The 122,016-nt window shown below is 41.0% G+C and overlaps 7 protein-coding genes and 2 long non-coding RNA genes across 15 annotated transcripts in view; 4 read left to right on the forward strand and 5 right to left on the reverse strand.

Moving 5' to 3' along the window:
• The first annotated feature begins 12,876 nt into the window (after positions 1 to 12,876).
• Positions 12,877 to 18,236, forward strand: c1galt1lb (core 1 synthase, glycoprotein-N-acetylgalactosamine 3-beta-galactosyltransferase 1, like b). Of its 2 annotated transcripts, XM_026168060.2 has the most exons (4): positions 12,905 to 13,398; positions 13,522 to 13,792; positions 16,053 to 16,717; positions 17,580 to 18,236. In XM_026168060.2, exons 2-4 carry the CDS (start codon positions 13,567 to 13,569, stop codon positions 17,877 to 17,879), a joined length of 1,191 nt encoding a protein of 396 aa, XP_026023845.1. In that variant the 5' UTR covers positions 12,905 to 13,398; positions 13,522 to 13,566; the 3' UTR covers positions 17,880 to 18,236. The 2 variants fall into 2 exon arrangements, with proteins under 2 accessions (XP_026023846.1, XP_026023845.1); XM_026168061.2 differs by having other exon boundaries at positions 12,877 to 13,792.
• A 2,097-nt stretch (positions 18,237 to 20,333) lies between these two features.
• Positions 20,334 to 27,449, reverse strand: LOC113022558 (uncharacterized). Its single transcript, XR_003272438.2, has 5 exons — positions 27,340 to 27,449; positions 24,364 to 24,484; positions 21,283 to 21,327; positions 20,777 to 20,847; positions 20,334 to 20,667 (listed from the first exon to the last, which is right to left on the reverse strand). It is a non-coding gene; the product is annotated as an uncharacterized LOC113022558 (long non-coding RNA).
• Positions 27,450 to 33,198: 5,749 nt separating this feature from the next.
• Positions 33,199 to 35,899, forward strand: apof (apolipoprotein F). 2 transcript variants are annotated; one of them, XM_026166419.2, is made up of 2 exons: positions 33,199 to 33,354; positions 33,927 to 35,899. In XM_026166419.2, the coding sequence occupies exon 2, from the start codon at positions 33,963 to 33,965 to the stop codon at positions 35,238 to 35,240; it is 1,278 nt and encodes a 425-aa protein (XP_026022204.1). In that variant the 5' UTR covers positions 33,199 to 33,354; positions 33,927 to 33,962; the 3' UTR covers positions 35,241 to 35,899. The 2 variants fall into 2 exon arrangements, with proteins under 2 accessions (XP_026022204.1, XP_026022205.1); XM_026166420.2 differs by having other exon boundaries at positions 33,227 to 33,354; positions 33,932 to 35,899.
• Positions 35,900 to 38,435: 2,536 nt separating this feature from the next.
• On the forward strand, positions 38,436 to 48,211 carry stat2 (signal transducer and activator of transcription 2). 3 transcript variants are annotated; one of them, XM_026168065.2, is made up of 24 exons: positions 38,436 to 38,597; positions 38,951 to 39,082; positions 39,170 to 39,314; positions 39,690 to 39,785; positions 40,378 to 40,470; positions 40,557 to 40,635; positions 40,799 to 40,878; positions 40,973 to 41,124; positions 41,228 to 41,386; positions 41,487 to 41,576; positions 42,307 to 42,366; positions 42,503 to 42,523; positions 42,620 to 42,713; positions 42,967 to 43,014; positions 43,111 to 43,194; positions 43,349 to 43,447; positions 43,571 to 43,706; positions 43,899 to 43,951; positions 44,146 to 44,231; positions 44,846 to 44,982; positions 45,094 to 45,282; positions 45,365 to 45,419; positions 45,610 to 45,701; positions 47,403 to 48,211. In XM_026168065.2, the coding sequence occupies exons 2-24, from the start codon at positions 38,952 to 38,954 to the stop codon at positions 47,630 to 47,632; spliced, it is 2,409 nt and encodes an 802-aa protein (XP_026023850.1). In that variant the 5' UTR covers positions 38,436 to 38,597; position 38,951; the 3' UTR covers positions 47,633 to 48,211. The 3 variants fall into 3 exon arrangements, with proteins under 3 accessions (XP_026023850.1, XP_026023848.1, XP_080157433.1); XM_026168063.2 differs by having other exon boundaries at positions 38,439 to 38,597; positions 40,796 to 40,878; XM_080301307.1 differs by lacking the exon at positions 45,610 to 45,701 and having other exon boundaries at positions 38,439 to 38,597; positions 40,796 to 40,878.
• Positions 48,212 to 54,408: 6,197 nt separating this feature from the next.
• Positions 54,409 to 56,779, reverse strand: LOC113021710 (G-protein coupled receptor 84-like). The gene is made up of 2 exons (XM_026166421.2): positions 56,641 to 56,779; positions 54,409 to 55,888 (listed from the first exon to the last, which is right to left on the reverse strand). Exon 2 carries the CDS (start codon positions 55,875 to 55,877, stop codon positions 54,654 to 54,656), a length of 1,224 nt encoding a protein of 407 aa, XP_026022206.2. The 5' UTR covers positions 55,878 to 55,888; positions 56,641 to 56,779; the 3' UTR covers positions 54,409 to 54,653.
• A 15,082-nt stretch (positions 56,780 to 71,861) lies between these two features.
• Positions 71,862 to 73,321, reverse strand: LOC113022022 (G-protein coupled receptor 84-like). The gene has a single exon (XM_026166983.2). It carries the CDS (start codon positions 73,319 to 73,321, stop codon positions 72,125 to 72,127), a length of 1,197 nt encoding a protein of 398 aa, XP_026022768.1. The 3' UTR covers positions 71,862 to 72,124.
• A 703-nt stretch (positions 73,322 to 74,024) lies between these two features.
• LOC113022560 (zinc finger protein 385A-like) lies at positions 74,025 to 101,855 on the reverse strand. Of its 2 annotated transcripts, none has more exons than XM_026168066.2 (8): positions 101,361 to 101,855; positions 86,529 to 86,674; positions 82,397 to 82,507; positions 77,234 to 77,414; positions 76,726 to 77,055; positions 76,063 to 76,250; positions 75,886 to 75,972; positions 74,025 to 75,771 (listed from the first exon to the last, which is right to left on the reverse strand). In XM_026168066.2, the coding sequence occupies exons 1-8, from the start codon at positions 101,371 to 101,373 to the stop codon at positions 75,544 to 75,546; spliced, it is 1,284 nt and encodes a 427-aa protein (XP_026023851.1). In that variant the 5' UTR covers positions 101,374 to 101,855; the 3' UTR covers positions 74,025 to 75,543. The 2 variants fall into 2 exon arrangements, with proteins under 2 accessions (XP_026023851.1, XP_026023852.1); XM_026168067.2 differs by lacking the exon at positions 101,361 to 101,855 and adding an exon at positions 97,356 to 97,793.
• Positions 101,856 to 115,517: 13,662 nt separating this feature from the next.
• LOC113021711 (neurogenic differentiation factor 4-like) lies at positions 115,518 to 119,637 on the reverse strand. Of its 2 annotated transcripts, none has more exons than XM_026166422.2 (2): positions 119,496 to 119,637; positions 115,518 to 117,306 (listed from the first exon to the last, which is right to left on the reverse strand). In XM_026166422.2, exon 2 carries the CDS (start codon positions 117,298 to 117,300, stop codon positions 116,311 to 116,313), a length of 990 nt encoding a protein of 329 aa, XP_026022207.2. In that variant the 5' UTR covers positions 117,301 to 117,306; positions 119,496 to 119,637; the 3' UTR covers positions 115,518 to 116,310. The 2 variants fall into 2 exon arrangements, with proteins under 2 accessions (XP_026022207.2, XP_080158012.1); XM_080301886.1 differs by having other exon boundaries at positions 119,451 to 119,589.
• Positions 119,638 to 119,853: 216 nt separating this feature from the next.
• The window catches only part of LOC145428920 (uncharacterized), a 2,358-nt gene continuing 195 nt past the window's right edge, over positions 119,854 to 122,016 (forward strand). Inside the window, exons 1-2 of the long non-coding RNA XR_013909272.1 lie at positions 119,854 to 120,083; positions 121,159 to 122,016. The exon at positions 121,159 to 122,016 is cut by the window's right edge and continues 195 nt beyond it. This is a non-coding gene — a long non-coding RNA (uncharacterized LOC145428920). The remainder of the gene's footprint in view (positions 120,084 to 121,158) is intronic.

Genomic DNA, 122,016 nt, shown 5'->3' on the forward strand with positions numbered 1-122,016 from the left:
TTAATGTTACATTAATGTTGCTGGCCATTAATGTCACATGACATCAGAATATGGTGCACACAGTGCACTCCATGTGATGCCAGATGGAATCCCACACCTCAACACAGAGCTCTATTGAAAACAATTGTTGCTACTGAGCCATTTCAAAAGGTGGCAGCTGACATCTTGAACTGCCCATCATTAGTCATGGCAACAGGTATGTGCTCATTGTTCAAGATTATTTATCAAAAAATGTCAGTCTCTATGTTATTCCAGACCAACATGCCACAACAGTTGCAAAATGCCTGTTTGACAACCTCATCTGTTAGCACGGCGTCCCTGAAATGCTGCACACAGACATCAATTTGAATCTGACCTGGTGAAACACCTGTGTCAGCTGCTGGGCATCCAGAAGACACAGACCAGCCCATATTACCCTCAATGTGATGGGATGGTTGAGAGATTCAACCGAACACTTATTGACCAGTTAGCTAAGTTACTTTTTCAGCAGCCTGGTGAGTGGGATGACTGCCTCAGTCAAGTTGCTTTGGCTTATAACACGAGCCCTCACTTTACCACGGGGTTTACACCAGTCTTTTTTACACATGGGCATGAAGCACGGTTGCCTGCTGAGATGCTCTTGCCTACCAACATGCCAGCATCTTCTACTTCTGGTTCTCTTGCTGACTACGTCACCTAGTTAACTCAGAGACTTCAGCTGTCTTCAGCAATGCTGCATGGAACAGAGACTGTGCCTATGACCAGCAGAAACAACAGGGGCATCAAACACACTCCTAATGTTCTGTGTGACCTGGTGTGGTTAAATAACCCCACAACAGCAAAGGAAAAATTTGCTCTACATGGGAAGGGCCCCTTAGAGATAGGGATGGGTACCGGTGTCCGGTGCCATGATGGCACCGGTTCTGACATAAACGGTAGTAACCAGACCGAAAAGCAGCGCACATTTCGGTGCTTTATTTCGGTGCTTTTTTTTCCTGAGCTGTGATACACTTCTAGCCAATCATTTTACGTTTCCGAGGATAGTAGGCGGGGCCAGGTACGTACGTTCTTTTAGAGCAGAGCTACAGATTAAAAATGCCCAAGGCAAAGCGGTCAAAAGTCTGGCTGTACTTCACAGCAAAATATGCAAACTCAGCAGCCTGCAACAAGTGCTTTAAGCTGATATTGTCAAAGGAGGTAACACCAAGAATCCGATTAAACAGCTGGCGACGCATAGCGTTTTTTTTTTTAAAAGCCGAGAAATGCGCCGTATTTGATAGCTTGCTGCGAGACCTCACACCGAGCACGTCGGGTGGGTTGCCAGTTATCGGACCCGGAGCAACATCCCCCAAAAACCCGAAGAATAGAGTCCTGGCCCCTTGCCCTGCCAGTGTAGCAGAAATGATGAGGATGATGATGCAGCAGCAGCCGTTCTTCTCTGCGTGAGTAGCTTAATGTTGTTCGTGTGTAATTTACATTGAGTAGGTTAACCACGTTATTACATTAATGCATGTAAGGTGAACTAGCAAACATCATCATAGCTACATGCGGCTGTCTTCTTGTTTGATGGCAGATACTCCCTTCACCCTGCCAAAAAGGCTAAAATGACCAAAGAAAAAGTGGAAAACAGTTAAACATGAGAGGTTTTTGGACAAAGTTTGCGTTTTTTCCATTGATTAAGCACTGCTTCCAGCCAAGAGTGATACCATATATGCCACATAGCTGCAGAAAAGGCTAACATTGTTATCTTTTTACAAAAAAAACCAGCTAAACATGAGAGGTTTTTGGACAAAGTTTGTGTTCTCCATTCTTTAAGCACCGGTTCGAGCACCGTTTAAGCACCGGCACCGTTTCAAAAGTACCGATTTGGCACCGGTATCGGATAAAACCTAAACGATACCCATCCCTACTTAGAGATATTGGGGTGCCTTGGATCAGATGAAGAAACCCCTGGTGTCACATACAGGATTCGTTACCTCCTGGATCAATCAGACAAGTCTCAAATTGTTTACTACAATTGTCTCAGGCCTTACAATTCACCTGTCCCTAAAGGTAGCACCAAATCGCCTGCTGGTGACCAGTGTTGGTCAAGTTACTTGAAAAAAGTAATCAGTTACTAATTACTGATTACTTCAGCCAAAAAGTAATCCCGTTACTTTACTGATTACTTATTTTCAAAAGTAATTAATTACTTAATTACTTAGTTACTTCTTAAAAACATGATTTACAACCTGAATAGGTGATAAAGCGATAGATCTGTCAGCCCAATTCTACTTTTTCTACATAATCCATCATACAAAATGTAATCAAATGGAAAAGTCCCTTTTTAAAACTTGTTTTATTAGTTTTAATCTTTTAACTTTATGCATCAAGCAAAAATGTAATTATATGCAACATTCTCTGACTGGAAGAAATTTGTTTGATATTTAAACCTATTTTCTACGGAAGCGTAGAGCTGCCACCCAGGCAAAAGAAAAATACAAGTGTATCATGTTATAACGTGAAAGGTTTATTGTTCTAACAAGATACTTTTCCTGTTTGTACAATATACTATCATGTTTGTACAATATAAATATTATATTGTACGAACGTGATAATTATGTATATTGTAATAACGTGATATTATGTTGTTCAAACGTGAAAAGTATATTGTTAGAACAATAAACCTTTCACGTTATAACGTGATACACTTGTATTTTTCTTTTGCCTGGGTGGCAGCTCTACGCTTCCGTAATTTTCTGCACATTCCAGCACATAAATTTTTTTTTTTTTTTTGTGTTAACACTCAGTCTTTCAAATAGATGCAAGTAAAACACAGTAATCCCTTACTATTGCAAAGGGATGATTTGGTCAGAAGCCTTGCTGCAGCGTTTTGAACAACCTTCAGATGTTCCAGGGAGTTTTTGCTTAGACATGTAATGAGTGAATTACAATAGTACAAACATGATGAAATGAATGCATGTATAATAATCTCAAGTTCAGTGCGAGATACAATAGGCCTTTATTTGGCAATGTTTCTTAAGTGATAAAAGCAAGACCGAAACAGACATTTGACATGAACAATGTGAGAACTGGGTTCAAACAAATGTGGAAAGGGGACCAAGAGCATTCATTATTTTAGGTACAAGTCTGTCAGGAGCACATACAAGGACTTCAGTCTTTCCTTCATGGGGGCTGGCTGCAGCTCAGCAGGTCATGTACTGATCAGAAGGTTAGTGGTTTGATCCCTGGCTCCTGCAGTCTGCATGCCAAGTATGCCCAAGTATCCTTGGGCTGACCCCAAATTGCTCTCCGATGCATTCATTCATGTATGAATATTAGTTAGGAAGCACTAAGAAACTTAGAATGGGTGTGATTGGGTGAATGCGGCATGTTGTATAGAGTACTCCGGGAGAGTAGAAAAGCGTTATATAAGAATTAGTCCATTTACTATTAAGTTAGAGGAAGTTGGCAGCCATCCAACCATTAATAATTCTAAGCTCATTCAGAATCTGCAGCGTAGATAATTCTTGGGGCTTAAAAGAAACGTATACCTGGATGTCATCTGCATAGCAGTGTTAGCAAATGTCCTTAAACGGGCTCAAAATATGCTGGAGAGGAAATAGATATATTAAAAACAATAAAGGCCCCAATATGGAACCTTGTGGCACATCGTTGGTAAGGGAGAAGAAGAGAATCGTTAATTATGAAGTTTCAAAGGGTTCAGTACTGGGACCAATTCTGTTTACATTATACATGCTTTCCTTAGGCAGTACCATCAGAAGGCATAGCACAGGGCTGGGCGATATGGCCCAAAATTCATATCTCCATACTCTTTAGCTGGATGGCGATATACGATATATACCTCAATATTTTTTTTAAATCATAAAGTACGAACAAAAAGAGAATTCTTAGTCAAAGCTGTGTCCCAGATCTCACACAGGCACTTTACTAACATACAGCGTAGATGTACATGAAAAAATTACTCAGAAATAAATTATCAGCATTTATTAAAAAATTATTGCTCCATAAATAAAATAAATTTTTTTTGTCTTTTTGCATTACAAAAAGCTCACAATTGTGCAGTCAAAATGTAAACTAAAAGACGCTGAGCATAATAACAAAGACAGATTTCACAGCTGCTCTGTTTCCAAGTGCCGCTGCGTGACTGAAAGCCTCGAGTTTGAAATCCTCTTTGAGACTGTGTCTCTTAACAGGTGCTAAAATCAGCCTTCAATAAACGGCTCGTTTTCAGTTAATAGTAAGCCTTGTTATTTTGCGTGTACGCACTTGGGTCCAACTTCTTCACTCCCTATAGTCTGCCTCTGCCAGACTGTGACAGCGGTGCAGCTTCGTAGCTTACCAAAGTCGTACTAAATAAAATTTTTTTTAAAGATTGCTGAGTGCCGTGTACCACAAAATCGGTTTGCGGTCAGTAAGCACAATCAGAATTCATACATAAGGTGCACTGTCGATTTTTGAGAAAATGAAAGGATTTTAGGGCGTGCAGCACCCGTGCATGGGGGAGTTGTGTACAGTGAAGGAGAGAGGCGAGGCAGAGTAATGTTGCGTAAAGACAGGAATGAGCGGAGCCTCAGCTGGCCCAGGAACATGAGCAAAGACCAGTTGAGCCCCGGCCACCCTCACCCGAGGCACTGGTACGGGTGCAGGGAAAGGCTGGAGAACGGTCGAGCCCTAGCGACCCTTACCTGGGGAACTGGAACAGTTGCAGGGGGAAGCTGAACCGCAGGAACAGGAGCACATGGAAAAGCTGTCCCAGGAAAAACCAGCTGAGGAAAGTGATTAGCAGTGCCATATTGAGCAAGCTCGTTGACACACTCGAGCTGATGGGCACTACTGGAAATCTGTGTTTGGAAAACATGGAATAGGCTTTGAACAGGAAACATAATGGAGCAAAACACAATGGAGACCATACGTGAGCGTCAAAAGCTATCAGCTTCAGTTTTTGTCAAACCATTGCAGATGACCATTAAACTCTCTGAAGGTAGATCAGATCTCCACATCTGATCAAGAATTACGGGACATTATGTGACCTGGTGTAGGATTACAGGTGACCATACAAGGATAAAGATAGCTCTGGACCTATTCAAGTTAAACAGATATATTGCCTCAAGCTGTTCAAAGAATAATTAATGTACATGGATCTCCCTTCAGTTAGAAAACTACAGTTAGCAGCAGCTTGCTGTAGTCAACTCCCAGGAGAGGAATGCCCTACCTTAGCGGTACACATATTTATAAGGATAATGTGCGTCTATCTGATTGGTCAAAAACTGTTGAGAAGGGCCTGGGATTTAGAGTTAGCCCCCTCCTCCTCCCTCAGCTGCGGCTTGACCTAGGGATGGACATACACACACACACTAGAACAATAAAAATACAATAAGAACACACAAAAGACCAATAGATCTCCTGGAACAGATGGCCTCTTGGTTGAATTTTATAAGTCCTTCTCTGATGAGTTAGTTCCCTTTCTAATGCAAGTTTATATAGAAAGTTTACAAAACTGACTTCTCATAACAACTTTAACTCGGGGTCTAACTTCTCTAATACCAAAAAAGAAGGATCTTTGATCATTGACAATTGGCATCCTATTTGTTTTATAAATAATGATTATAAAATTCTAGCATAAATTCTTGCTAGAAAGAAAGAAAGAAAAAAGATTAAGGTCCATTTTAAACTTAGTTATTGATGAGACACAATCAGGTTTTGTGAAAAACAAACATATAACAAATAACATAAGGCTAATTTTGGATATCTTCGATTACCCTTCCTTTTATTTTTAGATTTTTACAAACCATTTGATACCATAGAGTGCAACTATTTTTCAAGCTCTAGATAAATTGGAATTTGTTAGTAACTTTATTGCTGCTGTTAGAACTTTCATCTTGTAATTGAAAAAGAAAAAGCCTCCCAAAACGTTTCAATCAGTGGCTATTAAGGGATCTACCTCTGAGAGGCAGAGTCTTAATGACTAAGGTGGAAAGGCCGAGGGCAACTCCAGGTTAATTTATGCTGCCTTGGCTTTGGAGGTCGGAAATAAAATTTACAAGGAAATTAATAATTTACTCTTCAGTTTTGTCTGGGAGAATAAAACAATAAAACAAACAAACAACACTTTATAGGTCAACTGGATTCTGCAATTTTTCAGGTTCCCTACAAGTATTTGTAATGTCATTCCTTTTCATATCCTCTCTAAAATTCAAGACTTACATTTATTTCTTGTCTGCAGTAGGATGGTTTAAGCCTGGTCTCAATGCCTGTTTTCAACATGCTGACCTATTGCCAGGAGGGGCGCTGTGTATATGAGGACGCTGAATTTCCTAGCGTCTGTTGTCGCTTTCTGTTTGGTCAGCTGCTTTGAACAGGTGCATTCATTTACGTAGTGCGTGTGTTTGCACAGAAGTTGTAGACGTTTTGTCAGCTTAATCAAACTTGGCTATCCACTTAGAGGCCTTTTGTTGTGGCATCTCTTTTTTCTGTTGTGGTGGGAAATTTACCACTCCTCCCTAGGAAAACACAGTACAATAGAAGATGTATGCATCGCGTTGTTCGCCTAAACTGGCATGTTGTCACCTGTTGCTGCTGGGTTGGGAACAGGGCTGGACTGGGACAAAAAAATCTGCCCGGGCATTTTGACTAGAGACCGGCTCACCAGGTATTAAAGGAAAAACCATAAAGCCTTTGAATGAAAACAAACGCTGTTGTCACAGTGATGTACACTGTCTTGTTGGTATATATGTATCAATGTAATAAACTTAAACCTACACCATCCTCCCTATTCTGGTATTCTAAACAGTACCCAAAAGTAGACTGCTTGGTCGAGTTAACCTCCTAAACTATCTAGAACACATGGCGAAAACCTGAAATTAAGACAGAGAAGACTAGAGGTGAGACATGATCATTACTGATTACTGATGACAGATTTAGATATATTTTCATAAACCATTCATTTGCCACATCAACAAACAGCATGGCAGGGCAAAAATATTTTTTCTAACATGGCAACCTTCAAAAAGTGAAAGGAGACAGAAAGACAGGTGAGAAAGAATAAAACTTAATTGACTTTTTGATGGCATTTTACACATAGTACTGATACAGTATCTAGAAAATGTGGGAAAATACTGGCATCATATACAGTACTTAGCTACTTCTGAAGAAATTATGATGGGACCCTAAAAAAATTACTATGTACAATAATGGATTTCTATAAATTTTACATCAGATGAAAACATTTGTTGTAAGATTCAGATAATTATCTGTTAAAAGCAAGACATTTTAAATGAGAATAAGAAAGAAAAGTATGTCTTTGTGCCCCTCTTTCTGTGTTAATGCCCTACCTGGCCCCTGGCAAAACTTTGCTAGATCCGCCCCTGCACAGTTACCAGCTGTCAGCTACATAAAAAAGGATCCTGGGGTTATTTGTCGCTCAGAAACAGTTCATAACTTCCCTTCAACTCATCCATGTCACCTAAAAGGTAAACCTGTTTCTCCATCACCTGTTCAGCTCTGATGATTCAGTAAGGACATCTCCTGGTTTCATCTTCATGTTTCCCTCTCACCAGATAACCAAACCATATCATGACCAGCAGCTTTTACAGCTGTGGCTCCAGCAAACATCAGCTGATACTAGAAATTAATATTAAATAAATTCTAACAACAGCTGATCAAGCTTAAACGTGCTGCCGTTGTTTAGCGCGACATCCGCTGTTTTCCTCTTTGTGGCGCAAAGTGGGCGATAAACAAACAGGAGAGTAAAACTGATCAGCTGATCATTGATCAGTTTCATGATTGAAATAAGAAACAGGAGAGGGAGGGGAGAGAATGAGAGAAGAAGAGGCAGCTGTGCAGCAAAGACACAGAATAAATCCAGCTTTGTGTCTTTTTCATTGTAGCTGAAGTCCGGGACAAACTGTGTTCCTTTTCACCTCAACACAAAATGTGCAATATTTTCTCTGAATACCAGACGATTCCGTTTTTTACGGGACGGTTGGAAACTCTAATAACTAACCTCACAAATAAAGTAAGATAAAACAAGTTTAACATCATAGCACCCGCCCAGCTGTATATAAACTCCATCATGCTAGCTAGTACAAAGTAGGAGTTATTATAACTGACTGTAAAAAGTCAGCATAACGAAAATAAACTACACCTAAACTTGGTTTATATCTGACCCAGACAGACTGCAGGTCATAACTTCTTACCTGAAGTTCAGTTCACCGCCTTGGGTCTCTGCTCCTCCTGCCTTTCCGTCATCCACCTACCAGCATGTTGCATCTGCTGGCCTCCATCACTTGCTAATGTTACTGAATCTGTGGCAGCTCTGCCATAGCCACCACCAAACAACTGAGTTACTTTACACATCTCCCAGCATCCGGTCAAATCCACCACCTTTCAGTGTTTATACCGTTACGGAAAAAAACGAACACCCCCCCCCCCCCCCCCCCCAAAAAACCAAAAAAAACAAAGAACAAAAACAAAAAACCCATTGGCCCATAAAAACGAAAAATCACCATCGGCCCACCGGGCATTTGGTTGGGAAGCTCTCCTCTTTTGTCCAAATGAAGTAGTTTAGCGGGCCAGGTATATGTAAGCTGCCCGTGAACTCAGCTTCAAATTTAAAGCGGCATTCCACTAAATGCAACTTGTCATTTTGCAGATGTTGGAGCTGCTGCCGTTTTTTTTCGCAGTATCTTTCTTTTCTTTTTTGTTTCTTTTTTCTTGTTGTCTTGTTTTAAGTTTTACTTCATTTGTTCTTTGGTATTGTTTGGGTTTGCGGCCCTTGCACATTGCCTCGCTGGTTGCGCAGCAACTACATTTGATTCCCTAATTGGGTGTTTTGATCTTTTGTGTGTGTGTGCGCGCGCATCTGTAACCGGAAGGTCGCCGGTTCGATCCCTGGGCTCTCTGTCCTGGTCGTTGTGTCCTTGGGCAAGACACTTTACCCTACCGCCTACTGGTGTTAGCCAGAGGGGCCGATGGCGCGATATGGCAGCCTCGCTTCTGTCAGTCTGACCCAGGGCAGCTGTGGCTACAACTGTAGCTGCCTCCACCAGTGTGTGAATGTGAGAGTGAATGAATAGTGGCATTGTAAAGCGCTTTGGGTGCCTTGAAAAGCGCTATATCAATCCAATCCATTATTATTTATGCAATGTTTGATCAAGCATTGCTTAAATAAATGTGTGTGTGTGTGTGTGTGTGTGTGTGTGTGTGTGTGTGTGTGTGTGTGTGTGTGTGTGTGTGTGTGTGTGTGTGTCCAGGCTGAGAGCTGAAGGTGGTGGATGGCCTTCTGAGGAACTGTTCCTCCGTGCTGTGCGTGTTTGGTGCCGGGTTCTCTTCACACTTGAATGCATGTTCACAAGTGTCTGACGTGATCTATTTATATTATTTGTTGAACTTGTCTCCTCCTCCTGTTACCAATCCTCACTTGCTGGTAAACCTCAGTCATAAACAAAAAAAAGTAAATACATCATTTTACTATTCTATTTTTTTTTCTTTTTTTTGGACCAAATTTCATATTCACAAGAAAACTCATTTTCCCCATTTTCATGATGGAATTCCTCAACTAAACTGACACTATCAAATTTCCCTCTAATCATAAAGCAGTTAAGATGTTGTTGTTCTGCTCTCAATTAAATATTCAAAAAGGTACTTGATACAAAATGAGGAGGAAAGGGGGAAAAAAACTTCCTCAGTAGTCGCTTTTTTCTTTTTTGCTCACGCTGGCACATCTGCATTCCTTTAATGTTCAAGTTCTGAAAAGATTTTGTACAGTATATATTTTATGTCTTTGTGCTACTGAGGTAGCTACAGCTCTTAGCTCACACTTTATTAGTACCACATGAAAAAGAGCAAACGTTTGTCTTATCTTGTCTTATCTTTTGTTGAATTAAGTTTTAAAAAAATCCTAGTGCCATAAAGTTCTATTTTGCTCGCTGTGGTACAGCATGAAAAATTGATAGAAACCTGGATTGACAAATCAGGTGTTATGTCTAAACTTATAAAGAAAAGCATCTGGACTGTTTAAAAATCTTATTTGGAAGGTCAAGGACCCAGTATTGATCCTCTGCCTAATCACAGAAGTCAAGGTGACACTCTCACGGGTGAACACATTGTGCCTATGACACCAACGGTCTGCTATCTATAATCCAGTTTTGAGATCCCTTCTCAGAAGTCTTAACGCCCACTCACATTTTGGGTCATTTTATCTCAGTAAGTCACATGATAGGATAGGGCAAGGTCTCACAATGTGTACACCTGAAACCTTGACTGATAGTGACCTATACCTGTTTTCACACCTTGGTTCATGTGATTGGACAGACGATCAATAGTTGGTCAATGATCCTCTTAGGGACACTCCCAAAAAGGCTTAAAAATCTGGGACTCGACCAGTTCCTCTTAGAACTGAAGAAGTTTCTCAAATGAGAGGTGAAACATCTTCAAGAAACTTAAAGTCCAGATGCTTTTCTTTCCAAGCTGCTTAGATTACTATGACCTGGATGATTGAGAACCTTCACAGACAACACCAAAATCAAATATGCAAAATTAAAGATAACAATGATGACACGAGTAAAAGTGTGCAACAGGCATAAGAGATTCACATACACTAGTCTATTTCTAGATGTGTATATATAGTGTGTTCAGATATAAATAAAAAAAACACTTTTTGGGTGAGAAATCAAAACTTCTTGTGGTTTGAATGTCTGACAAACGTGTAACAATTACTTAATGATAGTGCAGAGAATGTACATTATAGATGGGAGACAAATATGCTCTAAAGCAGGGGTCTCAAGCTTAAATGAGCTGTGGGCCACTGCTGGCACTGTCATCTCACTGGAGGGCCACTTTAGTGTTCAAGTAGTGCAAAAGAAACAAACAAGAAAACACCCACAAATCTTTCTGAAAATGTAGTGGTTTTTTTTTCTAAATTTCAAATATTGTATAACAAGACAAAATCGCAAACGTGAACGCAATTTTCTTTCCTCACTCTTAACTAATTGAAGCCTTTCATTGAACTACCAAATAAACTAACTGATACTGTCTTTCTGGCCAGACATGTGGCAGCACTTCTGCTATAATTTTGTTTGTATTTAACAAAATAAAAATGCAGATATATAAGTGTACACATTAGTTTTTGACTGCAAGTGAAAATTGTTTTCTTTACAAATAACTCTCACTTAACTAACACAGCCTAGACATGTTTACTCTCTGCCTTCATATTAAATAATTTTGGGTGTTTTAAAGAACCTATTTTAACATTGCTCTCAACAACAAACAAATCCTCTCTAATAAAAGCAACTTCAAGGGCCGAATTGTATTATATTTCTTCACATCAATATGTGCAAGTTTGAGACTCCTGCTCTAAAGAATATGTTTGCACTGTAATTTTAGCTGGAAATAAGAAACCTCTCTATGTTAACCAAGATTATAGAGTGGAATCTGAAATGAGAACACATAGTGTGCAGTATGAAAAGGGGCTGACAGTGAAACATACAATCTTAAAAAAACAAAAAAAAACATGTATCATCTGGCAACTTCTACAATACTTTTTCTTTGATTTTTTTGTAATCTTCCTGATTATTCCTGTAATAATAATAATAATAATAATAATAATAGATTGGATTTATATAGCGCTTTCAAGGCACCCAAAGCGCTTTACACAGCTGCCCTGGGGCAGACTGACAGAAGCGAGGCTGCCATATCGCTGTAATAAAACAGCTGATAAATATAGGACAGACACTGTGCAATAGACAGAGAATTACAGTGTCAGGCCTTTTCCTTGCTTAATGAATGAAGTTGATTCAACACAGTCCTCTATATAAGGGATATGTTGAGGTTTGGTCAATTCAAAACCCTGTTGCACTTCCTGTACTAGGTATGCTTTAGAAAAGCTAAGCAAAATTATCTCCTTTTTGTCAAGTATTGATTATTATCCACCAGTGTTTTTAATTGTTTGTATTTTTAACATACAACTTTTTCTTTTCTTGGTATTTTTAGCCTATTTCGTTAGTGATTTTTATCTCTGGGTCCTGCTGTGTGCTTTAGAGCTTCGTGGTGGCAGCCTGTCTGCTCACTGGGATCAGTTGGGTTTCTTGTGGGATTGTGTGCAGTAGTATTAGAGTGTGATCTCTGAATTAGGGTGAGCGGTCATTTTATTAGTGCTTAAGACTGTGCCACAACCTCTGTCTGTGCCTCGTGTTTCTTAAGTGAATCCCTATAGGACCAGTGGAAGTGTTTAATTGATTTATATGTATCTGTATACCAATAAAGCTGCTTGTAACAATGCGTGTATTGGACATTTTTGACTGCAGTGCTTGTTCTGAATTTTAAAATTTTATTCAGTTTTAAAACCTGTCCTGTACCCAAATTGGGTAACAAAAATAACAGCTGAAATAAGGTATAAATTAACATTCGGCTTTAATTTTGTTGATACATGACTCTTATAATTATTTAATTCATTTATTTAATATCAACACACTTTAAAGAACAGTAATTATGCACTGGAAGTTTTATCCTACCACATATGTAAACCCCTGTTAACGAAATCAATTTAGTTAGAAAAGGAAGAAACATAGAAGTGAACAGACAAAGAAGAGGTGATGGGGTCAACACATGATCCAGTCGTGTGTTGACACAGGCGGAACAAATGTCAGTCCTTTTTTTTGTATTTTCTCTTTGTCACTGCAACCAGACTTTGCTTCCTTTGTTTATATAACTGTATTTATGCTCAACTTTCACAGTCAAACATATTCCACAACTCACATCTTTTTCTGAGAAAACAAAAGTCATATTATTACGTATTATTTTATAAAGAAAACACACCACTCTCCATATTAACTTATGTGAAAACATGTCAGCGCTTTTCTTCTGAATAAATTGACCGGAAGTTACTTTTTTTTAGACGGAAGGAAGCGGCAGACAAGTTAGATGTAGTTCTTGGCGTGTTTCGTATAATATTAGTAATACTATTGTAATCTGCGTGACAGTTTCACTAAACTCTCTGACTTTATTCCTGTCAGGATTTTTTTCAGCCCGTTGGTGGGCTTAGTAGTTTCCTCTTGCTCCGTGTAACCGCGACGTGATGGAAAGTTAACGTTAGCACTCGGAAAAATAACGGACTAGCTAGTTAGCTATCACCAGCTGTCCTAACACACATGACTGGAGAAACCGATTAACTGGTTATGACTGTGACTGTACTTAGTTCTATTTTTCTTCCGGGGAAATTTTGTTTTCTCGGTTAACATACATATTCTTTTAGCAGGTTTTTACCCCACCCCCACACCCACCATCATACGTGTTAACTTAGCAAGTGTGGCTAGCTGGGCTACCTGAAGAAAAACGCCGCTTTATGCGCGGAAGTGTTTGAACACCTATGGACTAGCTGTGTGCTGTCATAAAGCTGATATGGTTGATAGGCTAAAGCTGGTGAGTAAACCACACCTTTAACAGGGAGTGACAAACACTTGTAATCACGCTCATAGTCAACACGTCTACAGCTCGAGACTGTAGTGAAACTTAGGTCCATGCTTCCTTTGCTCTCGTACGCAGCTGCTGCCAAGTTAAGTCTCTGCCCGTGAGGATATCCGGTCCACCATGAAGACCCTCGGACCCAGAATCTCATTTTATGCGGGCTTTGTGGTGGGAACTTTTACGCTGTACGTGTTTCTGCGGCAGCTTTGGTTTGAGAAGACTCTGCCAATGCATCAAGTCACCACCTTGGCTAGAATTCAGGACTACCAGCAACAGCTCGAGGAGGAAAAGAAAATGTGGAAGAAAGAGGGGTCTGCACTTTTCAACCTCGAGCACCCTCATCACATAGGTATCACAGCATGTGCCTCTTTAATGCCTTAATTAAACACCAATCTGTGTGTTTCAGACTTTGAATCTTCTGATAAATTAATAATTTACGGTATTCAGCTTTGGACTTTGGTCAGCTACACTTACAGCATAAATGAAAACTTCCTTTTTAAATTTCACTTCTTCATTGTAGTCCCTTTTATACCATAGTAGTCTCACTTTCTGCTAGGCAAGTTTGTACATTATATGTATAGGTAGTGAAGCATAGAAAGCCATGGACTGCTTCAGTAGCTACAAATATAGGTAAAAACCTTTCAATGTTTTAAAGGGGTGAAATGTTTTGTCTTAAACCAGAACAATATTTTATCTTCAGGCCAAGTGAGGACGTGATTCTATTTATCTTCAGACTTTTAGGACATATGTTCTCAACAAAGAAAAGGGTTGAGTCCGGTTTATAAAACTTTATCTCTTGCACGTGACCACGAGCTACATAGTTATATCCTTGAAGATTGTACATATTCACTTACTTAGAGCACAGGTTCGGAGTCACCTTGTTGCCTTATTTAACTGAAATGTCTGCAGTAATCCATTTTTTATTTTTCAATATTTTTTATTTTGATTAACAAAAATGTGCTCTGTGTTTGACGATTAACAGAGCCAAGTTACATTTGTTTTAGATTGCAGCTGTTTTCGTTTATTGCAGCCATAACTCTCTCAAGTCTTGTTTATAACTGCTAAGTAGCCTTTCCTGTTATACCTGAGTACTTTCTGTATGATAGGAATCTATGTAAAACCCATGATGCAATAATGTAGTCAAAAGTGGGCTTTACGGGCAGCTGTGTGTTTACATTTCCAGGGACGTGCACGTCAGGACACAATCTAGGATTTCAAAGAGGTTTGTGGTTACAGTGTGCTTATGGCGTAGATTTAGCAAAGAAGTATAAATCCCTTATAACCAATCAAGATTTGAACATTACCAAGTGAGAACTGTGGACAAGAACAAACAAGAAATCAATAGTCATATAATCATGAGGATAAAGTGGAGATGATTGACTACACCCTCAGGAAGCTCAGCAGTCGCCAGGTCTTGACTGGAATCCACAAGGAAGAAGAAAGATGTGAAAGCTCAGGAACACAAAGCACAGGGAAACGAGTGTATTAGCATACATTGAAGGGAAGAGTCCAACTGTGTTAGTGAGAATTGGAAGCTGATTTCTGTAATCCAGGACAGGGGAACAAAAACCTCTCATGTCTCTGTAATTTGTTTAAGTCAGCAGATTTCTAGCAGACCGCTGATAAGTAGAACCATTTTAGTAACAGTTTCACTTAAGCTGTGAATAAAGGTGCATATCACCGTACTGAGTCATGAGTATTAGTTACTAGAGCTTTTTGTTCTCCCTGCAAAGACAAAAGTGAATACACACAGAATCACTCATAAGAGTGAAATGAAATATTCAAAGCATCCATGACACCTATTAAAGAAGATCACAGATAAAACTGGAAAGAAAGTTAAATAAATTTTTTGAATCTTTCAGACGAGAGGGTTTGATCACCTTACACTGCTTATCAGACCAATCAATTGTATAACACTTTTATAAAATAATATAGGTGCATAAATGCTGAAATGGATTCTTTTACCCGTTGGTAGGTGGTTGCCAAGCATTTCATAATATTCATGAATTTAATCGGGTTAATATGTGCAGTACCTGTGTACTATGCCAATTTTGGTTGCTCAAGTCCTGATTATGTTGGAGGATCTCACAGGCAGACAGATTTTGTATGCTATAGTAAAATGTTGCAGGGGTCCGTACACTTCATGGGGTGTTGTAGTGCATGAAAGCATGTTATTACCTGATTGATCCCCACTTTTCCAGTAATCTGGTATCTTATGTATGTGCAAATATACCTTTAGTACTCAGATTTGATGTGAAATTAAGGTGAAGTAATTCATTACTGGTAACTTGCCCAAACTGTTTATCTAAATAGCTGTTGCACTGCACTGATCTGCACTGCTTTTTTGTGACAGAATTATTACCAACCATAACTAGTCTCAGTATTTCCAAGTTGCCATCAGCAAATTAAATGTGAAATCTTGTCTTTTTTTCTGCATTGATTATTTGCGAACCTGGAAGCACAGTCAACAACAATAACATGTGAGCAAAACATCTTTCCATTAGTTTACCCTCCAGGACCATCAGTAGTTGTAGGAGGTTCCTGAAACAGTTGGACTTATCTTTGTTTCAGTCAGTGAAATGATAATAACGTCTCTGTGTCCTTACCAGGTGAGGATAGCCGCATGGCTGATGAATTGTACAAAAAGGTGCGTATTCTTTGCTGGGTGATGACTGGACCCAAAAACCTGGAGACAAAGACTCGACATGCGAAGTACACTTGGAGTCGCCATTGCAATATTGTTGTCTTCATGAGCTCTGTGGATGACCCCGACTTTCCCACAGTGGGATTAGGTACAAAGGAGGGTCGGGATCAGCTGTACTGGAAAACAATTCGGGCCTACCATTATGCTTATGAGCATTATGCAGATGAGGCAGATTGGTTCCTCAAGGCAGATGACGACACCTACGTCATAGTGGACAACCTGCGCTGGATTCTTGCAAACCACACTCCTGAGGAACCTATTTACTTCGGCAGACGATTCAAGCCCTACACTAAGCAGGGCTACATGAGTGGTGGTGCAGGCTACGTACTGAGCAAAGAGGCTTTGCGAAGATTTGTTGAAGGTTTTAAAAGCAAACAGTGTACTCATACTACCTCCGTAGAGGACCTGGCAATGGGGCAGTGCATGGAGAAAGTTGGGGTGCTGGCTGGAGACTCCAGAGACTCTTTTCATAGGGAGACATTTCACCCCTTTGTCCTTGAGCAGCACCTCACTGCCAAATTTCCAAAGAGCTTCTGGTATTGGAGCTACTGCTACTACCCCATCTCAGAGGCAAGTGTGGCAAACACCGTTGACATTGTGTTTACTCTTGACATCACTATTAAAGAGGTTTAAAGAAAGCTGAACACTATTAATATTTTAACTGAATTCTCACCTGCAAAATAAAATCCAATATTTGGATGCATTTCCACTTCACTCCATACTAGAACAATGTTTAAAGTGGACCTGTTATGCTTGTTGTTTTTTCTTTCTGGCATGCGTGCAAAGTGGTGGAAGCTAATATGGATTCTTTAATATTGAGGTTAGCATTATATGCTTAATCTCTATTAGCCAAACGCTGAAGCTTTGGACTGCACTCTCTTGCTTGTGAGGTGCAGCCAGTCTCAATAAAGTGAGCTTACTGGAAGAGCAGCTAATATAAGAGAGTGGTTGAACTAATTCAAAATTTTGTATCTTGCAAAGCTACTCTAGTAGAGTCCAAGAATAAAATCCGCAATAGATCCAGTTTTAACATTATATGTTTAACCAGACTAGCATTCTTTAATCAGTCATTAACTAGCACAGCTACACCTGGTTAAATCATAATCTGCATGAGCATCTTGAACATAATGCGTGTTACCAACATTGTCACTGTCAATTAGCATTTATACACATGGTGTTTAGACCCACAAAATGGTGATATCGCAACAAGACTGTGGGCTGGGTACTGCAGTTTTGTTACAGCCCTACTGTTTAACCAAACTGATGGAGTCTTGCATTCATTTCTGGATTTATCAAGCATGAATAAATAGTCTGACGCAAGACCATTAGTCTTCTTTTGTACTCCACCCATTCACATTGACATTTTCTTTTGTTTACAAAACAAACATTCCTCCATGTGTATTAATAACCATATCTTGTTTTTTTTTTTCAGGGTCCTAACTGCTGCTCGGACATGTCAATATCTTTCCATTACGTGGATGCTGTAGGGATGTATTTAATGGAATATTACACTTATCACCTGCGTGCCTTTGGCTACAGATATCGCTATCAGCCTCCCACCCCACCTGGCTACAGTATAAATAAGTTTGAATCGTGGGATGCTGGGAAAAAAGACAAAAAGCTGGAACAAAAACTAGTCCATCCAGACCTATCCAGAACTGACAAGAGACAGAATGAAGATCCCCCTCCTGTAGATGGTAAAGATGGTCCTGCTGCTGCAGAGGGTAAATAACAGTAGGACTTTGTAGCAGTGTTGAGGGTACTGATCATTAGGATATGCGGTGGATTTGGGGTGTTGAGTGTTTGGGTATCCATTCTGATAATCAAAGTGAAGTATAAAAACTTTGTCCACTTAGACTGCTAGTGAACTTTGACAGCAAGACTGGGTGTGCCCCATGCTAAAAGGTGACCTGTGGCTCTGTATGTCAGTTTTGTCAGGTGTTTTCACAGATTGTTCCATAACAGGACTCACCTTTCTGTTGTTCTGAAAACAAAGTAAACCAGTATTTCCAGTGCATTTTTAAAAAAGTGACTTTTCTGTTCTTTCATTTCTTACCACAAAGTCCCAGTAAAACTTGTTCTAACACTCTTTAAGGCTTGCTGGAGTTGTTAGGCTTCAGTTCACACTTATAGCTATGTGCCTGAAACCTGGTTTATGTCAGATCATATTGTTGTTTACGAGAGTTTGATGCCTCCCAAACACTAGCGTTTAGGATTGTGCTTAAAAGCCTTTTCACATAAAATACAAGGGTAGCATCTCTTTACTTTTTATTTTTGGTTATTTTGTGTTTTGACAAGTTCCTTCTTTGAAGACATGTTTTAAACCAAGACGTTGCATAAGTCTAAAAGGTTTACTTAAGTGAAGTAGTTACAGTTAACTAATAATATTTATGTACCCATTAGTCTGCATCTCTTGGTAAACCAGACATCAGAATTGGTGAAAAACTGCTGTTTTCCTAAAAAGTAAATAGGCTAATCAAAGTGGATCTCCTATTTTTCAAAGTAACAGTGGAAAAAAAAGGTTTTAAAAAAGTGATGAATAGGTCAATCTTTTATTCTCTATCAATAATCCCATGGATGTGTATATGGATGTGTGTGTGTATATGTATGTATGTATGTATATATATATATATATATATATATATATATATATATATATATATATATATATATATATATATATATATATATATATATATATATATATATATATACACACATATATGTGTATATATATGTATACACTCTCAAAATCTGGCAAAATAAATTTTTTTATCACACATTCAGCCTTAATTAAACAGTAACAGCTATTAAAAATGATCTCAGTTGCCAGATTATTAGGTAGACAAGAGCTGAAACAGAATCCATCCTGAAGTTTTCTCTGTTTAATTAACACATCCAGCTGTGCAATGTTCAAACTACACATAAAACATGTCTGAAATTAGTGTAGAAAGAATAATTTATTACATGTGCTCCTAGGTGTACCTAATAAACTGGCAACTGATTGTATTAATATTTGATATAACCGATATCATACGTTACTAAATGTATTTTAGGAAAATATTTTGATTGCATACTCCTCAATAGTGAGGTGACTGTTATGCTTTAAAAGGAATCTAAATTTCTACAATGCAGCCAAAGATTTCACACAAGACCACAGTGAAGGCTGATGAGCCTTTTCAGCTGTTATATGTGATCGGGCTAATTGTGTGGCGCTTGTGGGTCTTTTTCTTTCTTTCTTTCTTTTGTTAAAGAGGACTTTGTTTAGTCAGCAAAGATTTTCTGGGAAGTCAGTTGGATGAAGAACAGGTTAGTCAAACTTCTTTTGTCTTCTCTGGAATGAAAAATGATCTTAATCAACCGACCCACAGCACATTGTTACCTTTCTGTGTAACGTGCTGCACACAGTTTCCTGCATCTTCCTACAGTGGAGTCATTAGCTTGTGCCTTGTAAATTGAGATTGTATGAGCCAGCCATTAGCTGCACACTTGACTTAGCACTGTGACATGAGCGTGAAGAGAGTGTTGATTCAGATGGCTGTTTTATTTTACTGAATCCATCTGTTGTAATGTGTTTGAGCTTCATTCAAGTCAGTGAATGTCTTTTTTGGTTTTTTTAAGTTTGACAAAGGTGGTGTTATTTTGAAAGTCTTTGCCAGTCAGGCCTCATTTGAAGTTGGCACACTTTGCACATGTAAAAAATAAAATTAATAACAGCTCTTTTGCTAGTTTCTAACCAGACATTAAACCTGTGGTAGATGCAGTAATCACCAAAGGTGAGCTTAAATGCTGAAAGAAGAAGGAGGAATTTGGCACATATCTGCAGAGTGACTAAAGGTTTTCATGGAACGGTGGCCATTTTTTTTTCTTTTTCTTTTTATGACCACATTTTCTTCAAGGTTAAAAATGTATGAGGTTGATATTTTCAAATATAACTTTGTGTTTACACTTGGTTTCTGTAGTATGTGCACGAACACATGCATGTTCACCAGAGCATGTTTTTTTCTTCTCATCTTTCTTTTGGCTGCTCACGTTCACATTTGATATCAGCCGCATCATTTCTAATGGTCCTTGACAATCTTCTCATTTCAGAGTTTTCTTAAAGGGAATGGTGTACAGTGCTATATTTATATTTGGAACGTATTTATATTGGAATAGAAATCTTAATTGAGTCGATACACTTCAGTGTGGATATGAGTTCATTTTAATGTGTGAGCACACATGATATAATCAGTGTGCAGGATTGTTTTTAGTGAAATGGTAATTTAATCACTATAAATAAAAGCATATTTTATTTTATATCTTGATTTTGTTTACATGTATTTGCACAGAGCATTTTTCTCATCACAGCAGAGGAACATTAATCCAGGGTTACTATGACTGAATAATATTTGATGGGCGGATGGTCATTGTCCACAGTAGCCCTGAGGGTTTACAGCGCGATGGAAAAGCCGAAGTTTCACCATGAGGGTTCATAATACAAGTATGTGTCATGTGTCCATTAAACAAAGCGTTCCATCCTGAGGGGGGAAAAAAAAAAATCCAAAATGGAGTCAAAACATTTCCACAAAAGCGATACATAACTTTCTTTCTTGTATTTCTTTTTTCTCAAGTGAGCGGGTTTCTTACCTATGCCTTCCATCATCAGTGAAACCGCCTCCTCTTTTCTGCATACCTGTTTTCACGCAGACTAGTCATACCTGTTGCAAAGAAAAGTAAAGTGCCTTCAAGCTATGTACACTGACCAAGAAACACTGCTCACTGCTTCCTGGAACTAGATTTGTCACTTGCCATGGAATACCAGACTTGACAGATCCACACCTTTTCACAATCTCAGCCTGAGCTCTTGTGATAGGCGTGAAAAAAAAAAATCAGGAGAGGCTGTAGAGAGTGTAATGCTGCCTCTTGATTGAGAGCGAGCAGTTGCTCCCAGCTCATCCATCAACAAGTGTGGTTTACTGTTACTGTTTTAACACCTATGCCTAACCATGTTGTTTTTGGAGTCTAAACCTAACTAACAAGTGCTTCCGAAGTTGCTTAAAAGTGACCTGAGATTTAAGAAAATGCATCTAATTCATTTATCAGCGCATCTTCCTTCTAGTGAGAACTGTTCTACTGATTCCAAAGGCACTCACTTGTTCTCCACCCCAACAGATCAGCAAGGCTGTGATCAGTGTCCCCTGCAAAAGAAAAATATTGCATTCAGTAAAGCACAATGATGAAAACTTGTTTAACACCAAATTCAGCTGCTTTTTATGTTAAAACAACTACAGGTTAAATGAGTTTCATTCTTTGGAAAAGTGGAGCAAAAATTCTTGGCATACTGTTTTTCAGAGCAGCATTTCTCCGTCCCATCAGACCCAGAAAGCTGTCATAACCGATTAGGGCTGGGCGATATGACCCAAAATTCATATCTCGATATTTTTTAGCTGGATGGCGATATAAGATATATATCTCGATATTTTTTTTTAAGCCATAAAGTAAGAACAAAAAGAGTTCTTAGTCAAAGCTGTGTCCCAGATGTCACACAGGCACTTTTATTAACATACAGCACAGATGTACATGAAAAATTACTCAAAATTAAATTATGAGCATTCATTAAATAATAATGCTCCATAAATAAAAGAAAACAAGGTTGTTTTTGTGCTAAACAAAGAGCTCACAATTGTGCAGTCAAAATGTAAACTAAAAGACGCTGAGCGTAATAACAAAGACAGACAGATTTCACAGCTGCTCTGTTCCCAAGTTTTACTGTGTGACTGACAGCCTGGAGTTTGAAATCCGCTTCATAACCACGTCTCTTACAGGTGCCATTTATGGTCCTTATACACACACAATACGGTAATATTACGTTGATGCACAGTATGTATCACTCCGCGAAGCTCCTCGGTAGCCGTAATGCGCCGACAATCTATCAAGCGGTGCAGCTCCGTAGCTGACCAAAGTCGTACTCAAACATTTTTGACAGATTGCTGAGCGCCGTGTACCACATAAAATCGGTTCGCGGCCACCAAGCACAACCAGAATTCATACATAAGGCGCGCTATCAACTTTTGAGAGAATGAAAGGATTTTAGGGTTAGCGCTGTTAGCTCGTTAGCATGTTTAGCTCGTTAGCACGTTGACGCCGTCCAGCCCCACGCATGGGGCGATGCGCAGTAACTCGTTAACGTAGATTTGCCGTGTCCGTCTTGTCGCTGCCTGCACGTGAAGCGATGGGGTAGGAGGGGGAGTTGTCTTCAGGGAAGGCGAGGCGGAGTAACGTTGAGTAGAGACAAAAGTGGACGAAAGAGAGGCAAACTTGCGGCTCCACAACTATAATTATAACGTAACATAGACTATATCGATATAAAGGATATTGTCACATCTTATATCTCGTATAAAAATATATCGATATGTTTTAAAAACTCGATATATCGCCCAGCTCTATAACCGATGTCATCAAATCTCTTCAAATCACGGTCCGATCCAGCCTTGGGGGACAGGGAAAAAGAGTTACAGTGGGGCAAAAAAGTATTTAGTCAGCCACCGATTGTGCAAGTTCCCCCACCTAAAATGACGACAGAGGTCAGTAATTTGCACCAGAGGTACACTTCAACTGTGAGAGACAGAATGTGAAAAAAAAAAAAATCCATGAATCCACATGGTAGGATTTGTAAAGAATTTATTCGTAAATCAGGGTGGAAAATAAGTATTTGGTCAATAACAAAAATACAACTCAATACTTTGTAACATAACCTTTGTTGGCAATAACAGAGGTCAAACGTTTACTATAGGTCTTTACCAGGTTTGCACACACAGTAGCTGGTATTTTGGCCCATTCCTCCATGCAGATCTTCTCGAGAGCAGTGATGTTTTGGGGCTGTCGCCGAGCAACACGGACTTTCAACTCCCGCCACAGATTTTCTATGGGGTTGAGGTCTGGAGACTGGCTAGGCCACTCCAGGACTTTCAAATGCTTCTTACGGAGCCACTCCTTTGTTGCCCGGGCGGTGTGTTTTGGATCATTGTCATGTTGGAAGACCCAGCCTCGTTTCATCTTCAAAGTTCTCACTGATGGAAGGAGGTTTTGGCTCAAAATCTCACGATACATGGCCCCATTCATTCTGTCCTTAATTAGTCAGTCGTCCTGTCCCCTTGGCAGAAAAACAGCCCCATAGCATGATGTTTCCACCCCCATGCTTCACAGTAGGTATGGTGTTCTTGGGATGCAACTCAGTATTCTTCTTCCTCCAAACACGACGAGTTGAGTTTATACCAAAAAGTTCTACTTTGGTTTCATCTGACCACATGACATTCTCCCAATCCTCTGCTGTATCATCCATGTGCTCTCTGGCAAACTTCAGACGGGCCTGGACATGCACTGGCTTTAGCAGCGGAACACGTCTGGCACTGCGGGATTTGATTCCTTGCCGTTGTAGTGTGTTACTGATGGTGACCTTTGTTACTTTGGTCCCAGCTCTCTGCAGGTCATTCACCAGGTGCCCCCGTGTGGTTCTGGGATCTTTGCTCACCGTTCTCATGATCATTTTGACCCCACGGGATGAGATCTTGCGTGGAGCCCCAGATCGAGGGAGATTATCAGTGGTCTTGTATGTCTTCCATTTTCTGATGATTGCTCCCACAGTTGATTTTTTCACACCAAGCTGCTTGCCTATTGTAGATTCAGTCTTCCCAGTCTGGTGCAGGTCTACAATACTTTTCCTGGTGTCCTTCGAAAGCTCTTTGGTCTTGGCCATGGCGGAGTTTGGAGTCTGACTGTTTGAGGCTGTGGACAGGTGTCTTTTATACAGATGATGAGTTCAAACAGGTGCCATTCATACAGGTAACGAGTGGGGGACAGAAAAGCTTCTTACAGAAGACGTTACAGGTCTGTGAGAGCCAGAGATTTTCCTTGTTTGAGGTGACCAAATACTTATTTTCCACCCGAATTTACGAATAAATTCTTTACAAATCCTACCATGTGAATTCATGGATTTTTTTTTCACATTCTGTCTCTCACAGTTGAAGTGTACCTCTGGTGCAAATTACTGACCTCTGTCATCATTTTAGGTGGGGGAACTTGCACAATCGGTGGCTGACTAAATACTTTTTTGCCCCACTGTAGCCTTTTGCTCAGTGTTGTTATTTTTTCAACTTCTTATTTAATACATTTGCTGAAGTGGCTGCGAAGTTCTGCGTGGAAATGTGAGTGCATCTCATTTGACTTAGTCATACCTCTTTCAGTGGATTGTAGGCCTTTTCTTCACAACAGCACCTCACAGTCAGTAAAATGAAGATACTCAATGCAACCAGTGAAAAATGTGTTTCCTCAATCTCTTCACTGAACTGTGAATCACTGGATTAAAGGTAAAAAGAAAAACAAAAGACATAAGTAAGCTACAAGTGAATTTACACATTAGGGAATCAGATGGGAGGCGTCTCCATGTATCTGTGGTTAAGGTGTTCTTTGTTCTCTGTTGAACTGTCCTCCACAACACTTAGCGATCTGTTGTGTAACTTCAGTTTACAACGATGCAGCAAAGCTGTTTGAGTATAGTTAAATACTGCTTCTTTAAGGCACCAGTTTATCTTAGTGGTACTCATCTGCCTTGTGCAGAACTGTGGCATTCATTTTCATATAGTTGTATGAATGATGCATATCAAATTATTGTTGACCCCAGAGTGTCTTAAAATATGAGTTTTTGAGTATTTGGTTTAAAGCACATCTATTTTTGCATTTGGCTCAAATATAAACATTTAATATGTAGCAGCCTAAGCCTATTGCTACATAACTTAGGATGGATTTAGGGTCACCTGATACAGCCCTAACTATAAGATTTATCCAAAAGGAAAGTTTTAAGCCTAATCTTAAAAGCAGAGAGGGTGTCTGTATCCTGAATACAAATTGGAAGCTGGTTCCACTGAAGAGAGGCCTAAAAATGGAAGGCTCTGCCTCCAATTCTACTTCAGAACACTCTAGGAACCACAAGTAAGCCAGCAGTCTGAGAGTGAAGAGCTTGATTCAAAGTGACATGGTACTGTGAGGTCTTAATGAGGCCTGATTATTCAAGACGTTACATATAAGGAGAAGGATTAAACATTCAATTCAGGATTTCACTGGGAATCAAGCATATATTTATTAGTTTCAGATGTAGCCATTCTTGTATTTTGCTTGTTTACATTATTGTATTTTGCACAACTCTGTTGCTTGTGAAGCTCGCACACAAGAATTTCACTCACATGTACTGTACCAATGTACCTGCACATGTGATGTGACAATAAAAGTGATTTGATTTGATTTGATTTGAGAAGCTAGTATAGGAGAAATATGCTCTTCCTTTCTAGTCCCTATCAGTACTCTTGCTGCAGCATTTTGGATCCACTGAAGGCTTTTCAGGGAGTTTTTAGACATCCTGATAATGATGAATTACAGTAGTCCAGTCTCGAAGTAACAAATGCAGGAACTAGTTTTTTTCAGTATCACTCTGGGACAGGATGTTGCCATCCAGAATAAGCATCTGGCTGGATGTCAGATTTTTATGGCTGAGTGCAATAACCTCAGTTTGATTTGAATATAGAAGCAGGAAATCAGATATCATCCAGGTCTTTATGTCTTTAAAGACACTCATGCAGTTTAACTAACTGGTGTGTGTCATCTTGGTTCATGGATAGATAAAACGTGGTTTTAGATGCATAGCAAATATCTGCCCACTGATTAGCCTTAAATATTATGTCAGAGTCTCTAAAGGCCTAATACTGGTTTGGTAAAGCTTCAATTTGCCTCTGTGGCATCACCATCATTATATAAAGTCCATTAACTTTCGTGTGAATTATGTAATCTATTAATCTATTCTGCTGTCCATGACCACAGCCATTTCTTCATAAAATAATTCACTTGTTCCCTTTTATTGTGCTTCAAATGACTTTGTAGATCTCGTGCTGTTAACAGCAAGACATTCTTCCAGAATTTCATGAGCATTCCTCTTGAATTTTGTATGTTACAGCTGAAACCCAAGCTTACAGTGAACTTTCTCTAGTGTGTTCATAACAGAATGCAGAGTAAACACTACTGTTTCAGTGCTTCCTCTAACACCTTTTGAACTAATAACCACGTCAGCTGGATATGGACAATACACAACATTGTCTATTGTCTGCCTAGGCTCAGGGCAGACCAATGACTGGCTGGAGAGATCATATTTCTCAGATGGCTTAAGACTCTCTGCTCGAACTGCTGCCCACGCAACACAAACCCAGATAAGTGATAGGAGGATGGCATTGTCTATTGTCAATCTCTGTCAAATAAACGTCAAATACTTGTCTATTAGCCAACATGAGCAGTTCCTATTTTATTGTTTACATTTTTTTCTCTCTTTTCAGAAGTCTAAGGAGGAGCTTAACCTTTGAAACATTATGCTGTTCATAAAAACTTGAAAGGTGCTTATTGACTGAGCAAACACCATGTAGATGAAGTATTGTGTCACACCTCTTAATCTTTGAATTCAGTTGTATTCAAAGACGAAAGTCAAATACGTAGCCACGCAGTCCACCTTTACAAATATTTATGATGGAATGGGTGAGTGCCACTGTTAGCACTCACTCCCGCAGTCCAGCGACATGGAATTACTGGTAATTCTATATGCCTGTAGGTATGAGTGCAAATAGTTGTCTGGCTCTTTGTGTTAGCTCTTTGTGATAGTCTGCAGCCTATCCCAGCTGCAACCAAGTTGCGATGACGAGTCGCTGAGTCCTGAGGTGGAAAAAGGTGAGCTGAAAGGCTACAAACTTCTTCTGGCATCAACACAAAAACTGTGCTAGGAGCTTCATGGCATGGATTTCAATGTCTGAGCAGCTCCTGCAGCTGTGATGTGTAGGTATGCCATATTTTGTGCATATAGTATGACAATTATTTTTATTTGCTATCACTCCATTGCTTTTTACCTATACTTATATTTATCTATTCTCACCTCATCCCATCTCAACTGGCTGCTAGAAATATGAATAATTAAGGAATAATATAGCAAGTTTTAAATAATCAGATAACTATAGTGCATCAAGTGATACATTTTGACCTAATTGCTTATGATTTAAGTCAAAATGGAATAAAATAGCCATGGAGTATTGTGTTATCACATAATCCCACATTATAATTTAATTCATGCAGTCAGCCATGTAAAGACTCATGTAACGAACCAAAAGTGTAAAAAATCTTACCCTGAGCTGATCTTTATGTATAAACCAACAATCACTCCAGCTTTTCCCTTCGCATCAGAGCAGCGCCATGTCACGTTGAAGCCTGTCTTTTAAGACAGCAGGATTTCTCTTTCTCAAATTTTATATAGCTTGAGTTAATTTTTAATCTGATTAGCACTCCACCCACCACCCAAAACTCTGTCCCACCCTAGCACATGTATACACATAATTTGTTGTAACTGCCTCATTAGATGTTCCTCATTGAAAAAATGATATTTTTTTCCCATTAAGACATAAAAGAAACAGGCAAAAAAATCTACACAAATCTAACAATAAAGCTAAATGTTTCATCCTCATGTGGATAAAACTTTGGCTTAAACATTAAAAGAAAAAAAAGAAAGTAATCTGGAGCTTATTTGTATGCTGAATTGTGTACAGACCTTTGTCCATTCCTTATTTAATGCAAGAGACATTAAAAGAAAATGTTTAATGTGGTATATAATAGCTTTGTGACATGGTGCATCATCCAGCTGGAAGCAGCCATCGGAAAATGAATCATACTTTTTAATCTATTCATTATGTGGAATAGGTTTTGCTCGATTATCTTGTTAGAATTACTCTTCTGTATCTCTCACATGAAATCTCTTTGTCACTGAAATGCATGCTCTTTAAGAAAACGAAACACAGTGTCAGATGGCTTACAGTAACATGTTTGAAGCTTTAGTTTACGTTTGTGGTCAGGGTGTGAACTAACGTTTTAGGGCGTTGTAGCTTGCAGATATTTGTTGCCTGTTACTCTTAGGATGACTTGTGTTACAGTGACAGACATTCACAAGAGCAAATTTAAAGATGCGTGTGTTTTTAATTATTTAGCATCGCTGCTCCCTTTAATGTAATGAGTGACATCACCACATTAAATGTGAACATATATGAGCATGTAGTGTTTGCCACAAGACATTATGAAACTTGTTCATTCCAAAGTAAGTGCCATAAAGTTTTAACTATTATCTCCTGTCAAACATGTCAGTCAGCCTTCCTGTTTGTCAAACACTACAGTTTATTTGCTCCACAGAGTTCCACAGAATTGGTTGCTCGTTGCTAGGAAAAACTATTTGCATTAGACATTTTCCCTTGGGCAGTTTTGTTTACCATATGCCACAAAACACAACGTATGTTGTCATTGCTATGAAAATGAAACCCAGCTTTAGCTATCCGTGCAGCCAGATGACACATGCAAAATTTAAGCTATTACTTATTAGACATAATGACTGGGATGACCACTAAATTCAGACAAAACTGAGGTTATTGTAAAAATCCTAGAAACATGGTGTCTAACCAGGTGGACTTGTTTTTGACCAGGATATCTTCTTCAGTGTGCACATTAGACAAATATACATATATATATTCTTGCATTTGTGCAGAATCTCTAAAATTAGAGTAAATAATCAAACCCCGTCTCATCCTAAAGACCTCATAGTAATCCAATAGAGCACTTCGCTCTCAGACTGCTGGCTTATTTGTGGTTCGTAAGGTATTTAAAAGTTGAATGGGAAGCAGAGCCATCAGCATTTAGTTCCTTCTGTGAAACCAGTTCTCTCTGTGAGTTTGTAATTGGGAGACAGACACCCTCTGCTTTTAAGATTGGTCTTACAACTTTTTTTTTTTTTTTGATAAATCTTATAGTTAGGACTGGATAAGTTGACCCTCAATCCACTCTTAGTTACACTGCAACAGGCCTATGCTGCTGGTGACTTCCCATGATGCAATGGTTCTTCTTCAGTCACCTTTTTTTTACTCACTATGTGTTCTCTCTAGATTCACTCTCTAGATTTTAATTATTACTTATTATTAATCTCTGTCTTTCACCTGTCTCCCACCCCTCACCCCCAACTGGTCGCAGCAGATGGCCTCCCTGAGCCTGGTTCTGCTGGAGGCTTCTTCCTGTTAAAAGGAAGTTTTTTCTTCCCACTGTTGCTGAGCGCTTACTCATAAGGCGTTGTCTGATTGCTGGGGTTTTCTCTGCATTATTGTAAGTACATTGAGGCGATTGTTGTCGTGATTAGGTCAGATTATAAATTAAACTGAACTGAATTAAATTACAGTGCCAACAGCTCATCAGTGGCTTGATGAGACAGAAGAAACACCCCTACAGACTCATCACATGCAGAACAATTGGTTTCGTTTTCTTTTTGTTTTAATTTTAAATGGAAAATATTTTTAACACTTTTATTCAATTTGTCGGTGGTTAATTTGATAAATTGATAATGCTTTATTGATAGCTTTATTTATTTTCAAATGACTCTAGCAGTTAGCAGTAGGCATCACCCAGCTAACTCTGTCCATAGTTGCTGAAACCTGGTATTAGCATCTCTTAAACTTGATCTAGAATGTTAACGCTTTCATTTTGTACAGAACATGAAATGCATGGAGAACAATTCATCTTTCGCTGAAGGACTTTGTCATTCAGACACAAATAAAAGTTCTGAGCTTTTCTATTTCTTTCTTCTTCTTTTTTTAACCTCAGTTACTTTGAATTCAGTTTTGCCATAGGCAAAAATATTCTATTGCAACAATAAATCTAAATGTTTAAAGTCTTTCTAACTACACAAAAACAAATGCTCATTAGTATCACGGTATCATGGCTGCAGTCGTGCTCAGTCATACATTGCACAAACAAAGTGAAGCAGGCACTTAAAAAACCTGTGGTTCAAAACCTGTTGATGTAAATAAAGTGCTCCACTTATATGAAAAAGCTTCTGAGGATTTTTTATTGGACCCTAGGGTCTTAATCATATCCATATGTGTCATTTCCACTGAATTCCTTGCAGAAATTACTGTGTAAGCAATCAGTCCTCTAATTAGACATTTTATATAATTTATCAACCACATTAAATAGGACCGCTTTCCTGTGTCCGGGCAAGAGCGTCATATATTTGTGTTGTACACTCATCGGTCACTTCATTAAGAAATCTTGCTGCTATCTTGATTGAGCTCCTTTTTCTTTTAGAACTGCACTAATTCTTCATGGCACAGATTCAACAAAGTTTTTAAAACTTTGATTCATACTGACACGACAGCATCACACAGTTGCTCCATATTCATCATCTGCACATCCACGATGACACTCTCCCCTTCTACCACATCCCTAATCTGTTCTGTTGGGATGTAAATAGTCAGCAACTAATACTAATATTTAAAAAATAGGTGAAACATTCAGGTGGTTCATATTTCTTGCGTCAGATGTAAAAAAAAACAAAAAACAGACAGCGTTCTTTTCAGAACATTTTGCTCGAATCATTAAGTCTGTGAAGGTTCTCAGTCATCCAGGTCATCGTAGTCAAAGGAGCTTGCAAGTAAAAGCGTCTGGACTTCTTTAAGTTGCTTGAAGACGTTTCACCTCTCATCCGGTCAAACCAGATTTAAACCCAGTGGGAGAGGTGAAAACATCTTCAAGCAACTTGAAGAAGCAGAAGTTTTATTTATATTGACATCTGCTCCCATGAAAAAGAAAATATTTCCAACATCGCCCCCTAGTGCCAAGAAATCCTCCTATCACACATTATGCCAGGCATTTCATTAGGTACACTTTGCTACTATTGAGTTGAACCCACTTTTACCCCCAGAACTGCCTTAATTCTCATGCCATTGAGTCAACATGGTGCTGGATACATTCCTCAGAGATTTTTGTCCATTTTTACATAGTTGCATGACAGCATCACACATGCTTCAAATTTGTTGGCTGCACATCCATGATGTGAATCTCCCGTTCACCCACATTTCAAAGGTTTTCTGTCAGATTGAGTTATGGTGGCTGTGGAGGCTGTTTGAATAGGGGGAACTCATTAACATCTTCAAGAAACCAGTGTGAGAGGATCTGAGCTTTGTGTGTTATCCTGCTGAAAGCAGCCATTGTAAGATGGGTAGTCAATACAGTGATCATAAAGGGATCCAAAGTGGTATGCTATGAAATATTTTCACACCATTATCTGACATATATGGTGTCTTCTGCAGTTGTAGCGCATCTTCTTTAAAGATGTGATGTCCTGTGTGCACAGAGATGCTTTTCTACATATCTTGGTTATGATGAGTAATTGTTTGAGTTACTGCTGCCTTCCAATCAGCTTGAAGTGGCCTGCCCATTTTTCTCTGACCTCTGCTCATTTTCTAAACCCTAGAGATGGATGTGTAGTAAAATCTCAGCAAATGCACAGTTTCTGAAATACTCAGACCAGCTAGTGTGGCACCATCAACCCACTACATTCAAAGTCATGTTTCATCCTTATGCTGATGCTTAGCAGAGCTTCAGCAGGTCTTCTTGACCTAATAAAGTGGCCAGTGAGTGCATATATTTAAGAAACTATTGCTGGTTAACATAAATGGGCCAAAACAATCTGCTCATGTGATATGATTGATTATCGTCTAATTGGAAGCAGCTCTGAATTTTATGTGTCTGTGCAGAGCGTTATATTACTGAATTACCAGACATGCAAGAATGACAACAGGACTTGTGAACACATGAAATGACTGATTAACTTTTATTTATTTATGGTTTTTTTACATTTTTTTATGGTAGTTGGACAATTTGGTTCTGAATGATCTTATTTATTTGTAGGACACTCATTGACATACATGGAAATTTAAAACTTTAACTCTAGAGTGTTATCGGAACCTACAAGGAACCTATTACTACTGGAAACTATAAGTGTGGGAGAACATAGGGATGAAAAACCTAGTTTTCCAAATTCTGGAAGAACACTGAACAAGTCTGACATGCTTCAGTCCACTACTGACTGGTTAAATGCAATAATATCACTCTCTGTCACATAACCTGAATTTGCTGAATAAGTGGGAGAAATCCATGTGGAACCTCCGAGTGAGTCCCAGGGAGGCCAGTTTTGATGTCTATTTAAGTTACCGAATACGGTTCCTCACCAAATATGGGTTATTCCTGTTATTTGAGAGTTCTGCAGGATTCTAACAGGGTAAAGCTATTTTTGTGTAAGGGTAAAATCGGTGTGTAAAGAACAAAAGAAAGAGAGTAGCCATAATGAGTGAGTGGTATAGGATCAGGAGAAGAAGTTAAGTTCTTTGGATAAGAAGTTCTTTTGTGCTTAATGCCGGTCCAAGAGCAACAACAAACAGGATATGTGCTTATTTTTGAAAATGTTTCACGCCTCAAATCAGTCAAAAAAACAAACAAACAAACAAAAAACAAGCAGGCATTGCAATTCATTAGATTGTAATTTTAAAAATGTAATAAAGGTAACGACTTAAATGCGTCATCACAATGACTCTGATAAAGTCACATTTCTAAAAGACACTGATGCTCCAGGTCAAAACTGCACTATTCTGGGTGCAAGATGGACTTTTACCAGCGTTATATTGTGTGTCAACAGAGCTTCAGGGCAAAAAAAAAAGAAGAAAAAGAAAAAGTATGTTTGTAAATGGAGCAGTGTGTAATGCATTAGGATGTAAAATAATGGCACAAGGAAAAGAAACGCACACACAGCACACAGAGTTTTATGTGGGCTTTTGTGATGGGTCTTTACCTTAAATACCCCCCCCCCCCCCTCCCCTTCACTTGGTTCTGTAAGAGATAAATTCGCTAATGGCACGAGGGGAGATTTCTTTCAAGTATTTGGGTCAAAAACAAAACCTGGCGACTGTGTGAGAGGGAACAGGGGGAGCAGAGGGACTAGGTGGGGGGCGGGGAGAATGAGAGGATGGCGGGGCAGACAAACAAAACTGCTTTAGAACACATGGACTTTCCCCCACGTGAATCAATATTCAAGCCCTGATCTCCCTGTTGAGCAATGAGGCCAAAGAGAAGAGGGAGTTGAAAGACGGATGATACAGAGGGAGGGCTGTGGAATGTCATGTGTAAAGAAAGAGATTCTCATTGGAGGCAAAGGGAGAGAAGATCACTATGTACGTTTGGAGAAAAGGGAAAAAGGGGAATACAAAAAGCATCCTACATGGGGAAGCCATCTTGGTCAGACGCTCAGGACTTCATGAGCAACACTAATTATTAATAAGGTAGGTGTACGATAAACATATGGAACAGGATGTTTTTGTTGTTTTTGAGAACAAAACAGGACATGAGCAATTGCTTCAGCTCCGAGTGAGAGGCCAGTTTCAGGACGTGTTGCTCTTTCTTGCTTTGCTAAACAAAATCATTTTTTTACTGCTTTTGCTTTTTTTTTGGGTTTAATTTCACTTTAGATGTAGAATAGATTTGTTAATAGCATTTTTTTTTTGTTAAAGTTACAGTGCGATTAACTCTTTTTTTTACAAACAGCATTTTTGTTCTGGATTTAAAGGTTAAATGTTCTACTAAGGTTATTTTCCTGCACAGCGTACCTTTGCAAATGCATAAACACCATTAAGTCAATATTTGCTTAGTGCCTGCAGCAAAGGATTTAACACCACAAGAATAACACTGCACGGCAGCTAAAAAATTATGAACTCATCTATAAGACAAAGTGGTTTACATTTACTGTGATGACAAACTAACCAAATAATCCAGGTCTTTGATTGCACTATTTACTCAGCACATACAATAATAACCCTAATGTTTTTTTTCCCTTGTTTTTACTATTCTGATTTAGTGTAGTGGCTTTGGAAAAGTGTTCTTTTAAAGCAGGATGATGTCCTCCAAGCTGAAGTGGCTGATTGTGATCCAGCTCCTGCTGAATGAACAGGCCTTGTGCAGGGTCCCACCTCCTTTGGTGCAAAAGAGCACTCTGCTTCCAGGAAGTGACACCCATGAAGCTGTAGAGGTGTCCAAACAGAATCTGGACTCTCTCCTGGGATCTCAAGTTCAGTCTGGTCTCTTACCTGAGGAAAAATCTAAAAGAATCCGATCTGCCCAACGAATGACATCGGTCCTTGGGGCGAAGCTTCAGGAGCAGATTCAGGCTCATTTACATATTCAGGGGAACATCAGCTGTGAGGAGCTGCTGTCAGCCAGCGCTGTGGATGACTCGCTGTCCTCCATGTTTCCACAGGAGCTGTTGGGTCTCTCTTTGGTGCCTGTGTTGGTGGTGGCAGGGTGCCCAAAGGAAGCACAGACCCTGTTGCTGAAGCTGTATGATCTGCTGGGAGTGGCTGATACAGAGGAGCTCCTGATGGAGGTAGAAGGCCTAATAGAGCGAAGGATGAGTAAATCAGCAGCTGCACCAACACCCACATCAGCATCATTGCCTTCAGGGAGAGATCAAACTCAGCGACACATAAAAGCTGTGATGTTTAACATTGAGCAGCTGGCATTCGTGGGAGAAGGCAACACTATTCAGGAGGGGCACTGCGAGGGTTGGAGTCGAGTAAATGGGACCGTGCTGATAGGAAACGCTGTGGAGGGAGGCACAGGTGGACTGGAGGATGCTGTGAGCAGCTGTGAAAGCCTGGGATTCCTGTGTGCTGGTGTGACCAGCAGTGGGCGTCACACACCCGGGATGTACCAGGCAGTGTGGAAAAAAGGTAGTCGCATATTGCCATCTGAATCCACAGAATCTGAGACCTGGATCCATCAGTGCAGCGCCACAGCAGCAACTGGTCACCGGTGGAAGCGCAGCACCCAGAGGAACTGCATCAACAAAAGCGAGCAGCGCGTGTACAGTGTAATGGAGTGGATCCCTGGAGTCAGCACACTCTATAACCTTGGCACAGCTGTGTATTACGCCTCAGTCAACTGTTCTGAAACAGCCAAGGAGAGAGCCATCCTGAGCGCCGTTGACCTCGGAACAGATGCCCTCATGGTCGCCACGGGTGGGACTGCTGGGGTAGCAGGCTATGCTCTGGGTGCAGGGGTGAAGACCGGAGTGAAAGCTGGGGTCAAGTATCTGCTCAACTCCATGAAGGAGGAAGATGACATGCTGGTGAACCAGTTCAGCGTGGAGGAGGGTGTCATCACCATAGACTGAAGAATCAATGAATCACCCTCTTAAACTCTGGCAATAAATACTGACATAGCTACATGTGTAAAGATAGAGGATCAATAATTGATAGCTTACCTGTTTGCATAGTAACTATTAGTGATAATTTGCAGTGCAATTTTTCTTTTCTTTTTTTGTAAGTGTGTACACAACGAAAGAATATTATTAAGACAGATTCCAAATTGTCTGCATATATAAAATAATAAAAGAGAGACAATGTAAGCTAACGATGAAATAAAAGTCATTCCACAGAGTGAAAAATGTCCACATGAGCTGAAAACAGATCCAATAATTTATATCCTCAGAAAGTAAGCTTTAAGCCATTGCTTAGAAATAATATTTTAAGTATATACTTTATAAAGTAGTTTACTAGTTAATCGTATTAGGCAGCAACACTGATGACTGGTCTCAGGAAACAAAACCTTCAGTCCCTCAACACTTTGATTTTGCCCGTCTCTGTTTATCATCTTTTTTATTTTTAATTTGTCTCTTCCTTCAGCTGAAACCTACAGTCAGGTTGTCAGGTCGCAGTCATATTCTCAGCTCGGATTTAATTGCAGGGACACTAGCCTCATGATAAAATATTGTTGCTGTATATGTTTTCCTGTAAATGTTATTAAATTTTACATTAAATTGGTGGCAGTGTATAATGTTATCAGATTGTTTTTTGTGCTGAAAATATTTAATGTGCACGCTCGTGTTGAACTGCAGTACATACCTAACACAGTCTTAATCATGGGAATTTAAACTGTGTATGTACTTCAGCTGACGCTAAGTGATGCTTTAAAGAATATTTACATAATACTTTAAAAAGAAGAAAATAAGTGGCATGGGGTTTGGCACTTATAAGGCGCCTTCAAACTCAATTTAAGCAATCAAAATGCTTCATACTGTAAATTTGAGTCAGCTGATCACACACACATGCGCGCGCGCACACACACACACACACACACACATATTTGTACAAGGCTTTTTGCAATACCTAAGGACTTTTACCTAACATTCACACTCCAACAGATAACACAAACTGGCCATAAGTGCAGATGTGTTAGTGTGTGATTGTGATGTATTTTATTATCTTTACCCATATAACTAGAACAGACTTAAATGAAATCAATAAAACTCTTTATGTTTTATTTAAATTTTTTTCAAAGTAAACGCTAACAATGAAGTTCAAGGTCAAATGCTTAGCCAGTTGTGGAATTTGAAGATAAGCCATAAAGAATTGTCGGTAGATTTAAAGTTTTCACTGATTTTATCATTTGGGGTGACCCTGACCTTAACCTTGGCCCGATTTTCAGCACAATTAAATCAGCTCGAGCTGTTATTGATATCTACCATCACACAAAATTTTGATATCTTCAAAACAGTGGATGTTATGCTGCTAAGAAACAGACAGACAAACAAACCGAACTGATTACATACTGCCTCCCTTCAGGGGGGTGAAAAATTCTGTTTAACTGCTTCACTTTCAGGGCCTTGACATTTTGCAGTTGGCCACACTGTTGCAAATTAGACTTAGATTTAAGAGATGCTCCTTGGTATTGGCTTACAGGATACACTCAAATTTCTATTTAATTCCAGCTGTCTGAGACGTTTGTGAATTTGTCTGTTCTCTCTGTTGATGCAGATTATTTATGAACCAAAAGAAAGAAACCCACTGTGTTTCTTTTTTTGTTATTGTTTGGTGCTGGCCCTGTGACTGACCAGTGACCAGTGCAGAGTGTTGCCTGTCTGTTGCCTAATTCCCTCTGACTTGATCAAGATATTCTTACACAACATATTATTTATTTAAAATAACCTGCCACACTCTAAATATACTGAAAAAAGGATAAGAATCAAAATATTTAATCTGATAGGCCCAACAGACCTATAGAATGTATGGTTAAGTTAATAATAATAACTATATTAGATTTGCAAAAGAGAAATTATATTTAGAACTTAGGAATTTCTTCACACCTGCATGGCGCATTTGAGTCAAAGTTTAAAAAAAAAAAAATCCAAACTGGCATCCTAATTTCTTTGAGTGAAGTGTGACATCTACTGGTGACAGTAGAAATCGAGAGAATGAACACATTAAATACAGTGTGCTGTCGTCTAATAAGCAAAATATGCCTGGCTTGTAAATCAAAACATGCGGAGCCACCCACTGTGAATAGCCCCTGTGGGTTAAGGAGCAGTAAATTGCTGAGTATTTTCTTTCAACCTTTAAAAACACAAAGATTTTGTTTTTCAGCACTTTTCACAGTATGAAAAACATAATGTCACATGCACAAACCCAATATCTGATTTACACACATGAGGACTTGCGTAAATACCTCTGAGCAGTTCTTGCCTTTAATATATTACCCTTTCTTCTTCATCTCCACTGGACCTTTAGTTAGCAACAAGCTGTACAAACTGCGCACAAAATGACAGTCTGTGTATGCTGATTTTTCTAAATTCTCGTTAAGTACAGTAACGAAGTACTTGTACTTCTAAGTACTTCGTTGCACGCCAGCTCTGGGGAGCAGCTACTGTACTGAAAATATGCACAAAGAACTGGAGACTTTCCATGTGTGTCAACGTTTTAGTTCACTGGTAGACAAAAACACCAACTACTCTTCTTCTTAGTATTAATATTATTATTAGTAGTATTAACGTTGTTGTTAATACTAGGTATGAAGGATAAAACGTCATGCTTTTCGAATTTTACTCCAATAAACGTAAAGGTACTTTTTTTCATTTTCATTGTGTTTGCATAAAGGAATACAATAAAAACGACGTGGGAATACAATAAAAAACGCTTTCTTCTCAGGTGATTCTACGAAGACACACAACCTGTTTTGAGGTTTGTTGTGAGTCACATGCTCCTCTTTGGCTTTGTCACTTTCGAAACGTCATTTCTCGGGAAATCTCTTGGTTACACGGCCGTAAGTTTCTATTTTGCTCACTGCTATGCAACGCGAGAGATTGACAGATGCGTTAACCAGCAGAACGCGTGGTCCTGTCCACGGACTAACCAATCAGGCGTTAAGTCTGAACTCACGAGGAATCTGCGAGTCTTGTCGCGACATTTCGGCTCTTTAACTGCCTTTGGTGGAAATTCTTTCAGAGCCAAAATGGCGTCGGGAGTTTAGACGTCATGGTCTTCTTGGGCGGGACAAATAGATATCCAATGAAAAAGCAGTAAAATAAAGACTTGACGGGGAAACACTTTACACGCTTGCTTGCTCTTGACAGTTGTTTTGTTTTACCAGCGTTCCAAAGTAGCTCGACGGAAGAGCTAGATATGCACATTGTCTTAATCTAGCGGAAAGCTAATAAGGTATACTAAGTGGATTCGCACTGATATCTTGCACTGAGGTGAGTAAATGTGTTATTATCGACGGGTCATTATCGACGGGTATTTGTGGTCTTGGCACTTTTTCCGCCAGCTAGCTAACCTGCAGATATAAAGTTTAAATTTTCAGTATCGCTCTTAAACAGTGTGCACGGATTTCACGTCATGCAGTAAGGACTTGGTCAACGGTCATCTGTTGTTCGCTCAGCTGTTGATTTCATACTGGTACAAACTCGCCCACTATACTCTTTATGGCACTGTTTATAAAGTAGTCGCACTCTAGGATGACAAGTTAACACCCGGCATAGATACACATTCGTTCCCGTTGACTTGAATCCAGCCTTTAATGTGATTGCTGGCTGTTTGTGTGCCTTAGGATGGCACAGTGGGACAGATTGAGACAGCTTCCTATTGCGTACCGACAGCAGTTACACGAGCTCTATGACAGAGATGCTTTACCCATGGATGTTCGGCACTACCTGGCCCCTTGGATAGAGAAGCAGGAGTGGTAAGGAACCCTGTGATTCAACGAGTTTCAATGATTACTGTAAGTGAGTATGGCTGTGAAAAGCTCTTATTATGTCATTTTCTACAGGCAGCGGGCAGCACGGGACCATGCCTTTGCTATGGTGCTGTTCCAGGTCCTGCTTGAGAATCTGGACATCCAACACAGCCGCTTTGTCCAGGAGGAGTCATTTTTACTGCAGCACAACATTAGGCGCTATAAGCAGAACTTTCAGGTGTGTCCAGTAAAGGAGCAACCCAGTGACGTCTCTGGTTTAAAATGGAAAAGCAAATTTTGAATAATAGTATCATAATTCCAACCACTCCGTTTACCATGATTTGCTTATGTGTTTACATGCTCAGAATTTCCTGTTTAGCCAAGTGAGAGATATTTAGACATAGGAAAACATTAACCTGTTATTAATCCTTTATTGGCTGATGAGAAATGATAATATGACAGTAAAGGTTTATAAAAAGTGACAAAAGTAAAAAAAAGCCTTTTAATGACCTCCAGTAAGTCTGCACAGTTGATTGGCCTATATACTGTATCAGTGTAATATAATATACTTTAACACATGTGACTCCCAGCCTCTGCTATTTCTCTCTTACAGAGGTATGTGGATGATCCGTGTGCTTTGGCAACCACCATCCTTTGGTTTTTGGAAAAAGAGAAGGAAATCCTGGAGAGCGCTGAACTGGCTGAAAAGGTTGGTGTAACGTCTCATTGTGGTAATTAAAAATAAACTTTATGTATAGCCACTTTTGATAACAATGTAGCTAAGTGCCTTAAGAAAAGAAATAAACCCAGAAAAGCATAGGTATTTAGCATGTACTGTAAAATGGTAATGCTCTGCTAAAAATAGTGCCCCAACACTACACTTGCACACTTGGATATACCTGTATGTGGTATTTTTTTTTTTACAGGAAAACATTATATCATATGATCTATTGGTGTATTGCCATGTTTTGGCTTTTTTTTATGTTATGACTCCATTGTTAGCTGTTGTGTTTGTAGTATTGCAATTCAGCTTTTAAGTGTAAAATTAAATGCAAACTTTCAAGGAGCCTAGTGTAAATTTTTATCCTGTTTTAGTTTTTTCCATTCAGTTTTTTAAAAAGAGCTGTGTGTGCGAAATAGAACCATGAAACTCACTGTGTGGGCTAAAACGTGAAGATTTTCCCCCCAGCAGTTTTTACACTACACTCTCACTTACTATTTCCCTTGTGACAGCTTCACCCAGTATTACATCTGAAAGACAATAAGATCTTGGTATTAGCTCCACCTTTGTTTATTCTTAGGTCCAGCTTTTGCAAGTTGAGCCAGAGGCAATGGAGACAAGCAGTCAGCAGGACCTTGAACGTAAACTGGCTGGCTTGAGGAATGAAGTGCAGGTGGAGATTATGTTCCTTTGTGTTATTATTTGTATTATATGGATAAAGCATGTCGCAGTTTTTTCATTTCCTTTTTTGTGCTATAGTGTATGGAACATACAATCATATGTCTGGAGGAGCAGCAAGATGAGTTTGATTTTAAATTCCAAACCCAGAAGTTGGAAGGTAAACAAATGAAAACAATCTGGTTATATTTGCATGCTTTAATGTCTGTGAGAGTTAGTTAGTAATAAATCTAAAAAAGATTTAAATCAGAGCTACATGTACTCTTTTGTTTTGGTCTTTGTCATGTGGAAATTTTCATCCCACCATGGAAACTTTTAAGCAGCTGTGGTAGACGAGGCCAGGAAAAAAGAACAGATTAAAGCGCTTCAGTTGCTTGTCAACAAGTTGAATAACTGCAGGAAGGTATGGAGTCAGTAATATTCCTAAATATATTCTTAAATGTTTTATTGTAGTTGTTTAATTATTTACATTCTTATCTCATTTTATCACTTTTTAGAGCACGTTGTCAGGCCTAAATGATATTCTGGACAGGATTCAGGACATCATTGATGTGCTTGTGAAGAAGGAGCTGGTGGAGTGGCAGAGGAGGCAGCAGAAAGCATGCATTGGTGCTCTGGACAATGTTTGCCTGGATCAGCTGGAAAAGTGGTATGTTTATTCTCTTTGAGCTGAATTTGTATTTCCAAAGTCCATCCCCCCATTCTCTAAAATCTGCATGAAATTAAAATAAATTCTCTTTCTGAATCTCTAGGTTCAGCTGTGTGGCAGTGTGTCTGTTCCAGGTGTGGGAGTTTCTTACTAAGTTGGAGGAGCTAGTAGGAAAAGTGTCCTATGAAAATGACCCTGTGAAGGCCCAAAACCCCACACTGCAGAAGAGAGTGGACACTCTTCTAAGAGACTTACTCAAGAGGTATTTCTTTTAGGACACTCTATGATGTTCTCTTTCACTTTTATGTTTTTTTTAGTTAATTAAATGACATTCCCTTTTTTTCTTTTACGTTTACATTTAGCTCCTTTGTGGTTGAAACTCAGCCATCCATGCCTCAGGGGAAAGGATCTTTGGTTCTCCGCACAAATGTCCAGTTCTCTGTCAAAGCCAGGTCAGTGCCCAGCACAGAAATCAGCGTGCACGCAGTGTTTCAATGGACTTATCTGCATTAATAAGAGAGCTACTTTCAGCTGCTCCCTAATCCACATGTTTGATTTGGCAGATTTTGTTTACACTGGGTGTCCTGGCTGGCACAACCCCAGAGGGATTTGTGTCTCCTCCTGGGATTGAACTTTGATCTTTTGCTTTTTAGGAAAATGTTTAAACCTGTAGAGCCACTAATGAGCTTACAGTAAATAATGTCAGAATCAGAATACTTTATTGTGCTCCAAGACAGTAAGAACATTTACTAACTAAACCAAATTAAATAATACAGTATATTACAAAGTTACAAAAAATTAATTAATTATAAATTATAAATATCTCAGCATATTACACAAAGTAAGAATATATGTTTGACATTGCGCCCCCCTTATCTTACTGTACTATGCTGTACTTATTAGGATAATGTGCATATCAAGCTGCTGTATCTTTATAGAAACAGACTGGTATAGAGAGTGGTTTTGTTGGCCTTTATTTCCACCATGTAAACAAAGAATCAATTGTGAAATAATGCGAGTAAGTCTGAAAGTTTGTTGCATTCCTGCAGAGCCATCTCATCTTCTTCCATGCTGTGACCTTGGGAGCATTCCTGGTTTCCTGTTTTTTTTTTTACATTTTTGTCTTCATCATCTTCATATTTCTCAAGCTCTAACATTTTGCACCTGACTTAACCATTTCAGACTTCTTGTGAAGTTTCCGGAACTGAACCACTCCATGAAAGTGGATGTATCCATGGACAAGTAAGTTTTCTCTTTCAGACCTTTAGTTGTTTTCATTACCCTTAAAACAAACTTCCAGGATTTAACATTAGAGAAAGATGTCTAATTCCTCCCTGTGATCACGTCTGCTGTGTTTTTTTCTCACCCTTGAATATAGGGAGGCTCCTCAGATCAAAGGGCAAGTTTTTTTCATTTACATCTAAGTTTCAGAAGCCACGTTGAGCTTTGACATTTGCTGTGAACTTGTTTTTAGTAAACCTCCTGTCTTTTGTAGGTATCGACGTTTCAATGTCCTGGGGACTAAAATTAAGGCCTTGAACATGGCTGAGAGCACGAATGGAGGCATGGTGGCAGACTTCAGACATCTGGTATATTCAATAATGAATTCATAAGCAATTAGATACAAAGACTTTTATACAACTGTGACACAAAAATGGTTTAAAACCAAATATTTAACAATGTATTTAACATGTAATACATCAGCTACACTCAAGTAATTCAAAAAATAACATTTATATCAATATACAGCCTTTACTGGCAGGTGAGAATTTTTATTTGTTATTTGGGAGTGACTGTGTGTGCGTTCTTACTAGTTAATTCATAAATACTATTTGTCTGTAGACTTTGAAGGAGCAGAAATCAGGAGGTGGTGGCAAAGGAGTCAGTGATGTGAGTTAATATCGGTAACCCTGCTGATACCATCTCTTCTTAATGTTACATCATAATAAAGGAATAATGATCTGTGTGTTACTTTCTTGTTTATAGATTTCTCTGAGTGTTACAGAGGAGCTGCATATCATCTACTTCAACACTGTATTTGAGCTGAAAGGCTTCTCTGTTGAGCTGCAGGTGGAGTTTCTTCTGCGTTTTTCATGTTATATGGCTGCCATCACAGATAAAGAATATTAGTTCCGTTTAAAAATTAATCATTAATTTGCAGCTTTGGTGACAGAACTATGACCTAAGTAGAAGCTATATGTTTTTATGGCACACACACTTGTAGGCCTCCACCCTCCCTGTGGTCATCATCTCAAACTCCAGCCAGCAGCAAAGTGCCTGGGCATCTGTCCTCTGGTTCAACATGCTCAGTCAGGATCCCAAGGTGATAAGTCACTGTTACTGGCAGACATGCTGTGCTTTTGCATTCAAGTTCCCTTGTAATACAATTACGGGCCAGACTAAATTAATCGTGTACATATGATGTGCATATGTCTGCTTTTCCCAGGATGTTATGTTCTTCGCCAACACTCCTGCAGCTACTTGGCCTCAGTTTGGAGAGATGTTGAGCTGGCAGTTTCTCTCGGCCACAAAACGTGGCCTGGATGACACTCAGCTGGAAATGATTGCAAACAAGCTCTTTGGTAAATTCTTCCACCGTCTTCTGCTTCATTCTGCTCATTGTTGACAACACCTACTTTCATGTACTGTTAAAATGTATCTTGATTTTGCAAACTTTACATTTATAGATAGTAGCACAAGACTGACATAATTCGTTGTCCTTTGTGGCTTGTAAGCATGCTTGTGATTGTCCATCGTGTTTTTTTAATCTCCAGGCAAAAAGCCAAACTATGACAGCTGCACAGTACCGTGGTCAAAATTTACCAAGGTAAGAGCCCTAAAAGCTACTGGTTTTTTTGTAATCCCTCAAGCCATACTTTGCAAGTCTTGAGTAATTTAACCTTAAGCCTCACCACTAAAAACAATTATTACATCTCATCTAAATATATCTGAGCATTTCGTTGCAGAGAACATAGGCCTGTAAGTGTGTCCAAATGACATTTTCTGCTGTTTGTGTTACAGGAGAATACTCCTGACACTTTCTGGGTGTGGTTTGATGGCATTTTGATGATGGTGAAAACATACCTTGAGGATCTGTGGAGGGATGGGTATGATTGTTATACATTCTTAGAAGCTTTTTTGCTTGAATGATTCATAGGTCAGTTTTAATGGGTTAAACAAAACAAACATTCCTCTGATCATGGTTAACTTTAAGGACTGGACTGAGAATGACTGAAAAACAAACCAGTGTCCAAATAAAAATTTTGAAAGACCTTCAGAAAGCCTGGAGAACTATTGCTCAAGACAGCTTACACAATTACAAAATAACAAGGGATTTTGACTTTCTAAATGAATGAGATGTGGCTCAAGACTTCTGCACAGTACTGTACCTTCCATATTATTTGTACGTCACACAGAACAAATAGGTACCTCTTAACTCGTGACAACTATATTGGATAATCCTTTTTTGGAAAAATCTGCAGGTTGTCCTCCAAATGTTATCAACAAATGTCTGTTTTATGTAAAGAAAAGTAAGCGTCTGACAGCAGTGTCAGGTTAATGTTTAAGCAGATTAAAAGAATCCAGCCACTTGCCACACTGTCAGTATTGTAATCTGGATAACTCTGTTTCTAATATGCATGGTCCAGTTTAGCTCATAACGTCAGTCTCCGTGAAACCTGAAATGTTTGCTTTTTAAAATAAAATTCCTTTTGTGCTTCAGGCTCATCATGGGCTTTGTGACCAAAGGCAAAGAGAAATCTCTCTTGAAGAAGAAAAAGAGAGGCACGTTCTTGTTGCGTTTCAGTGAAAGCGTCATTGGGGGAATTACCTTCTCCTGGGTGGAGATCACTGTGACTGGTGAGAGTGTTTTGGGTTTTTTTTGCTTGTATGTCTGAAAGAAATACAACTAAGCTGCATTTCACAGTGGCCGGGGTAACCTGTTTAATACATCATCCACTGTCTGTTTAGGTGAGCCTGATGTAAAGACAGTCCAGCCCTTCACCAAAGTTGACCTTTCCCAGATTCCCTTCCATGAAATCATTCGAAATTACCAGATCTTAGAAGCTGAAAATGTCCCAGAAAATCCTCTACTCTACCTGTATCCGGACACCCCGAAAGATAAGGCTTTTGGAAAGTATTACACTGAGAAGAGTGGAGGTAAGGCCACCATTTAAAATATTATTGAAGTTAGTCCTGCAGATGACCCATTAAATCAAATTTCTCTTTCTTTTTGTTTCAGAGGACAGTCCATACATAAAGTACATCAAAACCAAGCTGGTGTTTGTTTCCAAGGAGTAAGTATGCGGTCCATATACATTCAGGCTAATTTATAGTGTCTTGCTTGTTGGAATTAAAGAAAAAAAAAAACCCATCCCATTAATACAACAAACTTAAATACACTTCACTTAAAAAGTGGTGTGCCCACACCTTTTTTTTATGTCATGAGCTAATGGTTGTAATGACTGTTTATCATTGGTCATGTAGGAACACACTGGAGGCCAGGTCACCCATGCCCTCTGACATGGCACAGGGTGAAGGCCTGGAGCCAATGAATGGCCTGTGTGGAGAGGCAGCTGGTGAGTCATGCCTCTCCTTGCTGTCCAATCCAGCTTAAGACCTTGTCAAACAAATTACTCACCTTCCATCAAAAATCTCTGTCACCATCCCTGTGATGGTCTTGCAGTGCATGAAATCAATGCGTAGCATGCTGTCTGAATATAGTAGATGTCAGGTGACAGCTTTTTAAAAGATTTATTTATTTATTTTTTATCCTTGAATTGAACTTTTGTGGGAATGTTGGCTGCTTTTACTGCATGCACATGGTGCAGTGAACATAAAGCCTTGTTCTGGCCAAGCAATAGAATCACTAACACGTTTTATTATCCTGCTGCTTTTTGGTCCTTTTACATTAAATTACATGCTAATGACTACTGAAGTAATATACATACTTGCATCTCTAAAACTCACAATTAAATTATATTTACTTCATTTAATTACTACAAAAATGTTTACAGTACGTTATGTTTGACTTTTTGGTCAAATCAAAACCTTGCTTGATCCCATTCATAACAAGCAAAAATCTTACCTGATTTAAATCTTTGCGATCTCCCCTTTGAGGTCACCTTCTCTGCTGTCCTCACTGCTCAAAGTGCTTTTGCCCTGTTTGCATTGATCCCTACAAGTCCTGTTCTCATCACTTGCAATTGTTCATCTGCAATGCATGCTGGATCTCTTCAAGCTTTAAAGGTTAAAGTCATAGAGAAATGTAGAGTGCAACAGGGACTGCCCGCTTTTTTAATGGCTCCGCTTTCAGAAGCAAATTTTCCATTTGTTTTCTCTATTGACACGTCAGAAAATCCTTAGAGAAAGACTTAAGCCTTGAGCGAAGGCAAACAGCTATGAGGTTGAATCATAATTTGAATTGGAAAATGAAAAAAAAAAAGTCCTAGACCATGTACATAGATAGCTTAACTTTAATAAAATGCCCGTCCCCACGCGTTTGAAGGCATTTTTGAGGTTCAAAATGTGTTTTGTTATAGTTAGGTTTAGGCTAAGCGGCTAGGGAAAGTGTAATGTAAATGAGATGTCTGGACTAAGATATGAAAATGTGTGTGTGCTGTAATATAGAACAATTCAGTTCAATTTAGTTTTATTCATATAGCGTCAGTGCTTTGTTCATGGCTGCAGTCAAACTCTCACAGTTTCTGAGGTTTTGCACTCGTTAAGTGACTTGATGTTCTCGGATTTTAATATTTCCGTGATTCTGGGTTCACAGGGAAAATAATATTAACAGTATTTTCTATGCGCGTCTGAGTTTTATGACGGAAAAATATGGGGGTGAGGGTGTAGTAGTAGTCAGATTTAGTCATGTGTAGGATTTTTATGTACAGGGTTAATTATTTATTCAGTAACATGTAAATTATTGAGCTTAAAAGACACTTTCAGTCAGATTTAAATATTTTACGGATGGTTAAAATGCTCATTTTTGTTTTTTCTAATATGCCATAAAATAAACTATTCCTTTACAAAGGGTATGTGATATTTGTATTTAGTATCGATTCAACTGAGCTATTCTGAGGTAAAAAAAAAAAACTATCTAAGTTAGACATCGTTTAAATGTTCTGTACAAAATCAGTTCCTGTGATTTTCTATTTTCTGCTTTGGGCTTCAACAGCAAATCACATGTTTTTTCAGTTTCATTTCCCTAGCGAGAGCATAAATAAACTACACAGCGATGACAACAGATTCAACTTTTTTTTTTCCTTCTTCACTCTTAGAACAAGACGGGGATCTTTATCCTCTGACGCCACCACTGGAATCTTATGACCCTGATCCCATGATGAATGGCTCTGTTGAAGACCCAGAACCACCGCAGGATCTGCTGATGTATCTCAACAATCCAAACCTTTTTGACAACGACCTCCTGCAAGATGACCAATCTCTGCCTGATTTCAGCCTTCAAGGATTTAACTGTCTGCTCCCACAGTCCTGTGGCAGCTTCCCTTAGCTTCTGTTTGTATTCAACCATATCACTATACATAATGCACTTGTTAGCTTTACACACAGTACAGCATTTCTATCAGAAAAATGTGGCACACGTGGCAAATCCAGCATAAATGAAATAGTTTGCTTTTAATTCCGTTTTCATGTGAGATGCTCAACAGCCCATCTGATGACCCTGAAAATCACACATAACTGATGTTTTTGTTCACTGTATAAATTTATAGAGCATCCCTGTGAATCCTAAACTATTTTTACTGCTATATGAAGAGATACACGTAAGAACATTGAATGAGCCGCACTCATATCAGTCCATACTTTATTATTTTAAGATTAGGCATAAAGTCTAAATCATGCTTAAAAACTGACCAGGTAAGGAGGCGGGAAAGGTTTGTATGAGCTATTACTGCATAGACTGCACATAATTTATTATATCTTTGTTTATTTTGAACCCTTTGTTATTGTTTTAATATTGGCACATACAACGTGATAAAATTCACGTGAACATCACACTTCCTGTTTTAGTTTGTCCTTTTATAGTAACACTGTCATTTAAGTCACAATAAAAGCACCAGTAAAGAAGAAATGTGTGGTTTGATTATTAACACAAATTGTACATTGACAAATGTAGGAAACTGGTTTTATATTTTTAGCCTGCACCTCATTACCTGTAAAAATTGTGGACTAGAACTAATATTTTGACTATTATGATGATTTTCTGCTGATAGAACTTTTTTTTTTTGCACAGAAACAGGCTGGACATGAAAGTCATGCTGTCATGTTAGTTTGTTGCAGCCATATTTGAACAACGGGTGAAGCCCTCAGTCATTAGCTGGCTTTTAGTTGCATCACACATGCCTGCTAATTGGTACTTACATTTTAATCACTAGAGCACAAAATTGTTTGGCTGTCTGTTTATGCAATTTAACAATGCTCTGTATATAGACACAATTAAGAGAGACTCATGAATATGAGGAGGAGGAATCTGAAAAAGTCACTTTCTCTGGAATAGCTTACAATCTAGAGGCAGCTAGAGGAGCTGCAGTACGTGTCACAGGGTTGGCTTCATCTTTCACCTATGACGCTGCCTTTTGTAGTAAGTAGGAAGCTAGTTGACTTAAGAAACATATTTCAATGACAGAAAGCCCCAAAACAAAGGAGAAAGGTCAGTGAATACTTGTTTTTTCTAATTTCAGGTTGCAAAGTTCAAAATTAGTTACATGGCCAATCAACCATGAATTATCCCAAAAAAGAGAATGAATATTTACTTCTTGAGAATTGCAAGTGTCACATTGAAATATTATTTTCTTTTCTACTTTCCCATTAGTAAACCTCAAATGTGACTGAGTTGATCGCTTAATGCCTAAAGAAACATGTCCTTGTTGAGATGTAATTTTTCATTATTTTGCTGGAGAGATTTTAAGGATGCTAACACCAAATTTACCTTTCTGATTGTCATCTTGAGACTCATACTCAGTGGCTGAAACCCTCCCCTTGGTTAGTCCGAGGTGCCACAGACTGTTGCATAACAGTGCATAACTTGTTTAAGGGCAAAACTGATGCAAATCTCAGCGAAGAGGCTCAGTATAGGTCACCACTAGCAGCACGTGCCTGCAACCAATAAGTGAAACTGTTTACCATGTTTCTGTTCCCCTTGTGATAATTTCAAGGTGTTTTGGGTTGTTTTTGGTTGTATTTGGGTTATTTCACAGATCACAGCTGTGATCCATCGACTGCACATAGAGTAAGGGAGAGAGAGAGAGAAAATTTCACTAATAAAGCTGAAAGAAAAAATCAGTGATGGAGCTGATAATTTAATTATATGTGAGTAATTTTCTTAATAAATCCATAACTGGTCAGAAAATTGAAACTAGTTTTTTTTGGAGACCTGGAGTGTAAATGTGCTTGTCTCTAAAGCACTTTAAAGCAATAAATAAAATAGTTGTGATATTGTGAATGTTTTTGTATTGTGAATTTTCCAAAATTACTAAGGGAAATTTATTTAACACAATTCAAAAAACAAAAAAACAAAACAAAACACAATTCAGTGGGCTACATACTGAACTTAGAGGTTAGAAACAAAGGCTGGTTCACAAGGCTGACTCTAGATAAGATTTACAAGCTATGTCTAGTGATAATAGATTAAATATTTTTGTTTAACAAAAAAAGAAATGGCATGAATTAGTGTCACCCTGCTACTTCCTGTACTTTCAATAGTAGTTCTGTATAGCTCAGTGTCCACCCTGTTACAGGGGCAAGTGGTTTACAACATGAAAGCTTTGAGTTTCTGTTTTATTTGATTTGATATACCTTTATTAGTCCCACAAGGGGAAATTTCATAAGGCTGCCGACCTATTGCACGCAATGGCTGCGCCATCTTACCCTCCGACCATACATACATTACACAAAACATCACATGGGGAAGACAGGTCAGAGAGGTATAACAATGGAAAAATGCACCACATGAGGAAAGATAAGGAGAAAAAAAAATAACTCCCCCACAGACTGAGCTCCAACAGGGAGATCAGTTTGAGAACAGAAAAAAAATGATGGGTGTGTGCATATCAGTGTATATGTATGTGTGTGCGTGTCCAGAGTTCAGCTGAGACAGTGTCCTTCGCCCTGCTAGGCTAAGTAAACAGTCTTCCAGCCAACCCAGGTGGCCTTGCATGGAATGGGAAGGAACAGACTAAACACAGTCGTTCTGTGATGTTGTCATTTCTTGTGCTCAAGGAGCAGATTCTGAGAACTCACGGCAGTGCGTCTCCCCGAGATGTCATCCAATTTGCGCACAGAGATTCCGAGCTAACCCTTCCGAGGTGTAATCCAGTCTGCAGTCAGAGATCTTATGAGTATTTATAGCAGCCGTAGCCTTTCCAAGATCTTATCCGTGCTGCACTCAAACCCATTTTGAGAAACTCACGCCTCTCCCATTGTTTCAATCCCAGCGGGCAGCCTTGTGGGGGTTTGAACAACAGGTTCCGCTTCCTTAATTCTTCGATAAGTCAGGGCCAAGCCAGCTCCGATCCGCCAGAACCCTGTTACCATGGTTCCGAATAGGTAGATATCTTCAGCACTCAGGCTCACCCAAGCCCAAACTTCTCGTTGAGAAAGGGGTGCTAATTGCATTTAAGGACCAGTTGATCCAATCCATAATTCCTGTTTTAGGTTTTAGAGAACTGTCATGAATCGCTGTGCGGCAGGCAGGAGTTGGATCCAAATGCAGGACTCACAGACTCGGGGGGGTGAACTCAAAACACAGCTTTATTTGCTGGCAGGGGAAAAACATACAAACTAAACTAATCTAAACTGGGACCAACAAACTAAAACTCACAAGGAGGGAGACAAGGAGACACAGGGAGATCCACACAGCATGAGGGACAACACAACACTGACTCAGAGAAACACAGGGTTTAAATACACTGGGGAGTAACGAGGGGAATGAGACACAGAAGGAGGGCACAGCTGGGAGAAATCAGGACTGACGATGTCGTGTTTTCAATAAAACATCAGTAGTAGTGAGCAAGCTTCTTTATTTTAACGTGGCTCACATCCATGCACGCAAACATAACCTGCCGCTGCTTCTACGACACAGTATATATCACAATTTATATATCACAAACCTAGGATCACTGGACTAAATGACTACAGACCCGTGGCTCTGACATCTGTGGTCATGAAGTCATTTGAGCGCCTAGTTCTCTCCCATCTCAAGACCCTCACGGCCCCCCTCCTGGACCCCCTGCAGTTTGCATACAGAGCCAACAGGTCTGTAGATGACGCCATCAACATGGCCCTACACTTCATCCTGCAGCATCTGGACTCCCCAGGAACCTACGCCAGGATCCTGTTTGTGGACTTCAGCTCTGCCTTCAACACCATCCTTCCAGACCATCTCCGAGGCAAGCTTTCCCAGATGAATGTGCCTGATCCCATCTGCCGGTGGATCACTGACTTCCTGACGGACAGGAAGCAGCATGTGAGGCTGGGAAAGAATGTCTCGGACTCTCGGACCATCAGCACCGGCTCCCCTCAGGGCTGTGTTCTTTCTCCTCTGCTCTTCTCCCTGTACACCAACTGCTGCACCTCCACCCACCAGTCTGTCAAGCTAATCAAGTTTGCAGATGACACCACCGTTATTGGGCTCATCTCGGACGGGGATGAGTCTGCCTACAGGAGGGAGGTTGAATGTCTGGTGTCTTGGTGCAGCCACAACAACCTGGTGCTGAATGCCCAGAAGACAGTGGAGATTATTGTGGACTTCAGGAAGCACACAGCCCCACTCCCCCCCATCATCCTGACTGACACCCCCATCACCTCTGTGGACTCATTCCGCTTCCTGGGTACCACCATCACTCAGGACCTGAAGTGGGAGCCCACCATCACCTCCGTCATCAAGAAAGCCCAGCAGAGGATGTACTTCCTGAGGCAGCTGAAGAGATTCAACCTGCCAACACGGACGATGATGCAATTCTACACTGCAATCATCGAGTCCATCCTCACCTCCTCCATCACCGTGTGGTACGCTGGAGCCACTATCAGGGACAAACAGAGACTGCAGCGTGTTGTGCGCTCTGCTGAGAAGGTGATTGGCTGTAGACTCCCATCTCTGCAGGACCTGTACACCTCCAGGACACTGCGGCGTGCAGCTCGGATCTCAGCTGACCCTTCTCACCCTGGACACAGTCTGTTTGACCTGCTCCCCTCAGGCAGGAGGCTCCGGTCCATTCGCACCAGAACCTCTCGCCATAAGAACAGTTTCTTCCCCTCTGCTGTTGGACACATCAACAATAAACGTACGACTGTTCCCACCACTAACACACGACCCTACGCTGTGTTCACTGCATCATTCCATGTTTTGGCACTGATCACCACCTGCACTCATGTATATATCTTTCTACATAGCACGTTTAATTCTTATTCTCATGTATATATCTCATGTATATCTCATGCATATATCTTTCTACGTAGCACTTTTAATTCTTATTCTTACTTTTATTTTTTCATGTCTATTTAAGCGCAATTTATGACAGTATGTTTGCACTGAAGCACCGCAGCAATTTCCTAATGTTGTAAACCTGCTCAACATTTGGCAATAAAACCCTTTCTGATTCTGATTCTGATTCTGAATTTGGTTAGACAGCCCCCTAGTGGTGAAGCTGAACTACCCACATAACTCCTATCAACAGACGAGACAAGCAAAGCAGGACACATTCACATAAGACACGGACCTTCAAAGTAAAACAGGAAGGATCACACAGAGACGCGAACTTGACACAGTGGAGACAGCAACTAAGAAACACAGAGACATAAACCATGAGGCAGAGGACTCGATGAACCAAACGACAGAGGGAAACTCAAACATGCAGACACAGACTTACACAGAACAGAGGGGACACAGAGAGACATGAAGGGCAACGGATCAAAACTAGAAACCATAGAATAAATCACACACAAGTACAATAATACAAACATCACAAGGAACTAAAAACGCTGGGTCAGGAGACCCAGGACCATGACAAGAACAGACTGTGAGAGAACGTTCCAGGGAAAATACAAAAAAACCACGAGACTAGACAAGGACATAAGAGGCTAAGAAGGGAAGCTAAGGGAGAGGAGGAGGAGGAGAAAAGTGCGACTGCCTTCGTCAAGAGCAAGAGCAGAATCCGTCATTTGTTGTGGTTAATGAATATAGTGTGACACTATATTTTTTGTGCTTAGATTTTTGTAATTGTAGAATAATCTTTCACTTAATCATCAATCAATTTATTAAAAATGATTTACTCCCGTGGCTGATTTAATGCAACCCTGTCACCTGCAAATGCATTGAAGTAGAAACTGGTTTTGTTTTACTGTTCAATTTACTAAAAATTCAGAATCAGTGTGTTTTTTAATGCAACCCTTAAACTGCCTTTCAACTGAACTGAAATTTAAAACTTCCACTGGCTGTCTGTTAGTGAAACACTGCATTTGATGAAGCTGTAATGTAAGTGAGCCAAAGAAAGACTTACTTTAAAAAAAAAACACTTAAAGGAGTTAAAGATGATCGTAAACAAGTAATCAAGGAAAATCATTACCACAAAAAAAAACCTCTAACAAGGAGACAAGGTTAAGCATGTCCAAGAGCAAGAGCCATGTTAATGGTTTCCTTGTCACAGAAAAAACACTTCAATATCAAAAGTAGCACAATATGCAAGAAAACTGCTCCCACTAAAGGTGGAAACAGCAAACTTTTTCACCACAGATTACAACCAGGCTTTACTTACTTTCAGCAGCTGGATGACAAGGCTGACTCAAGATAAGATTTACAAGGTTAAGTTACTGTAGTTACTGTTAAGCTTAAACATGTTAAGCAGTTCATACTTTATACTATACTTATAATTTCCAAGGAAAGCACCACATACACTGCTTTTACGCTTTGACTTGTGCTGTGTCACAACTTTCACATTTGAATTAACCATTGCTGCTTCTGGCACTTTTTCCATCAGCTTCCTTTGTGCCGAAGTGAGTAAAATACTGATAACCCGAACATGTTTGTACATGCACGTTTCACCCACATATTACCCTAAAGGCTGCATGACCTGACCTATTCTTACCATTAGTCACTATCAGCAAAGGAAGTACAGAATTGAGACACAGTGTAGAGTCCTAAGTTCCTGAGTTGCTGAAATAAGGCGTGTTGCATTGAAAAGCAATATCCAGCACTGATTTTGTAATCCTGGAGGGTTTTTTAAATATGATGTAAGTGACACAAAATAATGACGTGTAACAAATACAACAATGTAATATGTATTACAATATATAATTTATTACATAACAAAAACACATGTTCTGGTTTGGGTATATACAAAGTACAGAACACTGTGAAACATCCCTCTAAAGATGACAACATATAAAAATATAATTGTTAAGATTTTTGTGCGTATTAAAGAGCTGTAATGTAACATGAATAACAAGAGTGATAAAAGCAGTGTTGTATGTCGGACAAGTTTCAGTTCCAAGGAATCAGGATCCAGTAGCGGCATGTTTTACCTGCTGTAGAGGCGGGTAAAGGGAGCCGCCATCTTACTCAGCACCACATGATAGGCCTGTCGAAACTGGCGGTTCATGATGGCATACAGCACAGGGTTAATGCAGCTGTTGAGCCAGGTGAGATTGGCACAGAACATGTGCAATACCTGTGGAGCGCGGTTCTGTTTGTCGGCTATGTTCAGCAACAGAAATGGGACAAAGCAGAACACAAAACAGAGGAAAACAGTGAAGCACATCCGTGTCACACGCTTGAATTCACTGTCGTCCCCTGAGGTTGCAGAATGCGATGAGTGAGCTGTTTTAGCAGGTGTGGTTGTAGGTGGTTTTTCGATGATATCAGTGGAAGGCTTCTGTGCTGCTGATGAATTTAATGCTGTGTCATTGCTTGTGGTGAAAAAGGAAGACTTTTCACAGGTCACATTTTGATTTTTCACATCCATGTTTTGGGATATTTCATGGCTGCTCAGATCAGAGGTGCATGTCTTTATGCCGCTCTCCACACCGCTGTCGTCGGTCCCTTGAACTGAATTTGCTGGTTTTGTCTTGGATGACTGGCGGCTGAGTCTGTAGCGGAGCAGAGCCTGTGATGCAGCCTGAACTTTTTTGTAAATGAGCAGGTAGAATGCACCAACAATGCCCAGACCAATAAAAAAATAAAAAAATAGCAGGATGGTGGTGTAAGGACGACCCTCGGTACGATGGAAGCTGCAAGTGCACACCTGTGGCACAAACACATAGACAGACCAGAGTGGACCAAAGCTGACCAGGCCGAGCGCCCACGCAAAGATGATGAGTAAAGTAAGACCGTGGTTAGAAAAAACACGGTCAAACACAGCTCTCTTTGCGACCAGGAGATATCTGCCCACTGCTACCAGGCAGAGGGTAATGATGGAGACAGAGTTGGAGAGGAAGAGGAGCAGGCCGAAGATTCTGCACCACAGATGACCACTGCGCCACCTGAGGTGTAGATAGGAGTCGACGGAGATGGGCTGCAGGATGGTGCAGTACAAGAGATCAGCGACAGCCAGGTTGACAATGAGCACATTGAAGCGAGTCCTCAGACGTGGGTCTAAAACGAAAGCCAGAACGGTCATCAGGTTCCCGACCGTACCCGTGATGGTTACAGCACATCCCCACAGCACAGCGAAGTACCGGTAGATTTCAACAGAAGGACTGTAGCAGGAGAAGACATCCTCGGTGTGGTTTGTTTGATTCATCATTATTCTGTCAACTAAACAGGAATCAAAACACTGGTTAATGTCTTTGCACTGTGCTTACTGAAAGTTAAAAGGGAAGCTACAGGTGGATTACACAGTTAACCACTTCCTTTTTTAGAAACACCGCTCATTTACTTTGTTGTGAAGAGCAGGAATAGAATAGAATTCAACTTTATTGTCATTGCACATGTCACAAGTACAAGGCAATGAAATGCAGTTGCTGAAATGCAGGAACACTTGATCAAAGATATTTTATGTGGTTATGTATAGCCCAGGGTCCACCCTGTTACAGGGCAAAAGAGCAAGTCGTTTACAACATGAAAACTTTGAGTTTCTGTCTTAGTTATTCATTTGTGTCACTGTGTGATTATATTTCTTGTGCTTTGATCTTTGTAGTTTTAGGAAAATCTTGCATTTAATGATCAATTAATTTAGTAAACATAATTTACTGCTTTGGCTGATTTAATCAAACGCTGTCACCTGAAAATGTCAACAGTGTTAACCAAAATGAAGTAGAAACTGGTTTTGTTTTCTGTTAGTCAAGTTCAGCTCACTTAATGCAACCCTTAAATTGCCTTTCAGCTGAACTCAAATTTAAAACTTCTACTTAGATGTTATGGCGGAAAAACTGCATTTAATTAAGCTAAAATGTAACTGATCCAAAAATAAGACTTAACATAAAAAAACACTTCAGTAGTTAAAGATGATCATAAACAGTCATTACCAATAATCAAGGAAAATCATGAGAAAAGAAAAAAGTTCTCACCTTTAAATACTTGTGGTCCCCGTTCTGACTGTTAACATGTAGCCGAGTAATTCTTTGCAGTGCACCGCCACACTGAATGTTTCTCTTTCTGCTGATGCCACTGTGAGCATGTGTCTCCTCTGTGTTGCTTAAGTACCTGTTACACTGTGAAGTGATTTGAAGCAGGGAATTTCCACTGTCTAAATTTGGGAAGCAAGATTGAGTGTATTTTTCCATTTTCCTAATTTCTGATGTAATAATTAGATGTCCAAAAAATTTTTTCATCTATCTATGAGTTATGTGTGCATGGCATGAAATATTTTGATCATTATCACAGTATTTGCACAGTACTTCAATCAAAAGGTACTGCATTATTTTATGGATTACATTTTTATGCACAGCTGTCTGCTTTTAGAAGACCGACGTGGAGTTTAATGATCAGGTGAGTCGCTCCCTTGTCATTTCATGACAACTGAAACAGACAAAAGATGCTAAGAACCAAAAACAGGCAGCAAATGATGGTGACTTCAGTAAAGGCATGACAGAGCAACTCAAGGGACGAAACAGCATTTGATACAAGTAATGAAAATGGAATCCCTTGAAAAATGTATAACAATCTAAGTCCTAAATAGTCCAGTCCAATCTGAAGTATTTAAATTAATTTTCTACTTTGCTTTGGACAGGAAACACTGTCCAAAGCTGCATACTGACAAATGCATCTCCTTTGCATCTGCAGGTTAGTAACAGACAGATAAAAGTGTTACCGCCAAACCACAAATTTGTCCCTTTATAGTTTCCTGTTTCTGTAAATAGAGACCATTTTATGAGGTCTCAAATGCAACATACACACAGAGCAGTAAGCAGTGAGTCACGAGAAAATGCAGAACAACTACTGAAATTGTCTGTGACGTCTTTTCTTGTCTCTTTGAGTACAGAATTGCAACAAAGTTGTGGGGGGGGGAAGTTGTGGCAGTTAATAAAGAGGATGTTTTTAACATATATGACATGTATTATTAAGCAAATCCTGTTCTTAAGTAAGACTTTTCCACTGTGTGGCAGTAAAAGGACAAAAGGACAAAAAGGAGAGTTTCTGAATATTGTTTCCACTGTGCACCACAGAGGGTTCCCGAAAGCTTGTGTTTATTTCACATGAAACATGGTTTTGACTTGGCAGTATGAAAATTAAGTCTGACACCTTTCAATACGATGTCCTGGAGACAGTTTTTCTATTCACCTCCGATCTCTGACAGAAGCGGTGGAACAGCTGTAACTATGCTGTTTCTCTGACTTTTTTTAAAAACGGGATTTCTATTGAAAGATTTTTTCAGATTATTTATTGTCTCTAATTGTATCTTTTTAACTGGCTGTTATGCCAGGTAATGCTCTTGTTTATTTTATGCTTTTTGTGTGCAGCACTTTGTGACTGTTTGTCTGTGGAAAATGCTTAATAAATTAACTTTACTTACTTATTATAATACTAACAAACATTAATTGTCTAAAGTCCTTAACAGCAATGTTACAAAGTGCATAATGAAACACTGGGGGCTTTGTCTGTGAAGGTTCTCAGTCATCCAGGTCATCGTAGTCAAGGAGCTTGCAAAGAAAAGCGTCTGGACTTCTTCTTTTTTTTTTTTTTTTGCCTGTCCCGTTTGGCTCTTTTGCCATCAGAATTGTTGTCTAAAGGCAAAGAAAGATGCCCAACGGATTTACTTTACCAAATTGACCATCCCAGCCTTGCCGTAATGGTCCATTTGATTCACCTTTTATTGTTCATTTTATTTTCACTTACTGAATACGGGACAGACTTGACTGGGGGAAAGAAGGGGAGAGAGAAAGAGGGAAAGAGAAACAGCTGAGAAGAGGGACAGGGGAGAAGGGCAAAAAACAAAAACCAACAGAATGAGCAGGAAAAAAAAAAGAAAAAGAAAAAAAAATGCATATATCAATCACCTGGATCACCTGCTGAGAAAGAAAAAAGAAAACAAGCAGAAGAGAACAAGAGTAATAGAATAAACAACATCACAATGATATATGTATCCAAGGTTCGACTAACGGACGAACTCTCCTTTCCAGCACCCTGGCATAGACTTTCCCAGGGAGGCTGAGGAGTGTGATTCCCCTGTAGTTGGAACACACCCTCCGGTCCCCCTTCTTAAAGATGGGGACCACCACCCCGGTTTGCCAGTCCACAGGTACTGCCCCTGATCTCCACGCAACATTGCAGAGGCATGTCAACCAGGACAGCCCTACAACGTCCAGAGCCTTCAGGAACTCGGGGCGGACCTCATCAACACCAGGGGCTCTGCCACCAAAGAGTGACCTCAGTGACCTCGCCCCCGGAAATTGGCGGGTCATTCCCCTCATCCCCAGACTCTGCTTCCTCCTCGGAAGACGTGTCAGTGGGATTAAGGAGGTCCTCGAAGTATTCCTTCCACCGCCTGACAATTTTCTCAGTCGACGTCAGCAGCGCTCCGCCAGCACTTCAGTATATGAATGCGGTTTTCGTCCTGGTCGCGGAACACTGGACCAGCTCTTTATCCTCTCCAGGATACTTGAGGATGCATGGGAGTTTGCCCAACCAGTCTACATGTGTTTTGTGGACTTGGAGAAGGCATTCGACCGTGTCCCTCGGGGTGTCCTGTGGGAGGTATTGCAGCAGTAATGCGGACGCTGCACCGGTCCGTCGTGGTGAAGAGGGAGCTGAGTGTAAAAGCGAAGCTCTCAATTTACCGGTCGATCTACGTCCCTACCCTCACCTATGGCCACGAGCTGTGGGTAGTGACCGAAAGAACGAGATCGCGGATACAAGCGGCAGAAATGAGCTTCCTCCGAAGGGTGGCTGGCCTCTCCCTTAGAGATAGGGTGAGAAGTTCGGCCATCCGGGAGGGGCTCAGAGTAGAGCAGCTGCTGCTCCACATCGAAAGGAGCCAGCTGAGGTGGTTCGGGCATCTGACAAGGATGCCCCCTGGGCGCCTCCTGGGTGAGGTGTTCCAGGCATGCCCCACCGGGAGGAGGCCCCGGGGCAGACCCAGGACACGCTGGAGAGATTATATCTCTCGGCTGGCCTGGGAACGCCTTGGTATTCCCCCGGATAAGCTGGAGGAGGTGGCTGGGGAGAGGGAGGTCTGGGCCTCTTTGCTTAGGCTGCTGCCCCCGCGACCCAGCCCCGGATAAAGCGGATGAAGATGGATGGATGGATGGATGGATGGATGGACAATGATATATGGGAATATGACAGTAAATACTAAATATTAAACATTATTGTGCAGCACATAAGATCAACAGAACACAGTGTGCTTTGAGGTAGGAGCCAAAAAGGGTGTAGTTTGTGGGTGTGGTCACCCGTGTGTACACCTGTGAGCATGGACGCGCTTGTTTTTTTTTTTTTAAAGGTTCCTTCATGTAATGATCTGCTAGAGGGTGTGGGGGGGCCACAGCCCCGTCCTCCAGGGCATGAAGCAGGTATGGAGGAGATCAAAACTCCAGACATCCAGAGGCCCCCAGAACACAAGAGACCAAGGAAGACCAACAGAGGGGCAGCCGCGCCACTGTCCCAGAAAGAGCTGAGGAGAGTCCCAGATGAGGGCTCACTCAGCAGAGCAGAAACCAGGGGGAGTTGCAGTGACGCGCCCGTGAGCTCCGCCGGCAGCCAGCCGTGCCTGAGTGACCGAGCCCCAGGCCGAGAGGCTGGGGACACCCCACCTCCGAAGTGGCCCGAGCGAGCCCCAGGCTCCAGGCCCCGATAAGCGGCCGCCAAGGAGTGAGCCGGTGTTTACCTGGACGCCCATCCCCGGACACAAAGAACCACCAACGCACCGATGTCTGAGGGAGTCCGCCACTGGCAGGGGAAGTGGTGGTAGGGAGATAGGCCTCCAAACCTTGGAGGGCCTGAGATGTCCCCAGAGAGGTGGCACCTGACACCCAACCTGACATATAGACACAGACATACAGGTACACACAGATACAAACATCCATTCCCACCCTCATGCTCTCATATACACTTACTCCACACTCAACCAACGTGGAGACAGAGATAAAGAGACGCTGTACACACGATCACACTCCCCAAGCGTACTCTACAAACCGGGTCTAGGTACCCTTGCCCCTGGAGGGGGGAACTGCACCCAGAGCCAGGTAGTGTTACCCTTTTCCCTGCGGTGGGGGGTGGGGGTGGGGGGGTGGGGGGGGGGGGAGGGGGAACATCTCCTGGGTCTAGGTGCAGTTTTCCCCACTGGGGGCAAGGGTACCTGAACCTGGGTATAGAGCATGTTTGGGGAGTGTGATTGTGTGTACAGGTCATAATGCTTGACATTTTATATTCATTTAAAAAGTGTTGGTATTAAAAGACAAAAGTCAAAATACAAAAGATTTCAGGGCTGCACAAAGACCCAAGTCAAAGGAGCTTGCAAAGAAAAGCGTCTGGACTTCTTTAAGTTGCTTGAAGACGTTTCACCTCTCATCTGAGAAGCTTCTTCAGTTCTAAGGTCAAATGGTGGGGAGTCCCAGATTTAAACTTAGTGGGAGTATCCACCCGCAGAGGGACAAAAGGACCCCCTGATGATCCTCTAATCGCCTGAGCCAAGGTGTGAAACCGGGTGTGGGTCCCAATCAGCCAGGGTGAGCTAATTTCAAGACTTTGAAAAGGACAAAATCATTGACTGCCTTACATATCACCGCCTTTACCCAGGGGATGCCATACCCTGCATTTACGGACTTCCTAAAATCCACAAAGAAGCTGTCCCACTCAGACCCATAGTCAGTAGCATAAACTCAGCCACTTATAACATTGCTAAACACCTTGCTACCATCCTTGCTCCTCTCATGGGGAACACCCCACACCACATCAAGAACTCCACCGACTTCACTGACAAGGTCCAGAAACTTACCCTGGATCCAGATGAAACCATGATGTCCTTCTATGTAGTCTCTCTTCACTTGCATACCCACCACGGAGACTGTGGAGACTGTCAGAAAACGACTACAAGAAGACAGCTCCTTGGAGGACAGGACCAACTTCACACCCGATCAGATTTGCACACTGTTAGACCTCTGCCTCACCACTACATATTTCAAGTACAACGAAGGCTTTTACAGACAAAAACATGGCTGTGCCATGGGCTCCCCCGTGTCACCTATTGTAGCCTACTGTCACCTACTTCCTCCATGTAAAGGTTTTACATGGAGGAAGTGGAAAGGAAGGCTCTTGGCTCTTTCAAGGGAAGAGTACCCAGCCACTGGTACAGATATGTAGACGACACCTGGGTCATAATCAAGACACAAGAAGTGGAATCCTTCACTGCGCACATTAACGCTGTGGATAAAAACATCAAGTTCACCAGGGAAGACACAAAGGACAACTGTTTGCCTTTCCTGGATTGCGCTGTGCACATTGAAGAGAACGGCAACCTCAACAACGAAGTTTACCGGAAGCCCACACACACGGACCAGTACCTCCTCTTTGACTCCCATCACCCTTTGGAACACAAACTTGGAGTAATTAGGACCCTACACCACCGGGCAGAACATGTTCCCTCTAAGCCTGAAGGAAAAAAGAAGGAACACACACATGTAAAGGAAGCACTCAAAACGTGCGGCTATCCTAAATGGGCGTTCTTAAAGTCAGCAAAGAGGCACAGAAAAGAAGATCAGACACCAGAGAGGGAGGATAAGAAGGACAGACGCAACAACATTGTCATCCCCTATGTAGCCGGTGTATCAGAAAAACTCAGGAGAGTTTTCTCCAAGCATGACATCCCAGTGTATTTCAGACCCAGCAACACGCTCAGACAGAAACTGGTTCACCCGAAAGACAAAACTCCAAAACACAGACTTAACAATGTGGTGTATGCTGTACAGTGCAGCGAGGAATGCTCAGACCTCTACATTGGAGAGACCAAACAGCCACTTCACAAGCGCATGGCACAACACAGAAGAGCCACCTCCACAGGACAAGACTCAGCAGTCCATCTGCATCTTAAGGATGAAGGACACTCTTTCGAGGATGCCAATGTTCACATTTTGGACAGAGAGGACAGGTGGTTTGAAAGAGGAGTGAAAGAAGCCATCTATGTCCACTGTGAGCGACCATCTTTGAACTAGGGCTGCCACAAACGATTATTTTGATAGTCGACTAGTCACCGATTATTTTTGCGATTAGTCGACTAATCAGATCATCATCCATTGAACGTAAAAGTACAGCTTATTGCACCAGCAGCATCTGCTCTTATATAACTATCATTAGCTTACAGCTTTAAGTGTTTAAGGTCTGTGCTAACTAAAAATAAAGACAAGATGATAGTTAATTGAATTCTAATTAAATGTGCAGATTGTTTCGGTGGAGTTTAATAAACTCAGCCGATTTACTCAGGAACAAATAAAATACTGAAAAAAGCCAAACAATAACATTTTTAAGTTATCTAAGTGACTTGTATATGTTTAACCTGAGTAGGGCGGTGGGTTTGAAAACGATCTGCCGGGAGTCCGGTGCTCTCATGGCCCCCGGAGCGCTTTTGAAAATATGTGGTGTCTTGATAAACTGAGCAGATATTTGAGGTTTACACAGCTACATTCTCGCCTGAAAATATGTTAAACGTTTATTTTGTGACCCAGAAAGAATAATAAGAGTAATATTAAAACTAACTAGCTGCCGCCATTGTTGACAACTGCGCTGGGCCGCGCTATGAATTCTGGGACACAGTTTCTTCTTCTTCGGGGTTTAACGGCAGCTGGCATCCTTGTACATGCAGTGCTGCCATCTTCTGTTTCAGTCCGTTATTACACTCTTAAATCCTGCCACTTATTCCTGCTTTTGGGATCTTACAAAGCTTCAAATGACGCGTCGACTATTAAATCAGTCGTCGACGATTTTGATAGTCGACGTAATCGTGACTAGTCGACTAATCGTGGCAGCCCTACTTTGAACAGAGGCGGGGGTTTACGACACCAACTGTCTGCCATCTATAATCCAGTTTTGAGTTCCCTCCCCAGACGCCTTAACGCCCACTCACATCCTGGGCCATCTGACCTCGGGAATTCGCATGATAAGGTGGGGCCAGGTTTCACAATGAGCTCACCCAAAACCCTGGCTGATTGGGACCCACACCCAGTTTCACACCTTGGCTCAGGCGATTAGAGGATCATCAGGGGGTCCTTTTGTCCCTCTGTGGGGGGTTACTCCCACTAGGTTTATATCTGGGACTCTCCACCATTTGACCTTAGAACCGAAGAAGCTTCTCGGATGAGAGGTGAAACGTCTTCAAGCAACTTAAAGAAGTCCAGACGCTTTTCTTTGCAAGCTCCTTTGACTTGGGGCTTTGTGCAGCCCTGAAATCTTTTGTATTTTGACTTTTGTCTTTTAATAACAACACTTTTTAAATGAATATAAAATGTCAAGCATTATGACCTGTACACACAATCACACTCCCCAAACATGCTCTATACCCAGGTTCAGGTACCCTTGCCCCCAGTGGGGAAAACTGCACCTAGACCCAGGAGATGTTACCCTTTTCCCTGGGGTGCAGACAAGCAGACCGCACCCGGCGCTGCAGCAGCAGGGAGGCCCAGACCCATCTGGATCGGTGCAGCAGCACCGCCCAGCCCCACAGATCCCGGGGTGGCCCACTCGACCCCACCTCAGAGAAAACTGCAACCATCCCATCATCCAATCATCTCCCAGACTACACAAGACAATAGACACCCAGGTTAAGTTCATTCTCCACCTCTCCTCGCAGTATTTTATTTTTTAATGATCACTCTCCCTTTACAGTGTTTTTGTCATTGCATTGTATTTATCTACAATGTAGATAAATACATTGTAAATACAATGTAGATTCTATGTAGATTCTACATTGTATTTATTTTACACTTCACAGAGTGGTTTTAGAATAGTAGTATCAAATGGAGCATAACAGAATACATTAACTTCTATTGTCTTCTTCATGGCATGCACCCAATGCCAGACATGCATATCTTTGAAAAGCACAACAAAACATGAACAGGGAAGTTACACCAAATGCAGTCAGGAGAAGGGTTCATTTTTCACTTCTGAAATAACATCAGTGACACAGTGCACATATTATTTCCTATGGAATGATGTCAGTGTTATTAAGTTTACAGCAGTAATTTTTTTTTAACTAAGTTTCAGTATTTGAGCACAGCCTTGATTTTAGAGGGATATAATAACCTGAGATCTTTTACTGGGGATCATGAGTTTCAGACCGTCCCCTGTAACCATGGTTACTCACTGTCACACGTGCTCCTGTCACACAATTTGAGAGGAGAAAAGCAGCCTGATGTCACTCTGAGCAGCTGCACGATTTACACATTTGTGATCATTTCTTGTGTCTGTCTCATGCCCCGTGTCTGCTGCTACTGCAGCAGCATCCAAAAAAAGAACTAATAAAAAAGAATTCTTGAGTGAAAACAATGTGTAAAGCACACGTGAAATCACATGTTTGGTGTGTTGTGTTGATTGTTTGAAACCTGACCGAAAAAGCATGACTGATTAATAAAACCTTTAGTTTCAAATGAAATTCTATTCATTATTTGATCAGAGTAACGGATGTGCATTTTGACAGTGAGCACTTAGTTCTGTCGCTGTTTTCTGACATTTTCTGCTCTGTGAAAATATTTTTAAGGGTTGCAGGTTCTGTTGACCTAAACCTACTTTGAGTCATACATTTGAACAAGATGGAAGAGACGGAAGCAACCAAATGTTGTTCATTTCAGTTTTGGAGAAGTGCAGAAAAAAACCTCCCTAAGTTTAAAACTAGAATCAAATGAAACCCAGTGTGCCCACCACCTCTCCCAGAAGACTAAGCAAGGTGAAAGTGGGTAAAATTAGGAGCAGAAACCACTACAACGGTCGTTCTCAGACTTAGGGGCAGGCCCCACTGGTGGGTAGGAAAGTACTACATGTGGGGTGTGGACAACAAAGGGAAATATATGAAGTGAAACTAAGTTGTATAAAGACTGTTGTATAAAGATTTTTTTCTTAGGGCAAATACATGTACATGAGCATTAGTGGGTGGGGAGTGGACTCTTTCGGTGTCACAAAAGTCCACTACTCTGCATTTTCTGCGTAGATGTGAAAAGCTTTTACAAACAGTCTGCTAAGTAACACGACTTGTCGCAAAGCTCATCAGCAGAGTTGACAGGTTAACTCTTCTTGAAGATGAACACCAGGGGGAGGTGGAGGCTTCACTAACAGGTGGGAACAGCAGAACTGCTCTCTGAGCATGTCCTAAACCTGTGACAAGAAGACAAGCTAATCCAAATGCCAACCCATGAAATGGGAGACATTGTTTACTGGCTTTGAATGTTCAAATTTTACAACTGCAAGAAATGTTACGTCTCTCATTACTTCAGTGTGAATAAAAGTAAGCTAATACCAAAGTTGTTAAAATGAATTAGGGGACACTAAAACAAAATATAACTGTTTTTTCCACCTTGGAAATATTCCCATCTTTTATTTATTGGAGATTATGTATCGGAATTTCAGGAGCAGGACCACGCCTCCAAACACGCTCCTTCCGGCTGCCATCTAGAGTCACAGCTACGACAGTGCGACTCTAGGAGCCTGTGGAAAGGACTGCGGACTATAACGGACTATAAACGACCAGCTTCTTCAATGATGAATGCCGATGCTTCACTGGCTGATGAGCTGAACACGTTTTATTAAAACAACAAACGGCTGCGCGTGCTCGGAGTGCACCAGTGAAGAAAATGCATTCGTCATCACAGAGCATGCCGTGAGGAACACCTTCAGGAGGGTGAACACCAGGAAGGCAGCAGGACCAGATGCAATCCCTGGCCGGGTCCTTAGAGCCTGCGCTGATCAACTAGCACCGGTGTTCACGGAGATCTTCAACCTCTCCCTGGCCCAAGCTGTGGTTCCCACGTGCTTCAAACGGTCCATTATTGTCCCTGTTCCAAAGAAACAACAGCCCGCTTGCCACAATGACTACCGTCCAGTAGCACTGACTTCAATTGTGATGAAGTGTTTTGAAAGACTGATGAGAGATCACATCACTTCTTCACTTCCTCCCACCATCGACTCACTTCAGTTTGCTTACCGGACTAATCGTTCCACAGACGATGCCATATCTCACCTGCTCCACACATCCCTGAGTCACCTGGACACTGGCAGAGGGAATTATGTTAGGATGCTGTTCGTGGACTACAGTTCAGCATTCAACACAATAATTCCCTCTAAGCTTTTCACCAAGTTGACGGATCTAGGACTCAGCTCATCACTGTGTCAGTGGATCCTCAACTTCCTCACAGACAGACCCCAATCAGTGAGGGTAGGAAAACAAGTCTCCCCCTCCATCTCACTCAGCACTGGAGTGCCTCAGGGCTGTGTTTTAAGCCCCCTGCTGTACTCACTGTACACTTATGACTGTGTAGCCACATCCGACACCACCTCCATTGTCAAGTTTGCTGACGACACTGCTGTTGTGGGCCTGATCTCCGACAACATCGAGACGGCCTACCTGGAGGAGATTAGGAACCTGGAGACCTGGTGCCAGGAGAATAACCTCCTCCTAAACGTCAGCAAGACTAAGGAGCTGATCGTGGACTTCACTACAAAGCAGGCGAGGAATTACAAACCCCTCATCATCAGTGGCACGCCAGTGGAGAGAGTGGACAGTTTCCGATACCTGGGTGTCCACATCACTCAGGACCTGTCATGGTCCTGTCACATCAACACCCTGGTTAAGAAAGCCCGTCAGCGTCTCTTCTTCCTCAGAAGACTTAGAGACTTCCATCTGCCACTGAAGGTGCTCAAGAACTTCTACTCCTGCACCATCGAGAGCGTCCTGACGTCAAACATCTGCACCTGGTTTGGGAACAGCACCAAGCAGGACAGACGAGATCTGCAAAGGGTGGTGCGCTCGGCAGAACGCATCATTCAATCAGAGCTCCCTGACCTGCTGTCCATCTACACCAAGCGGTGCAAGTCCAAAGCTAGGAAGATTATGATGGACCTCTCCCATCCCAACAATGGACTCTTCTCACTGTTGAGGTCTGGGAAGCGCTTCCGCTCCCTTAAGGCCAAAACAGAGAGAATGAGGAGGAGCTTCTTCCCCCAGGCTATTCGGGCCCTGAACCAGGTGTAGGACTGGACTCTCCCAAACACGTCACTATAAGACTGGATTCTCACACACGTCACCACACGCACCACCACACATTTCCTATAATCCTATAATTCCTATAATTTATAATCCTTATCTTTATAATCTCTTCTGCTATTTGCACATTCTTTACTGTAAATTCCTAAGTTAATTTGTAAATTTTTGTAGTAAATTGTAAATATTGTAAAACTTTTCTTCTGTCATTTAATGGTCGGGCATTGTACAGCTACAAGCATTTCACCCCCATGTCATACTGTGTATGGTTGTGTGTGTGTGACAAATAAAATTTGAATTTGAATTTGAATTTGATCTATATAGGTTCCCCTAGTTCTGCAAGCTGATCATTCTCGTTTACACGCCCCACCCTGCCTCCCTCCTTCTTCTCCATTCTTCAGCTTCTTCACTTCTATTCAGTACATGGGGATCTGCCAGGCCCGGGAGCCATCGCCAGTCCTCTTCGAGGCCTTCCCCAAACTGCAGCTCAATTCATGTCAGAGCATTCACTTTTTCCTACTAAAACGCTGTCAAACATAAATGAGGACGTGGGCCCAGCTAGTGAAATGAAATAAAGGATGAGACAGAGATGATATTCTGATTGATGAACGTTTAATAACATTTATCTAATTTTGTAACCTACAAGATGATTTTGAAATTCTGTCCCAAATCATTAAAACGAAAGTTAGAATTCAGTAAAAGGACTAGATGTTTCATTCCCTGACAATGCATAGCTTTAAATGGAGAAAATCTTGGGGGATGGCTGTTATGAGGAAAAGCAGCCCAGAAACTTTACTAGCGGCACACATCGTTGTGTGCCTCAACTTTTGTTCTTTTACCCAAGCTAATCTGCCCTTTTTCCTTGGTTAGGTTTAGAGATTAGAGATCTGATCTAAATTATCATGTTAAAATTTGGGACACATCGTCAGTAGTGAACCTTGGATTCATAGGGTGTTTCGGCCATTATCACTAGACACCCTCATCCAAGGAGGCCCTGCCAGGGTTGATCAGGCCCCAGAGTGTGTCAATGGTTTATGTTAAAATTGTTATTTTTCTTCTTCTTTTTGCTGTTTAGTTTTCTATAGTTTATCCTATCTATTCACTGCACCTGAGAAATACTTGCCTCTTTAACATTTATGGAGCCTCATTTCTTCAAAGGGACAGAAAAGGTGATAGAGAGGAGTAAGACAAGTAAGTAAGATAAGATAGGAGAAAGCAGAGAGGAGATCTGGAAGGGGGGCGCCTGATCTGGCTTCCCACACCTCCTCGCTGGATCGGGCTGTACGCTCTACCTCCCCACTGCCTCCCAGAAAAGGGAAGAAGAGCAGAGGGGAGAAGAGCGGAACATTTTTCTTTCTTATTCTTTCATTGAGGTTTCATGAGGTTAGTTGCACAGTCCCCAGGAGGCCCCGAGACAGCTGTTTCAGTCAATCGGTAAAATTTCTAATGTTATGTTTTACCCTTTTGACGCCCCCTGTTGAGGCAGGCCCACCACGGGTCGATCAATCCTGGGCGTGTGTCTCGCGGTCAGCTGACTGCCTTAGCTGCCCAAGTGATGTCAGCCCTTTTTAGCCATAGCCAGTGACTGGTCCTCTCAGCAGTGTTAGCCAATTCTCTTATAGCTTGCCGTTGTGCCTGTTCTCTGATCCCAATCTCTCTAAGCAGTTTTGCTGTTGTACTGGCAACAAAGCCCCTGCACCCCACTTTCCGCACCTTGATCTTCCAGCCTCTGTCCTCTGCCCTCTGCCTCAGCTGCCAAGTTGGCAAAATACTGATATATGTGCGTTTATAAAGCTTGGCATCAAAGTGAGGAAACTTTACAGCTAAAAACCAATATTTCAGATTTAACTCCAGGCACTGATGGAGCGGAGCGTATGTACATCTATAATGTAGCTTCTCCTTAACAGGTGAGATAATGATAGAAAAAAAAGTGTTTGGGGGTTTTTTTTGGGGGGGGGGGGGGGGGTGTCACACCAGAAAGTCACACCAGAGGACATTATGTCACACTAAGGGACAGAAATGGTGCTGATGGCCCAAATATGTGACATATTTATTTATTTAAACGTTGATAGAGAAAGTCATTCTTTGCATCAACAATACATCAATCAAATGTACTGATTGCAACAAATAAACTTTTACTTATTAAATGAGGCCTAATTTTCGGAAAGAACGTTGACTCTTCGTAGCTCATGCACTCAGTCTCTTGATTACATTCACGTCTTTGAAAAATGCATTTTAATTTTACTTTAAGAAATATGCAAAACATTAATGAATATAACTTTAGTTAAAAATGCACTTTTAGAGCTGTTATTAATTAAACAGTTAACACACTTTCCAGTTTCCTTCAGCCTTCTTTTCATGATATTTCTTTGGAAAATAGTAGACAATAGGTTAATGTCAATGTAATAAATTACCAAAGTGGATCCTAATTTGCTCTCTATCACTTCTTTTTTTTTTTATAACTCTTTATTTTGTACTTTTTCCTTTGTATTACATACGGACAAGACAATAATAATAATAACACAACAACAAACACAAAAAAAAAAAAAAAAAACACGAGAGGTCCCGCCCTATAAGGCTGACTGAGACTTATAAATTATCCATTTTGTCCACTGTTTTCGGTGTTTGTCAGATTTCAGTCTCAGAGTGTAAGTCATTTTTTCCATTGTATATATGTCCTCGATTACGTCCATCCAGTCTTCCAGTTTTAAAGGATCGCTTTTCAGCCAATTCTTTGTTATCACCTTTTTGCTTGACAACAACATAATCTTAAACAAATACCAGTCCTCCTTTTTTACATTTTCCCATATTCCAAAATACATTACTCGTGCCTCACACAGTACTTCATACCCCAGCACCTTCGTCATTGTTGCCGCGATTCTTTCCCAATATGATTTAATATATTTACACTTCCAAAACACATGTGAGTGATTGGCGTTCCAGTCTCCACATAATCTCCAGCATTGTTGGGGTGTTTTCAACTGCTTGCTTTTGATATACGGAGTAATAAAAAACCTAATCACATTTTTCCAACCATATTCTCTCCATCGTCTAGAGCTAGTGGAGTTATGCTGTGTGAGACATAAGGATCGCCAATCATCCTCTGACAACTCAATTTGTAGTTCCGATTCCCACTTTTGTTTAATATATAATGTTTCATTCCTATTCGAATTTTGTAGGCCATCATATAATTTCGACAGAATTCCTGATGGAAGATTTTTATATGCACCTGTTATTGTTCCTATTATACGATTTCTTTCTCTCGAGAGCTTCTTTCTAATTTCTGTATTGTAAAAGTGTCTTAATTGAAAGTACCTAAATAAATCTGATTTATCCAATCCGAATTGTTTCTGTAGATTCTCAAAAGATTTAAATGTTGTCCCATCTATTAATGTACACATTGCTGTAATTCCTTTATTGACCCATCTTAAAAATGTGCTATCCCATTGTCCACTTTGGAATTTTCGAGAGTATGCAGGCCAAATCAGCAATTTACAATCTTCTGTAATTCTATATTTCTTCATTATTGTCCACCAGAGTTTATAGTCACTTCTTTATAGTCTCTTCTACTCATTTCTCCTTCAGTTCTTTCTTCTCCAAATAAGTTACGCACTCATCACACTTGTGCACTGTTTATAACCGTGGCACTAATAACTTAAGTGTCATTTACACAACGCTTTGTAATTATGTTGAGAAATATACATTTTAAACATAAGGTCAACAAAACTTAATCTGTGTGAGTGTCATGGGATTCACGTGGCCCCTCAGCTACATGACCTTGAATGGGGCCCTTTAGCTAAATATAGCTGTCCAATTGGAATTACCCAACTTAAAATTGTCACACCATTGACAGACATTTCTTAATTTGTTATTTTATTTTTACAAATAATATTACATTTCCAAATTTTTAGAATTATATGTATAGAAAGAAACTATTATCTTTTACTGGAATAATTCTCTGCCTGTTATTATAACAGACAGAGCTATTGAACTATGGCTGAGACAATCACACAACGGGGCGATTGTGAGATTTGGTACAAAGTTTTTAACAATTCAAAATGAAGTCAAGTCCATTTAGAGCAAATTGTTCATTTAAATTTTCAACATTTTATGGCATTTACAATGAGGAAAATTTGAACTACACATATTTTTGTCCTGCAAGACAGTGAAAATGCCCCGTCAAAAACCTTATGTCCGGAATAGAAACAAGATTTCAAAAAAATGCTGTCACCTCCCTAAAATAAAGTTTTAAAAAGTTTTTCCCACCCTGAAGAGAAATTAATGTTGATATTTTTGCTGTTTTGAAATTCTTCCATTGATTTCAGCTCAACATTATTAGCACGTCTCCCATCTTATAATGTCTGCTTTAAGTTTTATCAACGCTGATCTGTGTGACGGATACACAGGTGGGTGAAAGGTTCAGCAGCCTTGGTGAGCAGCATGTGATAGGCCTGTCGAAACCTGCGATTCATGACAGCATAGAGCACGGGGTTGATGCAGCTGTTGAGCCAGGTGAGGTTGGAAAAGAACATGTATAGTACCTGAGGGGCATGGTTCTGTTTGTCGGCTGTGTTCAGCAGCACAAAGGGGACATAGCAGAACACAAAGCACAGAAAAACAGTTAAGCACATCCGTGTTATGTGCTTAATTTCCTTTTCATCCACTGCAATTGTCGAGTGTGATGCCAGCATTGCATTTGTGGGAGTAGGTGGTGCAAGGTCAGCTTCAGATGTGGGCTCAGTTTTTAAGGTCTTAAGTGAACTTTGAGCAGACTGGCAGGACTTTTCACCAGCTGCCTCTATACCCTGAGCAAGTTCTGCCTGGCCGTACGTGTTTGTTATGACAGAATTTACACTACTATCGTCAGTCTCTTGAGCTGGTGTTGGTTTCCTCCTGGATGACTGTTGGCTGAACCTGTAACGGAGCAGCGCTTGTGATGCAACCAGAACATGTTTGTAAATGAGCAGGTAGAATGCACCAACACAGCTCAGGCCAACAAGAAAGCTGAAAACTAGCAAGATGGTGGTGTAAGGACGACCCCGGGTACGATGGAAGCTGCATGTGCACACCTGTGGCACAAACACATAGACAGACCAGAGTGGACCAAAGCTGACCAGGCCGAGTGCCCACGCAAAGATGATGAGTAAAGTAAGACCGTGGTTAGAAAAAACACGGTCAAACACAGCTCTCTTTGCGACCAGGAGATATCTGCCCACTGCTACCAGGCAGAGGGTAATGATGGAGACAGAGTTGGAGAGGAAGAGGAGCAGGCCAAAGACTCTGCACCACAGCTCACTGCTGCGCCACCTGAGGTGTAGATAGGAGTCGACGGAGATGGGCTGCAGGATGGTGCAGTACAAGAGATCAGATGCAGCCAAGTTGACAATGAGCACGTTGAAGCGAGTCCTCAGACGTGGGTCAAAGGCAAAAGCCAGAACAGTCATCAGGTTCCCGACCGTACCCGTGATGGTTACAGCACATCCCAACAGCACAGCAAAGTACCGGTAGATTTCAACAGAAGGACTGTGGCAGGAGAGAAAGTCCTCGGTGTGGTTTGTTTGATTCCTCAGCATTTTGTCAACTAATATAAACAGAAGATAGGAATCAGAATATAAGTAAACAAAATCCTGTTGCCTGCCCTCACCTCAAAGATTTTCAATGTCAGCTAATCCTTGAGGTTTCAGGCAGTGCAGTGAAGTGAACAAATGTAATCATTTGGTTTTTGATGGTTAGTAAAGAAAAATAATTATGAACAATTGTAAACAAAACAGTTCAACTATCTGCAGTGAAACTGTTCTCAACTAAAACAAAACTTCTGTTTTTGCCAGAGGAAATGACTAGTTACCAGCTTATTCAGGAACAGATGGTTAAATATTGTAATAATACTTTATTTATTATTATTATTAATAATAGGCTATTAAAAGAATATCTCCCTCAACAAAATGCGGTAACAAAATAGACAAAACCAACAATCAGCGTTTACTTTTATTTTAACTTAACAGAAAGTTGATAAACTAATTGAGGTTTAGTTTCATAAGAACTCTAACCTAGGTGATATTTTCAAAATTCAGACTTTCAAACATTTCTAATGAAAAGCGTTTAAATTTTCTCACCGTGAAGTTGATGATGTCCACCTTTCTTTTCATATGATGATTGGGGTTGGGGGTGGGGGGTGTTATTCTCTTTAGTTTTCTTGCCTTCTCATAGTGAGATTTCCTGTTTATGTGCTGCAGGACACTTAAAATAACTGGAAAACAAAACACCAGTCACCACTCGTTACAACCATGAATTCAGTTTAATGATTTTTTTTAATATATATAATTTTACTTAGACTCAACATTTAGGAATCCCAGACTTGAACCATTTATTATTATTATTATTTTTTATTAATCTACGTTTACAGCAACGTTTCAGTATCCTAATCCTAAATAACATTTATCACATTTGAAGACATTTTTTATTGCAGTTGACAAGAAAAGTTAGCAGGAGTGCTTAAAGTATTGCTACAGTTTCCATTTCCTAAAGCTTCCCTCTAAAGTTTCGCAAGCCAACAGTTTTCACTGGGATACTTTGGGTGATGCAGATTGGAGCACACGAGGCAGAGCAGACAAACAAAACATTTTTATCCCAACACAAACCTGCAACACTGTCAAAAAGGTTTTTTTTGCATACAACTTCTCATCTGTGCATGTGGTCCTTTTTGCTTCAATGCTGGTGTCTTTCATCACACTGTTTCCACTTCATTCAGATAGTGGTGAAATGCAGTCTTTTTAATGTGCACAAACTGCAATAGAAGCCATGAGTCAACGACTGTCCTGCTGTGCTCGGCATGTGAAAGTCAGTCCATTAAGACACTGAAAAGTTTCTGTTTTGCACAGTGTTGTGTAGATGATAAAATAATGAAGACATTTTCACTTATATTTCTCACCGCTTGTGTGCTTTGTGAGACTTTTATATACACGATCTGTGATGACTTGGGGATAATCAGAGGATCATCAGAAAAACAGTTTAGGGGATTTAAGAGACTTAGCACGGGTATTTCCTCTTGTTCTCTGTTTCTTATAAAGTCTAAGCTTGTGTTTCCTCTTAAAACGCTAAGAATAAACACCAAGAGCTGCATAGTGCATCTGTAGCCAATGATCTATGATTACCATTACTTCATAATCACTTCTGCTTTAAGACTTCCTGTAAGAACTATGTATTTCCTGTTCTTCTTATCACTCCTTATTTCTGTAAACCTGACACAATACAGACAAAAGCCAGCTGTGAAAATGTTTGCCAGAAACTGCAGACATTGTATCAACACTGTGGGCACCTTTTTCTTTTCATAGGCTACAAAAGCAAAAAATAAAAATAGAAAAAATTACAGTGGTACAATCCACTATACCTTTACAGCTACAGTATGGATACCAACTAACATCAGAGGCAACTACTACACCTAACTGCAGCAGGCATGTTTGTTAACGTTTGGATATGTAATGAATCCTTGCAGATGAACCATAAACTTAAGAGAGGTAGGGTTTTCAGTCCAATGTAGTGGATCTTATGACAGATGCAGGTATTTAGTCAGCTGCAGACTGGAGGATGCTGAAAGAAGTCCATGCTTGATGGAAACTGGAGAGGATGGAAACATATATTTTGCTACACGATGCGCCATTAAGAGCCATGTTCATGTTTTTATCATCCTGAAAAACCAGCTGGAGAAACACCAGCTGGTTTGGCTCTTGATGGCACGCGGTTGCCGGCCTCCGATTCACAGTGTGCTTCTTCCTGATTTGTCCTCGCTCTTTCAGCATTAATAAGGAGTGAAGAGGATTGGCCCGTGTGTGGTGCGGATGGGTCCTGGGGCTGGCCTCAGCAGGCTGAGGGGTGTTCCCTGTAGGAGGTGGTGATGAGGGTGAGGATGGGAGGCTGGGCCGGGAGGACGTAGTGCCAGCTGATTTGAGGACGCTGCTGCTGCCATTGCTGCAGCAACAGCCAGAGGATTTGGTAAAAGTCCAGCCCCTAGGGTTTTTGGAAGTTCCTTTAAAAAACAAACAAATAGAAAAACGACTTGTTGATCCTTTTAAGATTAAACCTAAATGAGGATGAATTTATGAGGGAGAAGTGCTGCATGTAAATAAAAATGAGCATGTACCATAAAGTCTGTGCGCTTCTTGTGCCGACTGAGAAGAGGATTAGGTTTCCCTGCGACTCCATCGCGGTGCCTCCGGCTAGATATATGCTGGAACATTAAATAAAAAAAAAAAAATCAGATATGGGATTTCTCGTCACATAATCCACTCAGGATCTATTTTGAGCTTTTCTTCCTCACCTGTTTAAGCTGCAGCTCAGAGTTGACTCTGACGTTGCAGATCTCACAGTGGAAGGTGCGTTCCTGAGTGTTAGGGTCTGAGGAGAGCTCCCCTCCCTGCTCAGGGCTGGGTTTAGGACCCAAGCGTGGGTAAGCTTTAATCGGTCCCAGTCCACTTCGAGCCTCCAGAATAGTTTTGTGTTTGGTACCTGGGAACAACAAAAAGAATACTAGAGTGAGCATCTTCCAGGATTTTTTCCCCTTCAATGTTTTTCTCTGTTGCCTCTTTGTTGTTGTTGTTTGTCTGATGTTTCCACGAGCAAGAGTCTCCCATATGGATAAGAAGTTGTTCAAGTGGTTGAAATAAATAATAAGCTTTTTAAACTTCCAGAGGATTATGTAACAAGACTAAAAGCTCCAGAACAGCCAGTAAATGGACTTTATGATAGAGAATTGAGTGAGAAAATATTAAGTGTAGGTGCTGTGTGTTAAGGTTTTTATCAATTGCCATTTACCATGTTTTAATATGACATTCTCACCACTAAGTGGCAGTAACGCAGCTGCTTCACGTCTTCAAACATAACACTCAGAACAAGTGAAGAATAACTTCTAAAGAGGCACGCTTCAGTGTTTCTGAAGACGCTTTGAAAGCTGCACAATTTGTCCACTTCCCCTGGGACTAACCTTTGTTGTGTGCCTCCAGTTGTGAGAGGGAATTAACAGCCACTTTGCAAAGGGAGCAGTAGAGAAGCTTTTTGGCTTTCTCTTCCTCCGACTCTCCTGAAGATGGGCTGGGTGCTGGGGACGGGGTGTCAAGAAGACCAGCTGCTGCTGGTGCTGCTGAATCTGCAGAGGGTGTACTGAGGGCTGCAGAAGGGGAAGGAGACAGTGGCAAAGGCGTGTTGACAGAAGGCAAGAGGGGGCACTCTGTATCTGCTGAGCTTGGTGTGGAAGTAGGAAGGCAGCTGGGGGTTGACGGTGACTCTTTAGAGTTGGGACAGGACTGATTGTCATCTGAAAACAGCACAAAGATCTCTTGTTAGTGAATAATTTAGGAAAAAACAAAATCAGCAATAAAATGAACCTTCTGACTCTCCTGATGCGAAAATATATTATTTTAGATAAACCAGTTTGCCAATACTTTCACTTTACATTTCATGACAGGTTCCTGTATTTGAGAGGCGATGCTCACCCTGTTTATTGTTGTTAGGATCAGGCTCAGGGCTGGATGGTAAAGGGCCTGGAGGTGAGGGTGAAGCAGGAGGGGGATGGTGTTGCTTGTCACCATCTTGGAGACGGGTTGTTTTGGAAGTCTCGATACCCTTCACCCTTCGAGCATGACGGTTCCCTTTATAGTGGGCTTCTGCCTGGCTCTGAAAAACAAGAATAAAGCACATGGCACTTTAACATGGCATGTTCATGTCCTTATTTCCAAATGCCCACCACCTTGGTTGTCTTTTCTCCATATTGAACCAAGCAGACTCTAATAGATCATCAAGTGAAGTGTCTACAAATAGTAACACACACATAATAAACCCTAATCAAACAAAAAAAGAACATGTTACATGCATTTGACATCTTCATATAGGCTTATTAAATGTTATTTATCATCTTGCAATCCTGTACCCAATTTAAATCTTTGGTATGGAGGCTAGAAACATCTCAATCTTCTTTCAAGTTTCTGTATAAGTGCAGAAACATGCATAGTTTGAGGCTGAAGGAGTAATGCAGCGTCTGTTGAGCTGTTTTTTGTGACGGGTGATGGTGCACCACTGATGAGGCAGTCAGCAAAGATTAGTCTCCAGAATATTCTTGTCTTCCTTCAGCACTGCTGTAATCACAGCACTGGCCTGCTGAGCTGATGATGATTATTGAGCGGTGGGATAATCTGAAATGGGCTGGGGGGATGTGGGTGAGGTGTGACAGTTGACAGTCAGTTGCTGGGAAAAAGGTTTGCATCCACGAGTGTGCACTTAAGAGGATCAGTTCCAAGCTGATCCTCCAAGGGAGCCATTTAAAGATCTACTGTGGGGATGTCGGATTTTACATTTCAGTTTTCAAGATGCAACAGGAAACAAGTTATCTATTATAAGTCTGCCATTTCCTCACTTCCTCCCACCTACGAAGTGAAGGATTCCCTGGAAAACACACGGATTTAACGTGTAATGTGTGCACTTTCACAGCCATATCAGAGCTGCATTAAGGTTCCTTTTGCAGACATTTTATATGTCAGTTATATGGCTTCATCACTGAGGCTTTTATTGCTAGAAGGTCCCAGAAAAGACAATATTTCATGAGCTTTCCACTTTCTACATTAGCCGTACTTATTTTAGTTGTAACTGTTTATTTTTTAGAGCATTGAAGTCACAGCTTATTCTTTTGAGCTTTCAGTGTAACCGGCAGCTATTCAGACCATAGCTTCCTGTTCTGTCTTCCAACTGTACAAGTTCCTGTACTAGAAACCTCTCTACAGATTTTGCATATTCATAAACATTATCTTTTTTTTGTGGTAGAGGTTAAGGTTTGCGGTTACAATTATTACAAATATGTCCGCTGGGCACTAACCTCAATGCCCTTACTTTCTGCCTCATTACACAAAAGGTTTGTTGTGCTGGTATTTAACTTTGGCATTTGATGTAAATCATGTGGTGCATGATTTACATCCGAAAATATTCCCCGCTGATACGGAAATCAGTGTAAGCCTCCAAGTTCAGATATTACTGTCCATGTCACCATCAAGTGAAATCAAAGGAAAGGGTGAGGTGTTAGGGTACAAATATAGTTCCTGTAAGCTCCTTATTAATATATGACACTGTGTGTGTGACTCTATGTGCATGTGTATGCTCATGCAAACACGTTCTGGAATTAGATCTGTTTCATTATGTCAATAGAAAGGCTGAGAAACCCACATGAGGCGTGTGCCAGGTACATGTTGGGGCTCTGAGGCAAAGGGTCGACTGGGACGTGTCCAGCGTGCCTCTGTAAGCCTGTGGTATTAACTGCCAATGATAGTTACCCATATAGCCCTCATCCTGATTGGTGATGACAGAAAGGCAGATATAGCTCTGCTTGTGTAACTCTACTCCCCCAGCTGGTGCTTCCCTGCAATTAGGCAGGAGATGAGGGGCCTACAACTCGACAAACAAAGGACAGTAGAGAGCTGAAATAGCCAGTGGCCTCTCTTGTTGTAACCCAGGCTCTGTGCTGCCGGCCTTCATGTTTTGTTTTGTTTTGTTTTGTTTTTTATCTTTTTATGCAACCCAATAGTTTTCTTGCTGCTTGTGCTTGGATACTTTCACTGTCCTAATGACCTTCAATTTCAAGAAATCAATGAAGGGCTGCCATCCATTCATGCATAAAAAAATCCTGACAGCATCAGAAGTGGGGGCACAGTACATTACAGGATCCAAAGCAATTGATGTCAATGAGGGGTTTTTATGTAAGAAGAAAGGTAAATAATACAGCATATGATAAAACAGAAACTATGTTTTAGCAGGTGAAATGGATGGAGAGAAGCTGAGTGAGAGCCAACGGAAAGGAGAATTTAGATGAATGAAGAAGTGGGAATGGGATTTAAGGAGAAAATGAGAGCAAGTGAATGTCCCTAAAATCCTTTTTCTCTCTAAGCAGGATGTGCTTTGATGTTTTATCTATAAACCGACAAAAGGCACTGAAAGCAGATAGAGCTGGTCTAGCAGCCAAATCTACTGAGGACAGACAGCAGTGACAGGAAGAGGGGGTGGAAAGAGGCTTGAGAGGTGGAGAGAAAGACACGGTATAGAGTATACCCCCACAGAGGGAGAAGTGGAAACATGAAAACCGATGAGGAAAAAGAAAAGACAAAAGTTGCCAGACGGATGGGGGACGGTAATGAAACATGATTTTGCATTTGCCCGAGGAGGACAAGGAGAGATGGGGAAAGGGAGAGAGGTGTCCAGCATGTTACAGCAGTGGTGACGATGGCTAATGCAGCATGGTGTGACGTCAACCTTGCAGCAGAGCAGAGCTGAACACACTGGCAGGCTAATTTGTCCTCTGTGGCCTTAAATGAATTGCGGCGTTATAATTACAGCATGTGGGACTACAGTGGAGCAGCAGTGATAGGCACCTGACTCCCAGTGACCACCATCAACAATTTGCTTTCGCTTCGTATTCCCTTAAGAGCCATGGCACAGACCAGACAGCATGAGTAAGCCAAGTACGGCACTGTAAGTAGAGTATTCCTTCATTATTAAAGAATGTCCACTATGCTTTAAGCTCCCAGACTCTCAGGTTACTCTGGAAAGTGTTGTAGAGCTGCAGCAGAGCAGATGCACGCTGCCAGCTCATGAGTAAAGCAGCAGGCTGGACAAACAGGTGGCTCAGAATTGGAAGTCCCGGGCACACGATAAGCCACGCACACACACCTGCACAAGCATTTTCATACATGCACATTTCAGTGGACGCACAGGTATGCAAATGAGAACATGGTGAAGAGAATCAAAACACTTCCCTATTACACGTACCCCACCCCCATAATACTAATGATAATGTTGACCATGTGAGAACACGCAAGGTTTGAGCAGGGGAGATATAATTAAGCGGCCCCTCGCAGAGAGAACGGGGCAGTGTTACACAAGTTTCACATGACTCCCTCCTTGCCTGTGTCCTTTACACACCACTGCATTTAGAGTGAAAGTATTTAGCACTTGGTCCCTGCAATCCAATCATATTTTTAGCCAGGCTTGTATATCAGGCTTTTGTTTGATTTCTGCTCATGTTTTAGGTTAGAGGTTACAGCAGCAAGTCATAAACACCAGGATTTTTCCATCCTTGAAAGCTCTGTCAGCGTCGAATGCATCGATCATTCAAATGCAGCCCCAGCGTTTTGTTGACAAGACAAGATATTTGCGTCTTCAACTGACGTGTTTTTTATTTCTGGGATTATTTCACTTTTTGCACATATATTGGTGTTAAATAAATACAGAAATGTAGAGATACAGCTTGAGAAGAAGTGTGCTCACCAAGAAATGGGCTGTCCAAATACATATTTTTTCATGCAAAGAAAGTCCTATATCATTAAAATGTATTCCCTGTGCTCACTCACTGTAACAGACCCAGCAGTAGACAGGCGCAGACTCGTCGGGCATGTCATCCAGTAGCTGCCCACATTATGAATGATTTGCTTTTCAACTTCAGTTAACACGACTGCCTCCTTAATGGGGGACACTCCAATATTTCCTCTAAAGTTTCATCACTTCAGGCCTCTTTTATTTCAGCCCCCCTTTCCTTGTGTTGGCATAGGCGCCAACTGTTAGTCATAATGTGCCACAAATGTGCCCCATCAGCAATACAGAAACTTCTAGGACTCCATCCTCCTGCTTTACTGTAACCAGCAAACACGTCGTACAAATGTCAGTTACAGCCTCGTCAGAGTGGGATAAAGAACAGTTATAGTCACAAGGTGGCCGTCAACAGCTAAGAAATGTTTTTCAGACTTCTGTTTGCACAAGTTAAAAAGACAAGTTTTTGGATAATCAGGAACTTATCTGAGACAACATTCCTTTGAAACTTTAATACTACCATGTGTGTGAGAATTCCAGCAGAAGTGAAGCAAGCAGGTATATCTCTCCCTTCCTCCCCCCCACACTTTTTGGTGGACAAGCTAAAAATGGAGCTGCTAAAGTGTGAACTAAGTTTTCACCTTCTCCAGCTGTGCAGTCAATCACCAACCAACTTCAAGTCCAGACTGCAGACTTTTTAGGTCATGTGCAGTGAATACAAGTTCAATTCTGGATTGAAGTAATTCAGATATTCATTATTTTAACATGATGTCTTTAACCAACTAAGTTTCTATTAACCCCATCCTTTTATTAACTGCTACACCCGCCAAACTTTAAAATCCTGCAGCAACACTACTCAAAATTCTTAAAGCAAACCTTCTGAAATACTGGGCTAACAAGCCTGGCACTCAAAACTTTCCCAAATCCAATAAAAACTAGAAGCAGAGGTGTTAACATAAGACTAAATTTTATTATAGAAGCATTCAGCACTGGTTTCCACAGTGTGGTAAAGCACTCTACAGTGGATGTGCCACCGCAGACTTAAGCTTTTAGCTATTTAATCTGAAGGTCTCTGCATAAAAGGACACACAGGTGCTGATGTAGCAGGTTGAGGAACTTGATTAATAATCCAGGTAAAACTAGGATGCTTTTGCGTTTGAGTGTCACTTTTTCCCCAGCATCCTACTCACCTAAGCTAAGCCGATAGAAAAAAAAAGCTGCTGTTTGTGTTGTGAATTTTGCAAGTGGTCAGTTAGTAGGATTTTTATGGCCATGAAAGCAACCCTGTTCTGGAACTGCTTAAGCTGCCATACCTCTGAGTTGAAGCGTATTTGACAGACGTTGCAGGAGATGATTGGCCGCTTTGTCTTCATCATAGGTGGCCCAAAGGTGTGCGTCATCACAGCCTTTTGGACAGGGTCCATCTGAGGAGAGACAGCCCAGAGGTCACATCAAAAATTCAGCACCACAGGAGAAATTCAGAGGCCAGTGCTTCTCCTAACTGCAGTGCACTCAAAGGTTCAGCCAAGTGAATGTGGATGAGAGAGAGAGAGAGAGGCGCTGAAGAAAAAGTGCAGGTGAATGACAGCCTCTGAAGGGGAAGAAAGGCTGGGAGATAAAATAGAGTTGGGGAAGAGGGAAGTGAAGAGGGAGCAGTGATTGATGCGGACAGGAAGGTGTGTGTTTTCTCTGCAGCAGCTGGTGCTGCTGTCTGTGCCTGAGTTCTTGGGTGCCGTTCAAACGCTTTAATTCATGTTAGGGTTAGAGGGGCCTAATTACAGACTCGCAATCTCCAGGAATTTTACACTGCTATGTGTGCAGAAAAAAAGCTCCTTTTTTTAAACCTACATACCAGTGTATTACAAGAAGCAGTAATTTCTCCATGCAGTACTCTGAAAAGATAGAAGCTTTTCTTTGGATTTTGCTGCATTTTAGATGATTGTTTTTTAAGCAAATAACAGCGGAGTAAAAGGGTTAAGGGGTTACCACAAGATGAGACATTAATATCATAGCTACAGGCAGACATGTGATGAGTTCCAAAATAATAAAAATATGACTCTTAACTTAAAAAAATATGAATATATATATATATATATCTATATATATATATATCTATATATATATATATATATATCTATATATATATATATATATATATATATATATATATATATATATATATATATATATATATATATATATATATATACAAAAGTTTATTCTGTTCATCTGGACGTAGCGTTTTCAGTGGGAGAAACGTTTTGCTACTCGTCCAAGTGACTTCTTCAGTCTCTATCTTTCGACCATTTCTCCAACTTTTGGAGATTTACTTACCTGGATGATTGAGCATGCATCAAGACGTGCATATATATATAATACCCATGTTTGTCATTTCCAGAACAAGGAAAAATATGCCATGTCATACTCTTTACTGCCTCATTTTTAGACAACTGCATTGGAGTCGTGTGAGCTCTCTGACCCTTTGGCAGGGTTTGGAAACCGCAGTGCTGGGTGTTGCCCTCATTAAGCAGCCAAAACTCCACTGTGGTTTTACTCCACCTCTCATCTCCTTCTCAGACTGGATGCATGCTGCCAAATGAGAGACTGTTTACACTGTGAAGCTGCAGGCACCAGGGGAAATGGTGTAATTGGTCTGAGGACTTAAACTGGGTGTAAATCTATTGTTAGAAATATTTACAGACTTAAACGTCTTTCCCCCTCTTGCCTGTGACGTCAGCTCTTCGGTTTATCTTTCGACTGTTTTGTGCTTTTCATGTGGAGACCTGCAGCACCTCCAAATTTGTTTTGTTTTCATCTGCTCAGTTGTCCGTGTGCCAGCGCTGCGTCTGGGTGAGCTCAGCGCTCAACCTGTCTGTTGTGCATATGGGTATGTATCTGGGGCCTTTTAATGTGTGCGTGTGTGTTGTGTCTTTCTCTGTAGTCTCCCATCACTGCGTGTCATTCGCTGCCTTTCTTTGACCACCTGTTCTCATCAGGATCTCTTTCTCTGTCCCAACTCTTATGACCTCATTAACCTATTACTCCACTTTTCATCTTCTCTTTCACTCTAACTCTCCTCATGTAGTCGAGCTTTTTCTGCACCAGTAATTCACACTTTATAGATGCTTCCCACATATCTGGCTGCATATAAACCTTTTCTTTGGATACACCACATAACCATATAGCTTAGCTGACAGAGAGCTTAAAGAATCTTTAATTGCAATCAACAGCAAATCGATTGGTAGAAGCATGCCCATTAAAGTTGATTTAGATAATATTTCATAATAAAAGGCTGGAAGCGTTTCATGATAGGATTGCAAAGCATCTTTGTTGAAAGAGGTGATGTTTTACATTATAGGACACAGAGTTCTATTCAAAAATTTATCTTCAGCATCTAATGGGAGCATCAAAAACACTTTAGGAAGCAACTTCACCAAAACTGGTTAAGTAGCCGTGCAAAGGTTTTTAGATTTTGTCTGTGGATCCCTGGTGTTTTGTTGCTTTAATCAAGAAATCTAAAGAAGACAGGTAGGTACATTCTTGTCCTCCAGATTGTGTCCTGCATTTCTGCTTTGCTCATCAGTGCAGCAAAAAATGTAATTTCTGCTACAGGGGCTTTTGCAAGTCATCATTGAGAGAAGATAACACTGAAATCATCAGCTGCCACAGCTTAATGTTGATGGAAATTGAGGAACAGATATGTCACCTGCTGTTGACTTCTTAGTGCAAACGAACGTCCCTTTCCAAACCGAACGCAGTTAAACAAGAACACGATGTCAGACTGAATTATGAAGTGAAACCAAATTTGCACTTGAAGTCTAATTATCGAGCTCCCGGCAGTCAACAAGGCTGTCTGACATGGGAATACTGAACTCCTGGCTGAAGGTTGTTTTCTACAGTATTAAACAAGCTTTTATAAAATATAAATACATTGCCTGGATGTGGCTCTTGTCCTCTACGTTGCATAACACAAAACTGGCTTTTCTGTTAACAAGTTATAAAATGTTTCTGAATGCAGCACTCTTCCTCCTATAACAACAGGAGGACTAAGGAGTTGGATCTAACTAAAGCCACTTTCACACGTGAACATTACAAAGACTCTGTTAGACATTTGTGTTCTCACATGCACCTGTGCAGGCTAATGTCTAGAGAAGTGTGAGGGTGCAGCGCATGTGTAAAAACAGCTTGATAGCTAGTGTATGTCAGCATCTGTTTTTATTTCTTGTGCAGAGCAGTGTAGCTCTTGACTCTCTTATGTACTGTAGTACAAATTTACTGAGAATTCATTTTCCCCAAAAAACTAAAAAAAAGCCAGCTGTGCCACCTCTTCAGAGCCTCAGCAACTCTGCTCTATTCACCCAGGCACCCAGATGAACAGTAGCATTTTTATGCCTAAATTAACTCTTTTTTTGTCATTGTTTGGACCCTATTATTACCATAATTATGTGAATTGAATGGGAACGGCAGATTGTTACCATGGAAATGTGTATTTTTTCCCCGCTGAAGTGTATAAAATAAGGCAGTCTTCATTTTTGTAAAACAGCCTGAATTGTTTTGGACTAATGACCTAGGACTGCGTGGCTCTAAAGAGCAGTTTAAAGAGCTCTTACCACACAGCGCAGTACTGTGCAGTCTCAGTGCAAGAAGGCTGGATCTACTGTAGGCTCTGCAGAATGTTAAGTATTTGGAAATTGCCTGTAAACCTGGTGAGGTTGACCTGACTCCAAACAGGACCATAACTCAGTTTGAAGCAATAATCACTGTAATCAACTGTTTTTGTCAGTTTGCCTTTCACTGTGTCCTTTAAGCTCCCGCAGCCTCTTATCTTATATGATGACAGTAGATGTTGAAGTGACTCACACAGAGTGTTTTAGTATTGTGGACTTGTATAAATTTTTACTGTGCAGACAGAGAATGATTTGCATGAAAGTGCTGTGGGATTAGTGGCCACACTCAATGCCCTTGATGATGAAGGATGAATCATAAACCTGCACAAGGGTCATTCTGCCCGAGTTGACTGATTGTGTGTGTGTGTGTGTCTGTGGGTGGCGCTCGCCCGTCCCCTTTTGTCACCACGATGACCTTCACATGAAACCCAATCTAGAAATGTGAGGGAGGTGGAGAAAATGCTGACTGTGGAGAACAGCCCGTGCCTCTTATAGAATTGATTAGCTGTAACTTATTTTATTGCTGTAAACCACTCGCTTGGGCATTTTCTCAATTATACTGAAACTCACTGTGCTGAATAAAAAGCAAACAGCTGTCACCTTATTATTTTGTATTAGACACCATAAATCCCTTATCAGTTTATCACTTGTCTTCACTCGAGAGGCTCCGGAGCCACAACTGAATACCAACTCTGTCTCCTGTTAAGTGAAACAAACTGATAACAAATCCCAGGCGCTGCCTGTGCGCATATGCACAGGAATGTCTGTGAGCACTCACTGTGTTAAAGTTGTGGAAGAGGCCGATGCTGGCTGGGTGAGGCGATTCCAGGGGGAACTGGAGGAACGGCTTCATATCCAGTGGAGGTGGGATGACAGGTGGGCTCCTGAGGAAGGCAGGGACAGGCCCTGGGCGGTTTACACCTCCTGCGGTAGATATGCAAACAATGATATTAAAAAACCTATAAATAATTACATATTCTAGTAAAAGACGGCAACCATAAAGCGTTCTTCTTAAAGGAGCAGTTTGACCTTTTGGAAAACGAGCTTACACCAGGGATGTCAAACTAATTTCACATGATGGGCCAATAGTATGTCTCATTTTTTAATAAATGCTCTTGTGTAAAATAAAACTGTAAGTAGTACTCTTAAAGTGTAAGAAATAAATGTGCAGCTGATTGCCCACACTGTCCTTTTATTATAAAAGAAAGTTTTTGTTAATTCACAGAAAAAGCTCTTTGAAATTTCTTGATGCTTGCTCAAACGTCAAGGCATGAAAAAACAAAACAAAACAGGGACTCTTCAGTGGTCTGACGTCATCATCAATACCAGATCTGGGCCAAGAATGAATATTATGACACTTCATTAATGAGTTTTTGAAATGATATCATGTTGGACGGGTGCCGCCATTAAAATCAAAGCAAGGAATGAACTCTGTATATAACTCTGAACACTGAGCTGTTTTTTTCCAGAAGTGTCAAAACATATCCAACAATCTTACAACAAGTTCTAACACATCTTTTCTTTCACTGTATCAAAACAAAATCTGCTGCTTCCCTCATCCTCTGTGCCTTTTTTCACATTTGAACCCCACTCATCACCCAAACCTCTCCTCTCTTTGCTTTTGCTGCTCACTTTTCTCTCAGTAGTTGCTCAGCAGCACTGAATGCCTGCACTTGAAGACTTTTCTGTGATGGGCAGGAGAGCTAAGCTCCTTAAGCCTCGCAGCTCGGGTGCTGCAGATATCTGTCTTTTCTCCATTTCTCCCAGTGTCTCTGTCTCTCGCACCGAGCACAGTTTTCTATCCTTATTTCATGCTCTCTTATTCTGTTTGCCTGGCTCTCTATCCCTCATCTGTACTTCTTCTCACTCCAGCACCAGTTCTTCCATTCCTTCTTCTCATCATCATCCTCTTTCTGTTTTCCACCTATGCTTCCACTACTTATTCTTCTCCAGTGTAAAACCAGCAGGACACTTCAGGCCCAATCTAGCTACCCAGAGAGAATTTGTATAATCTTTTCTCTTGAGATTATATGCAGTCATCTCCCTTTATTGCTGCCTCTTTGTGATGACTATAGGCTCCTTAACAGTTTTGTTAGTTTTGAAAAGAAAATTGGTCACTTGTCAAAACGAGGGGAAGAAAAGACTATTTTGGTATCAGAGGAGGCTCCCATCTCTTACAACAGGGGAGACATAAATAATTTACTGTCAGGATCAGAAATAGATGGAGGGGAAAGTCTGTACTTTTGGCATTCCTCTTCAGGGTGTTTCAGCGTCCTTGGGAGGCTGTGACAGGTAAAGCTGAGCTGTAGCTGTTGTTAATCATGTGTGAATACTTTTACATGTGCTGCATGAGAAGGAGAGTGTTTGATATTATGGGAAAAAAATAGGTGTAAGGCTACAGGTTGCAGTTTAAATGTCCTTCAGACATAAAGCCCACAGTTCAAATGGTGGCCATTATCACCTCTTTAAAACAAACGCAGCAAGATTTGTGAAGGATAAAAAAAAAACTGGAGTGACACATCTAATTTCAGACGACATACCATCAGGAAGGCATGAGTGACTGCCCAACAACAGATACTGAGAGAAGGAATATAAACATCTATCTCTCTATATATCTAGCTTGCTAGCTATATTCCTTCCTTTCCTCCTTCTTTCTTAACAACAATTCTCAGTAGGCTGTTTAAATGATGCTCAACTGGTACTGTGAGGCCCAAATATGCAAAAAGTTGCACAATTAGACGTTAACCAGGGCAGCGATGGATCCATGGTTTGAAGCCGATTATGTTAAATTGTGACGCTGCCATTTGAATATTGCAGCAGAGCTTTCAGACCAAACAATGATTCTCCAGTCTTCAATTTTACAATTTTGGTGAGCCTCAGTTTCCTGATAGGTGACAGGAAGCAGGACTCGGTGTGGTCTTCTGCTGCTATATCCCATCTTCTTCAAGATTTAACATGTGGTGCTCTTCTGCATAGCATATGTGCAAAGAGCGGTTATATCCGTTACTGTTTCCTTCCTAGGCTGCTCACTGGATCTGACACCAACAACCACGCCATGTTTAGAATTACTTATATCACCTTTCTTCCACATTGTCATTCGATTCACACTTCAGCAGGTCGTCTCGACCATGTCTCGACCCTGCGAATAGCTGATTAGATATGCTTTCATGAAGGTTACGTGTACCTAATGAAGTGGCTGGTGAGTGTAGATGGGACAGACCTGTCACTGTATTACGAGGTCATTACTGGTTGTGTGGCTGCACAGTAAAGAGACTGTCTGTGGCCATGAGTTCTCTCGGTTCTCATTCACTAGTTTGCAGCATGATTTTCCGTTTGTGAAATATTCCAATTTATTAGTCACATGGAAAATTAATCAGGGAATGCCTTGAGCCAAGGCTACTTGGTGATTGACCAGCTGCTGCTGTATGACCATGTGGTGTCTTTGGTTTCTCAGTGAGAATCCCCTTCCACTTGTAGTATCTGGTTTAATAAAAAGAGAAAAAAAACAAAATGATGAACAAAAAAATCATCGAGTTGAAGCAAGAGCTCATAAACCAGTGGGAGGTGTCCAAGCGGCTGCACCCGAAGCAGTAGCATTAGTAGCGTTTTGAGAACTATTTTCAGACATGGATTAACATGAGGCAGCAGGATGTATTCACAGCCACAGGACTGTGTTTGTGTAAATGAGAAAAATGTTCATGAACATACCACCAAGCTATTTTAGTGGGCGGGTGCTAGGGTTAGGGTTACATGCAGCATACTGTAAATAATACTTATTTCAAGCATCAGTTCACCACTCTCCTTCTGCCTATTACACTTAAAATTCTGTTTGTTCTTTATTCGATCAAAAGGGTAAATTTAAAAAAGTAGAAACTAAATTGAATGCAATTAAGCACAGTTTAATTCCCTGCCAAGCAAATAATAGGACAATAGTGTCTCAGCTGAGTGGAGCGATGGAGAGACATCATCACTGTGTTTCCTCTTGGGCTGGTGAAATGTATTCCCGGCACGTTTCTGGTAAATCCACAGCTCATTTTACGCTATATTACAATTTAAAGGTCAAAGAACGTCTTCTATAGTAAATCTGTATTTACAGTGCAGACACAGTAGAGTGCTACATTAAAACAATGCTGCTCATTGCTTTTAGTGCCACGTTCTGCACCAACCAATTCGGCGTGAGCGTAGCAGCATCGTCCCCTGACCTACCCAGCTCCTGAGTGATATACAGTGACATCAGATAAGAGAATGCCACGACCATGCAGGGAGAGAGAGCATTGATTGGACACATTCTGAGGAGCATTAAAGTGTTAAGATGCCAAACTCCATAAATCCAGTTCTCACCATCTACAGCTCCTTTTCTCCACTGAAATGAACAGACAGCACCGTCATCTCACTGATTTACTTCGCCCCCCCCCCCCCCCCCCCATGCAAATGTGTGAGAAAGAGATCAATGTCTGTGTAATAGCTTATTGAATTTTTGTGTAGATTGTGCGAGAGAGGTAGTTGGACAGAAATGAAGAGAAGCAGAGGAGGGACAAAAAAAGAAAAGAAAAAGGAAAACAGACAACCAGAGATGGAATCTTATCTCCCCCGTTAGGTGCACACACAGGCGTGCGGTGCACACACCAGTATGCTGTGACTAAGGCTTCTCAAATTGGCAATTCATTTAGCCAATTTAGGTTTAATGATCATAGAGGTAATGTCAATGTCAGTGGCGTCGCAGGAGTCTCTCTGTATTCCCTGCTTGCTTCCATCTTCGTTCTCCATGATGGGACTGGGAGGGAAGGGGATGGGAGATTGTGTGACATGCTGTCTGCCAGAATGAAGTCTGATGAGAGGCAAAGACACTGCAGGCTCCCACCAAAGAAAGAAACCTTTATCCAGGCCCGTTAGCTCCACGCTCAAGAGGACCGGCACACGATGCCAGCCGCGTCACATCTGCATCTAAATGGCCTGCTGTGCACAGATAATTCTGAAATGAGCGTCTGTGGTGGATTAACCAGCCTGCCTCCTGACAAAAACCCCCTTGCTGTCACTGCAGCAGAGACAGAGGCAACCGTGTGGTGGAAGGGTGTCTAATAACCAGAAAACCACTGGGCTCACTGCATTTGGGTTTGGCTTTCACCCTCAGGTTGAAGTACAAAGGAATGCGAGACAGAGCTGATCCAACATTTGGTCGCAGATGACACCATTGGTGTGTCTGTGATTCACGACTAACATTTTCAGTTTTGTAGCTGAAATGCTGAGTTGGTAATTGCCACACTTTGGCAGAGCTGACATTAAAACCAATCCTAGAAAAAAAAGAAAGTCATGCAACTGTGTTTAAAGCTCCAACCTTTAAAGAACCACAGTGCTAACTTTGTCGTGAATGCAGAGGGAAGATGGGTCTGTCTTAGTGTCGCATACTGCTGCTGTGAAGGACTGAGCATGAAATCCAATTTACTGCGGCTCAGCTTACCCTCAAGTCAAAGGCAGCTATTTCAACCTAAGCGGGGGGACAGACGACGGTGCACACATTCACATTCGCACACAAACCTTTGTAGTCTGAATAGATGATGCTCTAAAAAAAAGGGTAATTTATGGGCTGGGTTCTGATTAATGTTGTGTTGGTCTGTGTGAGATCTGGAAAGGACACAGCGAAGAGGAGAGTCAAGTGGTTGAGAAGGAGAACACATTTGATTTCACTCTGCACTTTGTTTTAATGATAGATGCTTTGCGCCCCAGTGGCCAAGCTTAAATGCCGCCTCCTAGAGAACTCTCTGAAGTCCTCTTTCAGTGGAAACGTGTGTGTGTGTGTGCCTGTTATGCAGTGCTCTTGAGATTCCTTAGTCCTTCTGCAGCTCCAGTCTCTGATTTGATGCAGTGTTTGTAATTACCGAAGACTTTTTTTTCTTCCTCTGCAGATTTTTCACTGCTCTCATTAAAATTAAAAATTATTATGTAATGATGCAGGACATTGCTTTGTCTGGATATTTTCCTGTAAATAATTTCTCAAGTCTTTTCACAGTCTTTCCCCATGAAGAGGTTAAGAAAAAAAAGTGACTATCAAGGAACTGGAGATGATAAGCTGAGAACTAATGGCCTGAACTGAGTGGTTCAAGTCGAGTGAGCGAGAAAAGGAGGTCTGGACAAGGAGGCGAAAGGAAGGCATCAGAGGAGGGGGTGGGGGTTGTGGGGGGAAAGAGCCGCATGTTTTGAGGTGAGTCCAAGGTGACCAGAGGAGGTAAAGAGCCATGTCGACCTGCAGGTTAATGTACAGAACAAAGGCCATCTGCTACCTAAAGGAAGCAGTCGTACTCCATGCAGCTGAACCACAGCGTGGAACATGCTGATTAAAAACATTGCTTTAAAAATACTGAAAGGAGTCAAGTCAAGTAGGCTACAGCTGTTGCAAAGGGTTAACCTCTGCAAGTCACATGCAAAGCGTACATGGATGAGCAATTTCATGCTATGCCTCTTCTAGTGGGTCAGCTACATGCCATGACTTGCTTTTGGTAGAAGTCAGTTTAACTGTGTATCAGAGTACAAAGTGTCTCCTGTGAGGTGTCTGCGCAATCTGCTTAAAGCTTACCCCAAAGAGTATACAGTAAATATGATGTAGGTCTGTGACATCACTCAATTCTTTGTTGACAACAGTTTTTGAAGCCTCAACAAGGATTGCATCCATATTGCATCCATATTGTTTTTCGGAATTTTATCTAAGAGCCAGAAGTGACACTATATGGAGAAAAAGGTGAGATGCTAATTTATCAGCTAATGCTGCAAGATCAGTTAATAGCAAAGATATCTGCTTAATACTATAATTTCATTCACTTAAACTGGAGCTCAGAACTCTTTGATGGTGAAATTAACCACACAGCGAGCCAATTATTTGCCATGTGACTATTAAAATTAGGGGCGATCGTGGCTCAAGAGTTAGGCGTTCACCTTGTAATCGAAAGGTTGCTGGTGCGAGCTGTCCCCAGCTTGGACAGTCTCAGGTTGTTGTTGTGTCCTTGGGCAAGACACTTCACCTGTTGCCTACTGGTGGTGGTCAGAGGGCCCGGTGGCGCCAGTGTACGGCAGCCTCGCCTCTTTCAGTGCGCCCCAGGGTGGCTGTGGCTACAATGTAGCTTTCCATCACCAGTGTGTGAATGGATGACTGGTTGTGTGAAGTGCTTTGGGGTCCTTTGGGACTAGTAAAACGCTATACAAATACAGGCCATTTACCATTAGAGGAGGGTGGATCAGTCCAAATATTGATCATTGATAGAAACGAATGCTGGCATGGGCATCTGATAGAAACTAGTGCGACAGGATCAATACAATTTTTGTGGTGGTGGAAACAAACTTCCACAGAAACCAACTCACCAAATACTAATAAATGAACCTTAAGAATATTAGTAATATATGTTCATTGTCTCACTTGCTACTGATTATGACAGGCTTTTCTTTTGCAGTCTTTTCACCAGAAGTGTTCGAGTTTGCTAGATGTCAGCCAAGAAACTCCTTGATGAACTCCTAGCCAAGGAGTGTCCAACACATTTGTGTCCATGTGTTTAGGAAATTCTCCCATTAAGCCTATTGTGGCCAGAATTGCAGCATTTCAAGGTTCTGTCTTTAAGAAAAACAACAGCATTAGTAGTTTTATCTACTATACTTCCATTAAAGACACACAAAGAGTTAGAATATTAATAAAGAAAAAACCAAAGTCTACTTAACAAACTGGAAACAGAAGATGCATTACTATTTCTGTGTTGACATAAAAAACCATCCGTATGTCAGTTAGAAGGTCCACTTCTCCAATTAACAGCACCTTGACCTTTTCACAAGTTTCCCTTTTACCACCTACAAAGTTGACTGATACAGATATTTCCTTTTAAACTATAAGCTTTTAATGTTAAAACTGCATCTGTCTATTCAGTCTTTTGCATGGTTGTGTGGATGTCAACATGCTGCATCCTGAAGAGATTTGTTTCCTAAAAAGACTGTTGAACATCTGCCTGTTCTTCAGCTCGTGTCAGGCTTCAGCTCTTTGGGGAGTTGCTGGAAACAGCCCGAATCCAACTGCCAACTTTGTCTTTCATTGTGTCGCAGGCACCATTGAGGCTCTACCAGAGCTCTTTAGCACAAAGCTACACAGAGCAAAGTGAAGGCCATTAAGAGAACCACCAGGACAACATGAACAGCAGCCCTGCCCCACATTATTATCCCTTTTTTCCCTCAAATCATTTAAACACCTGCTGGGTGGTGGAATAATATACTACTGTAGATACAGACATACAGAAACCCGAGAACCAAAAGTACACAGAACACACAAGAGCATCCAAAGCAAACACGTTCAGTAAAAATGCACATACAAAACAATGGCATCAGACAAACAGCAGCCAGATGCATCATCGTTTTATAAAAAAGAAAACAGACAAAAGAAAGGAATACTTGATCTTCAATGCATAGAAAAGTCACAGAGAACAAAGAAGGATTGTGTGGTATACAGCTGAAATACATACAGCACAGGTTTTATTCCACAGAAGCAGAAATGACCAGTTGTATTTTGGGATTTGATTGCAGTCTAAAAGGGAGAGTGTGGTTTTATGCTATAGCATGGCCATAAAGCAACACGCAAGGGTAAGATTGAGGCGGGTGGCGCACATAGTGTGCATAACATCAGAACAATAAACAATAAACAACTGTATGATCAGCCTATGTTCTCATGCTACTTTTGGAGTCCTTAAATCAGTAAATGATAGACATTACTGTTTTGTGCTGTAGATTTCAGAGCATTTAACTGTATAATTATGGTCAACAAGGGCTCCAAACTTAATGACAAATGTGTTATTGCCTTCCAAAATGACATATGAGATTTCCTGATCTAACAGCAACATCACCTATCATTACTTTTGCTGCAGGTTTACAGACTTTAGGCATGAGAAGCATCTTTGCAAAAATGAAAATTGGTCAATTTGGGGATTTTCAGTAACATTAATTACAGTTTATATACCAAACTGTGATCACGGTTTCTACCTCGTTTCCTGGGTCCACACTTCTGGTCCCCTCTCACAGTTCCACCATCACTCCTCTTTCATTTTGCAGTACTTACAGGTGGGTAAACAAGGCTATTGTGGCCCAGCATCACATGACACTATGTCAGACTCAGCGTGCAAAAAGCAGTGGTGATGAGCATTTTTGCTGTGACATCATACAATACCGCAGATGCTGGTGTCCCCCGAAATGACACACTCTGATTTCACTGTCCAGTGACCCATTTATGCCAGTTTGGACTAGCGTAAGGTTAGGAAGAGTTATGGGTCATTTGTGCGCAATCCTCCTCGAGCAGTTTATATAAACAAATAACAACAATACATTCAGAAACAATATGCCACTTACTGCAGCGGTTTTACTGTTATCTCACTGTAATTTAGATAAACAAAATGTAATTTCTGGACTGCATGAGCTCCTTGTGTGATAAAAGGTAGTTGTTGATGTCCTGTCTGAGCTCTGCTGCATTTACTGTCAGCATATAGCCCCGTATAGTCCTGCAGTTCTCAATCCGCTCTCTGCAAAAGTTTCAGGCTTCTTAAGCATATGAAATGTGTGTCAGGTTGTTGAACACAGAGTGGCAGCCCTCTGTCTCCATTTAAAATGCCAATACTTTTCACCCTTCATTGCATTGCCTGGATTTAAAGGTCATGTTGTTTATCGGGGTCAACGTGCACCTCTGATTCCTTTGGAGGCCACGGATGAGCGGGGAAAATTTGTCTATGTGTGTCTAGATGTGATGCAAAACGTGAACTTTTATATAGTGCTGACTGAGGTCTTTGCATCAGACTAGAGGAAGCCTTGGCTCACTTTTAAATAAATAAAAACCTCTGGGTCTGAAATATTCATCACAAAAATTACACTAGAGTTACTAAACTGTGTTCTCCACTGCTCTGCATCGAGGGAGATGAGCCAGGTTCGGCACAGTTCTTCTAGTCTGCGAGGCTCACTGTGTCAACATGTTTGATTTTCCTCCTTTCATCAAAAGACATTAAAACTAGGTGTAAATGTAGGGACAGAGCGAAGGGAGACACAGGACTGTAGATCGGTGGAGGCTTTTCCTGTTCATCCCCTCCATCTTTGCTGTTCCTGCCTTTGCCTTTCATGGTTGCTATTTCAGTATCTGGAGCTACTTCTGTCTCTCGAAAAGGAAACTAATACAGTTTATAAAATCCTATCAGCCCATGTTGTTGTGATCATGTGTCAGCGCGTTTAGTGTCTAATGCATGCAGAGTTAAAGCTTCTGCACTGGGAAAAGGATTACCACAAGCTCAAGCTCACACTCAGATCACAGGAAGACTCGAGCAGGGGTAAGAGCAAGCAAACAAAAATAAAGTAGTCAAATATTTAGTCAGCGCACACGTACATGGGACAAGGTCACAGTGGTTAATCAAATCTACTGTGAGGAAAGATGGATTAGTGTTGATAAACGGAACAAGATAAAAGGCTGGAACTGGAAAACATCATCTAAATTATATGTTTCTAAATTATACGCCTCTGCCTCACATGATTGTGTCTAAAGGATGGTTGTTTTAGCCTTTAAATAAAAGTGCGGTGCATGACATTATTGGACGGGGCATTGAAGAGCTACTGTAATATTCTGCAGATTGCAAAACATCAGCATAACTCAACTGACTGCAGTAAATGCGTTTCACAAACGTAATCCAAACTCAATTTGTGTACAAGCATACAAAACAGCCTTTATATAGACTGAAGTTGGAGTTCATTATTCTGTTGCACAAAAAAAACCACTCTGTGGCTTTATGGCACTGCTTTCTTGACCTTTTTATACTTCTTCTTAATGCTGATTTGTCCCCTGACACCTTTGAGCATTATGTTGGAGTAATGTATGTACCGACCACAGGGAAGTGAGCCAGCATTGTTGTTGATCTTAAAAATTCTCCTTTAAAAACGGAATCTAAAAGCCAGATCTCCAGTTTCCAGAATCTGTTCCGTAATGAAGCTTGCTGGCGAGGCGGAGGATTAGACGGATTAATGACATGCAGTCTTGCACCCTGTCAGTGGTGAGTGCTTTTATGCCTTAGGCCAAGAGAAACTGAGATAATTGATCACATAATGCACTAAGTTCTTTTTTAATGAAGGACTACCTCAGCTTAGGGTCATGTTAGACTACTTAAAATGAACACATTTTCATAGGAATTTGGAATATTTCCTTAATCGCCTTAATGTGGTTAAAGGTCTCTTCTCTCATTCATTTTGCAATATTCATGTTTTTTGTGGGATACATATATTTTTTTAAGACAGCATGTCCTTATTTCCTCTGGAACTGACTAAAATCATCTAATGTACACGAGCTTGGTGAGCGTGAGAGTCAAGTTCTCACACAAAGTCAAATGAACTGGAGCAAAGCGAGCCTGCTCACAAGACCCTACAGATTTCTTTCACACAGGGTGACACATTGATCACGCATGTCAAAGAAAACATCGCATAAATGCATATCAAAAGTTTGCACCATACACAAGAGATCATCTCATCAGAACAGAAATCTAACTGTGTGGAAGAAAAACAAAATCAATCAGATCAATGAGAGCACGGAGGAGGAAAAAGCCCTCCAATGCTGTCTTACCCAAGATCATGCTGTATTCTCCCACTTCTCTTTCCCACGTTATCTTCCTGCTTGACTCCTCTCCTCTTTGATCAGCTACAAGGACGACTCAAATCTTAAGCGCCCCCCTCTCTGGTTCTCAAAACTCAATGTGGAAAAGACATCCAACATCACAACCTTCACTTTGGTTCTCTACACTGTGTCTTCCCTCCCGCTCAGTGTCCCTCATCCACATTAGATAGTTCTCCTTCTTCTTCTCCTTCAAGTCTCGGTACACGTCTCAGGCAGCTGTTGCCAGAGGAGAAACACAGCAGCCTTGACTGCAACACAGCATGCACTCAATCTACTGCAATGAAGCCTGTAATTTATTCACTGTTATATATTCACTCCAGCAGGAGGAACACCAGAGAGATGGAGGCTTGCCTCACAGGAGGAACCTCTGCACTACAGCATGCCTCTCTCTCTCTCGCTCTCTCTCTCTCTCTCTCTCGACCATATTTTTGGGGTTGGGTATAACCTAAAGGCACCTTGCATTTCTAAGCTGTGATTGGTTGGAGGTTTAGCCAATGAGAGCAGCTGGAACTGAACATTTTCTTGGGGTGTTTGAATCAGGACGCAGACTGATAATGCTGCTGTCGATTCTGCTCTCTCCTTCTCTCCGTCTCCCTTTGTCTCCTGTTTACTATTGACGACCCCCCCCCCCAGCCCAGCACACACACACACACACACACACACACACACACACACACACACACACACACACACACACACACCTCTCCTCGTCTCACTTTCACTCTCATCGACAACATCTGAGATCTGTAATATGTCTTTGTGCTCTGACAATTTCCTCCTGAGATTTTCCTCTGCTCTCTCCCTCTACCTGTCTGTTGTCTGTTAGCTGTATACACAAAAATCAGCAGTACATTTTGGAAAATGCTGACCGAGTTCACGGTGTTGTTGCAGACAAGTGTGCGAAGAGACAAAAAGAAGAGCAGGCGCAGAGGCGCAGTAGAGACTGACAGCTTGAGAGACTCGATGAAGCATTGTGGGGAGGGGAGGAGAAATTGAGGTTAATGCAGACTGACTCGGGGATGAAAGTGTAAGGTGAGGAAATGTGGAAGATATGGTGAAACAGCAGGATGAAGGAGGGAGCTGACAGCTGTTTGACAGGCAGTGGCAGAGAGTGCTGAATGAGCTTAAATACTAAGCTCACTGCACGCACTCCTATACCAACATTTACCAGAACAATGAGTTTAAGGTGTATGCTGTGCTAATGGATGTGCGAGCCTTCGTCAAACACTTTCTCACAAGATCGGGCTGTCACATGAACTCTTTTGTTCGGGCTTTAGGCAACACGATCTGGTCCATTTTTACATAATTAAACAGTCATCCTAAAGTAAGTCAAATAATGCTGCGTGTCAGTCTATTTGTGTTTAAGTTTGCTTGAACCCAGGGTAGAGTTTGTGTGTGTGTGTGTGTGTGTGTGTGTGTGTGTGTGTGTGTGTGTGTGTGTGTGTGTGTGTGTGTGTGTGTGTGTGTGTGTGTGTGAGATAAGGTTTCCTCATTAGTAGAGTCAGCCTGAATAATGCAGGCAGGTGTAATGTTGTGGCCAATGGGCCAGGTGCTAATATGGCTGTCTGAGGGTGGAGGGTCAGACACAGCATGACTTTAATGGATGTCACCATGGGAAAATGAAATCGGACCTCAGAGCTCATGTGACGAACCATCCCATCTGTGTATGTGTGTGTCTGTGCGTGTGTGTGTCCTTGGGGATTTATGCTAAGTCTTTGCCTTGTCTACTTAATGAAGAGCCTTTCTGGTTTTCGGAGAACAAAAAGTTCTGTCAGTGTGAAAGAATATCTTTGCTGAATTGATCAATTATACAGTGGATTTAATGACAACTCAAATGGATTATTTAAAGTAATTTTTAATCATTATTCAAATATTTCTTGAACATTTATGAAGAAAGTTTTCACAGGAGTCACTCCATGATTCAGTAGCTTGTAGAACCACTTTTAGCAGCAATAACTTTGTTTTCTGTATAATTTTATCAGTCTGTCACGTCGTTGTGGAGGAATTCTGGCCCACTTTTCTTTACAGTGCTGCGTCATTTCAATGAAGTTTCCAGGCATTCATTTATGCACCTGTTGGATTCTAAGTCTGGCATATGACTGGACTGTTGCAGCTCCTTGATTTTTCTCTTTTTCAGCCTTTGTGTTGTAACATTTGTTGCTGTGCTTGGCATCATTCTTCTGTTGCATGAACCAGTTTCAGTGAAGGTTTAGCTTTAACCTGTAGAGTCTGAGGTGTGGCTCTTGGGTTTTGTGCTGTTTCTCTGAGCATAGCACAGTCTGACCATGGGGTGAGTTTCCTGGGATGTCCAATCCTGGGAAGATTGTGGGATTGTAGCATTGTGGCAAACCAGCAAACTGCCTTAGTACCAACTTGTATGGAGGTGCTCACACTTGCTGATGATCAGTTAATGAAGTTTGATCAGCTTCTACTTACCCTGTGAATTTCTATAGTAGCAGGAAGGGTGTACTTAGTCTTTTACACGACTCGTACGGCTCCCATTATGTTTAGAATAAAGTATTAAAGTTTTGATCAGTGTTTAGTTGCATACTGTTCATTCAGTAGTCCTGTGTACTGCATCCTGTCCCGGGTGGCCATGACTGTATCGACTGATTTGTCAAAAAGTCCAATTTAGGTTTAATCTTTAGCGGTGAGGCCTGAAGTGTTGTGCTAGTCCACCTCAGATAACATTAGAATAGCCATAAGCATATACTTAACGTATACGTAACCCAATACAGGCTATTGTGCCAAACAGACGATGCAGATGAAGTAAATGCAAATTATGTCACACTCAGCATAAGTGTCTTTTTGTTTGTTTGTTTTTTTTGTTCTACATATGAACTACATACTAACTTGAGCTACGCTTAGTTATAAAGCTGTATAATGTAAAGTGTATTTCTGCACTGACGTGATGAGAGAAGATCTACTGAATTTACTGCACCGTGGAGGTTAAAATGGGCTTGAATTAACTAAATGACTAACATGCACTGTATATAAATACACACAAACAGGCACACACAAGGACACACACTGGACTAAACACAGGTCTGTGTAGAGTAAAGGGGTACAGGGCACTTCATCAGCACATGTGTTGTACATTACAGTGCCCTCTGATGGGGAAGGGGCAAATTATATATGTTAATATTTTAGTGTTATTAAAGCATTTTTTATGTGATCATAAACAAATAATTTCATTTGCACTTACTACATTTTTAACCAGATTAAGACAAATACTTGGAATAACTATGATGGAAGGTAATGGGGATTCAACTAAGGATAATGTGAGCAGAGGCCAGATGTGCAATCAGTTCCCTCTATGTAAGCACCCAAAAACTGGTGTCTTATACTTCACATGCTATTAACCGAGACGCCAGAGTGCTTTAGATTCTGTTTATTACTACTGCTGTATATATGAGGAATCAGAATATGCTGACATTGGGCACACAAGAATTACCCCCACACAGCTCTAGCTGTGACTAGCCTTCACTTTAATAACAAACATTACTGATATCTTTTGTGTGTCCACAAGCTTTTCCATTCTGCTTATCAATTTGTTTAAGGATGTCAGGGAAAACAAAAGTTCTGTTCTATCTATTCACGCCAAAGGTTGCTCTCTTTCTTTCTCCTCCTTCTATGCACCTTCCTTCTTCCATCATCCATTTCCTGCATCATATCAGTGAAGTGTGTAAAGGGTCACACCAAGTGTGAGTGCAAAGTCTTATCTGACCCTACGTGCTGATGTTTGCAGGAGACTGGCCTAACTTTCATCAAAGAGAGAAACCTTCAAAGCCTCGTGTAGCCACTGTCACTCGCTCTTTATTTCTGCTCAGAATATTGCAGTAATGAGGGGATCCCGGCTTACCCAGCCTCTCAGTTCTTCTTAAGCTGATCAAAGGAAGCAAACTCAGGCTGGTGGGTGTTTTTGCATTGCTCAGTAGTCTGTTATGATCTTACCTGAGCCCCACATTGGTTGCTTCTGCACTTCGCGATGCTCAATGCGATCCAGCTCCTTTGACCAGTAGAGAGTCCGGAGGTCAGTGTGTCAGCCAGCGTAAAGTACCACAGAGATGCCGTCCTCTTTGAGTGGAATAAAAAAAAGTATGCTCACATTATTGTAGAAATATAAATAAATAAACACTCAGCATCGTGAGCGCAGAACTGGCAACAGTCAGCTGGGGAGTGAAGAGGGAAATGCTCGGTGCAGACAGCCACATGCCCACAGTGTGGCTGCATCAAACTACAAGCATCTTGATGTTCAGCTTCTTCATCTTCGGTTCTCTCGCTCTCTTTATCCTCTTCGTTTCAAAAAGCTTCTAATACTCTGTGTCTGTCTGTATTTTCTCTGTGTTTTCCTTTTATGCTGTCACCTCTTTGCCGGGAGTGAAGGAAACAAGTGCACAAGATTCCAGTGGCTAATTCTGCTTCTTAGGACTGGGGAACCTAATATGTGAGGACAACTGTGGAAGGAGGGAGATACAGGCAGAGAGGGAGTGTGTGTACGGAAAAGGAGGGGCAGGAGAGAGGAGGGGAGACCCAGCAACGGATGGCAGATCAGAGGGAATAAGGACTGTGTGTGTGTGTTTTGAAGATGGTGGAAAGTCACTGAAACTTGAAAGAAGTTGTTGACATGGTGAAGCAAAGGGAAGTGTAATTGGTGGATGAAACAGATGGCTTATGGACAGATAAACTGTGTATTCTTTTTGCTTGTTTGATCTTGAAACAGGTTCCCACACAAATGGCTCTGCCCCACAGGGTTCGTTCGCTCATTTGTTGAATGACCGGGTTGTTATAATGAGTTATGAGCAAAGCCTGAGTTATTTACACAATCGTCAAAACCCTTTGCTCAAATCCTGCTCTGTCCACATGTGCTTGATGATTCTGCTTATCGGTTCAGTCCCTGTTATCCACAAGCTGAAGAATTTCAGTTTGGCAAATGTGTCAGAAAGGCTTATTTATATATATTACAGATGGACAATATGTAAGAATTTAAGTTGCTAGAAACTTTATGAAGATTTACAACATTTTAGCTTCACATCATTATCTTTGAACAGCCCTCAATTTGGGCACTTTTGCAAAAGTGAGACCCCTATTAAATGCTTTAGATCAGTATATCGAATAATCTCGTTTTATATTTATTTCAGTCAGTAAGCAGGCATTTAAGTTGCCATTTTATAAAAGTTATATATATATATAAAATATATATATAAATATATATAAAATATATATATATATATATATATATAAAAACACCCAGCACGCCCCTGCGGGCGGTTTATCCTTCAAGCTTCAAGCTATAAAAAGTTTTATAAAAAAAGTTAACAATCGAGTTAAGTTTTCAAAAACATAATAAAAAACTATAGCAACTTCCATCTTTTATATATAGTGTATGACTGTGCGATACCACCATAAGCATTCATACATTCATTCATTTGGTTTCTCTTTTAATTCAGTTTAATTCAATTCAGCTCAGTTCAAGAGCCTACTATAGCAGAGAGAAAAACCCAAACAACCAGCCAACTCACTATGAGCAAGCACTTGGCGGCAGTGGGAAGGAAAAACGCCCTTTTAACAGGAAGAAATCAGGCTCAGGGAGGGGCAGCCATCTGCCGTTGGGGGTGAGGGGAGGGAGACAGCACAGAAGACACACTGTGGAAAAGCTCTGTTTTAGCTCTGCTTGTGTCCTTTGATTGTGCAGGAATTAATTGTAGCTGCCAGAGTATCAACTCTGAATTCATCAGAGCTGAAAACACCCATCAGTATCTGCTGGAAATAATCCAGTCAGAGCGGCAAGAAGTGAACAGAAACAGCTGCAAAATCAGGTTAAATCAACATTTTTATCAAAACATTAACTGGTGCAGCTTTAAATACTGCATAATGACCAGTTTAACTGGTGCACTTCAGTTTTAATGTTTCTTTTTTTCTCCCGTCTCCATCATTCCAAACTTTTAATCAGGATATTAAAAGTTCGGATTTGTCAGTAATCACTGAGGTATAGTGGGGATGACAAAGCACTGATTGTCTCCACTTGTGCAACTTCCTGAGGACATCAGCCTCCTGGTGCCACACTCTGTTTTTTCACTCACATCACGCACCGAACATCAGGAGGTAAATTTTACACTAGGTGGCCTTCTTTAAAATGCTGATCCACTGCAAATCCAAAACACTCTCAGCCTCTCTGCCACCCAGTTCCATTTCTCACCTACTGAAACATCTAAAGCGAAGCACTGGTATAGCTGAGATGGTGAAATTAAATGTGGATGGCTGCGAGATGAAGATAGTCACACAAAATTTACAAACATGATACTGTGGGACTCCTGTGCGCTACCATGTTGCTTCCTGCTTTCTGCCAGTTAAGGTGTAGATTCAGATCAGATGTCCTAAATGTGCTTGCGAGTGTCATTTTGGAGAGGTAGGGGAGTATTAGGTGGAGCAGAAGGAGGCAAGGGCTGAGGTGAGATTGACGCATGGCCCAATATCGAGTAAATGTCAGTCTAATTCTGATACACTAAACGGTCTGAGCTCTAGTCTGCCTTGTGCGCTCCAAGTAGTCACCTGAGGAATATGGGGAATAAATGCGTGGCTAACTACAGTCTATTAAAATGATGTGAACAGTTTAAAGACACTGAGTGTGTGAAGTGCTCTTGTGTAAATGAGACAGGCCATTTAAAAACACCAAGTGTTTAATGCAAGCTGTAAAAGCCTTAATGGTAGCGTCCAGTCAGTCTTGGCAGGGTCACTTTATAACTCTTCTAAGGATGTGCTCATGTAAACTTATATCCCAGTTTAATTTAAGGCAGACATATTCACTTTTATTTCATTTGCATGTTTCTTACGGACAAAGCAACACACCAACAGCTTCTGGCACCATGCCAGATAAGGGGTTAGGTTGAGGGACAGTGAGGAAGGACGACAAACTGGAGCAGTAAGCACATTTCATCAGCGGATACAGTTACACACACACACACAACACACACACACATTTTCTGACTGCCCTGTCCTTTGCTCTTTAACTAATCTCTCTCTGTCATAAAACCTTTATAAGATGGCTCACCGTAACATCCTGCAGAGTAATGCAGTGCATTGCATTCCTCCCTCAGTGATCTATATATGGATTTTCAGTGTTTGCTCACGTCTCTGTTCTCCTTTCATGTGTGCAGCAGGTTAGTTTGACGCAACTTCTTCTTCAATCCACAAACTTTTACTTGAGCAGAAAGATGTGGTTTGGCTAACCTCTCTCCCACACCACTGACCACTGGAACTATACTGACACAAATTCATTTTAATTCGGCTTAAAAAATATTTATAAACTTAAATAAATACAGGAGACAGTAAAAATACTCAATTACAAGTAGAACTTATCCATTTAAGATTAATTAAAAAAAGATTCTTTCTTAGGTAAAAGTGCAAAATTATAATTAGTAAACTATACTTATACCTCAATTATAGTTTTATATGTAAACACAAATTAATGCCACAGATGCCCTAAATGAACAGATTTGGTAAATACCAAAATCAGCTTTTATGTTTCTGTAATGATAATTGCAGTAATGCAATTAAGTGTTTTAATTAAAATTATATTTTTGAATAACATAACAACATAACCATAAAACTAACAACACAATGTTTAGTTTTAAATGAGTTTCAGATTTAAAAAATGTTTGTTTTCTTGTTTTTATGGCAGATGGTCTGACAAATTTGTACTGTATTTGTATCTGTACATATTTATTGTTAAACAAATATGAAGTATTTCTTGAAATTTTTATATATGACATGCAAAGGTAAATCTTTAAAAACTGGTTGAAAACACTTTATAATGTGTCCACCAGTCAGCTGTACAAGTTAACATTATCTTCTTAAACCTGCTCTGACCTGTGAGCCCTCATGGCGTCGTCCTATCAGGTCTGACACCAGGATGCTGGTAGTACGTTATACAGGTCCAGTGGGCTGTGGGTTGTAGGGCTCCAGTCTTATTCCACTGAGTCCTAAATATGCTTAATCATATCACATTCTCAGGAATTTGGAGACCAGCTCAGTGCTATAAGGCTCCCAGTGATGTTCCTTCTGGTGTTCCTGAGATTTTTCTTTGACGTGTGCATTGTCCTGCTAGGAGAGACTACTGCCATCTGGGAGTGCTTTAATTATCTAACTAATCAAATAGTGTGTTTGTTTCTATATTTAGCTTCCACTTTCATCAGAAACAAAACACATTGTTTGCCTCATTAACTCTGAAAATCTTATCACATAAAATCAAAGGTAAGTTTACCAAAAAGCATTTTAAAAAGCATCAAAAAACACTTTTTCTTCAAATCGTGCCAGCTGTGTTGTTTTTCTAGCCATTTTTTTGTGTTTCTTTCCTCTCCTTTACTCAGTGTGCCAACAGTCCTGGAGAGCACTGTCTTTCTCTTTTTTTCTTTTTTTGATCATTCATTTTCCCCCCTCAAGGATAAAAGCCCCAACCACAACCTTCTTCCCTAATAGCCGATGCACTTCAGTGCTGGCTTTGAAGATTTAATCAGTCAGATTTCCTTGATTAATCCTTTTTCATGTCCTTTCACGGTAAATAATTAGACTCTGATATGATCACTTGCTGGATGGAGAGGACAGCATGCAGTTCTCTGATAGAGCAGAGTCCCCAGGTATCTTCATTAGCCTGATTATTCTCATCCAAACACACTCCATCAACCAGTTTACTTGTAAATAGGTTAATTCTATTCCCACTCCCTGCTCACTCTGCTGGCTCACTGTGTTTAGCAGAGGAGTTCTCACCAAATGTCTCTTTTGTTATGTGTCTACCTTCACAGTCATCGCAAAGGAAGTATTTGAGAAATTATCTCATCTCCATCGTATTTAGTCTGAGGGGTTTTCATTGTAAACGAATGCCAGTCACTCGATGCCAAATGTGTCTTTGTCAAACAGTTGTTGTATTTTTATTAATACAGTATGCTTTACAGACTTCAGTCAAGACCAAGACTGTAGAAGTTGTGTAATGTTGACACCTAGTGGCCAAATGCTTATATCTCATGCAGCTGATACATATATTGCAGGAATGAACTTCTACCACTAGGTGGCAGTGAGATTCCTCCCTCCTTCATTATAGATTTTGTCCTGACCTCTTGTCATCTAACATAATAATAATTAATAAAACACAAATAACAATGAGCATATTCACAACAGAAGACTCATTTTTCTTCAAATTCTTCCAAAACAGGATCTGTTTAACCGTGCATTAGATGCTGAGCTGAGTAAGCGCTGCAGCTGCATACTGTTGCGCATCAAATGGAGAAGAGGAGCTGCTGCACTGACTGCCCCTCTCTCCTCTGGATTAACGAGTAAATGACACCATTCAGACACTGAGCTCTGATCAGCTGCTTAATACTGTTTCATCCCAAATAACACAACCACCATCCACACGTGAGGTGGATGGTGGTCCACAGTTTGTGCGTCTCTCTCACAGACGCACAAATTGTGGATTCACATAAGTGAGCACGTATTCTTTAGATAATTTGGTACTTATATTCAGGCAGCAGGAAGCTACTGTTCCATATGATGTTAGAGTGACACAAATATATACACTTATTGTTCTTAACACTAGGAAGGCCCAGGCTTCTACCTTTCTACCTTTAAAACCCGGAGAGCAGCCAAATGGCTGGTAGGCTTTTAGCTAAGCTTTAGCTTCAGGCAAGTGGAAGCTAAATTGGCTAGTCATTCATATGTAAATTGGGTTGTTACCTGGGAATTCTGGAGGGAGGGGAGTGGGGGTGTGTGGATGAGGGGGTGGGGGAGCTGCTAAAAGCGGTGAGCTTCCTTTTGTTTCATCTTGATGCATTCTCAATCATCCAGGGAAACAAATCTCCAAAAGTCACCAACTTGGAGTGTTTCAGTTTGCCATCTTAGGGAGAAATCAACACACATGGGTGTATGTCCTTTGTTGCTGAGATTTATTGATAAAAACAGTACAAAAAATCAACCATTTGTACACATTTTTACAAATAATTATAAAAAGTGAGTGAGTACATTTCAACATTTTCAGCAATCACTCACAATCCTGGCACTGCCATGGTATCTGTAGTCTGCATTTACCTTGGCTTGGCTTCCTGATCAATTGTCCACTACCAAAAGGAAGCCAAGCCCTGTGATCACACCTTGTTTTGTTGTAAAGGGTGGCAGGGCTTGGCTTCCTTTTGGTAGTGGAGCATTGATCAGTCGTCCATTGTGGCATCAATGTGATCACACCTTGTTTTGTTGTAAAGGGTGGCAGGGCTTGGCTTCCTTTTGGTAGTGGAGCATTGATCAGTCGTCCATTGTGGCATCAATGTGATCACACCTTGTTTTGTTGTAAAGGGTGGCAGGGCTTGGCTTCCTTTTGGTAGTGGAGCATTGATCAGTCGTCCATTGTGGCATCAATGTGATCACACCTTGTTTTGTTGTAAAGGGTGGCAGGGCTTGGCTTCCTTTTGGTAGTGGAGCATTGATCAGTCGTCCATTGTGGCATCAATGTGATCACACCTACAAAGTTACAAAGTTTTCAAAGAAGAACTCAAGCCACTTCTTCTATCTTGCTTCAACTGGACTCTGAATCAGGGAATAGCTCCACCATCATGGGGAGAAGCTATTATAACAATCTTACCCAAAGAAGGAAAAAACAAAGAATACTGCAAGTATTGTAGAGGATATCTCAGAGATGGAAAAAATAACACTCAACATTAGACTGATGGGAGGTAAATACGACAGACTATGGAGGAAGTGGAAAACATTCAGAAGTGACACAAATGAAATAACATAATAGGTTTTCTTTTTTTTTCTGCAATGTGATAAATGGAGAAAGATATGTAAACTCCAGACTCTGTTTGTTTATATGTATGTCTGTTTGTTATTTTCTTTACTGTATGTCCACAATGATAAAATAACCTAATAAAAATCAAAGTAAAAAAAAAAAAAAAAAGGTAGTGGAGCATTGATCAGTCGTCCATTGTGGCATCAATGTGATCACACCTTGTTTTGTTGTAAAGGGTGGCAGGGCTTGGCTTCCTTTTGGTAGTGGAGCATTGATCAGTCGTCCATTGTGGCATCAATGTGATCACACCTACAAAGTTACAAAGTTTTCAAAGAAGAACTCAAGCCACTTCTTCTATCTTGCTTCAACTGGACTCTGAATCAGGGAATAGCTCCACCATCATGGGGAGAAGCTATTATAACAATCTTACCCAAAGAAGGAAAAAACAAAGAATACTGCAAGAATTATAGACCCATTTGTATGTCTGTTTGTTATTTTCTTTACTGTATGTCCACAATGATAAAATAACCTAATAAAAATCAAAGTAAAAAAAAAAAAAAAAAGGTAGTGGAGCATTGATCAGTCGTCCATTGTGGCATCAATGTGATCACACCTTGTTTTGTTGTAAAGGGTGGCAGGGCTTGGCTTCCTTTTGGTAGTGGAGCATTGATCAGTCGTCCATTGTGGCATCAATGTGATCACACCTTGTTTTGTTGTAAAGGGTGGCAGGGCTTGGCTTCCTTTTGGTAGTGGAGCATTGATCAGTCGTCCATTGTGGCATCAATGTGATCACACCTTGTTTTGTTGTAAAGGGTGGCAGGGCTTGGCTTCCTTTTGGTAGTGGAGCATTGATCAGTCGTCCATTGTGGCATCAATGTGATCACACCTACAAAGTTACAAAGTTTTCAAAGAAGAACTCAAGCCACTTCTTCTATCTTGCTTCAACTGGACTCTGAATCAGGGAATAGCTCCACCATCATGGGGAGAAGCTATTATAACAATCTTACCCAAAGAAGGAAAAAACAAAGAATACTGCAAGAATTATAGACCCATTTGTATGTCTGTTTGTTATTTTCTTTACTGTATGTCCACAATGATAAAATAACCTAATAAAAATCAAAGTAAAAAAAAAAAAAAAAAGGTAGTGGAGCATTGATCAGTCGTCCATTGTGGCATCAATGTGATCACACCTTGTTTTGTTGTAAAGGGTGGCAGGGCTTGGCTTCCTTTTGGTAGTGGAGCATTGATCAGTCGTCCATTGTGGCATCAATGTGATCACACCTTGTTTTGTTGTAAAGGGTGGCAGGGCTTGGCTTCCTTTTGGTAGTGGAGCATTGATCAGTCGTCCATTGTGGCATCAATGTGATCACACCTTGTTTTGTTGTAAAGGGTGGCAGGGCTTGGCTTCCTTTTGGTAGTGGAGCATTGATCAGTCGTCCATTGTGGCATCAATGTGATCACACCTTGTTTTGTTGTAAAGGGTGGCAGGGCTTGGCTTCCTTTTGGTAGTGGAGCATTGATCAGGAAGCCAAGCCCTATATATATGATACAATCTCACTACACTTAGCCTAATCCTTCATTGCCCTGAAGAATTCTGTGGTGTACGGACCTCCTCTCCAAGGAAAGAAAATGCAGAGAAGACTCACCACTCAGCAGGCCTTGGAAATGATCCTGAGGGAAGTCGACCCTTGTGACTCGGATGGAGAAGACCTACAAGTTCAGCCGGATTCGGACTCAGAGCTGTCTGATCAGTCTTCCGGTTAGTTGCATTTCATGTTATTTCCTATTTCATTTCAAATAAGTAAGTGGATGTAGTTTGTAAGTAAGATATTTCAGACATTATTCTGATACAGAGGAGGAGATACTGGACCTTCCCATTGCTCACAATTTGAATTTGTTCACACTGCAGATGAGGAGACTGCTTCTGCACCTAAAAAGAGAGCTTGTTTGGGGACTGAGACAGCGAAAGATGGCACAGTGTGGCGTGAAGAACAGGTGGGGACCTGTCTCCCTTTCACCCCAATAGAAGCGTACGCTGCAGATGGAGAGCCAACGGCTAAGGCCAGGAGAAATATCACGAGTCGCCTTCGGAGCTTCCTGTGTTTCATCACTCTTGACATGCTTCGTAGCATTCAAGAATGGACTGTTCAACATGCACAGCAAACGGAGCATGTTCATTGGTTCATGGACCTCCCTGAACTAATGGCATTTATTGCAATTGTCATCTTGCGGGGGGTTACCAGGGTTCCATCTCTAAATGACTGCTGGTCAGCAAACCTGGGAAACCCACAGATAATTGGAACTATGGCACGAAACCGCTTCAAAGAAATCATGCAACACCTACGCTTTGATGACAAGTCCACCCGCAGTGATCGAGCAAAGACTGATAAGTTCGCTGCAATTTCCAGTTTGTGGGGATCATTTGTCACCAACTGCATCACGTGCTACAACCCTGGTCTACATATCACCGTTGATGAACAGCTTTTCCCATCAAAGACTCGGTGCAGTTTCCTGCAGTATATTGCAAGTAAGCCGGACAAGTTTGGGATCAAGTTTTGGGTGGCTTGCGACCTAAAATCCAAGTACATTTGCAATGTCTTCCCATATCTTGGCAAGGACCCCAGTCGTCCCACTGGGGAGAGACTTTCTGAAAATGTAGTAATGAGGCTGATGGAACCATTCCTAGACAAGGGCAGAAATGTTACCACGGACAATTTTTTCACATCGCTTTCACTTGCGCAAAAACTTCTTAGACGGAAAACCACCATCCTCGGCACAGTCAACAAGATTCGCAGGGAAATTCCTCAATCCACTAGACAGACAGATCGCAATGAATTCACCACTCAGGTATGTTGCAGGTCTTTTCTGGTTCTATGTTTATGTGTTTCATTGTGTGTAAAAGTGCTATGGAAATAACAATTTATCTTATTTCTTAGGTGTTTTCAACCTCTGCTGCCACGCTGACGGCGTATGCGGCCAAACGGAAGAAGACAGTCTATATTCTTAGCAGCATGCACGGCGTGGTTCAGACTGATAACACTACCAAAAGGAAGCCAAACACTGTCACCCTTTACAACAAAACAAAGTGTGGCGTGGATGTGATGGACCAGATGGTTCGGGAGTACACTGTCCGCAGAGGAACACGGCGCTGGCCAGTTGCCGTGTTTTATAACATGATTGACATGGCAGCACTGAATGCACATGTGCTGTATCAAGCATGCTCCGGGACGAAGGAAAGACGGGTGGACTTCCTGGTGGAGCTTGCAAGGGAGTTAGCTCACTCTCATGTAGCTGCGAAGAAGGCAAGAAAAGAACAGTTGCCTTTGACACAACCCTCCACACCGAGCCCTGGAAAAAGAGCCATGTGTCAGGTCAAACACAATTGCAAGAACAATCATGCCACTGTGCGATGTGTTCACTGCAACAGATACACATGTGGTAAATGCAGACTACAGATACCATGGCAGTGCCAGGATTGTGAGTGATTGCTGAAAATGTTGAAATGTACTCACTCACTTTTTATAATTATTTGTAAAAATGTGTACAAATGGTTGATTTTTTGTACTGTTTTTATCAATAAATCTCAGCAACAAAGGACATACACCCATGTGTGTTGATTTCTCCCTAAGATGGCAAACTGAAACACTCCAAGTTGGTGACTTTTGGAGATTTGTTTCCCTGGATGATTGAGAATGCATCAAGATGAAACAAAAGGAAGCTCACCGCTTTTAGCAGCTCCCCCACCCCCTCATCCACACACCCCCACTCCCCTCCCTCCAGAATTCCCAGGTAACAACCCAATTTACATATGAATGACTAGCCAATTTAGCTTCCACTTGCCTGAAGCTAAAGCTTAGCTAAAAGCCTACCAGCCATTTGGCTGCTCTCCGGGTTTTAAAGGTAGAAAAGCCAAATGGCTGGGCTCTGGGCCTTCCTAGTGTTAAAACTTTATTGGTTTCATAAATATGACTGAAACCCTTTTCTAACTACTAAGACTTGATGGCGCTTGATTTAAACTGTGCTTGAATTGTTGCATTTGTCTAATTTTTTCATATAAATGTTGCCAAGCTGCAAGTTTCCTTTGGGAAAATTGACATAATTGGGAAATTATTCAAAACATCACATGTGAATGAGGCACTGTGAACAGTTTCTGCATTTATTCAATAAAAGGCATCGTTGATATTAAATGTCAGAGGGGTCAACGGTCAAAAGGTTAAGGGTGAATGCAGTCCTTTCTTTCTCCTGTGTACAGAAGTGTCCTTTTTAAATCACAAAACTTTTTTTTTTCTTTTTCTTTTTCAAGACGCTGGTCGATCAGCCGTCCATCATTTATCATGTAGGAACACTCCGCATGTTAATTGTCTGGGGATCGTCTGTGTCTCCAACAAGCAGAGAGATGTCCTGCTATTTGTTATTCATCCTGCCCCCTCAAAGTTAGTCCCTGGTTTTCCTGGTTAGTAGTGCAAATGCATTACAAATACACGCACAGGCTTATACTAATCCTTGTGAAAACAAAGCGATATATTTTTTCCCAGTGCAGGTCATGCGTGGGATGTTCATCAGCGTGTTTATCGGGATTAGGAGCATTTCAGCCAAAATATAACCTCTAACGTCATACTTAACGCTCGCTGCTCTGAATGAAAAGATGAAGGCAGGGCAGAAACACGCAGAAAGATGACCGGCAACGTGATGAAGAAACTGGTCACCAGTGTTCCTTCAGTGACCATTCCCACCACTGACCCATGACCTCTTGACCCCTCTCCCTGACCTCTCAGTGGGTGGCCCTTAAAGTGACCAGCAAGGACTATAAAGCAAGACTGGCTGCTGTCAAATCAGGTCTCTCTTGTTTTTGCTTTTATCTTCATCATTTTCTCACTCTGGCTGTTTATTTCCAGGCTTTTAAAATTTGATTCCAGCATTTCAAATGTTTTTTGAAATGTATTTATTAAATGTGTATAATACAAGTGTTAAGTTGCAGCCTGGGTGGATGTCAGGGCAGGATTATGCCAACGCAATGTCAGAGAAGTAGAAAGCCTAAGAAGGCGGGCAGCCATGTTAATCATAAATCTTTATCTTGCAATCCTGCCTCGCACATTCGTCCTTCATTAAAAGACGGCACCGGGGATTAGTGCCGCTAAACCACAGAGATCTGGAGAGAAAAATGAGAAACAAAGTAGCAAGTAAACAAGGCGTGTTAATGTTGGTAGTGTTTAAACCAGAGGAGGAGCCAGACATTTGAAACACCCGGGGCTTAGCCCTAAAGGGTAGTATGCATGTGGGATTTTATTTTTTTTGAGGGGGGGGGGGGGGGGGGGGGTGTAGAAATGACTGAAAGATTAATTGGCTTTGTTTTGAGTTTTGTTCAAAAAAGAATGACTTCATATAGGGAAATATATATATCACACATGCAGGACACCTTAAACTAGTTTTTTAATTGAGCAGCAAGACAGAACGAAGTCGGGGCTGTATCAAGACACAGGGAGTAAACCCCAATTCAACCAGACCCAGAACTGATCCAGAATTAAAACAGGACTACAACAGTTCAAAAGCAGGATTACTGAGGACTTAACCAAGACAGAACCACAATCAGAACTAGATGATAGTAGCACTAAAAATCATCATAGACCTGCTCTACACTTATTTATTTAATTCTACCAAAGTACAATATTTAGATTGAGAAAAGTTTATATAATTATTTAGCCTTGTTGTGCAAACAAGCCTGCAGAACTTAATAAATATAGAATTTGAAAAATAGCAAACCTAAAAAGAAACACTAGGTACGAGATACATGAGTACCTATGATACAGTGATACTTTTAGTAAGCAACCATTTGACTAACATGTGTGTCTCACCTGCTCTTGTTCATCTCTGTTCTGTCCTCATTCTGCTCTCCCTCTCTCTCTCTCTCTGTTCCTCTCTCTCCCTCTTTGTGCTGACAATCATCAAATCTACAGTTGAAACCAGATATTTACGAACTCTTCAGATCAAAACACAAACACTTTTTTAATTGTAACATCAAATCAGACTAAATGTTTATTTTTTTAGATTGATAAATATAAAAACATATTTGTTAACTTTAAGAGTAAAGAGAGAAACTGTCTGTGTTTTTTAATTGCAAATGGCACCAAATTGTATTCAAACTTGAGCCACACTTATGGAGCTCCACGATTCTTTTCCTGGTGTTTTGGTTGACATCTCTTGATTTTCCCATGTCAAAGAAACAGGCTCTGTGTTTTGCCTTATATGCATCCACAGCTGTGCCACCAGTTTACTCACATGGACTCTACTAACCTATCAGAAGCTTCTTCAGCTCAGAATGGAATCGTCTGGAGTTTTCTTATTAATTAACAATAAACTTAGTGTACATGTACTCCTAAATTTAATGAAAGTGATAAAAAATAGACAGCTCTGTCTCTCTTTATTCTGACATTTAACTAATTCAAAATATATTTCAATATTTATCTAAAACAAAAATTTACTCTAAATTGATGTTGTACAGTAAAAATGTTTTACGTTTTCTCCCTAAAGTGTATGTAAATATCTGGTTACAAATGTGAATATCCTGCTGTGTACTGAAATCCCTCTTGTTTTGCATAGAAATATACTGAACAACATACATAGCATAATATATAAAATAACATTTACCTGAGTTTTTTCTTTGAAAGAAGCCTCTAATGTCCATTCTTATATTTCAGTACATAACTGAAACCGAATTAGTCGGGGAGGGTAAGAACTGAAAATATGAAATAAACACACATAAGCTAAGACTCTCTAAAAAATAGCATTTGTTCGGCTTTTCATTTCGCCATTTGTTGATTCACTTGAAGAGCAAGTAAAATAATATTGGTCAAGTGATCAGTTTCATATCAATCTTTCGTGATGCACCGTCATATTTACATTATTTGTATGGTACGAATGATTTGCTTTGGTACCTGCTCAAACTTAAGCTCTCCTTAGTATGGCTGGCTCCGTTTCTCCAACAGCGCACTCACGGGCAGCAGCTCCCCCCGCCCCCTCGCTCAGTCGCTTTGTGCCTGAGCTTGGATCATACCAATATCAGGGGGGGATTCATGCACAGTCGTAAATTCCCACAGTGTGCACTATGTGCTTCGAATATTGTGTGTACTTTTTGTTTTATACAGTTGTCAGCCAGGCATCTAACTATGAAAAAATTACACTCCAAAATACCCCGGGCTTCTGACAAAACAACCCGGGCTTAAGCCCCGTAAGCCACCCCCACGCTCCGCCCCTGGTTTAAACGATGGATTCTGATGAATATATATGCTTAAAAATAAAACATTTCATCAAGTAGTAAACAAAAGAAAAAACAGACTTAATTGAACTTTCAGTATTTTAATAACATCAATTGTCCCAAAGGAAACAAGACTGAAAAGAAAAACAGTCATATGTTGCAGTTTCTTTACAATTTTAACCTGAGAATTACAATTTTTGCTTCTCCGCGATCCCCTTTGCAAACCTCCACATTACAGAAAATTTAAAATAAAGACAAACAAACAAATATCTCTCTCTTCGGTCATTACTCACAGAAGATCAGCTTGATCCCCACAAATGAATGGTTTCAAGTGTGAAACTTGAATATAATGGAACAAAAAACTGGACACAAAACAAGGATAAGATATTAGATGGATGAGTCTAAGTGACAAAGAAAAGCTTGGACTACAAATATGTACAAATAAAAACAAAAAAAACAAAAACACACACATCAGAAAAAAATTAATTTACACCATCTTAAATTAACGAATAAATTAAAAATACTTTATGTGGAATAATATCTGGTGTTACCAAAGCTTAATTAGAAGTGCTTATTTTACAGTACCCGGGCAGCTGGACAGCAGCAGCCTGCTATGTCCTTATATCATTTGGTAAATGAGTTTTGGAAAACAATTTATTGGTTTAAGTCAAATATTTTCTAATACTAGCAATGCTGAGTAGTGCTACTCTACTGTGCAAATGTTCCACAAGTGTTAAAAAACAAACTATTCTACAGTGCTTGACTACCAGTCTGTCTACTGAGAGAGAGCCAGCTTCTTTAAATCAGCCTGAGTGTTTGTGAAGGACGGGACTCCATCCTTCAAGTCGTACTGAAGGCTGATGTGGAACCGATCCTCCTCAGTCTCTGTAGACAGATGTAATCTGTCGGGGAGGCATGTGCGGTGGATGATAGGAGTCATATGGCCCCTCTAAGTGTACATCATATCCGGTATGTGTATGATACAGCACCTGCTCCACAGGGGTGGGAGAGTAGCGGTGGGAAGGTGGGTAGTGAGGTGAAGGCTCCTGTTTGGCCACCAGGTTGCTACTGATGCTGAGAGGTGGTGTAGGCGGGCCATCATATGGAGGGGTTCCCACGCCACCAGCATTGTACTCGTTTGGTGAGTGATTCTCATAGGGTCTTCCCTTCATCGCCCTCAAGTGAAGCAGGTGAGCTGAGTCAAATGTGCCATATGGGGGACTTGGCAGTCCTGGAGAGGAGTAGCTCACCATGCCACCAAGTGTAGGTGGTGGCCGACCTCCATGTCTGTCTTCAGGCCTCATCCCAGGACCCGGAGCTGGTCCCATCTGTAAGCAGCCGGCAACCAGGTTGGTCGTGGGCTGTGACAGTCCCTTACACAGCGTTTCCATGAAAGCCCTGCTTTCTGTGGACAGGCCCCCCTCCAGAGCCTCAGACAGAGCACAGATGTAGTTGCGGGCCAGCCGTAACGTCTCGATCTTGGACAGCTTCTGTGTTTTGGAGTGACAGGGCATGATGCTGCGCAGGTTTTCAAGTGCATCATTTAGGCCGTGCATACGCGAGCGCTCCCTGGCATTCGCTTTTATTCGCCTCGCACGGAAACGCTCCTGCCGGGCCTTGGTCATCCTCTTTCTCTTAGGCCCTCGTCGTTTTGATTCATCCTCTGGTCCTTCCTCTCTGTCCTCCTCATCTTCCTCTGCGTCCTCACTCCCCATCTCTCTGGCCTGTTGGATCATGTCACCTGTTCTGTAGCTGTGCGATGGGGCCGATGGATCCCCATCAGGTGAGCTCATGTCTCCGTCCATCCACTGCAGAGGGCTGACGACCTCCTCACCCTCCCCTTGTCTAACATATGGCTTTATCATCATAGCAATCTGCCAAAAAATAGAGAATAAAGAACATCTTTGTGACACACATGCTGTAATAATAGCAGACAGTATTGTTTATTAGACCTCAGATTCATCATTGTCAAGTTCGTTGTTGTTGGTTTCCAGCTTCTTCTTTTATATAAAGCAATGCATTCAACATGAGTACTGTAATACATACAGTGACTGTACTTACACTAGGATTTGTTTTGAAATTCTATGAATGTTATCTGTTTTTCCTAAACATATGATAATACAAAATATTGGGGTTTTTTCCTAAAGTCATGTGCTGTTGAAAGTATTGCATTAAACTGGAATGTATATTTTAGGTTATTGGTCACTGAGGTCATCCTACATAAGTATTACCTAAATTCTGAATAATTTATAATGCACTGAAATATATTTATTTCTGTAATATTTTGATCAGAGCCTTTTCACATGTGAATTTGCTCCTTTTAACTTTTATTTTATTTATTTAATTTTTTTTTAGCACCACTAAAGAGGAATACTTAGCAGCTTTTGTTTGGACTGAACTTGGTGATTCTGGACCTGTCTCAGATTATAAGTGTTCCAGTGGATTAAACAGCTCTTCATAAATCAGCAGGTGATCAGCAGTTTATCTTTCCTGGCTTCATAATAAAGGTGTGTTAGCCATAATTAACAGCCCCACCTCCTACAAATGCTCATCAGTATTATCGTTTGTTTTTCAAGGAACATGTAATCTCTTCTGGATCATGTTTTTAATGCATCATAAAATAATTTTGTAATGACATTGCCACTAATGTTACTAATTTCTGACTGTTGTTTTAATCATGTATGACTACAAAATGTAGCAGGTGGTTAATATTGTTCAAGGATATTTTAGCATAATCTCCTAAACCTAACCAACACTATTTGGTTCCTAAACCTCACCAACGGAAGTGGAAATAAAAAATCAAAAGTTTGCAAATTAAATGAAAGAAATTAAGTATAAGACCAAGTATAAAAATCTAGTGTATTTCTGTCACTGTTTGCTTCTCTTTGCTGTAAGATCTTTCGATTAGCGAAAAAATACTTTTCCTGTTCTTTTCATCTAGAAACATAACTTAACTTACTTCCCAGAAAGATTGTCTGTGAAGGTTCTCAGTCATCCAGGTCATCGTAGTCAAAGGAGCTTGCAAAGAAAAGCGTCTGGACTTCTTTAAGTTACTTGAAGACGTTTCACCTCTCATCCGAGAAGCTTCTTCAGTTCTAAGGTCAAATGGTGGCGATATCTGGGACTCTCCACCATTTGACCTTAGAACTGAAGAAGCTTCTCGGATGAGAGGTGAAACGTCTTCAAGTAACTTAAAGAAGTCCAGACGCTTTTATTAGCAAGCTCCTTTGACTCCCAGAAAGATTATACGATGTTAAGGTTGGGGAAGGTTAAGGGGTGAATTAAGGGGTCTGATGGCCGTGGTAACCTGGGGTTAGTGAATACAAGTCTTAAGTCACAAGGAATAAACATCAATAACCTTTAAAACCATTATTTTTGCACAAATAAGTCCTCAAACGGGCCGACGGTTTCAGCACCGGACAGTTCCTGATGCGCGCTTCTCAGCCTCATGTACTTCTGATTGGCCAAACATTACAGCTGCAGAGAGAGGTGATGGCTTTTAATGCTTTTATAGCTACATGAATTTTCCCCTATATGTATTATCTGCTTTACCCGTCTTCTCCCCTTCCCTTGTTCTTTGGGTAATCCCGGTCAACTTGTGAACTGGTAATGCCCCAGCAAGTCACCGACAGGACTTTAATCTGGGCCATCACAGGATTTACTCCGTGGATGAAGCAACGACCATGGGATTAAATGAAAGATCGACATCCCGCAGATCAGTAGCCTGACAGAGGGCTCAGTCTGAATTCAAATAGACATTTTCAAAGGCAGAAATATTAATGTCTCCCCACAAATTGCGTGCCTAAGCAGTTATTGCTGAAGTATATTAAGATAAGCCTTTTGTACTTTTTTCATTAGATATATTAATTTCTTGTTGACTTTACGTGCACTTGCTTTAGTTCAAAATAAAATCCCTATGCCAAAAAAATCTGGTACTCTAAACTGAAAGCAAGTTGCCTGTAAGATACATTAAAATGTAAATTACGTGTAAACAGTGTGTCCACACTGACTCACTCACATGTGAGACCCGCAGAGCCTCTCTCGGCTGCGCTATGAAACATACCGGTGCTGATGTGTCCCGGGACCGCCTCAGGAAGTCTGTCAGATGATATTTGTCCTTTCTCCACGGATCACAGCTCGGTCACACCGTCCATCAAGCAGCGCTGAAGTTCAGTGGCGTCTCCTTGTGCGGAGCTGCTCAGCCTCTCAGTGCGGGTCACTCTGAGGGGGCTCCGGGTTTTAACCTTCACGTTAAAGCTCCTCCTCTTCCCACTCCCATCCAATTCCTGTTGACGCGCTTCGGCTCGCGCGTGGCCGGCCCGTGGCTGTAGCCCCTGGAGCTCAAAGACTTGCGCGCACGCGAGCGCGTGTGTGAGAGATGTGCATAAGCTCACTGAAATTGTCGAGACAAACAGGGGAGGCCCGGGCCTTTGTTGAGGCGCGAGGGCGGCCGCCAAATCCGCAGCACGGTGTCAGTGAACGGAGGGGAGACGCGCTCGGTCGCGTGAGCCTAACTGTATGTGACAGCTCGGAGTTGCGTGTGAGCAGGTGTTTGAGCCATTCCCCTCGTCCAGCATAGGCCCTTTGCGCTGTGGAGATGAGGCTGTTAAACAAGTTCACCTCAACTGAGAGGCCGCTCTGACCAGAAGGGGTAAGTTTGGTCTCCTGAGGTGTGCGCTTAAATGAGCAATGTGACTTCGAGACTCGCTCCAGCCCCCCTCGTCCTCTCTGCGGGACATGGGTGTCTGAATATTGAGGCTTAGCACCATAACCCACATTCACTGACAATGAATGAATGTCTTCGCTTATCAGAATTATTCAATAGCTGTAAGTTAACCTTGAATTTGAAAAGTCCAGTAATTTCTTTTATTGCATTGAACTTTTATGTCAGTAGTTTGAGCAAATTGCAACACAGTTTTCACTCTGATTTGCTCAAAAAACAAAAAATTATATGGATGCTAGCTCTATTCAGTGTTGACCGCAGAACCTGCTGTATCGCTTCAGCCACGTCACTCTATTCAGTGATGGGGACCATGAAACGTGGCTGAAAGTCTTAAAGACAAGGGAATATGATGAGGTATACTAATGATTAGATTAATAATGATTAATAATTAATAATGATTATACAGATTACATTAACTTTTCAGCTGACTAAGAATTACAACTAAAACACTTGTGACTGTATATTTGACATTTTATTCGACTAATATACAGGTAACGTCAAGTAGGTGGCAAATTTCACACAATGATTTAAAGTCATATTATTTCAAGGAAAGAAAATGTTAGCAATCCAGATGTAAATAGACGCATGCTCATAACCATCCAAAGTTCTCCAAAAAGTGAGGATGACAAATTGTCTTGCTGATTGTTGTCATTTTTCTAAACTGGAGAAAAGAGAGAGCGTGAGATTGGGAATGCTGTACAGGGAGTGCAGAATTATTAGGCTAATGAGTATTTTGTCCACATCATCCTCTTCATGCATGTTGTCTTACTCCAAGCTGTATAGGCTGGAAAGCCTATTACCAATTAAGCATATTAGGTGATGTGCATCTCTGTAATGAGAAGGGGTGTGGTCTAATGACATCAACACCCTATATCGGGTGTGCATAACTATTAGGCAACGTCCTTTCCTTTGGCAAAATGGGTCAAAAGAAGGACTTGACAGGCACAGAAAAGTCAAAAATAGTGAGATAAAGTATTCTGATTCTGATTCTGATATCTTGCAGAGGGATGCAGCAGTCTCAAAATTGCAAAGCTTCTGAAGCGTGATCATCGAACAATCAGGCGTTTCATTCAAAATAGTCAACAGGGTCGCAAGAAGCGTGTGGAAAAACCAAGGCGCAAAATAACTGCCCATGAACTCAGAAAAGTCAAGCGTGCAGCTACCAAGATGCCACTTGCCACCAGTTTGGCCATATTTCAGAGCTGCAACATCACTGGAGTGCCCAAAAGCACAAGGTGTGCAATACTCAGAGACATGGCCAAGGTAAGAAAGGCTGAAAGACGACCACCACTGAACAAGACACACAAGCTGAAACGTCAAGACTGGGCCAAGAAATATCTCAAGACTGGTTTTTCTAAGGTTTTATGGACTGATGAAATGAGAGTGAGTCTTGATGGGCCAGATGGATGGGCCCGTGGCTGGATTGGTAAAGGGCAGAGAGCTCCAGTCCAACTCAGACGCCAGCAAGGTGGAGGTGGAGTACTGGTTTGGGCTGGTATCATCAAAGATGAGCTTGTGGGGCCTTTTCGGGTTGAGGATGGAGTCAAGCTCAACTCCCAGTCCTACTGCCAGTTTCTGGAAGACACCTTCTTCAAGCAGTGGTACAGGAAGAAGTCTGCATCCTTCAAGAAAAACATGATTTTCATGCAGGACAATGCTCCATCACACGTGTCCAAGTACTCCACAGCGTGGCTGGCAAGAAAGGGTATAAAAGAAGAAAAACTAATGACATGGCCTCCTTGTTCACCTGATCTGAACCCCATTGAGAACCTGTGGTCCATCATCAAATGTGAGATTTACAAGGAGGGACAACAGTACACCTCTCTGAACAGTGTCTGGGAGGCTGTGGTTGCTGCTGCAC

The sequence above is a fragment of the Astatotilapia calliptera genome, chromosome 5, assembly GCF_964374335.1.
Source record: "Astatotilapia calliptera chromosome 5, fAstCal68.1, whole genome shotgun sequence".
Lineage (NCBI taxonomy): Eukaryota > Metazoa > Chordata > Actinopteri > Cichliformes > Cichlidae > Astatotilapia > Astatotilapia calliptera.

Bases quoted from the DNA above. Each gene is read 5' to 3' on its own strand.
- c1galt1lb (XM_026168061.2), top strand. From the start codon at position 13,567: ATGAAGACCCTCGGACCCAGAATCTCATTTTATGCGGGCTTTGTGGTG. The intron at 13,793-16,052 runs GTATCACAGCAT...TGTCCTTACCAG, and splicing joins CGAGCACCCTCATCACATAG to GTGAGGATAGCCGCATGGCT. The intron at 16,718-17,579 runs GCAAGTGTGGCA...TTTTTTTTTCAG, and splicing joins GCTACTACCCCATCTCAGAG to GGTCCTAACTGCTGCTCGGA.
- apof (XM_026166419.2), top strand. From the start codon at position 33,963: ATGATGTCCTCCAAGCTGAAGTGGCTGATTGTGATCCAGCTCCTGCTG.
- stat2 (XM_026168063.2), top strand. From the start codon at position 38,952: ATGGCACAGTGGGACAGATTGAGACAGCTTCCTATTGCGTACCGACAG. The intron at 41,125-41,227 runs GTATGTTTATTC...CTGAATCTCTAG, and splicing joins CTGGATCAGCTGGAAAAGTG to GTTCAGCTGTGTGGCAGTGT. The intron at 42,524-42,619 runs GCAAGTTTTTTT...TGTCTTTTGTAG, and splicing joins GAGGCTCCTCAGATCAAAGG to GTATCGACGTTTCAATGTCC.
- LOC113021710 (XM_026166421.2), bottom strand. From the start codon at position 55,877: ATGATGAATCAAACAAACCACACCGAGGATGTCTTCTCCTGCTACAGT.
- LOC113022022 (XM_026166983.2), bottom strand. From the start codon at position 73,321: ATGCTGAGGAATCAAACAAACCACACCGAGGACTTTCTCTCCTGCCAC.
- LOC113022560 (XM_026168066.2), bottom strand. The intron at 77,056-77,233 runs GTGAGCATCGCC...TGCTGTTTTCAG, and splicing joins TCCTAACAACAATAAACAGG to ATGACAATCAGTCCTGTCCC. The intron at 75,973-76,062 runs GTGAGGAAGAAA...TTAATGTTCCAG, and splicing joins CTGAGCTGCAGCTTAAACAG to CATATATCTAGCCGGAGGCA.
- LOC113021711 (XM_026166422.2), bottom strand. From the start codon at position 117,300: ATGATGATAAAGCCATATGTTAGACAAGGGGAGGGTGAGGAGGTCGTC.